The 124,543-nt window shown below is 41.5% G+C and overlaps 6 protein-coding genes and 1 long non-coding RNA gene across 12 annotated transcripts; 5 read left to right on the top strand and 2 right to left on the bottom strand.

Moving 5' to 3' along the window:
- The first annotated feature begins 19,319 nt into the window (after positions 1–19,319).
- Positions 19,320–39,304, top strand: LOC128780924 (uncharacterized). The gene is made up of 8 exons (XM_071221613.1): positions 19,320–19,463; positions 28,342–28,437; positions 29,034–29,080; positions 29,299–29,379; positions 29,796–31,597; positions 32,720–37,192; positions 37,259–38,999; positions 39,286–39,304. The coding sequence occupies exons 1-8, from the start codon at positions 19,320–19,322 to the stop codon at positions 39,302–39,304; spliced, it is 8,403 nt and encodes a 2,800-aa protein (XP_071077714.1).
- Positions 39,305–39,315: 11 nt separating this feature from the next.
- SPATA31H1 (SPATA31 subfamily H member 1) lies at positions 39,316–42,773 on the top strand. Its single transcript, XM_045189519.2, has one exon. The coding sequence runs from the start codon at positions 39,316–39,318 to the stop codon at positions 42,769–42,771; it is 3,456 nt and encodes a 1,151-aa protein (XP_045045454.2). The 3' UTR covers positions 42,772–42,773.
- A 479-nt stretch (positions 42,774–43,252) lies between these two features.
- Positions 43,253–70,455, top strand: ZNF512 (zinc finger protein 512). Of its 3 annotated transcripts, none has more exons than XM_024552595.4 (14): positions 43,253–43,398; positions 43,919–43,977; positions 56,970–57,151; positions 57,833–57,928; positions 58,223–58,306; positions 58,994–59,118; positions 59,612–59,698; positions 60,114–60,212; positions 60,802–60,969; positions 64,094–64,288; positions 65,207–65,308; positions 66,737–66,799; positions 67,956–68,054; positions 68,760–70,455. In XM_024552595.4, the coding sequence occupies exons 1-14, from the start codon at positions 43,369–43,371 to the stop codon at positions 69,069–69,071; spliced, it is 1,701 nt and encodes a 566-aa protein (XP_024408363.1). In that variant the 5' UTR covers positions 43,253–43,368; the 3' UTR covers positions 69,072–70,455. The 3 variants fall into 3 exon arrangements, with proteins under 3 accessions (XP_024408363.1, XP_024408362.1, XP_024408364.1); XM_024552594.4 differs by having other exon boundaries at positions 56,967–57,151; XM_024552596.4 differs by lacking the exon at positions 43,919–43,977 and having other exon boundaries at positions 43,282–43,398.
- Positions 70,456–70,744: 289 nt separating this feature from the next.
- On the bottom strand, positions 70,745–73,655 carry LOC123478923 (uncharacterized). Its single transcript, XR_006654337.3, has 3 exons — positions 73,503–73,655; positions 71,872–72,129; positions 70,745–71,355 (listed from the first exon to the last, which is right to left on the bottom strand). It is a non-coding gene; the product is annotated as an uncharacterized lncRNA (long non-coding RNA).
- Positions 73,656–73,673: 18 nt separating this feature from the next.
- On the top strand, positions 73,674–90,771 carry GPN1 (GPN-loop GTPase 1). The gene is made up of 14 exons (XM_024552597.4): positions 73,674–73,878; positions 75,307–75,400; positions 76,729–76,768; positions 77,566–77,632; positions 78,348–78,385; positions 81,188–81,266; positions 81,450–81,544; positions 82,434–82,479; positions 83,129–83,275; positions 85,177–85,259; positions 86,504–86,543; positions 87,179–87,269; positions 88,772–88,879; positions 90,161–90,771. The coding sequence occupies exons 1-14, from the start codon at positions 73,768–73,770 to the stop codon at positions 90,244–90,246; spliced, it is 1,125 nt and encodes a 374-aa protein (XP_024408365.2). The 5' UTR covers positions 73,674–73,767; the 3' UTR covers positions 90,247–90,771.
- Positions 90,772–91,567: 796 nt separating this feature from the next.
- Positions 91,568–102,203, bottom strand: SUPT7L (SPT7 like, STAGA complex subunit gamma). 4 transcript variants are annotated; one of them, XR_008426836.1, is made up of 7 exons: positions 101,827–102,095; positions 100,976–101,075; positions 99,503–100,113; positions 96,098–96,422; positions 95,170–95,407; positions 92,616–93,752; positions 91,568–92,523 (listed from the first exon to the last, which is right to left on the bottom strand). XR_008426836.1 is itself a non-coding variant. In XM_053924153.1 (7 exons), exons 4-7 carry the CDS (start codon positions 99,913–99,915, stop codon positions 93,490–93,492), a joined length of 1,239 nt encoding a protein of 412 aa, XP_053780128.1. In that variant the 5' UTR covers positions 99,916–100,113; positions 100,976–101,075; positions 101,827–101,966; positions 102,057–102,095; the 3' UTR covers positions 91,568–93,489. The 4 variants fall into 4 exon arrangements, 2 of the variants coding, with proteins under 2 accessions (XP_053780128.1, XP_024408789.1); XR_008426837.1 differs by having other exon boundaries at positions 91,568–92,805; positions 93,142–93,752; XM_053924153.1 differs by having other exon boundaries at positions 91,568–93,752; positions 101,827–101,966; positions 102,057–102,095.
- Positions 102,204–102,392: 189 nt separating this feature from the next.
- On the top strand, positions 102,393–123,391 carry SLC4A1AP (solute carrier family 4 member 1 adaptor protein). Its single transcript, XM_024552598.4, has 14 exons — positions 102,393–103,052; positions 103,269–103,464; positions 104,839–104,961; positions 105,760–105,820; positions 106,161–106,300; positions 110,574–110,734; positions 111,943–112,012; positions 112,371–112,557; positions 113,809–113,920; positions 115,855–116,089; positions 117,822–117,908; positions 118,797–118,864; positions 120,316–120,385; positions 123,050–123,391. The coding sequence occupies exons 1-14, from the start codon at positions 102,393–102,395 to the stop codon at positions 123,097–123,099; spliced, it is 2,220 nt and encodes a 739-aa protein (XP_024408366.3). The 3' UTR covers positions 123,100–123,391.
- The last annotated feature ends 1,152 nt before the right edge of the window (positions 123,392–124,543 follow it).

The raw sequence follows: 124,543 nt of genomic DNA, 5'->3' as shown, positions 1-124,543 counted from the left end.
AGTTTGGGTGCACTTTGCAGTTCAGAGTTTGGAAGGGGCGTCAGGGCGTCTGGGTGCGCCAGTTCAGCTCTGCTTTGTGGCCCGAGAGAGAAGCAGTTTTACATCCCTGGTCCTCAGTTTTCTCACACGACACCTCTCTACTACCTGTGGAGCAGAAGCAGGGCCCTGAAGGGTTGCCCTGGAGAGATGTGGTATTCAAACCACCCCTCCCAAGAAGCTTCCCGACTTGACCAGACAACAGCTGGCACACTGCACTTCCCTGCTTCTCCCCTGGGCAGGGGATCCACGCTCCTTCCAATGCATACCTTTGTCTTGCTTTCCAAATGGTGTTCGTAGGTCACATCCCTAACGCCTTGGCATGCTTTCCACATTTATTGTCTCCTTTGAGATTTCTCATCTTCTAAGAAGTCTTCTCCAATTAAACCCCTCTCCACACTTAGAGGTCCCATTGTACAGTCATAATACCTAATACACATATAAGCCTTTGCATTTAACAAAATATTTCATATGTATTATCTCAGTTGTCATAATCTGTCGCCCAAGGAATGTATGCTTAATGTTCCTATTTCCTAGATGAGGAAGCTGATACTAAAAGATTAAAAGATTGCCCTGAGTGGTGTGGCTCAGTGGGTTGGGCATCATCCTGCAAACTGAAAGTTCGCCGGTTTGATTCCTGGTCAGAGCACATGCCTGGGTTGCAGGCCAGGTCCCCGTTGGGGGTGGAGAGAGTCTATAGAACAATGTTCTCTCCCACATTGATGTTTCTCTCCCTCTCTTCTCCTCTCCCTAAAAAATAAATAAATAAAATATTTTTTTGTTTTTTAAAGAGAGATTGTAATCATGACCGACCACACAGCTAGGACAGGACTCAGGACTTCAACCCAGGTCTTGTGACTGCAAGTCCATGGTTTATTTTATCATACACTGTAAATTCAACCGTATCCGTGAGTTGAGCCAGATTCCTTCATTCATTTATCCAACAAAAATATTTTTTATGGACCTATCACATGTCACATATTGTTCCAGGGATAGGGGATATAGTAGGGAATGTCAGTTAGTCTGTGATCTTTTGTAAAAAATTTAAACAAACATTTTATTTATTTATTTTTAAAGAGAGGAGAAGGGAAGGAGAAAGAGAGGGAGAGAAACATCAATGTGTGGTTGCCTCTTGCATGCCCTCTACTGGGGACCTGCCCCACAACCCAGGCATGTGCCCTGCCTGGGAATGGAATCAGTGACCTTTTGCTTCGTAGGCCAGCACTCAATCCAATGAGCCACACTAGCCAGGGACTTTGTAAAAATTTTAAAGAAAATTGTACTTATGATAGTTATCATTTGTATTGTAAGTACTTTAGAAAATACAGAAATGACGGAAACAATAATTGATAATCTACCTTTTTCCAAAACAACCACTCAGACAGATTTTGGAGAATGTCCCTCTAGACTTCTTTTTTATGTATATATAAATATATTTATACAAAATAGAATCATACTTGACATGCTGTTTTTAACTTCCTTTTCATTTAGAATTATGAGCATCTTTCTGGACTAATATATCTACATCATCATTTATAATGTAAGTATGTTATTCCATCCTGTGTATGTACCATAATTTGTTTACTCTAACCCTAGTTTTCAGATACTGTGGACAGTTTCAGTCCTCTGGCTTTTATTAAAATGCTGTACTGAACATTCTTATACACACATATGGCTACTTTATTAGGAGAAATCCTAGGATAAACATCCAAGAGTGGAATCACTGGGTCAAAGGGTGTGTAAAATTTTAAGGTTCTTTGATACATATGGTCAAATTGACCTCTGAAGAGGTTTATAAATAAAATGTGAAATTGCTTGTTCCTCTATATCCTTAGAATACTGGATTGTATTGTTCTTTTTAATCTTCACTAAACAGTAAGGCAAAAAAGTAAGATAGTTCATTGTTGTTTTAATCTATGTTTCTTTAATTACTAAGGAGATTGTTTACTTAAAGATACATATTAGCCACTGATTTTTTTTCTTTATTGTACTGCTTCATATCTTATGGGCATATTCACCTATTCTTTCAGGGGGTATTTTAAAAATTTTATTCATATATTTTAATTTAATTTTTAAAATATATTTTATTGATTATGCTATTACAGTTGTCCCATTTTGCCCCCTTTATTCCCCTCCACCCTGCACAACCCCTCCCACCCGCATTCCCCCCCTTTAGTTCACATCCATGGGTCATATATATATAAATTCTTTGGCCTCTAAGTTCCTATACTATTCTCTCTCTGTCTACCTTCTACCTACCATTTATGCTACTTATTCTCTGTACCTTCCCCCCCCCCCCACTCCCCTATTGAGAACCCTCCATGTGATCTCCATTTCCGTGGTTCTGTTCGTGTTCTGGTTGTTTGCTTAGTTTGCTTTTGTTTTTGTTTTAGGTGTGGTTGTTAATAACTGTGAGTTTGCTGTCATTTTTACTGTTCATTTTTTTAATCTTCTTTTTCTTAGATAAATCCCTTTAACATTTCATATAATAAGGGCTTGGTGATGATGAACTCCTTTAACTTGACCTTATCTGAGAAGCACTTTATCTGCCCTTCCATTCTAAATGAAAGCTTTGCTGGATAGAGCAATCTTGGATGTAGGTCCTTGCCTTTCATGACTTGGAATACTTCTTTCCAGCCCCTTCTTGCCTGTAAGGTCTCTTTTGAGAAATCAGCTGACAAGTCTTATGGGAACTCCTTTGTAAGTAACTGTGTCATTTTCTCTTGCTGCTTCTAAGACTCTCTCCTTCTGTTTAATCTCGGGAATGTGATTATGATGTGCCTTGGTGTGTTCCTCCTTGGGTCTAGCTTCTTTGGGACTGTCTGAGCTTCCTGGACTTCCTGGAAGTCTATTTCCTTTGCCATATTGGGGAAGTTCTCCTTCATTATGTGTTCAGATAAGTTTTCAATTTCTTGCTCTTCCTCTTCTCCTTCTGGTACCCCTATAATTCGGATGTTGGAACATTTAAAGATGTCCTGGAGGTTCCTAAGCCTCTCATTTTTTTTTTTTTTTGAATTCTTTTTTCTTCATTCTGTTCTGGTTGAATGTATCTTTCTTCCTTCTGGTCTACACCATTGATTTGAGATCCAGTTTCTTTCCCATCACTGTTGGTTCCCTGTACATTTTCCTTTGTTTCACTTAGCAAAGCATTCATTTTTTCATCTAATTTGTGACCATATTCAACCAATTCTGTGAGCATCCTGATTACCAGTGTTTTGAACTGTGCATCTGATAGGGTGACTATCTCTTCGTCGCTTAGTTGTATTTTTTCCTGGAGCTTTGATTTGTTCTTTCATTTGGGCCATTATTTTTTTATCTCCGTGTGCCTGTTACGTAGTAAGGGGCGGATCCTTAGGTATTCACTGGGGCCGGGCAACCCACTTTATCGCGCTGTGACTGTGTATGTGGGGGAGGGTCCGAGAGGAAACAATGGTGCTTGCTCCACTCTCTGCCGGTTTTCAGACACTCCCTCCGCTACCCACAAGGTGCTGATTCCCACGTAGGTGGGTATGTGTACATTCTAGACCCCTGTGGGTCTCTCCAACGAACTCTCCTGTGAGGCTGGGAGTTTCTCCTGCCGCCTGAAACCCCCACAGGTGTTTTCAGTCAGAGGTTTGAGGCTTTATTTCCCTGAGCTGGAGCCCTGGGTTGTGTGGTTTTTCTTGCTCCCCAGTTGTTCCTCCCGGTGTATCTGCATGTGAATATGGGACCGCCTGGTCTGCAATCTACTGCCTTGCCCTGAGTCCTCTCAGCCCGGCTGCCCGTCTCCGCCCCTCCTACCGGTCTGGATGAATGTTTCTTCTTTATCTCCTTGGTTGTCAGACTTTCATAGAGTTCGATTTTCTGTCAGTTCTGGTTGTTTTTGTTTTTAAATTTGTTGTTGTTCTTCTTTTGGTTGTGCAAGGAAGCACAGTGTGTCTACCTATGCCTCCATCTTGGCCAGAAGTCTCTATTCATATATTTTTAGAGAGAGGGGCGATGGGTAAGAAGGAAAGGGAAGGAAACATTGATATGTGAGAGAAACATTGATTGGCTGCCTCACTGAGGCCGCCAACTGGAGACCGGGCCTGCAGCCCAGGCACATGCCCCAACTGGGAACCGAACCAGTGGCCTTTCTGTCCTTGGGCCAGAGCTCAATCCACTCTGCCACACAAGCCAAGGCAAGAGGGTATTTTTAAAACTGATTTGTAAGAAGGAGTGTATATAGCAAGAACAGTAGCCTTTTTATACTGTTCCCTATTTTCCCCAGTTTATTATTATTTTTTATTTTGTTTTTGTAGATGTTTTCTATGTAGAGATATTTTATTTACATTTTTATGTAGTCAAACCTATCAATCTTTTTTTCTGTGGTTTTGGTCTTTTGTTTAATTCAAGTTTTTATCTTTCTAAACCAATGTATTGAAATTGTTTAAAATAAGGAGGCTTCCATGAGGGCTTGTAAACCTTTAGTTGTAGAAATATTTTTGATGTGAACTCCCCCACACTTTCATTTTGAAAAATTTCAAACCTACAGAAAAATTGCAAGAATCAGACAATGAACACCCACACGCTTTCCCTAGACTCATCAACCATCAGCATTTTCCCACATCTGTTCATCTCTCTTATCCCATTGAGTCATTTGAGAGATAATTGGAGATATAATGACACTTGACACAAATTACTGTGTTCCCTATGAACAAGGGCATTTGCCTACACAACTATGCTATGATTATCACCCTCAGGAAAATGACAACTAAGACAATATGCTTTTCTGATATACAGACCGTATCGTATTTCCCTAATTATCTTTGTATTGTTTTCATTTTCCAGACCAGGATCCAATCAAGGATAATACATTGCACTTAGTTATCAGGTCTCTTCAGTTTCCTTTAATCTGCATGAGCTCCTCAGCTGTTCATGCCTTTCATGACATTGATATTTTAGAAGTCTAGACTAGTTGTTGTCTAGAATGTGCCTCACTTTGGATCTGCCTGATTTTTTCTTCATTATTTTCAGGTTAAATTCTTTGGCAGCAGTACTGCACAGGTGAGGCTGTGCCTTTATGAGTGTATCCCATCAGGAGGTGCCTCATGGCAGTTTACGCCTTTTGGTGAGGCTATATTTGATCATTTGGTCAAGGTGATGTCTGTTAGCTTTCCTCATGTCCTATTCCGCAGCAGTCTTTCATCCCACGGTTTTAGCCTCCGCTGATGATTCTTGGTTGAATCAGTCATCTCTCTGGTCATTTTCAAATGGTGATTTTTCTGTTTTTATTCTCTTGTCTACATTTATTAGTTGGCATTCTTCTGTAAAGATAACCTTTCTCTTCACTCCCCACCCTACGTACATTTGTTTAGTATCAGAATGGATTCATGCATTTTTTTGTTGTCTTTAAATATGGTTTAAAAAACTTTATTTATGTAATTTTCTTTTATTAAATTTATTTTTAAATTATATTTTATTGATTATGCTATTACAGTTGTCCTGATTTTTCCCCTTTTGCCCTTCTCCATGCAGCATCCCCCACTTCCTCAGGCAATTCCCCCGCCATTGTTCATGTCCATGGGTCATTCGTATAAGTTCTTTGGCTGCTCTATTTCCTATGCTGTACTTTACATCCCCATGCCTATTCTGTAACTACCTGTTTGTACTTCTTAATCCCCTCACCTCCTCATCCATTCTCCCACACCTCCCTCCCATCTGGTAACCATCAAAACGCTCTCTGTATCCGTGATTCTGTCTCTGTTCTTGTTTGCTTAGTTTGTTTTTTTAAGATTCAATTGTTGATAGGTATGTATTTGTTGGCATTTTATTGTTCATAGTTTTGATCTTCTTCTTTTTCTTAAATGAGTCCCTTTAACATTTCATTTAATAATGGTTTGATGATGATGAACTCCTTTAGTTTTTTTTTCTTGTCTGGGAAGCTCTTTATCTGCCCTTTGATTCTAAATGATAACTTTGCTGGGTAGAGTAATCTTGGCTATAGGTCCCTGCTTTTCATGACTTTGAATATTTCTAGCCAATCCCTTCTAGCCTGCAAACTTTCTTTTGAGAAATCAGCTGACAGTCTTATGGGAACTCCCTTACAGGTAACAAACTGCTTTTCTCTTGCTGCTTTTATGATTCTCTCTTTATCTTTAAACTTTGGCATTTTAATTATGATGTATCTTGGAGTGGGCCTCTTTGCATCCAACTTGTTTGGGACTCTGCTTCCTGGACTTGCATGTCTATTTCCTTCACCAAATTAGGGAAGTTTTCTTTCACTATTTTTTCAAATAGATTTCCAATATCTTGCTCTTTCTGTCCTCCTTCTGGCACCCCTATGGCGTGAGTGTTGGACTTTTTGAAGTTGTGCCAGAGGCTGCTTATACTATCCTCATGTTTTTGGATTCTTTTTTCTTTTTATTGTTCTGATTGTTTTTTGCTTCCTTATTTTCCAAGTCATTGATTTGATTCTTGGCATCATCCACTTCACTGTTGTTTCCCTATAAATTGTTCTTTATTTCAACTAGTGTATCCTCCATTTCTGACTGGACCTTTTCATGCTGCTGAGGTCCTCACTAAGTTCTTTGAGCATCCTTACAACCAGTGTTTTTGAACTCTGCATCTGATAGATTGCTTATCTCCATTTTGTTTAGCTCTTTTTCTGGAGTTTTGATGTTCTTTTATTTGGGTCATGATTCTTTGTCTCCTCGCTTTGGCAGCCTCCCTGTATTTGTTTCTATGTATTAGGTAGAGCTGCTTTGACTCCTTGTCTTGGCCTAATGTAGATAGGTCTTCTATAGGGTCCAGTGGCACAGCTTCCCCTATCACCCAAGCTGTGTACTCAAGGTGTGCCCTTTGTGTAGGCTCAGTACACCCTCCTCTTGTAGTTGAGCCTTGGTTGCTGTTTGCAGATCAATAGGAGGGACTTACTCAGGCCAGTCAGCTGCAAGGATTGGCTATGACCACTGACCACCAAACTCCGCCCTCTGTGAAGGATCAGCTGTGCAGGGCAGCGTCGTGGTGCTCTGACGTGGTCTGTAGCTGTCCACTGGGTGGGCTGGCCCTGGGGTTTCCTGAGTGGTACAGGCCAAGGTGAGCCCCCCCACCAAGTGTTTTGCCTGGGACCACCCTGCCTGATCTATAAAGCAATCTGAGATGGCTGCTACTTGTGCTGTGCTTGGAGATTCCCAGGTGAAGCCAAGCTGTGAACCTAGGCTGGCTGTTGCTAGTGCTGGACCTGGGACTTACTGAGGCCAGCTGCTGCTTGTTTGAGAGGATTTAGGAAGTTGTGCAGCATGAGCCTGACCAGTCATGCATATGGAAAAGCAGCTTTGGTGGGTCCATAAGTTGTGTGGGACAGAGTCTCTGGGGGCTTCCAAGGTGGGTCATACAGTGTTAGCCAGGTTGATGGAGTCTCAGATATGGCACCAGCTTGCTGGCTTAGTGGCTCGGTGGTGGGAGGGCTCAGAAAAGGGACAATGGCCTCTGTTCACTTTGATGCCAGATATCCTAGTTTCTCCCTTTCAAGCTGCTACCTTGGTGCTAGAGCTCTGAGGGAGTGAGTCTGAGTAGGTGAGTCTGTGTGGGGGTTCGTTAAGAGGAATTGCTTGGGGCTCTAGAAGTTTCTTCCTCCAACTCAGTCCCCATTGGTTTTTGCAGCCAGAAGTTGTGAGGACTTATCTTCCCATCACTGGTACCCTTGGCTGGGGGGCCTGGTGTGGGACTGGGACTCCTCATGCGTGAGATATTCCTCCTAAATTTTTATTCACTACACATGGGTATGGGACCAGCCCATTCCCTGTCTGTGCCCCTTCTGCCAGTCTGGATGGATGTGGTTTAATTCCATAGCTGTCAGACTTCCATTCAGCTTGATTTCTGACAGTTTTGGGTAATGGTTGTTCTACATTTTAGTTGTAATTTTGATGTGGTTATGAGAAGAGGCAAGCCATATCTACCTACATCGCCATCTTGACTGGAAGTCATTAAATGTGTTTTAATCCATTCCTGTCATTATTCATTTTAATGTTCAGTATGAGAACTCATTCAAGCTGGCTCCTGTGTCCTTGTGACATATCATGCCCACATTAGTATTTAATACTCTTTGCTGTATTTGTCTTTTGAAAAAAAATCCCATTTTCTCTCTCTCTCTTTTTTATCCTCACCCAAGGACATGCTTATTGATTTTAGAGAGAGGGGAAGGAAGAAAGAAAAGGAGAGTAACATTAATCAGTGGTCTATCATAGGTACCCTGTGTGCAACCTAGGCATGTGCCTTGACTGGGAATTGAACCCACGACCTTTTGGTTTAAGGGACAATGCTCCAATCAAGTGAGCCACACCAGCCAGGGCCCCTTTTCTCTTATGCAAAGGGTAGTATAAGAGAAAAGACTATACTATAGTCTTTCCTGCGTTTTGTCATTAAATGTGTTTTTCCTAACAAGATATCCTGAAAATCACTGCGCTTCAGTTTATAAATCTCTTCTTCATTATTATTTACGTGTATGTGTAATATTTTACCCAGTCATCTCCTATGTAGGAACACAGAAATGTTGTCCAAGGAATGTTGTCCAGGAGAAGTCACCTTCTACTTTCCTTGGTTCCAGCCCTGGAATCAGCATTTCCATGGAGCTCCAGTTATTGTTAATGGAGATTGGATTTAGAAACCTAGGTGCTAGGTATGCTCACTGCTACTGGTGTGTCCTTGACTTTAAGCCTTTTCACACACATACATATATACTCATATGTGTACATAATGAATCCCCTCAATTCCTTTACTGGACTCTTGTTGTCCTCAAAGTGTGGTAATAGGTGTTATAAGTGCAAGATAATGAGGGCCAAGGACAGGTGCTAGTTATACTCACAGCACCATGTGTCTGTACACACTTTGTTTCCAAAGTTCTTTCACATGCATTATCTCTTTCATGTAGGAGATGATTGTAGCAAAGTAGGAAATGACCTCATCACTGAATCAGAAGACCTTAACTGAGATCCTGACTCTGAGTCATATGAGCGTATTCAGGTTAATTTATTTCTGGCCTCTAGTTTCTACATATGTAGAAATGGGGATAGAAAAACCTATTCTCAAATGGGGATAGAAAATTCATAGGGTTATTATAAGGATTCAGTTGAATTCATTTTTCAACAAACATGTATTGATCAGTAAGTAGCCCCATGCACTTGGACATGAAAAGACTGGGGCCTTTGGTTTAGTGAAATGAATCCCAGGACTCCCACTTCTCCCCTGTGTGGTACCTGGGAAGCAAAAAAAAAAAAAAAAAAAAAAAAAAGTTCTGGTAAGAGCAAAACCTTACTGTGGAAAGACTCAGAGAAGGTATCTGTCTACCAGGGGGCAAAAACACAAATGTGTGAAGCCACCAGATTTGCCTGGAACAGTACTTGTTTATAACCACTGTCCTAACATTTAAACTCTTGGCTGGTCAAACAAACTATGCCTGCATTTTTTTCCTGGTGTTTGATTCCTAGATTCCTGTCTGATAATAGGGCCCTGTTCACTCTGCTGCTCTGTCATCCTCTAATTTTTGATACTCCCCAGGAGTTTGCCCTATTTAGAAGTTTTAGCAAGAACTAAGCAGCACATGGTGCCGAGTACAGTGAGTATAGGGGCCCATGTGCTTCTTGGGTAGATCCTCCAAACCACACGTTGGACCCCTGCATTTCCAACTCCTCTGGTGGACTCTAGCCACGCTGAAGGTAGAACATGATGGGATGGGGCCGAGTGGGGCCTGACCTCAATGCCTAGGCTGCCATAGGAAGGCATTTACAGAGGTAAGGAAATGTGTTGGGATACAGCTGACTTTTCTCCTTTACCTCTCCTCCTCCTCCTACCAGGCTCATCCTTCCCTCTAAGGAGTATATGTGTGCTCGTGGGTGTGTATTTGTGAAATTGTAACTATTAGGCAAGATTCTTTCAGTTACAAGTATGTGATAGAAAGCCAGTTCATACTGGCTTTTAAGTGGAACAAGGCAAATGGCAAATGGCAAATGATTGACTCATGTAACTGAACAGTCCCAGGGTAGTAGTTCCAGATACTCAAAACGATGTTCTCCAGAACTCAATGTTTTCCCAGAGGAAAACCAAGGCGCTGGTACCAGGAGGAGGAATAAATGCTGAGCAGGTAGCTCAACAGATGGTCATGAAAGTAAGGTTGCTAGATTTAGCAAATAAAAGTAGAGAACAGCAGTTAAATTTGAATTTGATAAATAAGTTCTTTAGTATATGTCCCATGTAATATTGGAGACATACTTATACTATTTTTTTCATTATTTGTCTGAAATTCCTATCTAACTGGGTGTCCTGTATTTTTATTTGCTAAACCTGGCAACTGTACATGAAAGGAATCAATCAATGAGCATTTGGTGAGCACACCCCAGGGTCCTAAAACAACCTTCTCAAATTGGTTGGAGTAGAACCAACCAACTAATGGGGGCGGGGGGGAGTTACATGCTCTTCTAGTTCCTGGGTTTGGGGTGGGTAGGGAGAGCCTGAGATGCATTTGAGCTGGTCCTTGCCCTCCAAGTGGCCCATCTAATGGAGGAGAGACAAAACCCATAGTTGAAACAGAGAACAATTAAGTATTAAACTGCATGGTCCTTAAGGAAGTCCAATGGAACTTCAGAGAATGTAGAGTCTGTGTGCACTATACCCTCTATACAAACTGCATGGAGGAGGTGATGTTTGAGCTGGGCCTTATGGTTATGACTTGGATCGGTGAAGGACAGAAGGATATACTTGTTAGAAAAAACGTTAGCCAAGGCCTAAGAAGGGGGACTAGGCATGACATATGGGGGATCCAGGTCTGACTACAGTGAAGTGTCACTTCCCAGAGTAGTGAGGGATCGAGAGGGAGCAGGGAGGAGAGACTGTGGGAGACTGAGGGCCAGACAAGAATTTGGACTTGTCAAATGTAGCTAGGCCTGCTCTGTCCACAACACGTGAAAGTTGACTAGTATGACTGACGAATTGAACTTCACATTTTGTTTTAAAACTAAAGCAATGTCATTTTTTTTATTAAATGCTATTTTATTGTTTTGGTGGAACTATATTTCACTTTTACCTTAAAGTTTAGCACTCAAATTGAGGTGTGCTATAATTGTAAGATACACACTGAATTTTACAGAGATAGTATGAAAATATTGTAAAATACCCCACTAATAATTTTATATGGAAATAATATTTTGGATATATTGGATTAAATGAAACAGTGAAAATTCATTATGCCTCTTTCTTTTTTAATGCAGTACTAGAAAATTTAAAAGTACATATGTAGCTCATATTGTATTTCTCTTAGCCAGCGCTGAGCTACACAGAGGGGAGGGCGGTGACACAATAGAAGCCATGCTGTGGATGAAGAGTGTTGGCAGCAGTGTGAAGGATGGATACAATTAGGAAAGAAACCAGAGGGAGTGAATTCAGTTTAAAATGATCAACCTATGGGGTTGGTGGGACATGATTGAAAATTTGCCATTAATTCTCCAGTTTAACCTGACTCATCAAGACTCACCACCAACTCCTTTACCCCAGTTTTTCATGTTTTAAAAGAGATTTTTTAGAGAGGGGAAGGAAGGGAGAAAGAGAGGGAAAGAAACATCAATGTGTTGTTGCCTCCCGTGCGCCTCCTCCTGGGGACCTGCTCTGTGACCCAGGCATGTTCCCTGGACTGGGAATCGAACCTGCAACCCTTTGATTTGCAGGCCAGCACTCAATCCACTGAGCCACACCAGCCAGGACCCTAGTTTTTCTTTCTACTTGGGGATTATGAGTTTGGGATTGCCTATACAGATGAATTTTCAACGGCCTCTATAGCCAGTCTTCAGGATCCCAGTCTCTCCGTCTCCTGCTTCTTTCCCTTCTCTTCACCCCATTCTTAGCTCCACTGGCCTTCTGGCCCAACACTGACCTTCTCACTTCTTCCACAGCAGTTCTCTGGGCAGCCCAAGGCTCATGGTGTTGGGAGCCGCCTCTAGGCGATCCACTTCCCTCAGCCAGTCAGATGACATTTGGCCTGCTCCCCTCTCCTTCCAGAGCCAGGTTGCCCATGAGAAGGAACAGGTATCCTGCCAGTAGCTAGTCACTCAGCAAACACTTATTGAGTACTTTCAGTGTGTCAGGAACTGTGCTTGGCACTAGGTTTACAGAGCTCAGTGACACTCTGCCAAGGAGCTCTCTGTTCTTGGTGGCGGGGGGCGGGGTCATGACTATGACAAGGAGTCACGACGGTATGAAAAGGCTACTACAGAGGTGCAGAAAGGGGTCTTCAGTTCTGCCTAAGAGGAGAGCCAGGAAAGAGAGGGAGAAGAGGTCTTTGAACTGGGTCTTGAAGGATGAATAGGAGTTTTCTGGGTTGGGCTGAAGGCTTCTCTCTGCTCTTGACCCACCAGTTTACTATTTCTGGTCCTGATAACTCCTTTCTACTCCTGCTTCTGACTTCCACACTAAATGCTCTAGCTCCTCCAGGGTTCTTCCTCAGATGACCCACATTTTCCGGCTTCATTCTCCCTGCCTTTTCCCCACAAGTGACCTGGTAGCCTTACTGAGCCTCCTAATCTGGGGCTCCAACCCTGAGGCCCAGGCACAATGGGCGGGCAGCCGCTCCCTGTCTGTGAGACTGTCTGGAGCGCCCTCACCAGGCCAGGTCCGAAGTGCAGTGAGACCCCCTGGAGACTCGAGAACATGCCCTGCAGTGAACTGGTGTTTCTGGGCCCTGAAACCCAGTGCAGCCCATGGGGGTTTGTTGGGCCAGAAGTACATGTGATGGGAGGCGAGGCCTAGACCTTAGGGGCACCAGCAGCCCAGGGTGGGGAGAAAGAGTCTCTCTACTTTGGGGGAGTTCGTGTTCTTGACGCAGTGGCCTCCACTTTCACTGGCATATTTTGATCTCAGAAGTAAAAAACTAAGTGTCTTGATCTGGAAACTTTACTTTCTAAACTTAGTAGATCAGAATCAATAGACCAGAGGTAGGACGAGATGGGTGCCGTGGGTTGTCCCAACATCAGTTTTGCTTCCTTTTTTCTCCTCTACCGCAATCCCTGTTTATTGGCCACTGACCCAAACCTGTTTCAGCATCTCTACAGGCCCATCTCCAACACATCGGTGCAACCGTGCACGCACACACTCCTCTCCAGAATAACATGGAGAGGTGGGAACTTAGGTAGTTACAGGGGAAGAGGGACGAAGTTGTGTCCCTAACACAGGACAGCCAAAAAAAACAATCCCGCTTAGGCATGACAGGATCCTTGTCACTAGAATGAATGCCGCATCCACACGTTGGACCGTGAAGTGAGAGTTGCAGCCCCCGCCCAGTAATTGTGAGGGGAACCAGAGGAGCATGTCAGGGGAACAGCCTTCGTTGCTGGACCCAACAAACACTAGAAACCCCAGTCTGAACATTTTAGACCTCAGCTGTCACCTGTTTTGACAAATCCACTTCACCCTCTCTCATCCCTGGCCCATGCCAGCTCTTCAGTGCCTATGATGTGTTACTCTGATAGTAGAGAGCTGGCTCCCCCTTGTGTCCGAGAAAAACTAATAGGCACCCAGGACGTCTGGGGATGAAATCTCTCTGAGGCTCACTTGAACCTTTAGGCAGGAAGGCGACTGCTAAGTAGTAAGATTTTGGTTTTATGAGGGTAGTCAACCTTTTAAAGACCTTCTATATATCTGTGGGCCTCCAGCCTCTATCTGAGCTCTTTTCCTTTCTCTATCTACATTCACGTTAACCAATTAACCGATGCCCTTTCCTCATATAAAAAATGGAATCCATGATATCTCCTCCAAATCAGTTATTCTTTTTATATCTAAAGTGGTTTTGAACATTAGACAGGTGGAGGCCAGGTCACATGGGACAGGAAGGTTGAAGGAGGATATTGGGACCAGGTAAGTGATGGAGGGGCACAAATAGGCTCCAGGGATGGGCCCTACAAGTACAGCAAAATGTCTAAAAGCTGATCCCAATTCAGGAATGGTTTGGCCACTTGGGTCAAATACTAGGACTAAGAGGACAGGCACTGAATCTAGTAGTATAAACGCTTCCGTTCTGGAAGAGCGAAGAATTCGGCTTTCCTGAAAACTAGTGGCTGAGGTGTCATGGTGTGTGGGAGGAAGAGACAGGAGGAGGGCATGGGGGCGTCTTTTAGTGCCAGGAAGTAAAGGAGTGCTTATGAAAACAAAGGACGGGGTCATGTCAAAGGGACATGGGAGACAGCCAAAAAGAGTTCCCAGTGGCCAAAGTTGGAACAATTTGAGCAACAAAATAAATAATGTAGTATTGGACTATAACACATAATAAGTATACTGAGTTCATATTTACATAAAATAATTGAATGAATAAGTAAGAAGAGGATACCATTCTTCCTTCTGGAAGAATTCCAAATAATATATGTAGACACACTCCACTCCCTACAGCCCCAGGCTGAGCTAGGCTTAGAGGCTTGCTTCCAAAGAATAGAGTGTGGAAGGAGAAAATCAGTAGCTTCAAAGTGGAGAAACCCGGCAAACACTGCCTTAAACAAGTAATGGCGATTAGATCACCTGCTGACATCACCTACCACCTGGTGTGGTGTATGAGGAGGGCACGTCACCTCTGTGGTGGTTGTCCTTCCCAAAACGCATCACCTCCGAGTAAGCGTAAGGAAATCACTAGAGAAACCCAATGTGAGGACATTTTATGAAAGGCCTGCCCAGTATGCCTCAACACTGTCAAGGTCATAGAAAAGAAGGAAAGGCAGAAAATGTCATAGGCCGAGACTAAGGACATGGGACAAGCAAATACAACCTGGTACCCTGTGATGGATACTGGACAAAAAAAGGATGTTAGTGGAAAAACTAGTGAAATCCAAATGAAGTTTGGGTTTTAGTTAATAGTAAGTATACCAACGTTAATCACATAAATTTGACACATGCAGCAAAGTTATGGAAGATGTTAACATTAGGTAAAGGTGGATGAAGGGCAAATGGGAGCTCACTGTGCTATCTTTGCAACTTTTCCATAAATCTAAAATCATGCCAAAATAAAGTTTATTTGAAAACAAACTTTAAATTCCTGACTATAATACCATGTATGTAGGGAGGGGTGAATAGAGCGAAATATTTTAAGGACCATGATTTATTCATAAAGAGGATAAAGGTTTTGATTAATTTGAGAATTTGATAGGTTAAATGTGCATATTGAATTTTAACAACTATCCACTAAAAATGCGGTTGGCAAATTTTTTTTTTGAAACGGATATATAGCAAATATGTTAGTTTTTGCAGGTCCCCTATGGCTTTGTTGTAACTACTCAACTACACTGTTGTAGCATGAAAGTATAGGCAATATGTAAAATGGGTGTAGCTGTGTTCCAATAAATCTTTATTACAGAAATAGGTAGCAAGATAGATGTAGTTAATAGGTACTAACAGAAGAAAGACAGAGATCGTAACTTTTAATTAGTATAAAGGGAAAGAGAAGTAGTTGATTCGTTATCTAAATAAAAGGCAATAAAAGAGAGAAAAAAGAAATATAAAGCAGGACAACATAGAAAGTACAAAGAGCTCTGGTTAGTACGGCTCAGTAGATTGAGCGCTGGCCTGTGAACCAAAGGGTCACTGGTCCGATTCCTGGTCAGGGCACATGCCTGGGTTGCAGGCCAGGTCCCAGATGGGGGCATATGAGAGGCAACAGACTGATGCTTCTCCCATGTCAATAGATGTTTTTCTCCCTTCCTTCCCTTCTGTCTAGAAATAAATAAAATCTTAAAAAAAAACCCAAACAAGATATATTCTTCAGGTGTTAAAAATAGCATCTTTCAGAGCTTCTTCTTCTGCCTGTGTGTGTTGGCTGGGGGTGGGGGTTGGAAATAGTGTCTCTCTAGGTCCATTTGGTCAACTCAGGCATGTGGTTGCCTCTTGTGTGCCTGGGGATATGGCCTGGCAATCCAGGCATGTGCCCTGACTTGGAATTGAACCAGCAACCCTTTGGTTCACAGGCCAGTGCTCAATCCGCTGAGCCACACCAGCCAGGGCAATACATCTTATTTTTAAGCACACATAGAATATTTTCAATCTACCATAAACTAGGAATAAAGTCTTGAAATATTTCAAAGGATTAAAATTAAAGTATATATTATGACCACAATACACCTTTGTTAGATAACTAGAACATCCCCATATGCCTAGAAATTAAAAAAAAAATTAAATTACTGTGAATAACCCATGAATCAAGCAAGAAATCATTATGGAAATTAGAAAATAGTTGGGACAGAAGGACAACAAAAACTCTACATATCATAACTTGTGGAATGAAGGCTAAAGTAGTACTAAGGAGGAAATTTACATCTTCAAGTGTCTCTGTTGGGAAAAAAAAGCTAAAAGTGAAAGATCTAGGCATTTATCTCAAGAAGTTAGAAAAAACCCCAGCAAGATAAATCCAAAGAAAGCAAATAAGTAGTTATAGGTCAAGTATATTTCAAAAAAGCTGGGGTGCAGGGGGAGAAAGGAGAAGTATGCAACTAAAGACAAAGGTAGAAAGTATTGAAATAGAAAACAAACATACAGAAAGTTGGCTCTTTGAAAGGATTAATTAAAATGGACAAATCTCTAGCAAAACAGACCAAGGAAAAGGGAAAAAAGAGGAGACACAAGAAAACTTCAGACTTATATGGCTTTACTGACAAGTTATACTAAATGTTGAAGTTGCAAATTGTTCTAATCTTATACAAACTCTTTCAGAGCATTAAAAAAAGGAAGAATTCTTCAACTCAAGAGTCTAGCATAATCTTGACACCAAAAAACCTGAAGGACAGAACAAGAGAGGAAAATGACAAGCTGGTCTCACTCATGAAAATAGGTAACAAAAATCCTAAACAAACTATTAGCAACTAGAATGTAGCAATATATTTATAGACAAATGCCCAATTAACTTATGCAAATGTGTTCACAAGTTAGTAATTATTAGTAATTGGAAACATTGAGGTTAAAACCACAATGAAACACCATTACCACATATACCAGATTGGCTAAAATTAAACAGCCTGACAATACCGCATGTTGGCATGAGAAGGGAGCAAGAACTGCCTGCCACTCACCACTGGTGGAAATATCAATACAACCACTTGGAAAAAATAGTTTGGCACTGTCTACTGAACTTCATGTTACATAGACTCTGGGTAGATATCCCAGAGCAGGATATCTACCCAGAGTCTATGTAACACCGGCTTGAGTGTAGTTGGTAGGGTAATAATATGGGTGTGATAATTTATAGTTTTAAATTGAACATTTCCCCTAAGTGTGGTCCCTGGACTGACAACATCAGCATCAACATCACCTGGAGATCCACTAGAAATGTCAGATTCCTGGGTCCACTCCAAAGTTACTCAGTCAGCAACTCTGGGGTCCAGCAACCTGTGTTTTAACAAGCCTTCCAGATGATTCTGACGCATGTTAAAGCTTGAGAAACAGTGCCGTGGAGAATAGGAATAGAAGTCCACCAAAGTACAAGAACAAGGATATTTTTAACAGCATTGTTTATAATAGCCAAACACAGAAAACAAGGCAAATGTTCATCAACATAATGGATAAGTAAGTTGTGGCATGGTTACATAATACAATGAAATAATGCTATACAAGACAGCATAACTGACTCTCAAACACAATGGTGAGAAAATATTTAAGACACAGAGAATACATTTTTATATACATGTAGAAAAAGGTTCTTGTCCAACTGTACCTATACATTTTAAGAACCAGAACTGTACCTCCAGCCCTAATCGTTTCTTAGAACTCTAGTGGCATATAACTAGTACCTGCCATGTGTGTGCTCAGTATGACAGGTCTCATTCTTTATAATTACGATCTTTATAGTGACGCAGAGTGTTTCATAATATGGATATGCCAAATTTATTTAACCACTTCCTTGTTGATGTGTTTTTCAAGAATATTACTTTGGCTGTCCCAATAGACTGAGAATTCTGAGAGGTGAGAGACATGTCTGTCTTCATCTAAGACCGTGCCTGCTATTCAATGGTTATGTAATTGAATTGCTTTCCGATTAGCTTTCCTATAAGAAAAAAAATGCCCTGGCCAGTTTTATTTATCTTTGTTAGAGCATGAATTCATTCCTTGCAATTTTTTTAATTCTCACCCCAGGATATGTTTTTTGATTTTAGAACGAGAAGAAGGGAGAGAGGGAGATATACAGGGTCAGGCAGAAGTAACACCGGCTTGAGTGTGGTTGGTAGGGTAATAATATGGGTGTGATAATTTATTGTTTTAAATTGAACATTTCCCCTAAAATGTCATATGGTGTGCTTGAGTGTGATATTGTTGTTACAGAATTACAAAATTATGAATTACAGAATTATGATTTTGTAATAAGAAGGGGCATTACTTCTGGACTCTGCATGTGTATACGTGTGTGTGTGTATACACACAGAGTTTAGAGTTTATATATATATATATATATATAAACTCTCTCTCTCCCTCTCTCTCTCTCTCTCTATATATATATATATATATAGAGAGAGAGAGAGAGAGAGAGTGATTGGTTGCCTCTCATACACATCCTGACTGCAACCTAGGTATTTGCCCTGACTGGGAATTGAACCCACATCTTTTTGGTGTAGGGGATACTTCAACCAACTGAGTTACTTGGCCAGGGTGATTCCATGTTTACAGTGCATTTTGTTTTTGTTTACAGTGAATTAACACTAGAGAATCTATTCATTGGGTATAATGGCAAAATATATGTTCCAGACTTGGAAATTAGACCATGGATTCTGGAGTAAGATCATTTAATCCCCTATGTGACCACCTCTTCTTTGTCTCAATGCAACAGCAGCTAGGAAACGTGTCAAGCCTTAGAGTTAGGAAACTGTATATATCACATTTTCTGAGAGTACCTACTTAAAGTGTCCTACCTTTCTTAAATGTACTTGACCCATTGTAATTTGTGACTTGGACCATATGACACCATACCTGGACCTCTAGGGAATAACTGGCTCCAGAGAAGATGCTTATAAGTCAGGATGGGCCACTTGGGAGGGAGTCCTGCTCCTTTGAAACCTTGCTTCCGTACTCTACTTTATGCCAACTTTTCCAGCCTGATCTAGAAGAGTCATAAAAGTGTTGGCTGTCAGAGCGAAGACCATGGGCAGAGACCAGCTGCTGGAAGGTGCAGCAGTTGGCCATGGCTCAGAGAAGAGGCTCAGCAGCACACGCAGTGGCTGGGCCCTGTCAGGTTTACCTTGAATGCCCATTGTGATGTCATACAGAGTCACAGCCTTGAGGGAAAAAACAGGTTGACTGAGAGGGGATGGGGTTGAGTAATGGCGCTGACATGGGGGCCAGCCCTCCCACTGCCATCACATGTCAGTCTTCTATTATTATTTGGTCTCCTTGTTTGGGGGCTTTGGGTGCTCTTTTCTGGGAAGCAGAGCAGGGAGCAGGTGGCAGCAAAGACAGACTCAGAGGTATGTGATGTAACAACTCTTGAAACTCACTACTCCCTGCCCCTGCCCCTGAAGCCATAGAAACTCCTACACCTTGGGCCATGGCGAAATTGGATGGTGGAAAGAGGGGAGTTGAGGTAGTGTTTTTGGATGCTTTCCCGTATATAAGTCATTCTCAATCCTTTTCCCTTCAGTTCATTTCAACAAACCTTGAACACCTATTATATGACAGCATAGTAGACACTGAAGAAGAACAAAACACCATCTCCACCTTCTAGGAGCTTGAGATGAAGAGGGGGAGACAGGCAGACAGATATATATTGAACAGAAAAGAGAAAGTGATAAGATTTTGTTGCAGACTCCATCCTGCAGGGTCTGCATGGTTTGGGGATGAAGACGAGAACAAATGCAGAGACTACAGCAGGCTCGTGGAGAAAAAGGGACGGTAAGGTACTCTCTTAAGATGAGAGTCCTATGGCTGCTTCTCTCAAGGGGAGAGAGCCCTGACCCTTGCCTGGACAGGCTTTTATTGTTTCTCTTGAGTATTATCATCTATTACACAGAATGTTGTTGTCTACATTTTAGGTGCAATCAAGGAAACGAAAATAACAAATGCAGAAGGGAAACGGGGCGAGCTGATTATGCTCCGTCCTTGGGAAAATTCATACAGGCTTTGGAAAGTACCTTGAAGACAGGCAATAAACATTTACTGTTTCAGACCAGGGCGAGGGAGTTTTAGCAAGAGCAAGCCAAAACAGTCTGGATACATTTTCTGGGCCTGGTTCCCACGGGAAAACCAGTCTGAGGGTCTGGCTCCTGCCCACCACTTTGCTCCTGTTGGCTTTCCATACAGGGCTGAGTCACATTCACCATTATCAAACAGACTGGTTCCCTACAACATTTCATAGAGGTATAAACATTGCTAAGGAGATGGGAGGCAAAGAGCATTTTGATCTATAAAATGCCTTCTGGGGAAGCTCGGTTTGAGTTATGCTTCAGAGAAAGGGTAGGACTTTGAAGGTGGGTGAGGTGGGCAGAGGAGAGTATAAGAAGGTTCTTCAGACAGATGGAATATATTGGGGAAAAGCGTGGGAAAGAAGCAGAGTAAGGGTGGATGTGTTTGAGGAGAGCTGAAGACACCTCCCTGAATACAGTGTAGAAGTGCAGCGAACTCAGCAAGGGAAAAGGTCAGAAAATTGGTAGAGGTCGCGTGGCAGAGGTGAATGCCAGGCTGAATATTTTGTAGTATAAATGTTATTCTGTATGCGACTAAAAGACATCAATAAATTTAAAGCCAGGTAAAAATATGCTTAGATCTGTGTCTTAGAGAAGTGCTTCTCAAACTTTAATATACATATGAATCACCTGGGGGTCTTTTCTTGAAGAGCAGATTCTGACTTAGGTGTGGGGTAGGCACCGAAATTCTGCATTCTTAACATGCTCCTACGGTTGAGTGAACCTTGACAATAACTCCAATGTATATGGTAGTTCTCTGGCATAGATAAGCCATGGGAGGCTGCGTTAATGACTTAGTGGGAGGGAGGGCAAAGAAAAATGAAAGAATCAGAGCAGTAAGGAGGATGAGACGGATTTATTCTTGAATGTTTTCACCCGTCACCACCACTACAAGGCACTTCTCTAAGCTATATGGATACAATAGTAAAGCAGGGACAAAACACTCTGCCCCTCAGAGATGTGGAAGAGGAGAGGCCTACTGTGGTGAAAGTTTGAATGTGCTAAGTGAGGCAGAAAAAGAGGGAAGGAGCTGTCTTTTCCTGATTGAACCTCAAATACAAAGAGTTAACTATATATATTATCATCAGTTTCCTATGAGGACTATATTCATCCTTGCTTCCCCTGTGCACAGTGCCTGGAGTAATAAGTAAGTGCTCCATAAATGTCTGTGAAATGAATGATGACTTCTCAATGTTAACCCTGAATGACTGACGAGATGATGGCCTTTCAAAGAACAGAAAACATTAGATAGAAGTCATGAGTCCGGCCGCACTGTGTGGCCTGGGTACATCTACCAGCTCCACCATTGTAATGACAGAATGGCACACACTGCTTCTGTAAAGTGACATCCTTCAGATATTTGGTGGCTTTTTGGATATGCATACATTGATGGCCTGGGAAGTTTCATGAGTATTCTTAAAGTAAACACAAAGATTTGAACCTCTTAATTTGTATGATTTTGTGGTGTTTTCTGGGTCAAGTGAATAGTGAACCATTTTTAGAAGTCACCAGGAGACACTGGACCTCCAGCACCAGCCACAGGCTGTCTGCACCCCTGATGCCCCCATTCCTGCCCATTGTGTCCCTTTTGGGGCTACAAAGTCTGCATGGTCCTATGGTGCCAAGTCAGGTGCTCTGATCTGTCATCCAATTGTTTTAAATATATAAATCATATGTATTTTAAAGTACAGGTCTTTTAACAATATTTGTACTGACTGTGTTTGTTTATATCACCCATTAATCTTATCTTCTAGTATACATGGTAATTTTTTTCTTGAATACCAAGAAAAGTTATATGTAAAGTTACTTCCCTCCAGATATTAGAGTTATTTTTGCTTCCAGAAGTCATTTAGAGAAACTCTTCTTAATCCAATCAGGTATTGAACTCATCAAAGGCTAAGCTTCAGTTTTTTTTAATTTTAAATCTTTTTTCTATTATAATTGACTTTCAATATTTTAAAATATATTTTATTGACTATGCTATTACAGTTGTCCCAGTTTTCCCCCCTTTCCCCCCCTCCACCTGGTACTCCCATTCCCTCCAGCAACCGCCTCCCACCCCACTTAGTTCATGTCCATGAGTCATGCATATAAGTTCTTTGGCTTCTCCATTTCCTATACTATCCTTAACATCCTCCTGTCTATTTTAATCTATTCTTCGAATCCCTGTACCTTTTGCCCCATTCTCTGTCTTCCCACTCCCTGCTGATAATCCTCCAAGAGATCTCCATATCTATACTTCTGTTCCTGTTCTGCTTGTTTACTTAGTTCATTTTTTTAGATTCAGTTATTGATAGTTGCAAATTTGTTGCCATTTTAATGTTCATAGTTTTGATATTCTTTTTCTTAAATAAGTCCCTTCAACATTTCATATAATAATGGCTTGGTGATAATGAACTCCTTTAGCTTTACCTTGTCTGGGAAACACTTTATCTGTCCTTCCATTCTAAATGATGGCTTTGCTGGATAGAGTAATCTAGATTGTAGGTCCTTGCTTTTCATCACTTTCAACACTTCTTGCCAGTCTCTTCTTGTCTGCAAAGTTTCTTTTGAGAAATCAGCTGACAGTCTTATGGGAACTGCCCTGTAGGTAACCCTCTGCTTTTCTCTTGCTGCTTTTAAGATTCTCTCTTCATCTTTAACCTTTGGCATCTTAATTATGATGTGTCTTGGTGTGGTCCTCTTTGGGTCCAACTTGTTTGGGATTCTCTGTGCTTCCTGAAGTTGTATGTCTATTTCCTTCACCAAATTAGAGAAGTTTTCCTTCATTATTTTTTTTTTCAAGTAAGTTTTCAATTTCTTGCTCTTCCTATTCTGGCATCCCTATCATTTGGATGTTGGTATGTTTGGAGCTGTTCCAGAGGCTCCTTAGTCTATTCTCATTTTTCTATATTCTTTTTTTCTTCTTGCTGGTCTGATTGAGTGCTTTTTTCCTCCTTTTGTTCCAAATCATTGATTTGATTCTCGGCTTCATCCCCTCCACTGTTGGTTCCTTTAGATTTTTTAAATTTTACTTAATGTAACCTTCATTTCTGCCTGGGTCTTTTTTATAAAAGACCCAGGCAGAAATGTCATACTCAGTGAATTCTTTGAGCATCCTCATAACCAGTATTTTGAACTCTGCATCTGATAGTTCGGTTATCTCAGTTTTGTTTATTTCTTTTCATGGAATTTTGTTCTGTTCTCTTGTCTGGGCCATATTTCTTTGTCTCCTCAATTTGGCAGCCTCCCCGTGTTTCTTTCTGTGTATTAGGTAGAGCTGCTTTGAATCCCTCTCTTAGTAACATGGCCTATCATAGAAGTGCATTATCTGTCTGGATGAATGTGGCTTCTTTAAATCCTTACTTATTGGACTTCCATACAGCTCGATTTTCTCATGGTTCTGGGTAATATTTATTTTGTAGTTTAGTTGTAATTTTTTTCTGTAATTGTGTGAGGAGGTGAAGCATGTTTACTTATGCCTCCATTTTGACTGGAAGTGACATTCAATATTATATTAGTTTCAGGTATACAGCACAGCGGTTAGACATTTATATAACTTACGAAGTGATCCCCTGGATAAGTTTAATACCTACCTGATACCATATGAGCTTCAATTTTTGAGACTACTTTATTTCAGGTTTATTCCTACTTCTAGCTATAACCCTTTAGTGGGTCTCAACTGAAAGGCTGGGATATTTACTAGGCGTCCTCCCCCTTGGTTCCTAAAGTCATTTTTTCACCTGTCTATCCCCACAAAACTACTAGTTTGTTTAGCTTTTCAGCCATAGCTTGAGAATTGGCAAATGCTTTGAGGGGGAAATCTGGGCTCACTTCTGTACACTTCTTTTTCCCTCTTGGATCTTGGCTCCTCTGATCCTTGATGCCTTGATAGCTCCTCAGTATCTTCAAATGGATGTTAATTTTTTTTTGGTCCATTTTTTGTTGTTGTTTTCATTTGGAGGATTCAAACAATTATTAGAAACAGAAATCCTGGATTGAATTTTTCTGTTTCCATTTTTCCCCCTCTACTATTAACCATTGTGTACTTTATTCCTATACTTCCAGTGGTTACTCCAGGAATTTCAATATGCATACTATCTAATTTTCTGTTCAGAAGTACTTTATTAATGCTGCTAAACTTGTCCACTGAGATTTTTATTTCAGTACTACATTCTTTTTTTAAAAGATTTTATTTATTTTTAGAGAGAGGGGAAGGGAAGGAGAAAGAGCGTGAGAGAAACATCAATGTGTAGTTGCCTCTTGCACACCCCTTGCTGGGGACGTGGCCTGCAACCCAGGCATGTCCTGATTGGGAATTGAACTGGCAGCCTTTCAGTTTGCAGGCCAGTGCTCAATGCACTGAGCCACATCTGCCAGGGCCGAAGTTTTCTTTATTTTTTTAAAAGTATTTTTTATTGATTATGCTATTACAGTTTTCCCAATTTTTACCCCTTTATCCCCCCTCTGTCCTGCCCCCCAACCCTCCAGCATTCCCCCTCTTAGTTCATGTCCATGGGTTGTACATATAAGTTCTTTGAGTCCTCTGTTTCCTATACCATTTTTTATCTCTCCCTGTCTATTTTATGCCTACTAATTATGCTTCTTCTTCCCTGTACCTTTTCCTCCCTATTCATCCCTTCCCCCTCCCCACTGAAATCCCTCCATGTGATGCCCATTTCTCTGATTCTGTTCCTGTTCTGGTTGTTTGCTTAGCTTTTGTTTTCAGTGTTTTTCTTTTCTTTAAGGTTCATTTGTTGATAGTTGTGAGTTTGTTGTCATTTTACTGTTCATATTTTTGATCTTCCTGTCCTTAGATCAGTCCCTTTAATGTTTCATATAATAAGGGCTTGGTGATGATGAACTCCTTTAACCTGACCTTACCTGGGAAGCACTTTGTCTGTCCTTTCATTTTAAATGAAAGCTTTGATGGATAGAGTGATCTTAGATGTAGGTCCTTGCCTTTCATGACTTCAAATACTTCTTTCCAGCCCCTTCTTGCCTGCAAGGTTTCTTTTGAGAAATCAGCTGATAGCCTAATGGGCACCCTTTTGTAGGTAACTGTCTCCTTTCCCTTTGCTTCTTTCAGGATTCTCTCTTTGTCTTTAATCTTGGGTAGCTTAATGATGATGTGCCTTGGTGTGCTCCTCTTTGGGCCCAACTTCTTTGGGATTCTCTGGGCTTCTTGGACTTCCTGGAAGTCTATTTCCTTTGCCAGATTGGGGAAGTTTTCCTTCATTATTTGTTCAAATAAGTTTTCAATTTCTTACTGTTGTTCTTCTCCTTCTGGCACTCCTATAATTCAGATATTGGAACGTTTCAGGTTGTCCCAGAGGTTCGTAAGACTCTCTTCATTTTTTGAATTCTTGTTTCTTCCTTTTGTTCTGGATGGATGTTTATTTTTCCTTTTGTTCCAGATTGTTGCTTTGAGTCCTGGTTTCCTTCCTGTCACTGTTGTTTCCCTGAATATTTTGCTTTATTTCACTTTGTATATCCCTCATTTGTTTTTTTCATTTTTCAATGAAGCTCAATCAGATCTGTGAGCATTTTGATTACCAGGGCTTTAAATTCTCCATCAGATAGGTTGGCAATCTCCTCCTCACTTACTTCTCTTTCTGAGGCTTTGCTCTGTTCTTTCATTCGGGCCATATTTCTTTGTCTTGGTGCAGCTGCTGAAGTTTTCTTTAAAAAGTTCTCCTGTGCTCTAGGTCACAAGGATTTTCTCCTATGTTTTTTAGATGCTCCAGTATCACCTTTCACATTTAAATTTTTAATACTCTTGGAAATCATCTCTCTATATAGTATTAAGAAATGATCCAATTTTATTTCTCTCTTTATAGTGAGCCAGTGTTCCCATCACTATTTACTAAAGAATTTTCCCCCCATCGATTTGTGGAACTCCCTTTATCATATACATGAGCCCATCTTTGAGTTCTCTACTCTGTTCCATTGGTTGGTTTGTTCCTATATTTATTGTCATATATTTGTAGTGTGTTTTAGAGTTTGGTACAGCAGGCCTCTTCTTTGCCCTTCTTTTTAAGGTTGACTTAGCTACTAGTGGACCTTTCTTTTGCCATATAATTTTAGAGAATTTAACAAATTTTTGAAACATTCCAACTGAAATTTAGCTTGGGAATGCATTAAAGTATAATTTAATTTGGGGAATAGTGATATCTTTGCAATTTCAAATTATTCCAACCAAAAGCCTAGAATGCTTCTCCATTTATTGAGATCATTTTTTTCTGTCCTTTATTAGAGTTCCATAGTTTTCTACATGAAGGTCTTCTGTATTCTTGGTTAACTTAATACTTTGATATTCTATCATTTTTATTGGTATTATGAAGACTATATCTTTTATTATTTAAAATTATATTTTTCTACAGTACAGAAATGCTATTGATATTTATAAGTTCTGGTAATTAGAAACCTTGAATTCTTTTGTTAGGTCTGATGGAGAATGTCTTTGGTTATCATTTTGATTGCTCTCATACTTATTGGTCTATTCAAATAATATATTTGTTTTTGCCAGCTTTTGATATTTTACATTTTTTTCTAAGAATTTAACCATTTCATCAAGTGTTTCTCTTTACTTAAGTATAGTTATTCAAGCTGTTTTCCTTCTCCTTCCTCTTCTACTTCAATTTCCAAAGAGATTTTTATATTTCCTTTCCTCTTTTGCCCTAGGGGCATCACCAGCCCATAATCACTTTTATTTTACTTTTGAGGGATCCTGACTACATACTGAGTGTAAATTAGTATTCCTAACCAGCATGAGGATAGATTCTTGGTTAAAATTCTCACAGAAGCATGTTTTTTGTCCCCTCTACCAAAGCTCAAGCTTTATTGTCTGGTGGGCATATTTCTTTCTAGCCTCCTTTTTACCAATGTGTAGCAATTTGAAAATCCTGGCTCTTTTTCCCTGGGGTCTCAACTACAAATACCCACTTCACATTAGCCTTGTCTTTTGTCCCTTTCTTGTTGTTATCCAAAGTCCTTCAGTCACTGACACTGCAAATCACCTAGGACATTGAAGTGTCAGCTGACTTTCCACTCTTGTTTTTTAGTTTTCTATTTTTTTTGGCCTGGACATTTCCCTTATTCTCTTGTAAAGAGCTAAGTTCTGCATTTAAAAAATATTTATTATATTTAATTCAGCATTTCCAAGTGTTTTGTAGTGGGGAATTATTTAGGTCTGTGATATGTAGGGTCATTTTGAGATAAATATATAGAAAGATCATTTGTAAATACAGTAACCTGTATTTCAATATCAGTTTTCCTTTTTGTTTGATGTTTTTAGTCAATGGTCTATTATGGACATAAATAATACATGACTAAGCATAAAATCAATTTAAAACTGTTTAAAAGTTAAAACTACCAATGTGCTAGGGGTATTCAACTGAGTGATAAACTCAGTGACTGAATCATGTAGACTTTGGTGAATTCCTCAGTAATTGTTGTAGAGGCTCTTTTAATATACTCTCAGAGACTGATGTTCTAGTATAAAGGGAAGAAATAAAAAATTGTAACAAATGTCATTTTTGCCTTTCGAGTGACCTGGAACACTCTTGCAAAAACCCAGGAGTTTACTCACTACCGGTTGGGAATTTTTTTCCTACAATAACAAAATAAAAGTGCTGCAGTTGTCATAATCTGGCTTCTACCTACATTTTCAGCCTTACCTCTCACTATTTAGCAGAAGTGCACTTGACAATCACAACTTTCTAATCTCAGTGAAGTTCCCATTTGCTTGAAATGCTCTTTCTTTACCTAAAAACCTTCTGCTGATTCTTCAAACTCCAATGTAAATGGCAACTTCTTGAGTAATTCTTCTCTTCTCTCTCAAGCAGCTATTGACTATCTTCTGTATTCCCTGGCACTTATATTTCTGTTACAGCATTTACCATACAGTATTGCCATTTATCTGTTTAGAGATACATTTTCCCTACTAGTATAAGTTCCTAGAATACAAGGATCATATTTATCTTTGTAGTCCTGACACTCCACAAAATACCAAGAACTTAGTACTCGATAAATGATTCATGTATAAATGAATGGGGTGGTAATAGTTCCTATGGATATGAATGCCAAGTGAATCAATATTTGTGTCTATAAGATGAAATGCACTGTCAGTAAATTCTCTAACCTAGAACATTACCTGACTTTTTTTCTTTTTGTGCCTCTCTAGACTTCAAAGCAACATAAATTGAAAAAGATCCAGAAATTCACAGGTCAGAAAGATCCTGTGCTTTATTTTCAGCTGAAGGCTAATGACGGACCAACTGTGGGTTGCTTTAAAGCTCTATTCTTTAGCCCTGGTTGGTGTGGCTCAGTGGGTTGAGCACCAGCCTGTGGACCAAAAGGTTGTTGGTTTAATTCCAATTCAAAGCCTGTGCCTGAGTTGTGGGCTCTCCCACATAGATGTTTCCATGCTTCCTTTCCTCATCTCATTTTGTGTAAAGCTCAAAGTATCAGGAAATAAACTTAGTGAAATTGGAGAATGGAGAAGGGGTAACTACCAAGAGTTTGATGTGGAAAGTTTCAGCACATTTTTTCTCTACCATAGACACTGGATAGACTCCTTTGGAGGAAAAAAATATGTGTTATGACCTGTTTCCTCCACTTCAACTCCATACTACCACAAACATTCCTGCTCTTTCCAATCACTTACATCTCTACTACATGGTGAAGGCAGCACAGTAAAGTTTAAAAAACAAACTTGAGATCTGGTTTAAACCTGAGCTCTACCACTAATTAGCTTTAAGATCTTGGACATGACTTCAGCTTTGTTTCCTTTTTTGCAAAATAAGGGTTTTGGACTAGGTGATGTCAGTAGTCATGATACTAACAGATTCTTCACCTCTGCTCCCAGCTCAACAGTGGGAAGAAAATCTCAGGATGGGTGGCATTAAAACTAACCTGACATGGTAAGTAAAATCGATCCTCACTGTTGTCTATTTTTCCTCTTTTCAGCCTATTCTACTAATAAACTATAAAAATTTAGGAGTAAGATACCTGGGACTCTGTTTTACTTCCCACATTATCATAGCCTTCCCTGTTTAAGTTAAGTCTCTCTTCTTATTGGTTCCCTTACCAGTACTTTTAGTATCACTTCAGTTACACTGACATACTCTTTTTCATCCAGCTTTTCAGGACTCCCTGAAGTATGGACCCAGGAATGTATACTCTGTCTTGAACAGATCTTCCAACATCTGGAAAATGCAAGGTCAGGGAATGTAGTTTCTAATTGGGATTGAAGGTGGTAGAGCTTTTAAGAGGGAGGAAGGAAAGGAGTGAAGGAGAGAGGAAGGGATATGAGGAAGTAGGGAGGAAGACGGAAGAGAGCATTAGTTAGTTAGTTAATCTGTTAGTTTGGGCAACAGGGGAAGGTTGTAGCTTCAAAGGAAGTTTAAGAACTACTGGTTTATTGATTACTTCTGATTGGAATGGGACAAATGCCTTCCTTTGTCCTGATGGAGGAATTCTTTCCATAATTAATTGATGTTGGCTAAAGCAACTTCTTATCCTCCCTCAGTCCAAAGTATTTTGCATTTGAAATTGGCCATTATTTTTCCCTTTGTCTACTTTTCCTACCCTTTTTCTGTTTCAAAGCAAAATGAAACTTTTCTCTTTATTCCTTAGATCAGCTCTTATGGAATCATGTTTGCCTGAATCACAGTATATGATTTCTTCCTCCACCTCCTCTGGTTTTGTGGCTCAGGAGCCTATTCTACCCTTTTGTGACTGTAAGACAGCAAAATATTCTACTACCCCCAGCACCTCCTCTGGATCATCATGCAACAACTCCAGTTTGTCTCACTTTTCTGTCTTTTCTGAAGGAACAACCGGGAAATTCCGGAGCCATAGTTTACCTATTTTTTCTAAAAAGCAACCATCTGTGTTCAAGAACCAAGGCACATCCCTTCCTCCTCCTCATCTCTCAGAGCTTGGGAAATCAAAACTCTTTCAGAATTTGGCAACTCCTTCAGCCTTAAGACCTCAGACCTCTTTCACCAACTCTACTATCTGCAAACAATTGAAAACAAAGGATGGGAGAAGGAGCAAGAATCATTTGACATCAGATGATTGGCCAAATTCTATTTTTAAGGAGAGACTGCAATTCAAAGGTCAGGATCCAATCCAGATCTCTCCTTTGACTAGGTGGAAGTTAGAGAAACATATGGCTTGGAAGGTTTGTACTTTGCAGAAACAAACAGTACCTCTGCCTGTGAGGGAATCATGGGCAATGTTGAATTATTTAACTGAGGTACAAAGAAGCATCCCTGAACCAGAGAAACCCCAAATCCTGTTATCTATGCCCATTTATCAAAGCACTGAGCAAAATATCAACAATGAATCCCCAGGCCTTCCATCATTTCAGCGCCATGTGAACAATGGAGTGGAATCTGGATTAAATAGAACAGAAACAAAAATTTCACAATCACTTACCCCAGGTAAGCAATCACATCCTGAGGGTGGCCCCCAAATCCTTGGATCCAAGTTGTTAGTTACATCAATGGGCACTCCACCTCCCAAAAGTTTAGGAGTTGACATAATTGAAAAAGAAACCACTTTACTGCAGAAGGACCCAAAATATACGCTAGAGCTTAGTATAAAGCAGAGGGTAATAGGTCTTCCAGAAAAAACCATACAGAAGCATGAGACCCAAGTGACTAGTGTGGAGTTGACTCCAAGGCTACCATATCAAGTCACAGATAGCATAAAGGTAACCCCATTGGCATTACTTCAAGCCATGGATTCAATGGCGATGATCCCAGAATCACATTCAGAAGTGATAGAATCTGTGGGTTTGTTTCCACGGCCAAATGAAGTTGTTAAACCATTGGAAACAGCGAGTGCAAGCTCAAAATCAGCATATCAAGTCATTGAATCAGTGGAGGTAACCCCAAGGCCTCAGCACCAAGTTATAGAATCAAAGAAGATGACCTCAAGACCACTGAATCAAGTCACAGATAATGTAAAGATAACTCCTGTAGCATTGCTTCAAGTCATGGATTCTATGGGAATGATTAAAAAATCACACCCACACATCACAAAGTCAGTGGGAATGACCCCAACATCACAATATCAAGATAAGGAGTCAATGAAAATGAACACATTGTTGGACCATCAAGTCATACAATCAGGAAAGATGACACCAAGGCCACAGCATACAGTCATGGAAACTGTGGAAATGACTCCGGGGCCACAACATAAAGTTATTAAATCAGTGGGCATAACTTCAATGCCACAAAATCAAGTCACAGAACCAGTGAAAATTATTCCAGGACCAACATGTCAAAACACAAAATCATTGAACATGATGCCCAGTCCATTGCATCAAGTCATGGATATCATGAAAGTAACACCAGAGGCACTATTAGAAGCTATGGATTTCATGGGAATAATTCCCCCTGCAGAGCCAGATGGTATAGAATCTGGGAGTTTAACCCCAGATTCACAGACTCATATTTCAAATTTGACCCCAAGGGCAACTCAAACAGATGATTTGACATCTTCTAGTTTTCCTACTACTATTGATCCACCTGGAATTAGAGAGATTATGGGTGTACCTCTGAAGCCACTACCTAAAGTCATGGAATCAGTAGGGATGCCATCACATCAATCCATATATTCTCTAAAGATAACCCCAATAGCACTGGGGTCGTCCAATGGAATGATCACAGAACCACAGCCACAAGTTGTAGAAACTCAGGATTTGACCCCAAGGCCAATATCTCAAGTCCAGAAATCCTTGGAGTTGACTCCTAGGCCATGGATTCAAGTGCTAGACCCTGTGGGGATGACTGCACAACCGTATCATCAAGGTACAGAATCTACGGCAATAACTCTGGTGCCACCTCAAGACATGGAATCTTTGAGGTTGACCCCATGGCATCAAATCCCAGAGTATTCAGAGATGAGCCCAAGGCAAAGCCATCAAGTTATAGAAACTGTGGGATTGACCTCTGACACATGCTTACAAATGAAGAAATCTGTAGAATCGACACAGTCACGTCATCAAATAATGGAATCTTTAGGGACAATCCCAAAGTCACCGGGTCAAGGTACAGAATCTACGGGAATGAGCCAAAGACCACTGCATCAAGTTACAGAATCCTCAGTATTGACTACTACATCACTGCTTCAAGGTGTGAAAAATATGGGGGCAAAGCCAATGCCACAACTTAAAGTTATGAATTCTATGAAGTCATCACCAGGGTTGCCAAATGTAAAATCTGAGAAACAGATCATGGGAACAGAGTTGGAAAGTATAAAATCTGTAGATATAACCACAGGTTCAATCCCACAAATAGTAAAATATGGACAGCTGATCCCAACTGTGAACTCTATAGAATCAGCCATAGAGCTTCAACAGCAGAGTGTAAAATCTGATGAGTTGACCCCCATTCCACAGCTGCAAAGTGGGGAATCTGTGCAGTCATACCTAGGACCTCACCCTCAAGGTGAGAAATCTATCCAATGGACCCTAGGACCACAACAGCAAAGTGAAAAATCTGCTGAGTTAGCCCCAGTACCACAGCTGCAAAGTAGGAAATCTATAGATTTGACCTCCAGTTCACAGTTGCAAGGTATGGAATGTGTTCATTTGAGCCTACCACCAGAGTTGCCAGGTACAAAAACTGTGGAGTTGACCCCAAGACCACAACAGGAAGACATGAAATCTATGGAGTGCACCCCAAAGCCATGGTTACAAGATATAAGATCAGAGGAGATAGCCCAAGTACTATTGCTTAAAGATGTGAAAACTCCTCAAGTGGTAGAATGTAGGAGGTTGATTCCTGGGACACAGGTAGGAGGTATGAAATATGAGGAGCTGATCCCAAGGATACACATTCCAGCAGCAAAATCTGTAGAACTGGTACCCAAGCCAAATCATCAAGGCACAGAATCTGAAGAATTGACCTCATGGCATCAAGCTTCAGAACCTTTAGGGATTTCAGAGCCAGGATATCAAGAAACAGAACCAAAGTTGACCTCTGACACTTGTCATCATGAGAAAGAATCTGTGGGGTTGACACAATCATCTTTAGGAAATACCCCAGGGCCATTGAGACATGCTTCAAAATCTAGGCAGATGAACTCAACGTCATTCCAAGGTATTCTTGAGACAAAGCTCCACAGTGTAAAAGCCGTGGGGGAGACTCCAGTGTCACAAGATATAATACAAGAATCTCTGAAGGTGGTACCAGGATCAGAGGTGCAAGGTATGAAATCAGAGGTGTTAATCCCAGACTTCCAATGTACTAAGTTTGTTCTGAATCCAGGAGCATATTCAGAAGTTATGAACTATAAGGAGTTGACCTCAGAACCGCAATTTCAAAGTGTAAAATATGTGCCATTGACCTCAGAACCACAGCATCAAAGTATAAAACTTGAGTCAGTCCCATTTGTGGTAGGATCTAAAGAGTTTATTACAGGACAAAAACCACATGTAATGGAGTTGACTCCAGAACCACAGCCCAAGGAAGTAAAGTCCAGGCAGTTGGATCCAGAGCCACAATTACAGGATGTGAAAAATGTTAATTTAATCCAAGAGCCAACTACTACCAGAGCGGTAGAATCTGAGAAGCTGATAAAAGAGCCAGTGCTACAAAGTATGATATTAGGGGACTTGACTGTAGGGCCACAGTCACAAAGTGTCAGATTTTCAAAGTTATCTCCAGGGCCACTTCTCCAAGGAAAAAAATCTGTAGATTTAATCTCAGGGTCCCCACACCATGTTATGAAATCTGATGAATTGATCCCAGCTTCCCCTGTGCAAGAAATCAAACTGTCAGGTTTTACATTACAGCCAAAGCATCTAAGTGTTATACCTGTACAGTCAACTCCTGAACCACAACCTCAAGGTATCAAATTTGTGGAACTAAACTCAGGACTATGCTCAAAAGATGTTAAATTTTCTGATTTGGACCCAGAATCAAAGCATAAATGTTTCAAACATGTGCAGTTTATAGCAGAAACACAGATTCAGGATATAAAGTCAGTAGGGGTTGTAGCAGAGTCATCTTTGCAGTTAAGCCAAGGGCTCCCAGTTGAAAATATGAAATCTGTTTTGTCTATTGAAGGATCACAATTTCACAGCATGAAATCTGTGAAATTGACCTCAGAAATACAATTTCAAGGTGTGAAATCTGAGGAACTGAAACTAAGGCCAAGGCAACAAGATGTCAAATTTTCTGAATTGACTTCAGGGCTAAAGCTTCAAGGTGTCACATTTGGGGAGCAAACCCCAGGACCATTGTTTCATGGTGTGAATTTTGTGGAGATGACTCCAGAGTTAGGGCTTCAAGATCCTAAATTAGCGAAGATGTCTCCAGGGCTTCAAGTTAGGAAGCAGGTTGGGCTTAACCCAGGGCCATGGCTACAAGATGTCAAATTTTGTGATCTGACATCAGGAACTCAATCTCAAGGTGTGAAATCTTCAGAGTTAAAATCAGGGCCACAAAAACAATATATGAAATTTTTTGAGTTGACTCCAGAGTCGAAGATGCAAGGAGGAAGATCTATGGAGTTGACCCCAGGACCTGAACAGCAAGGGGTTAAGCCTGAGATGTCAGTACCAGAGCCACTGTTTCAAGGTGTAAAATGTGTAGAGGTGGGTCAAATGTTAAGCGTTAACAATGACATTTTGCATAAATTAGTGTTAGAGCCACAGGTAGCAGATGCAAAGTCTATGGAGTTGACTCCTGAGCAACAGTTGTCAAGTGTAGACTTTTCCGAGTTGACCAGAAGACCACAGTTACAAGATATGAAATCTTCTGAATTGATCCAAGAACCACAGTTAAAACATGTAAAACCTGTGGAGTGGACCCCAATCTCAAAATTTCGAGGTTTAAAATCTGAGACACTAATCCCAGAACCACAGCTAGAAGATAAGAAATCTGTGGATTTAACCTCACAGTCACATTGGGGAGGGGTGAAATCTATTCAGTTAACACCAAAGCCACAGTTTGGAGATGTGAAAGCTGTGGTATTAACCCCTGGGCCACAGATGGCATGTACGCAAGAAGTTGAGCTGACTCCAGGCTCAAAACTTCAAGGTTTAAAGTCGGAGTTGTTGATTTCAGAATCAGAGGTGGAAGATGTGAAGTCTGTGACCTTAAGTCCAGGACAATGCCTAAGATGCCCAAGTCCTCAGTTGGAAGATGAGAAATCTGTGGAGATAAACTTAGGGCCACAGACAGATGTCAAGTCTGTGAAAACCGTCCCAGATTCCAAGCTTCAAGCTGTGAAATCTGTTCAGTTGACTCTGCATTCAAGAATTCAAGAACTGAAAACTGTGGAGTTGGTCCCAAGAACACAAATGCAAGATGTGAAAGCCATGGAATTAAAACTGGGGCCAAAGATGGAAGGTGAGAATTCTGTGCCTTTTGCACCAGAGCCATTGCTCCAAGGGCCTCAATTGCAAGGTATGAAACCTGAAGAACTGACTTTAGAACCACAAATGCAAGACATGAAATTTGTGGAGATTACCCCACGTTTCAAACTTAAAAGTTTAAACTCGTTGGAGGAGACTCCAGATCCACTGCAATATGTAAAATCTGTGAAGTTGACCCCAAGGCCAAAGAAGCAGGTAGTAAAACCCACGAATGTAACCAGAATGCAAAAGTTTCAAGGAGTAAAATCTGTGGATTCAGCTCCAAGGCAACAGTTTCAAGGGATGGCACTTTTGAATTTAACTCCTAAGGAGTTAAAACTTGAACCACAGTTGCAAAGCATAAAATCTCCCAAGTTGACCCCAGGGCCACAGTTACACCAAGTGAAACCCTTGGTGTCAACTGCAGAACCACAGCTTCAAGGGGTGAAAACTGTTGATCTAAAACAAGAGCCACTGCTTGGAAGTATGAGACGTATTCAGTGGTCATCGAAACCTGAGTTCCAAGGTGTAAAATCTATAGGGTTAAATCTTGGGTCACAATCTCAAGGTGTCAAATCAGCAGAGTTGAAATCTTTGTTACAGTCAAGAGATGTGAAGTCATCTAAATTGACTCTAAAACCAAAAACTCAAGGTGCAACATATATGGAGTTCAACTGTGGGCCACAGTTGCAGAGTGTGAAAACCCCTGAGTCGTCCCCAGGACAACTGCAAAAAGGGACATTTTTGGCCTCAACATCAGAGCCACAGCTACAAGGCATAAAAAGTGTGGAATTAAACCAACAGCCACAGCTTGGAAGTAAGAAATCTGTTCAGTGGATACCTGCATTAGAGTTTCAATGTATGAAATCTCTGCTAAATCTTGGGTTACAATCTCAATGTGTCAAACCAGCAGAGTTGAAACCTTTGATAAAGTTAAGAAATACAACATCATCTAATTTGACTCCAAAGCCAGAGCTCCAAGGTATACATTCTTTGGCGTCATCCCAGGAACATCAGCCTGAAAGTTTTGATTTGAAACCTTGTCTACAGTTTAGAAGTATGAAATCATGTGACCCAACTTTGAGGTCAAAGCCCTGTGATATAAAATCCATGATGTTCAAATCTAGGCTTCACTTGCGTGATCTGAAATCTCCTAAGTTGACCTCAGGACTACAGCTTCAAGAAGTGAAACCGTTACAGTCATCCCCAGTAACACAGCTTCAAGGGGTAAAGTCTCCAGTGCTTACACAAGAACCACAGCTTCCAGGTGTAAAATCTGGGGTATTAAGTCAATTTCAGAGTGATAAAACTATACAGTCGAGCTCCTCACTACACTTGAAAAGTATGAACTCATCTAAGTTGGCTCTTCAGAAAAAGCTTCATGGTGTGAAATCTGAGGATTTCAACTTTGGGTCACAATGGCAAGGTCTAAAATCTTCTAAGTTGCCACCTGGTATAAAGTCCCAAGATATGAAGTTTACTGAGTTAAATCCCAGCTCACAGTTGCAAGGTACAACATTTTCTAAATCAAATATGGAAACAAAGATTCGAAGTCTCAAATTTACATATTTCAATACTGAATCATTGTTACAAGGTATGAAATCTTCTCAAGGGACTTCAAAGACAAAGCTTCAAGACATAGAAGACAAAAAATTCAGCATCACCCCCCAGCTGCAATCTTCTGAGCCAATACTGGGGACAAAGCTTGAAAAAGTGGAATCAGAAGAATTAAAGTCAGGTCCACAGTTGCAAGATATAAAATCATCTAGGATAGTCATGGGTATAGAGCTTCAAGGTGTAAAATCTATGAATTTCAGGTCTGGACCACACTTGCTGGGTATGAAATCTTTTGAAGTGATCCCAAAGGAAAAGCTTCAAGGTGTGAAATCTGTAGAATTAAAACCTAGTCCAAAGTTACAAGATGAGATATCAGATTTGACCCTGGGGAGGAAGTTTCCAGGTGCAAAATCTGTAGAGTTAGACTCAGGTCCAAAATTACAAGACATAAAATGTTCTGACTTAATCATGGGTATAAAGCTTCAAGATTTAAAATCTATGGGGTTCAACTCTAGACCACAGTTTAAAGGTATGAAATCTTCTGAAGTGATCCCAGGGACAAAACTTCAAGAAGTGAAAACATTTTTCAACTCTGAGCCACAGATACAAAGTAAAAAATCTCAGTCAATTCAAGCAACAAAGCTTCAAGTTGTGAACTCCTTAAGGCCCAACCATGGTCCAAAGTTACAAGGTGGAAAATCTGATTTAACCCAGATGAGGAAGCTTCAAGGTGTGAAATCTGTTGAGTTAAAACCTGTTCCACATTTACAAGTTGTGACATCTGAATTAACATCAGAGACAAAACTTCAAAGTGAAGAATCTGTGGAGTTCATCACCAGGCCAACGTGTCAAGATATGAAATCTTTTGAATCAACTCTAGGTACAAAGGAACAAGATGTTAAAGCTTTGGGGTTTAACTCAACCCCACAAGATAGGAAATTGTCTATGTTGACACAAGGCACACACCTACCAGGTGTGAAATCTGTGGAATTCAACTCTGGGACAAATTTGCAAAGTGCAGAATCTTCTGAGTTGATAAAGCTTCAAATAATGACCTCTACAGCAATCAACAATGGTCCCAAATTTCAGGTTGCAAAACCCTCTGATTTGGCCTTGGAATCAAAGGTTCACAGTGTAATAGCTTCTGAGTTCAATTCTGGAAAGCAGTGTCAAGGGATAAAATCTGATTTGACCACCAAGATGAAGCTTCCAGATGAGCCATTTCTGGAATTCAAGCATGAACCTAAATTGCAAGGTGGGAAATCCTCTGAACTGAATCCAGGGCCACAGCTTCAATGTATAAATTTTATGGCACTCAACACTGGGCCAGAGTTGCAATGTCTAGAATCTTCTGAGTTGAATGCTGGGCCAGAGCTTCAAGGTACAAAAGCTAAGGTGTTCTGCCTTGAGCCACAGTTGCAAGGTATGAATTATTACTCATTAATTTCAGAACCAAAACTTCAGTGTATAAATTCTACTGGCTGCAACCCTGGACCACATTTGCAAGGTGTAAACTCTTCTGAATTTTTACTTTCAAAACTTCAAGGTAGGAAATCTTCTGAGTTGAACCCAGGGACAGAGACTCAAAGTGAGAAATCTATGGTATTCAACCCTGGACCACATTGGCAAGGTCTGAAATCTAAACTGATTCCAGACTCAGAGTTTCTAGGTGCAGCACCAATGGAATGCAACCCCGGGCCACAGGTGCAGTGTGAAAGTTCTTGTGAGTTGAATCCTGGGCCAAAATTACAATGTGTAAATTCTACTGGATGCAACCCTGAGCCACTCTTGGAAGGTGTAAAACCTTTTGAGTTGACTCCAGGGACAAAATTTCAGGGTATAATGACAACAGAGTTTAACTCTGACCCAAAGCTGCAAGGTGTGAATTCTTCTGAATTGAATTCAGGGTCAGAACTTCAATGCATAAACTCTATAAAGTTTAATCCAGGGCCACAAACATATGGCATGAAACCTTGTGAATTGAACCCTGGGCCAGAATCTCAAGGAACAAGGTCTATTTTGTTTAATCCTGGACCACATTTGCAATGTGTAAAATCTTCTAAGTTAACTCCAGGTACAAAGTTTCCAGAACTCCAAGTTTTGGAGAACCCCCTTGGGTCACAGCAACAAGTTGGACACTCTGTTTTGGGTCCTCAGTTAAATGGTGCAAAATCTTTGTTATTTTTACCACAGCCATTGTTTGAAGATGTAAAGTCTATGACAATGAACAAAGAACCGTTGCTTTGTGGTGCAAATTCTGTAAAGGTGATTTCAGACTCTGAGCTGCAGGACTTAAAATATGAAGTGTCTGCACTGGAGTCATGCTTTAAAAGAGTGAAATCTGTGGAGTTAAATCCAGGATCAAATACTGAATTGAAATCTGCAGAATTAACCTCACAGCTAACATCTTCATTTGAAGATCCTACAATGTTGACTCATAAACAAGAGCTTCAGGCTGTGAAATCTATAGGGAAAAAAATAAGGCCTCCTCAAGTTATGGATTCTGAGGATTTGAATCTAAGACAGGTATATCAGAATAGGGAATCTGAGGAGTTAACATCAGGAGAAGAGTTACAGATAGGGAATTATTTCCCTAGGTTTCTACGTAACTCTTCAAACTCAGTCATCTCAAGCTCTGTCAAAACAACATCTGAATTAGGAGGCCTTTGGAATTCTGAGATGACCGAAGTATCAAGAGCCTTGGATATAAAAAGCCTTTGGACAGGTATTTTGCATCCTGAAGAGACCTTTGCTTCAATCTTTCCCTTGTCCTTTCATAATCAACCCTCTGATAAGACAGCTCACACTGTAGAAAACCCCCATTCGGAGATCCCAGAAGTGAATGTCATATCTACAGAGAAGATTCAGAAGGGGCAGGTGGCAGAGTTAGAATATTCACTCCAGGGCCTCTTCCAACATCCACCAAAAAATTGGAGATCACCAGCTAGGACCTTCAGGACAGGATCAGGGGCTCAAAGAGACCTTACCTGGTCTGTCCTGGGAAGACAACAGAATGTCTGGGAGAGTCACTCTTGGAAGCAGAAACTACCTAGAAAATATCTCTCCAATATGCTAATGCTGGGGAATGTCTTGGGGACCACTATACAAAGGAAGTTTTGTTCTCAAATACCTTTAACAGAAAGAGCCACTACAGATACCCAACCTATTCAGAATTTATTTGGGGTTCCAGCTGAATTGATGGAATTTTCCCAGAGTCTGCTAGAGATGGGTCAAGGTACTATTTCTCAGGCTTCAGTGGTCAAAAACTACATTCAGAGACATACTTCATGTCATGGTCATGAGAAAAGAATGGCCTTAAGGATGTGGACACGCGGTTCTATGTCCTCCATAATACAGCAATACTCTGGAACTAGAGTGAGAATAAAGAAAACAAAGCTCAGTGATATATCCCAGGAAGTCATTCAGCACATGCCTGTTTCACATACAGGGGACCAGCTCCTTGACCCAGTAAAGTCAGAGTCTTCCTTCAATATATTTTTTCCTATGAAAGATCCTGTTCCAGTGAAAGAGAGTGAGAACTCACAGACTGATTCACAGACAAGGATTTTTGAGTCCCAATATCCCCTTAAGCCAAGTTATCTTTCCCAGGACAACTCTGTCTTCTCAGAACAACTCCAGTTGCTACAAGATCTGCAGCTAAAAATAGCAGCGAAACTGTTAAGAAGTCAAATACCCCACAATGTACCTCCACCGTCAGCGTCAGGACTGGTCCTGAAATACCCTATCTGCTTACAGTGTGGCCGATGTTCAGGTTTCAATTGCTGTCATAAATTACAGGACCCTTTGGGGCCTTATCTTATTATCTATCCACAGCTCCACCTTGTAAGCAGTCCTGAAGGTCATGGAGAGATTAGATTGCATCTTGGCTTTAGGTTGCGGTCTGGGAGAAGATCCCAAGTCCCAAAGTATCATAGAAGAGACAGACCCATTACACCAAGGAGCCTAATATCATCATCATTAAGGAAAGCTAAAATCTGTACTCAAGCTTCCAAGAATCCTACTTCCACAATAGATTTCCCACCTCCGTCTTCCCAGTCCCCTGCTCCTATACAAGTCCACGTTAGGCAAGAGCAATGTGGCAGCCCTGACCTTATAAGAAAGACAGATAGTAGAGAGCCTGGACACTATGAATTCACTGAAGTTCGCTCTCTACCAGAGAGTGACTCTAAAAGCAATCAGGATGAAAAATGGGCTGAAATGAGAAGCCAAAGCACCTGTGATTCAAAATATCCAACGAAAAGAATCACAAAGGGAGTTAGAACACGAAACAAAAAGTTCTACACAAATGGTAGAACCTTAAAACACAGTCTCTCTAGGGAACTACCAGCCCAGTTAAAATTGAAAAGGAGTAGAGCACCTCAGACAACTACTGACTCTTTTAAAAGACAGCCTAAGACATCCTCCCAACCCAAATTCATCCAACTGGTTTTTCAGGGACTAAGGAAGGCATTCCAAACAGCACACAGAATTATGTCATTTGTTGGGCAGAAGTCTGAGGACAGAACAAGGGCAGGCCATTTGTGGTCAAGCAAAAATTACCAAACCAAACAAAAAGCCAGAGACTACTGCTTACTAAGAGATATCGAAAAAGAGAGGATGCCAGTTATGAAGCTAAAGCCAACAGACCCAACCACTGAAGAGGAGAGCATGTTGTGGGAAGGAACAGACCAATTCAGATCAGCCCAACAATCAAAACCAGATAGCTCTTTCCAACTCAGACTTTTCCCACTGCCCAGGCGCAGAGTTTCCCAAGGAGGTACCACTTCCCAAACCACCACAATCAGACATCCTATGGGTACCATTCAAAATGACAGTGGCAGCAGACCTAAGACAAATTTCTACCAAAAACAAATCTCTAGCCCGGAGTCCAAGGACTCCAAAACCGGAATCAGAGGTCAGGCCCGAGGGAGAGCCCTACATGGTACTGCTACGAAGAGAACCTCACACTGTCACCTTAAAGAGAAACTCTCACATAAGAAACGAAACCACCACAGCTTCCTTAGGGAAAGAAGCCCATGTTCTTTCTCTGACAGGAGACGTCACAGTTCCTCTCAGAGAAGCCTTGGCAGTCCATCTCAGAGGAGCCGTGGAAGTCCATCTGAAAGGAGCCATTGCAGTCCCTCTCCGAGAAGCCGTCGCAGTCCCTCTCAGGGAAGCCGTCGCAGGCCCTCTCAGAGGAGACATCGCAGTCCCTCTCAGGGAAGCCGTCGCAGTCCCTCTCAGAGAAGCAGTCGCAGGCCCTCTCAGAGGAGACATCGCAGTCCCTCTCCGAGAAGCCGTCGCAGTCCCTCTCAGAGAAGCAGTCGCAGGCCCTCTCAGAGGAGACGTCGCAGGCCATCTCAGAGGAGACTTCGCAGTCCCTCTGAGAGGAGGTGTCGCAGTCCCTCTGAGAGAGGCCACCGTCCCTCTGAGAGAGGCCACCGTCCCTCTAAGAGGAGAGGATACAGTCTTTCTGAGAGCAGGCAACCCAGGCTCTGTGAGAAGAGTCATGGCAGTCCCTCTAAGAGGAGAGGGCACAGTCATTCTGAGAGGCGCAGACACAGTCCATCTGAGAAAACCCATGGAAGTTCCTTTGAGAGACCTCATCAAAGCTCCCCCGGGAGGCCCGGACATAGTTTGTATAAAGATTTCAAGACTCACTCAAATTATGCCTCCTAGGGACCACACCAAAAAACCCCAAAGCAGGGCAAGTTTGGAGTCTCGAAGAGAGTAGATAAGATTTCCGCCCCCATTATTCATTTTTTCGCTCAAGTCTTCACCAAGCTTGCCTTTCCTGGCTTCTTTCCTGCTCAGCCACTGGCTCCAGTTCTTGCAGCCTCAGCAATGAAAGAGTTTATGCCTCTCCATCAGGGGGCTGGGACAGCGGGAGTGGGTCTGCGATTTCTCAAAGATAAATAAAGGGGCAATAACTGATTTCCTTGTGCATGTAGAAAGACCACTCGTCGTGCTGGGTGAAGAATGGAGGGTGGAGGAACTAGAAAGGCGAGGGTCCAGAGGCCAGATTAAGGCTCCACCCCCAACTCACAGTCCCCTGGGTCCCACTACGTAGTCCGGGGGGCGGGTTCTCAGAGGAGCCGGGATTCGTCACGTGACCCACTCCGTCTGCAGCCCCCTGGAAAGCCGCTAGGCGGAAGTCGACGTGCAGAACGGGGTTGGGCGGCACAGACTCCACATCCGGGAGAGGCGAGGAGAGCGGAAGTGGCGTTGGTCTGGCCGGAGCCCTTGGGTGAATTTGTTAGGCGTGGAGAGGGAGTGATGTCTTCCAGACTCGGTGCAGTACCCGCCGTGAGTTTCTCGGTTTGACCGTTATGCTTCAGAGGTAGCGCTGTCGAGCCTGCAACACGCGGTCCTCGCTTTTGTCCTAAGCTCACAATTGGTTTTATCAGAGCCCGTCGTAGGCCCCACCCTTGTAGGTCAGATCTACCTGTCCCTCTCTTTTCCCTCACTTTTCTCTGCCTGTTCCCCACCTCCTTGGACTCAGTTCGTCGTCAGATTGCCATTAGCTTCTATTCTTTTTATATACCCAGTGCTCCCGTATCCATTGTCCTCTCTTTTCTCCTCGCTTTAGAACCTCTATCCAGACAGGGCTTTTAAGAACGGGGGAGATAAAGGCTCTGGTGTTGTCACCTACCCGTCACTCTGTGGGAAGATAGGACCAAATACTTTTCCTTAAAAAGTCCTGCCTCCTTCTGTTTGAGGTAGTTGCCCGGGGAGAGCTTCATTTCTTCTGGGCACAGGGGGATTGTCGTTTTGTGGTCAAGGTTCAGAGGTCTCTAGCATTCACTCATGTGCTTGCGTTTGCTAGACCCCGGGACCCACGTCCTTTAAGCAGCAGAGGAGCACGAGGATCGTGGGAGCTAAGAAGTAAGTGAGGTTTTCTGAGGTCCATTTGTAACTGTTGCCAGGGCTGTCCATTCGAAGTATCTGTGATGATGAAAATTTTCTGTATCCGCACTGTCCAGTACTGTCGCTACTAGCCACGTATAGCTTTTGAATGCCTGAAATGTGGCTGTTATCAGAAGCTGAATTTTAAATTGTACTTAATTTTAATTCACTTAAATTTCAATAGCCACCTGTAGCTAACGTCTACCTTATTGGACAGTGTGGGTCTAAACCTAGAGAAAAACTTAGCTTGCAAAAAAAGAGAGAGAGAGAGAGAAAGAAAGGAAAGTATGAATTATAAAAAAAATGGAACCTATGACTCGGTGTAGCCTTGCATTTATGTACCCATGGATACATTGAGGAACGTGGGAAGGACTAATAAAAACAACAAGAAATCCTTGTATTTTCAAACTACTTGGTTTCCAGACTTGTGTATTATTTTGTATATTGAATGTGCTAAGCTTTTCCATGTTTGTTAAGACAAAAAGAGTGTTGTTAACTAGATACTTATTGGAAGGGATTAATTCATTCAGGTAACATTTACTAAATATCTGCTATGATCCAGCTGTGTAGTAGGTTAGATATACAGACATGAAAAAACAGAACTAACAGTCTCAATGGGGAGATAGACAAGTAGATCAGCACAGTACAGTATAATTCAGTATTTTTAAACAGGAATTTAATATAGCCTTTGGGAAAGGGGAGTGATAGTTTAGAAGGGAAGGGTTGCCAGAGCTCGTCAGACTTGAAAATTAAGGAATAATGCACTTAGCCAGAAGGGAAAGATATTTTTTTTCAGAAGAGAGAACACATAAAAATAATTTAATGGGATAGTAAGCGAGTAATTGTTAAAAAATATAAAGGTTAACGGGCCTTCTTTGGTAATCTAAATCAGAATCATTGGGGTTAGGACAATGACATTCTTATTTGTAACTGGCTCCCTAGGAGATTGTGAAATCTGAGAACCATTGGTGAGAACTGAGACTAGAAGTGAGTGGAGGATGAAGCCATGGAGAACATCAGCATTTAAGGATTGGGTAGAATAAAAGTGTGCAAATGATAGTGAGATGAAATACAATATTTTGTTAATGAAATCTAAATATTTATACTTAGGAGTTCTAAATATTTATGAACTAGGAGTTCTTTAAAATTCTTGCTATATCAGAACGCAGTTGAAAATAAGGTTAAACTTTTCATCTTTGTGATCAGAAGCAGAGATTGAAAAGTAGTGGTGCAGACAACAAATTATAAAGTCACTAATTATTATAGTCATTGTTCGAACCAAAGTCTTTTTTTCTGTCATATTTCTGGAAAGGGAAGTTTGAGATTAATCAGGTTTTTAACAAATAATGAAATGCCCTGACTTAATAGGTAGTATAAGTATAAAATACTTCAGAACTGTTTTTTTGAGTCCTTTAAAAATAAAGGACCCCTGGAGGGAATTCCTAACCATGTTGACTTAATACCCAAAATGTTAATCATGCTGATCATATAAACGATTTTTTTTTTTTTTTTTACTATGCTTCATGCTTATTCATGAAAGGGGATATGGCTATATCTGAGTCCTACACTGATAGTAAAGAAATTTCCATGAGGACAATTTCCTAAGAGGAGTCACATGAGACTTGACTCTTAATCGCCTGTGGACACTATCAAGTGTTTCCAGTAAAGATTGTTCCTGCTGTTTGGGATGGTAGGTTTTGGCTCTAGAGGATGGCCAATTCCTATCTAAAAAATTTAATACTTTTATTGAAGTATAAGCAAAGCACAATAGACTGTATTTATTTAAAGTATACAGCATTATTAGCTTTGACGTATGTAAGTACCTGTGAAACTGTCAACACAATCAAGATAGTATTTTAATGTCTCCCAAAGGTTTTTTCATGTCCCTTTGCAATGTATTTCTCCTTCTGCTGTCCCCGGAGACCACTAACCTGATTTCTGTTACTGTACAGTGGTTTGCACGTTCTAGGATTTTATATAAATGAAATTATACACTATGTTGTCTTTTTGCATGATTTCTTTCACTTAGAATAATAATTTGGAATGAAAATAGTTTTTTTACTGAATAAAATTTCATTGTGTATATGTTATAATTGGTTTAGCCATATACCTTGATGAATATTTGGGTTATTTTCAAAATGGGAAGCCCTGGCTGGTGTAGTTCAGTGGATTGAGCATGGGCTGTGAAACAAAGGGTCACCAGTTTGATTCCCAGGCAGGGCATGTGCCTGGGTTGTGGGCCAGGTCCTCAGTGGAGGCCACGTGAGAGGCAACCACACATTGATGTTTCACTCCCCCTCTTCCTCCCTTCCCCTCTCTCTAAACAAATAAATAAAATCTTAAAAAAAATTGGAGGTATTATAATAAAGTCACTACGAACATTCATGTACAAGTCTCTGTATGGAAAAATATTTTTGTTTCGCTTGAAAAATATCCAAGATGGTCTTTAGCGTTTAAGATGGTTGGGTCGTATGTCAGGAGTGTGTTTACCTTTATAAGACATTGCTTGTTTTCTAAAATGGTGGTATTTTCTGTTCCTGTCAGCAGTGTATAAGAGTAAGTCTTTAATTTAAAGGGTGTGTAGTGGTGTTTCATTATGTTTTCCTAAAATAATTTTTTATTTTTCTGTTTATTTTTAGTTTCAGGTATACAACATAGTGCTCAGACATAATTTATGAAATCATCACCCTGATAAATGTAGTGCTCGTCTGACACCGTATCTAGTATTACAGTATCATTAACTATATTCCCTATGCTGTTCTTTACATTCCCATGACTCCATGACTCTTTTTTAACTTCAAATTTGTGGTTCTTTTTTTAAAAAATACATTGATTATGCTATTACAGTTGTCCCATTTCCCCCCCTTCACTCCACTCCATCCTGCCCACCCCCTCCCTCCCACATTCCCCCCCTATAGTTCATGTCCATGGGTCATACATATAAGTTCTTTGGCTTCTACATTTCCTATACTACTCTTACCCTCCCCCTGTCTATTTTCTACCCACCATTTATGCTACTTATTCTCTGTACCTTTCCCCCTTCTCTCCCCCTCCTACTCCCCTGTTGACAAATTTGTAGTTCTTATTCTTTTCTCCTTTTTCATCCATCTCCCTATGCCCCTCCCATCTGTCAACCATCAAAATATTCTCTGTGAGTTTGTTTATTTTGTTTTTCAGATTCCACATATAAGTGAAATCATATGGTATTTGTCTTTATCTGACTTATGGCACTTAGCATACCTTCTAGGTCCGTTCATGTTGTTGCGGATGGCAAGATTTCTTTCTTTCTTTTTTAAAATTGGTTGTAGAGTGAGGGAGAGGAAGGGAGAGAGGCGGGAGAAAGAGATAGAGGGGGTGGGGGTGGGGGTTTCACTTATTTATGCATTCCTTGGTTCATTCTTGCGTGTGCCCTGACTGGGGATTGGGCATCGATCACTCAGCCTTGGTGTATCAAGACGATGCTCTAAACAATTGAGCTACCTGGCCAGGGCTGAATTGTAGCATTAAAAAAAAAAAAAAAACCTGTGTGTGTGTGTGTGTGTGTGTGTGTGTGTATTCTGAATACAATTCCTTTGACTGATACATGTTTCTTTTTTTATTCTTTTAATCCTCACCTGAGGATGTTTATTGATTTTTAGAGAGGAGGGAGGAGAGAGAGAGAAAAAAAACAGCATCCATACAGAGAGAAACATTGATTGGTTGCCTCCCCCCCCCCCCCCCCCCCCCCGTAGGCCCCCAACTGGGGATCAAATCCAAAACCTTTTGGCATACAGGATGACGCTCCAAGCAACTGAACCACCTTGCCAGGGCTGATATATGTTTCTTGAATACTTCTTTCTAGTTCATAGTTTGCATTTCATTTGCTTGATTGTGTCTTTTGAAAAGCAAAGGTTTTAAATTTATCGTTAACAATGATAAAAATGTTATCTTTTTCTTTTTTATTTCATGCTTTTTGTATTTGTTTTTTTTAAAGATTTTATTTATTTTGAGAGAGAGGGGAAAGGAGGGAGAAAGACAGGGAAACTTTGATGTGTGAGAGATACATTGATCAGTTGCCTTTCACACGCCCCCATCCGGGGACCTGGCCCACAACTCAGGCATGTACCCTGACTGGAAATCGAACTGGTGACCTTTTGGTTCACACGCCAACACTTAATCCACTGAGGCATACCAGCCAGGGCTTTTTTTTTTTCCTTTGTTTTCTTTTTGTATTCTATTTAAGAAACCTTTGCCATCCCTAAATGATTTTCTACTATGTTTTCCTCTCGACGTGTTACAGCTTTTACATTTGGGTCTGTGACTTGTTTAGAATTAATTTTTTTTTAATCCTCACCCGAGGATAAAGTTAATTTTTATGTGTGGTGTGTCTTAAAGGTCAATGTTAATTTCTTTCTATTTGTATATCCAGTTGTTCAGAAGCCTTTCTTTTCCCTATTTAGTTAATTTTGACCTTTGTCAGAAATCAGTTGAACATATATGTGGGTGTGTGTGTTTCTGAACTCTCCTTATCTGTCTTTTTGCCAGTACTAACATGTCTTGATACTGTAACATTAGCGTTAATCTTAAAATTAGATAGGGTAAGTCATCTAAATTTGTTCTTTGCGAAATTATTTTGGCTATTTGATATTCTTTGCATTTTTATATGAATTGTAGAATCAGTCAACATCTAAAAAAACATGCTGTAGTATTTATTGATTGGTGTTATTTGGAACATATAGGTCAATTTGGGGAGAACTGCCATTTTTAACAATACTGAGTTTTATCATTTATGAGCATGCTATATTTTTTCACTTATTTAGATCTTTAATTTCTCTCACCAGTGTGCTGTAGTTTTCATTGTAAAAGTCTCGGATGTCTTTTGTTAGGATGATTCTTAGGTATTTTATGTGTTTTTTTAGCTTATTGTAATTATTTTTATAAATTCATTTTTTAGTTGCTTGTTGCCATAATCTAAGAATACAATTAATGTTTGTGTGTTAACCTTGTATTCTACCACTTGCTAAATTTATTTTTAGTTCTAGTGATTGTGTAGTCCCTAGAATTTTCTTTGTAAACATCTAATCTGCAGGTGAGGGGCAGTTTTACTTTTATTCTTTTGATCCTTATGCCCCCGCCCCGCCTTTTCTAAAATCCTTATTGCAATGGGATTCAGCCATGGCACCTTCTGGGCTTGGAGTTTTCTTTTTGAGAGGTTTTGATTAACAAATTCAATTTCTTTAAAAAATATAGAGCTTTTTAGTTTCTTTTTCTTTTTTTCTTTTAAAATATATTTTATTGATTATGCTATTGCAGTTGTCCCATTTTCCCCCTTCATTCCCCTCCGCCCTGCACATCCCCTCCCCACCCACATTAAGCCCCTATAGTTCATGTCCATGGGTCATACATATAAGTTCTTTGGCTTCTACATTTCCTATACTATTCTTACCCTCCCCCTGTCTATTTTCTACCTACCATTTATGCTACTTATTCTCTGTACCTTTTCCCCCTTGCTCCCCCTCCCACTACCCTGTTGATAACCCTCCATGTGATCTCCATTTCTGTGGTTCTGTTCGTGTTCTGGTTGTTGGCTTAGTTTGCTTTTGATTTTGTTTTAGGTGTGGTTGTTAATAACTGTGAGTTTGCTGATATTTTACTGTTCATATTTTTTATCTTCTTTTTCTTAGATAAATCCCTTTAACATGTCATATAATAAGGGCTCGGTGATGATGAACTCCTTTAACTTGACCTTATCTGAGAAGCACTTTATCTGCCCTTCCATTCTAAATGAAAGCTTTGCTGGATAGAGCAATCTTGGATGTAGGTCCTTGCCTTTCATGACTTGGAATACTTCTTTCCAGCCCCTTCTTGCCTGTAAGGTCTCTTTTGAGAAATCAGCTGACAAGTCTTATGGGAACTCCTTTGTAAGTAACTGTGTCATTTTCTCTTGCTGCTTCTAAGACTCTCTCCTTCTGTTTAATCTCGGGAATGTGATTATGATGTGCCTTGGTGTGTTCCTCCTTGGGTCTAGCTTCTTTGGGACTCTCAGAGCTTCCTGGACTTCCTGGAAGTCTACTTCCTTTGCCATATTGGGGAAGTTTTCCTTCATTATTTGTTCAAATAAGTTTTCAATTTCTTGCTCTTCCTCTCCTTCTGGTACCCCTATGATTTGGATGTTGGAACATTTAAAGATGTCCTGGAGGTTCCTAAGCCTCTCATTTTTTTTTTTTTTTTGAATTCTTTTTTCTTCATTCTGTTCTGGTTGAATGTATCTTTCTTCCTTCTGGTCCACACCATTGATTTGAGACCCAGTTTCCTTCCCATCACTATTGGTTCCCTGTACACTTTCCTTTGTTTCTCTTAGCATAGCCTTCATTTTTTCATCTAGTTTGTGACCAAATTCAACCAATTTTGTGAGCATCCTAATTACCACTGTTTTGAACTGTGCATCTGATAGGTTGGTTATCTTTTTGTTGCTTAGTTGTATTTTTCCTGGAGCTTTGATCTGTTCTTTCATTTGGGCCATTTTTTTTGTATTGGCATGCCTGTTATGTAAAGGGGCGGAGCCTTAGGTATTTACCAGGGCGGGGCAACCCACATGGCTGCGCTGTGATGCTGTATGTGGGGGAGGGTCTGAGAGGGAACAATGGCACTTTGCCCTCTGCCAGATTTCAGTCACTTCCCCTCCTACCCACAATCAAATTGGGCCCTTCTGGTGCTGATTCTAGTGGGTGGGCTTGTGTATGTTCTAGGACCCAGTGGGTCTCTCCAACAAGCTCTCCTGTGAGGCTGGGAGTTTCTCCTGGTGCAGACTCAACCCCCACAGGTGTTTTCAATCAGTGGTTTGAGGCTTTATTTCCCTGTGCTGGAGCCCTGGGTTTCGTGGTCTGGCACCAGGTCCGCCAGTTGCTGTGTTGCCCGCCCAGCACCACAATCTGCTGCCTTGCTGGGTCTGCCAGCTGCCGCCTTGTCGCGCGTCTTCTCTGCCCTGCTGCCTGTCTCTACCCCTCCTACCGGTCAGGGTGAATGTGTCGTCTTTAACTCCTTGCTTGTCAGACTTCCATACAGTCTGATTTTCTGTCAGTTCTGGTTGTTTTTTGTTTTTAAATTGTTGTTTCCTTTTGGTTCTGGAAGGAGGCACATTGTGTTTACCTACGCCTCCGTCTTGGCCGGAGGTCTCTAGTTTCTTTTTTCTGTTTTGTTAAGTTGTATTTTTCAAGAAATGTATTTTTCTTAACTTGTCAATTATTGGCATAAAATTGTTCAAGTTATCTTATTATTTTAATGTCTGTATGATTGGTGGTGATAACCCCTCTTTCACTCCTGACATTTGTTATTTATGGTATCTCTTTTTTAATCAGTTTAGCTACAGGGTTGTTAATTTTGTTGTCTTTTCAGAGAACTAGATTTTCTCTATTGTCTACTTTATGATTGATGAATTTCTCCTCTTTGTTACGTTTTTCCTTGTATTTACTTTGCTCTTCTTTTGAAGGTTTCTTAAGAGGAAATCTTACGTCACTGGTTTTCTAATATAAACATTTAGATCTTTTTCTAATATGTAAGTTTCCTTCTAAGTACTGCTTTAGTTGCACCCCACAAATTTTGATATGTGCATTTTTGTGTTAATCACTTGAAAATATTTACAGATTTCTCTTGTGATTTCATTTGTGACCCATGAATTATTTAGAAGTAGAGTGTTTAATTTCCAGATTCTTTTTCTTCTTCTTTTTTTAACTTTAGATATCTTACTATTCTTGATTTCTAACTGAATTCTGGTGTAGTCAGAGAATACATGTGTAATATTCATTTTTTAAGTTTGAAGTTTATGGCCCAGCTTATGACCGGTCTTGGTGAATGCATTTGTCATGATTGTATATCCTGTGATTGTTGGAAATAGTGTCCATAAATGTCAATGTGAACAAGGTGACTAATAGTGCCGTTCAGATCTCCTATGTCTTCCCTGAATTTTTGTGTAGTTCTGCCTATTGCTGGGAGGAGGAGGTCTTAACATTTTCTCCTAAGAGTGAAGAATTGTCTGTTTTTCCTTTCAGTTCTGTCAATTTTGCTTTGTGTGCTTTGAGCCTCTATTATAGACACATACAATGGGTAATTATGTCTTCCTGATGATTTGTTACTTTTATCATTTTGAAGTGTCCCTTTTTGTCTTGGGCAATATTCTTCGTCTTGAAGGCTGTTTTATCTGATACTAAAATAGTCACTTCAGCCTTCTTGTGTTTGCTGATTGCATGGAATAATTTTTCATCCATTTACTTCCAATCTATATATGTCTTTATAGTTAAAGTGTGTACCTTGGAAGCATCGTGTTCTAGGGTATTGCTTTTTGAATAATCCTGTCAGTCTGATTTTTAACTGGAGTGTTTAGACCATAAGCATTTAAATTATGGTTGGATATGGGTCTCCCACTTTCTTGTCTGTTCTTTGTACCCCGCTTTTTGTTCCCCTATACCTTCTTTTTTGAATATTTAGTGTCCCATTTTATTTTATCTGTTTGATATTTGTCTTTCTCTCTTTTGGTAATGGTTGCTCTAGGAATTACAGTGTACATACCTATCCTTCCACTGTCTACTTAGAGTTAACGTCCTACTACTTTGCTTAAATGTAGAAACCTCACAACCATATAGATTCCTTTAACCATTAAGTTATAGCTGTAATATGTATTATATTTATATACAAGGTCTGTCCAGAAGGTATCCAGCCATGTAATATGAAAAATAGAGACATTTATTGAAGAAGATACAAGATACAAAAACATTGTACGTAAGACTGTGACGCCTCAGTCTCCTTGAAAGTAGGCACCTTGGGACCTCACACAGTTCTCCCAATCGCCATCTGCTGCCCTGTCGTATTTTCCTGATATCTCATCGACGGTCTGAAATCCCTTCCCTTTCAAAGGTGATTTTAGTTTTGGGAAAAGACAGAAGTTGCAGGGCACCAAATCTGGGCTGTAGGGGGGCTGAGTCACCTGGGTGATTTGATGTTTCACCAAAAAACTCTGCACGAGATGAGATGCATGAGAAGGTGCATTGTCGTGATGAAGCTGCCAATCACCAGTTGCCTATGGCTGCGACTTTCTGAATCATCAGAATAATTTCCAAAGATGTATGTTTAAGCTTAACGCAAAATTTGATGCAGATTTGTTGCTCTGCTCGGTCATTTTGAATGCAACGGCCACACAGTACACATGCTCACTCAATGGTGTCTACTGCCCCCACTGACTAGTACAGTGAAGTCGTCATTGTTCACGCATTTGCATTCCAGTCTACTCTCCTTGGCTGCCAGGTTACATCGGCATGCAAACCGCTCCTGGTATATTAACAATGGCTGGACTGTTTCTGGACAGACCTCATTGTATATTGAGAATCCAAACAGATGATGTTAAAATTCTGCTTTAAAGAGAGAGAGAGTGTAAATAAATTTATCCAATACCATTTCTGTCCTCTTTATTCTGAAACTCTCTCTCTGATATCATTTTCCTTTAGCTGGAGTAATTTTCTTTAGCATTTCTCATAAAGCAGCCCTGTTGACAAATTTCCTTGGTTTTTCTGTATTTGGTGAAATATTTCTAAAGGATATTTTCACATCATCTTTTCTGTCAGGATTTAAAAGGTGGTGTTGCATTGTCTTCTGTCCTCCATGGTTTCTGTTGAGAAATTCATGATAATTTGAATTGTTGTCTTTATATAGTATGTCATTTTTTCTAGCTGCGTTCTAGATTTTCTTTTAATCTTCAGCTTGAACAGTTTCATTAAGATGTGTCTAAGTGTGTTTTTATTTATTTTTCTTTTCCATGTACTAGATTACCAGTTTATTATAAAAGACTATAACTCAGGCATAGCCAGGTGGAAGAGACACATAAGGCAAGGTATCTGGGAAAGGGGTGCAGAGCTGCCACGCTCTCTTAGTGCTCTGCCCTCCCCAAATCTCCAGGTGTTCACCAAGCTGAAAGCTCTAGGTGTGTTTTCTTTGAGTTTATCCTTTTAAGTGTTTATTGAGCTCCTTGAATCTAAACTCATTACATTTGTGAGATTTCCCATCATTATTTTTTTCAAATGTGTTTTTCTGTCTCAGTCTCTCTGTCTTCTTTTTCTAGGATTACAACTACACTTAAGTTAGGCCTTTAGATACTGACCCACAGATTCTGGGGTTCATTTGACTGTTTTTCAATCTTTTTTTCATTCATATTAGATACTTTATATTGATCTGTCATCAAGTTCATGGACTCTTCCCTCTGTCATCTCTGTTCTGTTACTGAGCCCATCCAGTGAGTTTTCATTTGGTTCTTTTTTAGAGTTTCAAATTTTTGCTGAAAATTCCTACCTTTCCCTTCATTTCAAATGTGTTGTCCATTATTTCATGGACCTTAGTTATAATAACTGCTTTAAAGTCTGTGATAGTTCCAATATCTAGATTTTCCTGGGGTTGACATTTCTTAATGATCTGTTTCTTTGAGAATTGCTCAGATTTTCCTGGCTCTTTGTGTTTTGCATAATTTTTTAATTTATTGTCAATATTGTGATCATTATATATGTAGATCCTGGGTCTTTAAGACTCTTCTGGGAAGTGTTCACATTTTTATTTAACCAGGTAACCTGTTTAGGTTCAGACCGTAAATTCTGTTTTGCCTTCGGAGGGCATTGGTTCAATGTCAGTTTGAGTCTTTGCTGGGATGGTTTAGGCCTGTTTTGTACACAGATAGCTCGCAGGTTAGTCCGAGACTTTTTTGGGGTGTTTCAAGTCTTGTTTTATTCTCAAAGCTTTTGCTGCATTGGCTTGGGTTTTCACACAGTAGGAGCTCAGGTGTTAGCCTGAAACTTGTGCATTCGTTCAAACCTTACTTCAGTTTTCAAAGCCTTTGCTCTAGCTGGTTTGGATATGCTCCACCCATACATAGCTCAAGCTAAGCTGTGACTTTTGTGGATTCAGACAAAATTATAGGATCTCTTCTTTGCCTAGCCCTTCTTCACTGTTCCCCTCTAGTCTCTAGGGATCTCTTCCTGGTTTCTCTGGCCAGAAAGGTATAGATTCTATTGGAATTTAGACTGCCTATGCTGCTTTGCAAGTGGGGTCCACTGTTGTTGCAAAGCCACATGTGAGGGGGGAAAAACTGGGAAACACACCCTTATGTGGGTCACTTCTCCCAGGTTTTGGGTTTTTTTTTTAAGATCTATCTTTCTTTCTTTATTTTAAAGAAGGGAAGAGAGGGAGAGAAACATCGATGTGCAAGAGATACATCAATTAGTTGCCCCTCACACATCCCCTACCAGGGACCTGGCCTGCAATCCAGGCATGTGTCCTGACCAGGAACTGACCAGTGACCTCTCAGTTCGTAGGCCGGCATTCAATCCACTGAGCCACACCAACTAGGACACTTCTCCCAGTTTGACTCTTCTTCAAAATCTACCGACTCTGTTTACTTTTCAGAGGCCAGAGTTATTGGTTGTAATCAGCAGGAGTGGTGGGCTTATGCCACCATGCCAGGGCCAGGACTTCTCTGTATGAAATTTGTCATGTTGGCCCTCAGGTGCAGAGAGCTGAAAATCATTCATACTGACACCTACAGTCCCTGTTATTTGTTCTTATCCCCATTTCTATCCCCTTCTCCCACTGAGAGCCATGTCAATAAGTTTGATATTTACCCTTAAATACAGGGGTGGGTAAATGCAGGTTTACAGTTGTGAGTACACAAAACACGGAGTTTATTCTCGTATTGTTATGTATTAATTATTGTGTTATTTTCCATATGAACAAATGTAAACCTACTTTTGCTTATCTCTGTACTCATGAATTCTTATAAAATAACTAATGCTGTTTACATGTGTATTTGTTTTTAATTTACTGAATTAACATTGTACTATAGATCTTACTGTTTCTTTTTTCATTCAATAGTATACTTTTTAGTTGTGTTCATGTCTCTGTGTAGAAACGGTTTATTGCTTCTAAAAAAAATACCTACTATTCCATAGTAGGCATCCATCACATTTTACTTACATAGTTTCCTAATAATAGTCACCTGAATTTCTCCCAACTCTCTGCTCCTAAAACTTCTTTGTGTAACTCTTATCAGCTTTACCTCTAAATGTTATCTCAAATCTGTCTGCCTATCTTTACTACAAAATCTTGGTTCAAACCCTCATCATCTCTTATCCATACAGTTGCAACAAGCTGCTGACACTTCTTCCTTCATCTACTTTTTCTCCATGTATCATCTTCCACACAGCCTGCAGAGTGACCTTTCTAAGCTATAAATCTACAGTGGCCTCACACTTTGACAACTGTTGCTTTACCACATCCTGAGCCACCTAGAAGGTGCTTTGTAGTTACTCAGTAATGTTTGTTAATGACATATTGACTGGTCTTGGATTTGAGAATTTGGATACAAGTGTATACCCAGATTTCTTGGGCCAGCTTAATTTAGGCAAGATAGCACCCTTCGTGTAGCTGTAGGAGCTAAGTATCATGTTGCCTAAGTAAGATAGGGAGGCTCTGACATCAGGGTTTAGGGAAGAGGCTAAGGGAGAAGGAACATGGATCAGACTAGGGCCTACAAACCGCTCTTTTCCTCCTTCGTTCTCAGGGATATTGCTTAGTTACTGTCTGTCTGTCAGAGAAATAGGGAGATCTGGACGTACCTAGGTATATAGATCCAGGGGATCATCTGGCCGCAGAACACCCTATTACTTAGACTACTTTCTTTTCTTGGACGAATCCAGGAAGGAATGCTGACTTGGGCTTCGGAGTATTCATCACATGAACAGCTTACTCTTTCTGATTATAATGAAGTCCAATATAAGTTGTATGAGTTGTATTCAATCAACCCTTGTAACTGAAGATTAAAATATAAATTCTGTTATCAGACTTCTTGTTTTTGCAAGGGTAACCAGGTCGGTTATTGTATTCTGATGTAAAATAATTAATAGGAACTTGATTTCACGCGCTCCTTTGTGGCATATATCTTTGTGTGATGTTCATAGCAGGACCAAGTGCTCCATAAAGGATAACAGTTTCCAGTACACCATTCCTCATGATGACTCCTTAAGCGGCTCCTCTTCTGCCTCTTCGTGTGAACCAGTAAGTGATTTTCCAGCATCCTTTCGAAAATCTACCTCCTGGATGAAGATGAGAAGGATCAAGCGAGCTGCTACTCCCCCTGTTGAAGGTATCATTCTCAATACTTTGTTCCAAAGACAGAGCACTCTCTAAAGTTATATTTTCAGGTAGTCGTTGTAAGTGGCTCTTAAAGTCTTAAATACCACAGACGTGTTTCTCGTTAATGATCAATTTCTTAAGGTGTTAGGCTATCACATACCATTAGCTTCGTGAACGATCCCTCTGTGTTAGAGTGAAATTTTGCTGATCTTATTCCTTTAGGTTTTAGCAGCCTTTCCTCTTTGCGATTTGAACTTCTTTCCCCTTCGTGATTTGAACTTCTTTCCCCTTCGCGATTTGAACTTCTTTCCCCTTCTTCTTATTTGACCCTCTGTTGAGGGTTTAGGGGCTAATGTAAATGTCACTCTGGGTAAAATTTTCCTGGTGGTCATAGTCTCAAGGGTCCTTAGAAGCCCTTTACTTTGAACAATTCGGCTGCAGTGTTAGCCTCAAACCAAGATGAGACAAAGCACACTGTGGCAGAGAGAACACTGAAAAAGGAGAAGGGAAGGTTGAGCGAGTGAATAAAAAGTTACACCAACTTCCCTGACAACGTCACAAACACTCCTGTGAGGCCTGTGCTTGCTGCCGATCTTTCCCTTTGATGAGTGGCGTTTGGAAGGCAGTCCCGGGTGTGTACTTATTTACCATACTCAGGTTTTTTTTTCTGTTTTTTTGTATGGTATTTCAGGGTCAGGTGGAGTATCAACCAAAGGAAAAAGGAAACCCAGGCAGGAAGAAGATGAAGATTACCGAGAATTTCCTCAGAAGAAGCATAAGCTTTATGGTAAGGGAGTAACTTTGCTAACTCTTTTCTCCCCGGGTGCCTGGGCTATGTTGTTTGAGGGAGGGAGACCTTAGGGCTTGGCCCTTAAAGCACTTTTGAACCCTTGGGATTTTTTGGCAAGGCATGGCCTCCCTCTTGCCTTATTTTACTCTTACCTTCGGTCGTGATTTAAGGGAGTCAGTTGGCTAAGGGACCGGGGCATAGGGAGATGAGAAGAGGAGGGAAGAGATTTTGGTACTAGAGAGGGCTTAGCAGAGGCGACGTGTCGGGCTTCAAGTTTCTGTCTTGTGTCAGGGAGGAAGCAACGGCCTAAAGCTCAGCCTAATCCGAAACCCCAGGCTCGTCGCATTCGGAAGGAGCCACCAGTGTATGCGGCAGGTATGCCTCCGGTTGGCAGCTTTGTGGGACCCAGTTCTCTTACTCCGATTCTTGTTGTTACTGTTGGTAGAGAAATGCTGCACCATCGACAGCGTTTCTTTACGGAGACAGGTACCAACTAATGGCATTGGTTTAGAGGTCGGACAGGCCCTTGGTCCATTAATTTTCTCATCGGCCTCAATTTATTTAATTTCTGCAAGCTTCAGTTTCCCTGTCTCTGAATAGGGATAATAAAGGCAGTCAGGATTGTGAGGATTAAATGGGATAAAAAACAAAACCAAAAACATTTAACAGTCTCAGCCACACAGGAAACACTCAGCAAACTGGCTGTTACATATCTCAGCATCCCGTTGTTATATGCTGCTGTGAAAATGTTGCCCGTTGTCAGTTATACCTACATAAAGCCGGGGCAAGAATGTGGCCTAGTTCTTTAAGGTATTGGGGTTTGCATGTTACTCAGATGGTTTTTTTCACGGGGAATTGAGTAGAAGTTTTAGAAACTCCTCACTGTCTGAAAAAAAAAATTATTTCTAGAAGTTACTATTTCTAGAAGTTACACACAGTAGGAGTCTCTTACCCACAGAGGCGAAAATCCATTTTGTGAGACTTTTCCTAAGTTCTGGCATTGTGCTTTTTGTTTCTGGAGAATACTACAGGTCCTGTCATGTTCTTTTCTCTTCTTTGTAGGCAGTTTAGAGGAGCAGTGGTACTTAGAAATTGTGGACAAAGGCAGCGTCTCCTGCCCTACCTGTCAGGCAGTGGGGAGGAAGACCATAGAGGGCTTAAAGAGACACATGGAAAACTGCAAACAGGTCAGAGGTTTTCCGGCGCCGTGTTGGGGATGCTGACTACTGTGGCGAACAGGCCGCGTTGTGTTGTAGGGAAAACAGGCTTTGGAGGGCGACGGACTTGGCTTTGAATCTCCACTCAGCCACTCACTAGTTGTATCATTTAGCTATTTATAGATGAGCCTCAGTTTCCTCAGTTATATAATAGAGATAAAATAATTACTACTTTGGGTAGTCCATGACAGGACAAGAAATAAGTAATACATGCTGAGTTCCTATCCCCATTACTTGACAAATACTGGCACTCAGTAAATGGTAGTTTCTAGTTTTTAAAAAATGAGTTGCCTTTATTTCTTTGCCCTTGAGATTGTGACACTGAGCTTGTGGGAGTTTGAGATTCATTGACTGCTGAGTTTGGGAAATAAATGAGATACAGACAAGAGCATTTGATAGGACTTTGTGAGCTGCTGTTTCTGTCTTCACTAGTCTGGCACTGAGCGGTGTTTTTTCACTGTAGGAAATGTTTACTTGCCACCATTGTGGGAAACAACTGCGTTCACTGGCAGGGATGAAGTACCACGTCATGGCAAATCATAATAGTCTGGTAAGAGGGTCTTCTGTCCCATACAAGCCCACCCAGGGGGTTCGGCTGCCTTAGATGAGTATCGATAACTCAGTGGAGATGGCTAAGGTTCTGGGACTTTACAGGGTATAAGTAAGAAAACCCTTTTAATAGAAGACTTATGTACGGTGCAACCCTTGCAGTGGATATGTGGGTATTTGTGTGTTTAGGTTAGTCCCAGAGGTTTGTGTCCTGGGAGGCAGAGGCTTCGAACTCTGATTCCCGTTATCTTTACTTCCCTGTCTGTCTAGGAGATGGGGAAAGCTGGGAGTCACATAAAGTAGACTTCATGGGCATGAGCTTAGGTGCTTGCTAATCCTTGATTCTTCTATATATTTTTTTTCTGTATCTGTCTTTTCCATGAATTATCTGCTTGTTTGCTTCTCTTGCTTTCTAGCCCATTTTGAAGACGGGAGATGAAATAGATGAGCCAAGTGAGAGGGAGCGGCTGCGAACGGTTCTAAAGAGACTGGGAAAGCTCCGGTGCATGCGTGAGGTAAGGGCCCAAGGACAGCGACTCCATCTGCCTGGAGCCTTAGATCCAGGCCTTGCTGTGGCTCTCGTCCACTTGTCGCCCTTCTCCCCTGAAGACCTGGTTCGGTATCAGCTTCCAACATAAGAGTGGCTCCTGCTTGTTCCAGGTCCCCCGAACTCATTAATAGGTCTTTATTTTCTTTCTTGTCTCCAAAAATTTTTCTCCCCTGTCCTCGAAGGGGTTTCTGTACCAGCCTTTCTTTGGCGTGACGAAAAGGATCCTAGTAACCTTACTCCGAGGAACTTTGATATTGCTGGGTATTTGGTATTGGGGCGGAATTGGATCATAGACTAAGGAGGAAGCTCTGACACAGAAGAGGTGCAGAGTCCTAGTTAGTTGACTGTTGACTGAACATTGAATGTGATGCTTGGTGGTAGACAGAACAGCCGTTGGGCCAGGGACAGCGAGGGTTGTGCCCGTGGGAAATGTTGGAGAGGGTCCAGTGACATCAGAGGGCCTATTGGTGTGGAATGCCTTGTGGCTGTTCAGTAATGTAGAGATCACGTCAAAAGATGTAAGATTATAGCTTAGGCCTCTCTCCTGTGTTCAGAGTTGCTCCAGTAGCTTCACCAGCATCATGGGATATCTGTATCATGTCAGAAAATGTGGCAAGGGGGCTGCGGAGCTGGAGAAGATGACCCTGAAGTGTCACCACTGTGAAAAGCCATACAGATCGAAGGCTGGACTTGCGTATCACCTGAGGTCAGAGCATGGGCCTGTGAGTACTGATTACTTTCCGGACCCTGTTGGGGTATTTCTGTGGTAGCTGCTTACCCCCACATCTTGCTGTACATTCTTTTAATGATTTTATTTATTTTTTAGAGAGAGGGGAAAGGAAGGAGAAAGGGACAGAAACATCAGTGTGTGGTTGCCTCTCATGTGTCTCCTACTAGGGACCTGGCCTGTAACCCAGGCATGTGCCCTGACTGAGAATCGAACTGGTGACCCTTTGCTTCACAGGCCCATGTTCAATCCACTGAGCCACACCAGCCAGGGCTTGCCCTACATTCTTGGTTCCTCCTTTTGATCCCCATTTAACCTTTGGATGCTTTTGTTCTCTTTTCCTCGTTCTTCCTTTGTTCTCTTATTTCTGCCTTTTGAACATTCTTAGCTTGGAGGAATCAAAGTTCACTTTATAGTCTAGGCAGAAGTAAACTCATTATTAATTATATTTTAAAGCTTAAGGCATTCCCCTGCAGCCGGAAGGCCTCCAGGAACCTGCCCAGACATGGTCTGTGTTCCGGTTTTGTTGTCATGACTTTCTTCCCTGATTGCATTTCTGTGCTCTCCCTGCCTCCTTTTCTTTTTAAGTTTCAAGATGTAATTTATAGATGGTGAGTAGTGATAGTCACCCTTTCTGGTGTACAGTTATAAAAGTTTTGACAATTACATATAGTCGTGCAGCTCTACCATACCATAAACAGTGTATTGAACAACTTGACAATTCCCCCCAAATTCCCTTGTGTCCCTTTGTAGTCAGCTCTTCTCGCCATTCCCGATCCCTGGCGACCACTGACTTATTTCCTGTCTTTATAGTTTTGCCATTTATCTATCTATCTAGTTTTGCCATTGATTGATTCACCGCTCAAGGATATGCTTATTGATTTTAGAGAGAGAGGAGAGGAGGGAGAGAGAGAGAAGGGTGGGCGGTGGGGCAGAGAGACATCGATTAGTTGCCTCCTGTACACACCCTGACTAGGGGTTGAACCTGCAACCTAAGTATGTGCCCTGACTGGGGATTGAACCTATAACCTTTTGGTGTACAGGATGCCACTCCAATTAACTTAGCCACCCGGCCAGGGCTTGTTTTGCCTTTTTTAGAATGTCATTTAAATGGGATCATGCAGTATGTAAACTTTTGAGCCTGGCTTCTTTCACTTAGCATAATGCATTCATATGTTGGCATGTATCATTAATTTATTCCTTTTAATTCCTGTCTAGGATTCCATTATATGAATGTCTCACAATTTGTTTATCCATTTACCAATTCAAGAATGTTTGATTATTCCCATTTTGGGGCAATTATAAATAAAGATGCTATAAACATTCACTTAAAAGTTTTTGTATGGAAATAAGTTTTAACTTCTCTTGGGTAAATACTTAGGAATGGAATTACTAGGTCATATGATAAATGTACTTCTAACTTTATAAGAAATTGTTTTCCAAGTGGCTATGCCAGTTTGTCTTCTCACCAGCAAAGGATGAGAATTCCACTTGTTAGCTTTCTACTCAGCACTTGCTGCTGTTTGAGTTAATTCTGATAGGTATGTAGTGGTATTTCACTGTGGTTTAAATTTAAAATTTTTAAAAAAATTTATTGATTTTAAAGAGAGAAAGAGGGAAAGATATATCGATCTGGTGTTCCACTTATTTTTGCATTCATTGGTTGCTTGTTGTATGTGCCCTGACCAGGGATCAAACCCACAGCCCTGGTGCATCAGGACAATGCTCTAACCCACTGAGCTACCCGGTCAGGGCTGCTACTGTGGTTTACATTTGCATTTCCCTGATGATTAGTGACGTTGACCATCTTTTCATGTGCTTATTAGCAATGCCAATCTTTAGTGAAGTATCTTCATTTGTGAAGTGTCTATTAAAATTATTTGTTCACTTTATTATGGAGTTTTTGTTGTCTTACTGTTAAGTTTTGAATACATTGATTTTTTTTTTTTTTTTTTTACATATTCTGGACACAAGTCTTTTATCAGATGTGTTTTGTAAATATTTTTCTCCCAGTCTTTAACCTGTCTTTTCATTTTTATAGTGTTTTTCGAAGAGCAGATTTCTTAACTTTGATAAAGTTCACTTTATATGTTTTTTCTTTTATGGCTAATACTTTTGTTGTTGTATCTAAGACATTTTTTTGCAACCCAATGTATAATTTTCTACTGCGACTATAAAAATAAAATCACAAATATATTGGCTTAAACAACACCATTATATTATCTCACAGTTCATCAGGCCAGGAGTCCCGGTACAGAACGGTTCAGCTGGCTCCCTGCGTAGAGCCTCACCAGGCTGGAACCAAAGTTTCATTGGGGCCATTCCTTTCTGTGGGTTCCAGGGGAGAATCTGCTTCTAGGCTCCTTAAGATTGTTCAAGAGTTCAGTTCCATGCAAATGTGGGACCTCATTCCCTTGCTTGCTGTAGGCTAGGAGTTGTTCTCAACTTCTAAAGGCCACCTCCATTCCCTGGCTCATGGTCCCCTTCGTCTTCACGTCAGCAACAGTGTCAAGTCTGTCTCATTCTTTGAATCTCTCCTGTCCCTCCTTCTGTCGTATCTCTCTTACTTAAAGTCAGCTGATTATGCATTTAATTAGATCTACAAAATACCTTCCCATCAGCACCTAGATTAGTGTTTGAATAACTGATGGCTGTAGCCTCGCCAAGTCAACACATCAAAAAACCATCACACCCCTAATACGATATTGTACAATATGTTAATTGTAACTGAAAAATAAATTAAAAATTATTCGTATACCCAGGATCACAAAAACTTTCTCCCTTGGTTTCTTCTGGAAGTTTTATTGTTTACATTTAGGGCTATTATCCATTTGGAGTTCACTTTTGTTTGTAGCATGAGGTGTGGTTTAAGATTCGTTTCTTTGCATATGGATGCGTATTGACTTTAAACCACTTACACTTACTACAACAGAATAGATTTTATCCTGCTAAGAATCTTTTTTTACCAGTAAAATGCACATGAAGGTGGAGCTTTATGATAGTGGTTATTAGCGAGCTAATAGCTCTTTGATATTTAGAGCAGAAAGGACAGCCTTAATCACTGGCTCTGATGGAGGCCACTTCTCAGGCTTGTGTTCTGCTGGCTTTCATTTTTGCAGATCTCCTTCTTTCCAGAGTCAGGGCAGCCAGAGTGCTTGAAAGAGATGAACCTGGAGTCAAAGAGTGGGGGCCGAGTTCAGAGACGCTCTGCCAAGATAGCTGTGTACCACCTGCAGGAGCTGGCCTCTGCTGAACTGGCCAAGGAGTGGCCCAAGAGGAAGGTTCTGCAGGATCTGGTCCCTGATGATCGGAAGGTAAGGTAGAAACTTGTGTTAATTTTGAAGGATTATGTCTGATACTGTGCTTATTACATACAGAAAAATAAATGCACTTGAGTGAGGACCTGATAAACAGTATTTTGCTTCTTTATTCTTGGAGACGGAGTACATCTGATCCAGCTCCAGTGTTTAAATTCATGTAGGTCTAAGAGGAAGTCTGTTTCAGAAGCTCCTTTAAGGAGCCTCTTAATTTTGGACCACTGCCAGAGGGCACCTAAAGTCCCAAGTTAGTTTTTTGCTTAGTGTGTTTCCACTTTGTTAGTTTTTATGCAGTAGTTTATATTTAGCTTAGGTCAATGCCAAACACTTGATTAAGGTGTGTTGTCCAGATTTTTTCCATGACAAAATTACAATTTTCCCCTTTGCAATCAGTGAATATTTTGAGGGGAGGTTGAGTCTGTGTAATTAATCTGTGTTTTATCCTACTTCTACCCACTTACTTTAGCATCTGCCAGTGATTCATGCCTGCAGCAGTTATTACTGCAGTATTTGCTTAATGGTGATTTTTATTTCCATCATTTGTTCTATAATTACTCATTGGAATCCTATTGTGAGAAAGGTCTGTCCTGTTCTTTAGTAGAGACTCATGGATATTTATTTTATTCTATGGCCTAAGATCCAGTACTATTTGCTGCTCAGATTGTCTCAGACTTGGGCATTAAGAGCTCTTTCTTTCTTTCTTTTGAAGATTTTATTTATTTATTTTTAGAGAGGTGGGAAGGGAGGGAAACATCAATATGTGAGAGACACATCAAGCAGTTGCCTCTCACATGCCCCCATCTGGGAACCTGGCCTTGAGGAACTTCAGAATTACATAACCTGAAGAGTTGGTGCAAAACTTTTGGGGTCTTTTGGAAGCTGCATTCCTCCAATAAAATCTTTCTTGTCTTGTAGTTAAAATATACTCGCCCTGGGCTGCCTACCTTCAGCCAGGAAGTACTACATAAATGGAAGTCAGATATCAAGAAGTACCATCGCATCCAGTGTCCTAACCAGGTGGTTCTTTCTTACTCACTTACTCAGTAAATGTTTGTCACGTGTCTGCTGCTGTTTCAGGTATTTATTCCTTTGTGACAAAGCACCTGGAACTCTGGCCTTTAAAACAGCAATTTTTTAATTCACAATTCTGTAAATTTTGTCGGGGCTCAGGGTGGTTCTCCTGCTGTACATTGCATTGGCTGCGAGCAAAGGTTTCATTCAGCTGGAATGTTCAAGATGCAGCTAATTCAGCTGGAAGCTTAGCTCTCTACACGGCCTCTCCCTCTAGCAGGGTAGTTGGATTACCAGCAGGGTACGTGGTGACTGACGTTTCAGAGAGTATTCCAACAATACTTAAGTGGAAGCTGAAGAACTCTTACGGCCTAGTTTCAGAATTTACTCAGCACCTTTCCATGGCATTCTGTTCAAAGGAATCACAGGACTAACCCAGATTCAATCAGAGGTTCAACAGAGTCTACTTCTTGATGGGAAGAGTGGCAGAGAATTTCCAGCCATCTTTAAGAAAATAAAATAAAAAAAAAATATATATATGTATGTATGTATTTTAGAGAGAGAAAGGGAGAGAAACATCGATTTGTTTTTCCACCAATTTATGCATTCACTGGATGCTTTTTGTTTTACTAATTTTAGGGAGAAAGGGAGGGGAAGAGAGATAGACATCTATTTGTTGTTCCAATTATTTATGCATTCATTTGTTGTTTCTTGTCTGTGCCCTGACTGGAGATCGAACCCCCAACCTTGACATATCTGGACGCCGCACTAACCTCCTGAGCTACCTGGCCAGGGCTCCAGCCATCTTTAATATAATTAGCTGTAGACGCAGTACTTTGGGGAGGAATAGATACATAAGAAATAGAAGACATATTTGTACTAAAGAAAGCAAATTTTTTTCAAAACCTAATCGTGTAATTTGCTGTGTTTCTCTAAGGATTAGAAAAAATGCTAGGGAAGGGAATATGTTAAGCTTTTGTAAACAACTTGTTTACCTCTTTTTCTTTTACCTTTCTGTTGTTTTTTCTTCTTTTGTGGCTTGCCTGTGAATTCTTTTCCTGTTCGGTTTGTGTTATAATTTATTTTTTTACTTTAAGATTTTATTGATTTACTTTTATTTTAGAGAGAGGGGAAGGGAGAGAGGAAGAGAAACATCAATGTGTGAGAGATACATCGATCAGTTGCCTCTCACACGCCCCCAGCTGGGGACCTGGCCCGCAACCCAGGCCTGTGCAATGACTGGGAATCAAACTGGCAATTTTGGGTTCACAGGCCGGCACTCAGTCCACTGAGCCACACCAGCCAGGGCTGTTTGTGTTGTAATTTATTGGATTTTCTCCAAACGTAGGGTTGGCCAGTGTCAATGACCTGATTGCTAGGAGAAGGCTGCTCTTTTGTACAGTCTTCATGTTATTTTTTCTTCTTTTTTTTCAGGGTTGTGAGGCTGTCTACAGTAGTGTGTCTGGCCTTAAAGCTCACCTGGGCTCTTGTACTTTGGTTTGTACCTTTGTGAACTATTATCTTAACATGACCATTTATCTTATCATGCCCTTTAAAATAGTCTGACATAGAAAAGACTTCAGTTTGGGTGAATAGCTAGTTGTCCTGTTTTCTGTTATCTTCAGAGGCTGGTTTAGTTTTGATGTCCCAGAGAATCTTGTCCTGTAATTGGGGGGGGGGGGTGCCAGGGTATGTCCCAAGACACAGAAAAGGCCAACATAGCCTTAAGTCATATCAGTAAAAGAATTTGGAGAAAAATGTGTTAGTTCTGAATCCCTACCAGTGATTTAACTTCTTCTCCCTGAGCCTCTCCCACACTGTCTTATTGGGCCTTAAACTTTCTAGAATCAACTAACATGTATCTCTCTGGATTGGTGAAGATCCTCTAAACAAGCCCATCTGAACTATGCTGGTCTCTGAGGATGGGAAGTGGGATCCCTGGGTGTCACAGCTAACAGCCATTCACCTCACTAAGTCTTTTCCATGTCAACCCAGGGGCCCTACAACCCACCAGCCATGGGGATTGCTGCCACTGACCAATCCCTGTCAGAAGTATCTCCCCACCCAAATTGAGCACCATGGAAACCCGAAGCTTCAGGAGGGGAGGGAAGTCTCAGTTCAAGGCAACGAGAGGGTCGTAGGCATCCAAACCAGATCTGTCCAGGAATGCTTAGGAGTTTGTCATCTTGATCTTAGTACCTGAGTCCTTAAGCTCTGTATTATGGACGGTACTCTCCTAATTCTGGATTTCCAAGGTGCCCTTTGCAGCAGTGGGTATAGTGGGAAGAACTGTACATTGGTGCCTCTCATGAACTTCAGGAGTTAGATAATTTGGGGGGAGGAACCAGAGAACCTGAAGTGAAGTGACAGAAACAAGGGAAGATAGGGAAATGTGACATATCACATAATAAAAGTAGGATTTTGGGTCGTGTGGAACGGGGAGGAAGGGTTTGGTACAGAATTGCACTAGGATAGATTTATAGTGGTGATAGTCTGCCCCAGCTGTTTTTTCTAAATATACTGCTGTTTTGGATTTTCTTCTTTCTTACCTTTGCTGAAGTAGAATCCCTTCTTTTCATCAATAACAACCCCTGCACATGGCCCAGGAGTGCGTTCCTAAGTTTACCAATAATTCTCTCTCCTTTTAAAATAGGGAAACTTTGTGGCTGGAAAATACAAGTGTCTTCTATGTCAAAAAGAATTTGTCTCAGAGAGTGGTGTCAAGTATCACATCAACTCTGTCCACGCTGAGGTGAGGATCCTGCTTGCCCAGAGATTTGTAATTCCATGGGCCCTGTACGCACACCACCAGAGAGGCGGGCTTTGTGTCTCTTTCTGTGGGCTAGGACTGTCAAGGAAAGTGAAGTGGTTACCGGAGACCTTGGCGTGAAAGCCAATTAAATCAGGCATGTGTGCACCAGGCAGAATTTACACTTCTGGAATTCTTATTTCACAGCAACCTCTATACTTCCATTTTTTAGTATTGTAGTATCTTTGAGCAGCCTGGTTTTAATGCTGTTTAAAATACTACATAGACACAAGTATAAGGGACATTGGGATATCTGGAGAAATTTGAATAGTGATTACGTTAAATAACAGGAATGTGTCCATGTTAATATTTAGAAATGTGATAATTGTAGTTAAGCAGGAGGAAACGCTTGTTCTTAGGCAGGTACATGCTGAAGTATTTAGGGATGAAGTAGCGTGATGTCTGTGATTGCAAATGGTCAGCAAAGAGAAGGAAGGAAGGAAAAGGGAAGGAGAGAGATGAACAATGGTAAATCTCGGTGTTCATTAAACTATGGCGACCTTTCCGAAGGTTTGTAAATTTTCAAAATGAAAAGTTAAAAATTCTCTGTTCTGCCCTAACCCACGCCCTTTTCAGGTCTCCCCACACCCCTTCTTTACACTCGCTGCTGCGTTTTGACTAGATAGTGTTTCTGTTTTGCCTCTGTAGGACTGGTTTGTTGTAAACCCAACAACAACCAAAAGCTTTGAAAAGCTAATGAAGATAAAGCAGCGGCAGCAGGAAGAAGAAAAGCGGAGGCAGCAGCACAGGAGCAGAAGGTCTCTGAGACGGCGGCAGCAGGCTGGCATCGAGCTTCCGGAGGAGGCAGAGCCCAGTCCTAGAGGAGGGAGAGACCAGAGGAGGAATACTGAGGAACTGCTAGTGTCGACCTCCAGTAAAGAACCAGAGCAGGAGCCATTGCCAGCACAGTTCCAGAAAGCAAAGCCCCCAAAGACTAATCATAAACGCGGGAGGAAATAGGCAGGCAGTGTGCACGCGCCTCTAGGAGAGCGGAAGTGATGCTGTTGTCACAGGCACCTGGGCTGGGAGGACCGAGTCTGGGCTGAGTGAAGAGAAGTCTACGCTTTCAGCTATTTGTGTAAAGCTCTGACTTTCACTCTTTCCTCCTGTGTAAATTTCACTGTTTTCCCTACTTAACTCACTTTGACAATCCCTCTCCCCCAACCCTTTTGGGTAGGTTTTCCTGCTGTTCCTCTTTGGAGTCCGTTGTTTTTCTCTTAGCTTGCCCACAGAGCTCCCTTTTAAGGCCAATTGTAGGCCCTGGTTGCCCTGTACAAGACTAAGAACATTGGTTGTCCTTTCCTTCCTGGGGTGTAGAATGTTCTTGGAAGCTCCATTGAGTTAGTAGTCTCCATCATCAAGTTTATAAAACAATTCCAGATTAATTTTTTTAAAACAATACTGATTCATTTTGTATTTGTGCTATTACAAGCCTAGAAGCTAGAAATGTTGTCCCTCGTGTAATAAGGTTACCCCGTCTCTTTGGGAAACAAAACTTTGTGGAGGGTGTTGGTTCTCTCAGTGTGGTTTTAGGGCTGAAAGAAAGAAAATGGGCTTAGGATGAAAAAGCTAGAACTTCCCTACACTAATTTCACTGGGAAGTGCTTCGTTTGTCCAAAGTAGCAGTGACTGACTGGACCCACAGGCATGACAAGCTGCCTTGGGAGGAGTGTGTCTCAAACATGAAAATGGCTGGAAAGGAGAAATTAGAAGAAGCAATAATTACTGCCTCAACTTTCCTGGGGCTTGAGGCCTCATCTGCCATTATAATCTGCCCTCCTGAAGCTTGTTTTCCTCGCCCAGTTTTATGAATTGGGAAATACCAGGTTGACTGCCCCTGATTTTTTTGTTACGGAATTCTAGTGTTCCTGGTAATGCCGCTAAGACTGGCAGCCAAGGCACACATTCCATCTCTCCTGGACTCGACCTCACTTGTTAGTCTGTCCCCTGCCAAGTCCTCATCCCTCCCTTTAGTCAACCTGTCTGAATTTTCTGAGAATATTGCCCTCTCTCCTCTTTTATACGTGTTCTGTCGTCTTTAATCCTGAGACTTTGACACCAGATGTAGATATTTATCTGGAGTTGGAAAGAAAAGTTCTTTTTCTGTACCTCATGCCCACCTGATGTCAAATGGGCTGTTAGATAATTGTTTTGAAACAGGTGAGGGACACGGTATATCCATTCTGCATTTCCACTGGCAGTTGTGCATTTAGAGCCCTTTCAGTAGAGGAGGATTTTCAGGGAGGAGAAATGAAGAAGCTATGTTAATTTCTGGTAAGACTTGGGAAATGTTTAGTAATGACAAAAGAAATAAATGACTCTCAGACTGATGTTTTCAGTTCATTGACTTCCGACCTGCTACTTGACTCCTTGCTGATATAGTATATGGGCGTAAGAAAATGGCTAGAGTTGGTAATGAGTTTGAAATAAGTACCAAGCACAGTTGTCTTGGTTGTTCCTTAGCCCCACAATCTGCTGGCTAACATGAGTAATTGGAGATTAAAGGGAGTAAGCATAGCAAACTTGCCCAATCTCACAGAGGGCCCTTACAGGCACTCCTTTTTTTCTTTTCTTCTTGGGTCTGACCCCAGCAGGACTCAGTACAGACTATCCTGATCATACTATTTGAGGTTTTAAGTTTTATTAAAAGTTCAGTAGCATAACATAAACTTAAGTTTGACAATATCAGATACAGTTAGGTTTTGGAGCCATGGACTCTGATGTGTGATTTGGAATGTGAATTCATACAATCACTGTGAAAATGATTTGGCAGCATCTACAGTACAGTTGAAGACAGGCCCTCAGACTCAGCAGCCTCACTCCCAGGTATGTAGAGAGAAACAGGTGGACCAGGGGACACAAACAAGAATGATTATTGCAGTACAGTTCATAATAGATACTAGAAACAACACGTAATGGAGAACTTCTGCTGTCCACCAAAATCTGCTCTCAGCTTGCAAAATTATAGGTTCATAGAACAAATGGCGAGACTACAGTTCCCAGCCCTTTACTCCCCTTCTCCAGTCGGGGAGGGGTAGCCAACTTCTCTCCAGTGGAATGCGAGTGGGAGTGATGGTGTCACTTCCAGCCTAGATCTTTGAAGTCAGTGAGTGCACGTCCATGCTTCCTCCTTCCTCAGTTAGGTGGAGACGATGATGGGGCTGCTGTAGGATGTTAGAGCACACAGCGGACGATAGCCGACTCTGAATCACCCGCTGAAGGGCCATGTGTCAACCCAGAACATCTATCAGATGAATAGGTGAGCAAGAAAGAAATGTCTGTTATTTGATACATACGTTTCTGGGTCTCTCCGTTAGCTTACTCTAATTTATCTAACCTAATTGTCCATTGTCAGGAGAAAGGATAAATTGTGCCATAGTCATACAGTGGAAACCACAGCTATGAAACTAGGGCTTTTTCTTCATGAACACATCTCAGAAATAACATCTGGGGAAAGCAAGTTACTACAGAATACATCAAGTATACCATTTGTATAAGGTTTCAAAACATGCAAAAATGCTCTATACTATTTATGGATATATAAATATACAGTATACACAAATATGTTTATATTTTAATAAACAGTATGAAAACATGCACCGGAATGATAAACACCAAATTTAGTATAGTGCTTCTGGGACCCTGGACTACAAGTGAATTTAGAAGTTCTTATTTCTTAAGGTGGATAGTGAATTTGTTAGTTTTATATTTTTTGTATGTTTAAGTATTTTAAAAATCAGTTAAAACATATTCTGCTTACCTCTTTCTTTAGAGGGAGTACTTTGGAAAGTTTTCTTCTGCTTCATCTTAACCTTTGACCTTCCCCTCGCCATATAGTTTGTTGTCCCCTACGTCTTCATTTCTACTTCTACCATCCCAGGTGGAACCGTCACCACCTCTTGCCTAGACTGCAGTAGCTTCCTGATTGGTTTCCTTCTGCTTTTTATTGGCTTGGATACACTCCACATGACAGTTTGTAGGAAGCTTTTAAATTTATAAATCAGACCTCATTTACCTGCTAAAAGCAGACAAAAAGTAGATTGAGATCTTAGTTGGCCAACCTGCTGCTCACTTGGCCTGGTACAAAGTACCTTTATCAGATGATTCATCTGTTAGTCTTGAAGCTCTCAGAGGCCTCACTCTGAGAGGGACAGCCAGAAGCAGTACACCAGATCCATTATCTGGGGTGGCAGGAATTAAATCTGAGATAAAAGATGGGGTTCTCCACCCCCTGAATCAGATAATTGGATCAGCTATGGCAGTAGAGGAATTAAGAGTGGAAGAGTAAGATCCCAAGATCTTATCAGCCTTAGGTACACATTTTCCTAGGGTGTTTGCATCCAGAGAGAATAGGGCTTCCGATTTGTCTTGGGCACAGTGTTTTTCAAGCGCTGTGTTTCTGTATTTTCAGCTCCTGAACTGAAGTATTCAGGTTAAGGTAACAGCATGTTATCTGAAGTTATATTTTCTGCATTAAAACTGCAGTTTTATTATTTGCCTACTACTAGTAAGAAATAATAAAAAGTGATGAAATAGAAAATACATTAACAAAAATAAAATCAATGGATAAATTATAATCCAAGTAGCCTTTTATTTTTTAACAAAAACTTGTTTAATAAAGAAACTACATATTTAAGACAAAAAATTGTTAAAGCTAGAAGTTAAAGGTACATTGAGGGAGAGTCTTATTAATCCAGTACATTGAGGAATTAATTTTACATATGAATAAAACTAAATTCAAGAATATTATTTTTAAGTTTTTCATTAGTGGCAATTTCTGGAAAACATAACGTTGGTTATATTTTCCCACACAGAAGCAATGTCAAAATATGGGGTTATATGCCTTTATTAGGATTCAGCATTCAAATAAATCACTGATCTAAACAATGCAAACCCCCCTCCCCGCAACACCCTACCCTAAAAGTCTATACTAACTTAAAATACTATTCCCAGTTCTATTAAGTATAAATGACATGTATTAATTACAAAAGGCATTTCGTTACTATTAAGTGCACAAATACAGTAAGAAAATGTAATAGGGGGCCTAAAACTAAAGTACTTACTGTATTTAACATGAAGTAATCTTATCTTAGATCTGGGTGTGTGGCTATTGAAACAGATGGCATACTACTATAAATTAAAGTCATCAAATATTTAAAAACTTTTTTTGATGTATTTCCCTAAAACAAGCAGAGGCATTCCGCCACCTCATTAATTCTTGAGGTGTTTCTTCACAGAAAACATTTTCAAAAGTAAAAGTTGACGTAAGATACGTTCCCTCTATCCTCCCTTCTCAATTTACTCAAAGCTTAAATTGTAAGGGCCGCACTGTTTTTCGCAGCGTGGGAGCCCAGCCCTAGAAATCTCGTCTAGTTCTCTGCCGAAACACACCTTTACCCCTCCCAGGACCAATCCTGCGACCGTGCGCTCCTTTCTCAGGGCCTCCGCCAGCCCTCCCAGCACCGCCACTTCCCCGGCAGAGTATCCAATTGGCTCCCGAGCTGGGCGGGACAGGGAGGCGCTCTGATGTCCGTTGCTTTTCCCTTCCTGAGCAGGTTGGAGCCAGTTCCGGTCTCTTTCGCGGCCCCCAAAGTCGCGGAAGCCTCCCTAGCCACGTGACGTCTCTACGGTAGAGTGGGCGGGACCGGGGAGGAAGATGGCGGCGCCCGCAGTTGCAGCTGCGTCCCAGGCTCCCGGGGGTCTTCGGCCCCCAGTGTGTCTCTTGGTGTTGGGAATGGCGGGATCTGGGAAAACCACGTTTGTACAGGTGACGTACGTGGCGCGGGCGTAGCAGATGTGCGCGAGAGATTGTGGAGGGCCAGGGAGAAGGGGAGGGAGGTCTTTCTGAGAAGTTGGAGGGGGCTGGCGCGTGGCTTTCCGGAACCTGCTGGCAACTCCGGTTCTTTACTCCCCGAAACTTTCTTGGACCCTCGCCTGGGTTGATTCAGTCTCCCTTTTGCGCACCCTCAGTGCATACTTGGTACTGCTTACCACCTCGTACTGGAATTGTCCCACCGATAAGATTGCCGACTTTTTGAAGGCAGAAGCATGCAGGTACGGTGCTGTAACACAGGCTTTGAGGTAGATTACTAAGGGATTACGTATTTCTTGTGCGCCTATAATATTTCAGGTGTGGACAGAAAAGAGGTGCTGTAATAAGTCCAACTGAAAACAATCTCACAGGGTGATTGGCTTATACATTTTTAAAATTGAATTCATTGGGGTGACATTGGTTAATAAAATTATATAGGTTTCAGGTGTACAGTTCTATAATACGTCATTTATATATTGCATAGCGTGTTCACCACCCCAAGTCAATTCTCCTTCCATCACCATTTATCCCCCCCTTTACCCTTTTCTACCTCCCCCCACCCCCTTTCCATCTGGTGATCGTGGTGGCACTGTTGTCTGTGTCTGAGAGTTTTTCTTTTTTTCTTTCTTTCTTTTTTTGCTTAATCCCTTCACCTTTTTCACCCAGCGCCATAACCCTCCTCCCCTCTGACATCTGTCAGTCTCTTCTCTGAGTATGTTTCTATTTTGTTTCATATGTTCATTAGATCCTACATATGAATGAAATCATATGGATCTTAAATTCTTAACTGGGCAGGTCTTGGTGGATAGTCACACCCCAGGCATATAACTTCTTTAGTAGGAGGTTTATATTTTATCTAAGCAAGCTCTGTTCATTGTTTTTGTGCACTAGGTTAATACACATTTGAAATGCCTCTTTTTTAAGAGAGCACATAATCTTATAAACTATCCTGTGATCCAGTCCCCTGCCTTTCTTTTTCCCACTTTACATAATCTTCCTTACTTTACCTTCTGAATTCCAAATGCACGAAAGAAACTGCAAAACTGTCATTCTCTGGAGCATGTGAGAACTTGCTGCCTGGTAGTTGTCATCTCTTTGACTCAAATACAGTTACTGGAAATACAGTGGAAATTGGTTTGGTTGGCAAGGTTCCTGCTTTCTGAACTACTGTTTTATTTGAGGTGATAGGAAAAAAACACCACCAATCAAGTAGATAAGTGATGGAGAGTAGGGGAGGCTCTGTTAAATGGGTAATAAAGAAAGGTTGCATTTCAACTGAGAGCTGAATGTTGGAGGCGAATATATCAGATAGAGAAAAAAAGTCCGTTGTCCCCTTACCATGTCCTCTCTTCTCATTCCATCCTGTACCCCATGTCTCTGCAGAGGCTCACAGGACACCTGCACAGCCAAGGCGCTCCACCTTATGTGATCAACCTGGACCCCGCTGTGCATGAAGTTCCCTTTCCTGCCAACATTGGTGAGTCAACTGTATCGATCTGTGAAAAGTGCCTCAGAATGGAAAGCCTCCAGCCTGCCAGTTTTCAATACTGTCATTCTTTCTAAACTACTTACTTGCATTTCTATTGGATTTGACAGAATTCCTGAATAGGCTTTTACCTTATTTGTATTTTCTCTTTGTTTATTCCTTTCCCAACCACTCAGTGTTACTTCTCCTTTCTGACCCTAGGGTGTCAAGCTATTGTTATTTAGGAGAATGAAGTGACAGAAAGCTAGTCCTCTCACTTCTAGGCCATAAACCTTCCACCAGGCTCTTATATATACACCTTTTTATTTAGTTTCTTTTCTCAAAGTTTAGTTGGAGTGTAAAGGTTCTGGTGTGGTAGTTCACTTCATGATTTGTAGGACTTGCTTCCACTCCCAAAGTTACATGGAAAAATGTGCATATGTGTGCATACGTGCATTGTTTTGGGGAGAGGTTCCCAGTTACAAGAGGAATTTGTGACTATAAACAGTTAAGAATGGATGTGATCCAGTGTCCTGATTCTTGATGGGATCTAGGCATCCTAATCCTCTCCTAACCTCTTCTTAATCTTGTTAAGCTGCTTGCAACCCAAATAAACTAATAAAGGGAGGCCTGTGTTAAGCAGAGATCGTTTTGGGAAAAGTCTGGGGGGAAAATCACTCATCTTCTCACTTAAAGGATGGAATTCTAGGAGTTGATGGGGTAGGTTTACAGACTGGTGGATAGGGGTAGTTAGATATTACTGGACAGATTAATTTCTTTTTAAAAGTCATGTCTGCATTACCTTCAGTTATTAAGAAGTAACCCCTTTTTTCTTGATTTAGTTCCTTTTCTGTGCATGTGGTTACTGACAAGGTATTTAAGTTGCATAAAACTTTTCTCCTTATCTCAGACCTTCTCTACCATAACTCAAGAGCTCCTAGCCTAACATTCTTCATGGGTTACTTGACAATTACCCTTCGTAAACCAGTGTAAACCAGTGTAAAGCTGGAGAAGTTAGTAGAAGAGAATCCTAAAAGGCTAGTTTCAGTTTCTTGTTGGTAGAGAAAGTACAGAGCCAATATATGTCAATATATGCCCTTCTGTTCTTTTCCTCACAATCTTGCTTCTTTTCCTACCACAATTCAATGATATTAGCTTAAAAATTTAGAAAACAAATTTGAAAAGGAACTCATGACAAGATAGAAACTTATTTTTCCCCTTCTGAGGAAGCAGAGATAATGTGAAAGACCTGTTGGCTTAGGATATTGTTGGTGGAGGGCCTCAAGTTACATTGTTTCTTATGTGTTAAATTCTAATTAAGTCTTCCCCCTTTCCCGCAGATATCCGTGACACTGTGAAGTATAAAGAAGTCATGAAACAGTATCCTTTTTTACATCCTCTTTGGTGTTCACTCATCTCTGGCTAGTTACTGTGTATTTTGCGGCTTGAGTATTTTTGCATTTCCTTGAGAAATATACTAGCAAAAGCATTTGATTGCTTCAAAGTCATTTTATTAGGGTGAGAGCTGAGTGTGGATAGAGGTATTATGGGTGATTAGAAATATTCTTTGAACTCATGATTTCAGTTTCTTACCATCTTCCCAGACTACAGACTGTCATAATTAGAGAGCATAGACACCAAGAGTCCAGCTGGTAGTGTGCCTGGGTCCCAGAAAGTAGTAGTATTGGAGGCTCCATCCGTCAGTCACCACCTCTTCAGATTGGGAAACCCAGAAATGAATAAGTTGAGCAGGATCTACTCTTAATACATGGCTGTGTGAAATGTGTGCTTTCCCTGTAGGTGAGTGGAGGTAGGAAGGCCAGTTATGATCAGCAGCTTGCTTGATTAGGGAGGACCAGAGCAGGACTGTGGTCTCAGCAGCTAATGCCAGCAGAATGGCACTGCCTGATGCATCCATTATATGTTGGTCCCTTCAGTTTCTTCGTCTTGTCTGGTCGTCCCTAAAACAATAAATAAATGAAGAAGACCTTGATGATGAATGTTTCCTATGAAGTCAAGGCTGTGTGATTGATACATACTAGTCAGGGATTAGCTTGCCAATATCCATTAACAGACCATTAATGCTACAGTGTTGTTTGTGTGAATGATACCCTAGGTATGAACTTTATCATCTGAACTCATCTATAAGCAATTTAAATCCTCAACTTAGTGTCCAGATATGGACTTGGGCCCAATGGTGGCATAGTGACCTCACTCAATCTCTTTGCTACCAGATTCGATCAGGTATGTCTGTCTGTTTTTGCTTATATAGACATGGCTATGTAAAAACCTGTGATTCTTAAATGTATTAGCTTGATAACATTGGTAAAGAAGAGCAATAAACCTGGGTATAAATATAGAAAATAAGTAGGCATTTTGGTAGATAGAAGTAGGCAATGAGCGGATGATCAGTTTTATGAACACTTCACATTTAATATTTGTGACAGCCAATAAAGCAGAAATCCAGGAGACATGGGTTCATTTTTGGGTTTCAGTGTTACCTGAGGATGGAGTAGGGGATGAGGGGTGAGACGGGCTAGCAGGCATGGAAGGGAAAAATAATGGGGCTTTTACCTTGTGACAAATTTGCCATCATTTAGGTTTTCTCTGCCACCTTTCATAGAGTGTTTTAAGAGTGCTTTGTAATTTGTTTTCTTTTACCCTGATGTCACTCTATGAGACAGGCTATTAACATTTTGCTGAAGCATCAGGAGAAGTGACTTGACAGTGACAGATCCAGTCGTCAGCTTCTCAGACCCTGGCACGGTGCTCCAGGGTGCTGCCGAGCTGCTGATGGGGCTGTGTTTCTCTGGTTCAGTGAGTTATTAGTTGGTGTCCTGAGACTGAGAACACAGAGAATCAATAGGTGATGGTCCCTCTCAGGCAGGCCACCAGGAAAGGGCCCAGTGATTTTATGCTGAAATTGCAACCTGCTGTAATTGCCATCTTTTCCTTTTAGGTGATGAAATTTATTGAGAAAGCCCAGAACATGTCAAAGTAAGTGATTTCAGTTTAGCACCTGTTTATTACTCTGACACATTTCTAGGCTTTCTTGGAAGATTTTGGGATACCATCAAGTGTTAAAAGGGTATAGATTGGGATGAAACTGTTAGAAGTGAAAAACGGCAAGTAAGAAAATCCTTAAGATGCTATACAGTCTAGAACTAAACTTAATAGTATCCCACCCCAGTTACTTTGGTATATACCCAGGGCCCCTTAAGAGGTATTTTGAAACTTTGTCCAAGTTCAGTTGTCTCTCTGCCTTCTCTTGGAAAACCATGCTTGCCAGCATTAAAGTCTCTGAAATACCTTTCTAACCCTTGTTTAAGTGAATATAATTTACATAAATCAGAATAATCAATTATTTTTTAGTTTTAAAAGTATCAAAATATAAAATAAAATTATTATTATCCACGGTTAACTGTTAAGAGGTTTTTAAAAGGTTTGCTTTAAAAAAAATTATTTATTCTTAGAAGGGAAGGGAGGGAGAAAGGAAGGGAAAGAAACATGGGTTTGGGAGAGAAACATCCGTCAGTTGCCTCTCCTGTGCACCCGCCCCCAGTCAGTGGGAACCTGCAGCCCGCTGGTGCCCTGACTAGGAATTGAACTGGTGACTTTTCACCTTGCAGGGTGACGCCCAATCCACTGAGCCATACCAATCAGGGCAATAGGTTTGCTTTTTAAAAAAGAAAGAGACTCATTATTGAGTTATATATGAGAATATATGCTCATTCTAAGGAATTCAAACTATGTAATGTATAAAAGGAGAAATTACCACCCACTAGATTCTCACCGGAAATAGCTGTCATTGTTATTACTGTCAGTGATTATCATTCCACGTGTTTCTGTGCATATATACGTAGAAGGATGGACGGACAAGGTATGTTACAAAAATGGGGTCACACTTAGAGGTGAGTTTTAAAAAATATATCTAGAGATACAAGCTCACATATTACAAAGTACACTCCTTTCATTCATACAATTTATTGGGTTTTAGTATATTTATAAAATTATGTATTGATCCCTACTATTTAATTTCAGAACAATTTTACTATCCCCAAAGAAACCCCGTACACATTGGCAATCATTACTCGTTCTGCCTTTTCCCCAGCTCCTGGTGGCCGCACCTGTTTACATGCTCACCAGCTGCGCATAAGGGCTCCAGTTTCTCTCCGTCCACGCCAGCACTCATTATGTCTGTTTTTGACTTTAGGCAACTTTGCGGGGGTGAGGTGGCATTGCATTGTTGTTTTGACTTGTATTCCCTCAATGATTAATGATGTTAAGCGTCATTGCATGTACTTACCGGCCATTGGAATATATTTGGAGAAGTGTCCATTCACATTTTTGCTCATTTGTAAAAACAGCTTTATTGATAAAAAAAAAAATAGGCAAAGGATCTGAACAGACACTTCTCCAAGGGGAACATACAGAGGGCCCAGAGAAATATGAAAGGATGCTCAGCGTCACTCAGCATCAGAGAGATGCAAATTAAAGCCACAATGAGGTACCACTTCACATGGCTGGTCAGAATGGCCATCATAAACAAAACAATAAACAATAAGTGCTGGCGAGGTTATAGAGAAAAGGGAACTCTAGTGCATTGTTGGTGGGAATGTGGACTGGTGCAGCCACTGTGGAAGACAGTATGGAACTTCCTCAGAAAACTAAAAATGGAACTGCCTTTTGACCTGGCAATTCCACTGCTGGGATTATATCCTAAGAATCCTGAAACACCGATTCAAAAGAACCTATGTATCCCAGTGTTCATAGTAGCGTTATTTATAATAGCCAAGTGCTGGAATCAACCTGAGTGCCCATCAGTAAATGAGTGGATCAAAAAACTGGTATATTTACACAGTAGAATACTACACAGCAGAATTGTGCAAATACACCACAGTCAATTTTAGGTCATTTTCATCATCTCAAGAAGAAACCCTGTGTGTTTTAGCTGTCACTCCCCTGTCCCTCCATTCCTCCCTGTCTTCCACCTTTCCCTTCCCTACCCCCACCCCTAAGCAACCAGGTGGTTTCCTACGAGATTTACATTCTGGTTTTGCTTGGCTCATTTTTTAAGAATGTATTTTTTTTAGATTTTTAATTTTAATTTTTATTATTTTTTTAATTTTAGAGAAGAGAAGGGGGAGGGAGATTGATTTGTTATCCTACTTATTTTTGCATTCATTGGTTGATTTTTTTTTAAAGATTTTATTTATTTTTAGAGAGAGGGGAAGGAAGGGAGGAGAGGGAGAGAAACATGATGTGCGAGGGAAACATAGACTGGTTGCCTCTTGCATACTCCCAACTGGGGACCTGGCCCACAACCCAGGTAGGTGCCCTGACCGGGAATTCAACTGGTGACCTTTTGGTTCATAGGCCGGTGTTCAATCCATTGAGCCACACCAGCCAGGGCCATTGGTTGATCTTGTATGTGCTCTGACCAGGGATTGAACTCACAACCTTGGCATATCGAGATGATGCTGTAACCAACTGAGCTAACTGGCCAGGGCTATTTTTTATCATTTTTATTGTGAGGTTTCTATAACTATTGCAGTGTCCCCTGTGGTCATTTGTAGCAGTTTATGGACTGCTCTTCTTATCCAATAGCATGAATATTGGACATGAACAAAGCCTGAGGGAATGTGGTATGCATTTTAAAGGCAATGGGAGGACAGGAGGCTTGGCAGTGTGGAGAGATTATTCAGATCTTGGATAACCAGATGATTGGTGTTTTGTGTGATGGAATATTTTCAGCATTGGCCAAGTATAATACTTCTTTAATGGCCTTTCTTGTCACAGGTATGTGTTGATTGACACGCCTGGGCAGATCGAAGTGTTCACCTGGTCGGCTTCTGGGACAATCATCACTGAGGCCCTGGTGAGTACTGAGAGCTAGGCTGGATGAGCATCTCTTCCTTGCCTGGGACCTCACGTGGGAGGGGGTTAGAGAAGTTCTGTAAACCCTGCCTCAAGTGATTGTCCCTTGCTGAAGAAGGTAGGAAAAGTTCGGGGACAGGTCATGAGCCCTCTGGCTAAGGCTTTGATTATTTTGTGGCTTTAGGCATCCTCATTTCCAACTATTGTCATTTATGTAATGGACACATCAAGAAGTACCAACCCAGTGACCTTCATGTCCAATATGCTGTATGCCTGCAGGTAAGCGATTATTGGTGGGCATGATACCACATCAAGGTATGAGGCCACCTCCTCTTTCAGTCCTGAGTGCTTACCCCTAGTTAGTGCTCAGTCAGATCTGCCACCCAGTTTAGTGCTTGTGAGTAGGAGCGGGGTCGGAAGAGAAAGCGGCGCACGTGCTGTTGGCATTCTCTGCCAGCAGCTTCTCACCTTCCCCCCTTGCTACAGAAAGAGGTAGGGTATGAATACGAATCTTGTGGTAGTTGTTCCCAGTTCAGTGAAACCCAAGTCTAAATAGAATACACCTCGTTTTCTGTTATGATAGGTAGAGTGAGATTATAACAGGAGAAACCGTGAATAAAAAGAGTTACCCGTAATTCTAGAACACACAGGTTTGCCCCAAGTATGGTGCCATTAGGAGCAGAAGAACAAGCCTCACTAGGATATGTCAGTGTATTAGACCAAGGAGCGAGGCATCCCATTGTTAAAGCTGAGAGAATTGGATTTTGGGGGTACACAAAAGCCCTCCCCAACACTTGTCCCTTCTAATATGACTAGGAATGTCTCGTCTTATTAGATGAGAGAAATCCTAGTTCATTTTTGTATTAATTATGAAAAGACAATTATTTGGTAAAAATAAACAACCAAACAAAAAACCACACACAAACCCACAGGAAACAGGATCAGTAGCAAAGCATTATTACTCAGAGAGAGAGAGAGAGCGCGTGTGTTGTGTGTGTGATGGCGGTTGTGGCCTTCCGCTTGGGAGAGGAGAGTCTGTGCCTTGTGAGAGCGGATACCTTATAGTGAGAGTCTGAACTCATCCCCCTCCTTTTTACTCAGTTCCAACAGACGGGGTAAGCAAAAGCTGAAGTTTTTTACTAACAATGTCTTGATGTTTGATTTTCAGCATCTTGTACAAAACCAAGCTTCCTTTCATTGTGGTTATGAATAAAGTAAGTAGATCCTTACTGTTGTGATTTGATACTCTTTCTTGTTCATCAGAACTTTGTGTTGGTGGGAAGGATTATTTCAGATGCTGGAGAGCAGATTAAGCTCAACTGAAACTATCAGGGGCACTTCTAGGAAGAAGATGCAACCAGATTAAATATTTATCACTGACTCTCATGCAAAGTTATTTTAGCCTAGCTAGAGCAGCCCCTCAACCATAGGGTGTAAATTATCCCTCAGAATGAAGATTGTGGGGGGTGGGGGAGGGATTAGACTTCTAGTCTATTAGAAGTGGGAAACTATAACAAACCCCTCCCCCCAAAAAAAAATTCCCCTCCTTGTTGATAGCTAGGATACAACAGACCACTTGACTTCAGAATGTTCTGGCATCCACTGTGGTCATGGTCACTTGGCAGTGGGTGAAAGGTCTGCTTCACCCAAGAGAACACATATCTTCATTTCATTATTTACACTACCCAAGAGTCTTGGTTCTTTGGCATGTTGCAGTGGAAAAGGAACTGGGGGAAGCAGAGAAAGAAAATACGAATAATTGCTTTTTGCTGTCACCACTTAATTAAAAATTTTGGGGGGGGGTCGTTATTTGCTGTGTGTATTCATCTGTGGTTGCTCATAGTTGGCTTCTCTCTGGAACAGACTGACATCATTGATCACAGCTTTGCAGTGGAATGGATGCAAGATTTTGAGGCTTTCCAAGATGCCTTGAATCAAGAGACTACATACGTCAGTAACCTGACTCGTTCAATGAGCTTGGTGTTAGATGAATTTTACAGCTCACTCAGGGTAAACGTTCTCCTCTACTTATACTGACAGTCCTTCCAGGTAACCTCTTAATGCCTATGGCTGGCTTTGAACCCAGCTCAGGAAGGAAGTTCATTACCTTCTGAAAAGTAAATTTTAAAGCATTAACTTATTAAAAGCTGGTGGTTTAAAAGATAAATTAGAGACCCTACCTTCAGAGAGTTTATGGCCTAGTTAGAAGAGAAGGCTGCACACAGAATGGAAATAGACACTGTGTCGTGGTGCGTGCCTGGTGAAAGGCGGGAAGTTGGGATGGTGGTGGTGAAGGGCAGGTCACTTTTGAAATGAGAACCTTCGGGGGATATAGCATGGAGGCGTGCTTTGAAGGAAGGGTAAGATTTGTGTAAGCAAAAGTGGGTATGTGTGTCAGGGGTTATGTTAATTGCCCGAATAAAGGCACTGAGATACTAATTTTCGTAGAGAGTAGACAGTGGTGTGATGTGACAGAACAGATGAACAGTCCTGCTACTTATTCGGCCCTAATCATCTTTGTTGTTTGGTTCTCTGTTCTCCATGATGTTTAGTAGGCATGCTGCTTTGGGTTGGCCAAAAAGTCTGGTTCTTTCTGTAAAATAAAAGATACATTTTTCATTTTCACCAATAATTTTATTGATTTGGACATTGTATGCCGGTTATCTCATGTGGTAGAACATTGATTGTTGTCAGTTAACATCTTGATTTGATTGCTGTCAGCTTCAACTGGTCTACCCAACCATGGAGCATCATCGTCCAGTGAGAAATCTCCAGCACGAACTTTGCAAACCGCTTTTGATAAAATCAGTCACAGCCCCTTCTCCATACACTGCACAAATCTTTTTTTGTGTTTCAGTTGTGTTTTTACCTTTCCTGCCATAATAAAACATAATACGCCAAAAATGTTGCATGTCATCTTCCATCTTCAATATTAAAATGGCTACGCAAAAATACACCAATTTTGATTTTTTTTTTAATTCATGCCGATATGACAGGTGTCACCATACAGTCTAACAAAATTGTTTTGAATGAAGTTAAAGACAATTAAGTGCTAGTAGAGCCATCGTATGGAAAAAACAAACTTTTTGGCCAACCCAATATTACCTTTACAAGGTCTGTCCAGAAAAAGTCCAGCCATTGTTAATATAACAAGAACAGTTGCGTAATATTGATGTAACCTGGCAGCCAAGGAGAGTGGATGGATCACGAATGCGTGAACAGTAACAACTTCGCTGTACTAGTCAGTGGGGGCGGTAGATGCCATTGAATGAGCACGCGTACTGTTTGGCCATCACACTGAAAATGACTTGAGTTGAGCAACAAATCTGCATCAAACTTTGCATTAAGCTTGAACACTCCTCTGCAGAAACTATTCAAGTGATTCAGAAGGTCGCAGCTATGAGCAACTGGTGATTGACAGCTTCATCATGACAACGTGCCCACTCATGCATCACGTCTTGTGCAGTTTTTTGGTGAAATATCAAATCACCCAGGTGACTCAGCCCCACTATAGCCCAGATTTGGCTCCGTGTGACTTCGGGCTTTTCCCAAAACAAAAGTCACCTTAGAAAGGGAAGAGATTTCAGACTATCGGTGAGATTCAGGAAAATACAATGGGGCAGCTGATGGTGATTGGAACTGTGTGAGGTCCCAGGGTGCCTACCTCGGAGGGTCCTGAGGTATCATTTTCCTGTGTACAGTGTTCTTGTGTTTTGTATCTTCAATAAATGTTTTTATTTTTCTTATAACATGGCTGGATACCTTCTGGACAGACCTTGTACTTGTTGCCAGAGCCTTCTTTATGTAGCTAAACTTCTTTTATGAAGATTTTATGAGGTTTGGACAAAATAATGTACACAGTTGCAAAAACACATTTGTTTCCTCAATGGCATCCATGTTGCCTTTGTCAGGTGGTAGGCGTGTCTGCTGTTCTGGGCACGGGCCTAGATGAACTCTTTGCGCAAGTCACCAGTGCTGCGGAGGAATATGAAAGGTGAGAGAAAGGGAGATCCTATAGATGACAGTCTTAGTAACCCACAACTCCGGTGTGATAGCAGCTTTTTGGTTTTCATAGTGTGCGTATTACATGTGTACGAATATGTGTACTGGCTGTGGCCACACTTAGGCGTAACATGTCTCCATTAACTTTCAAAAAAAGTTAGTGTAAAATCTTCACTGTATTGAATGATTAAGAGCAGGAGTTAGGAGACTTTTTGCAAAAAGCCAGATAATAATTACTCCAGGCATTGTGGGCCGTATGACCTCTGTCGCAGCTGCTCAGTGCCGCCATTGTGGCTCAGAAGCACCCGTACACAGTCTGTGAATGAATGAGCGTGCTGTGTTCCAGTCAGACTTCATTCACAAAAGTAGGCAGTGGGCTTCATGGGCCTGTTTGCCACATTGCTCACCCCCCGATTAAGAACATAGACTTCGGAGTCAGACAGGTATGAACTGTATTTCTGTTTCCTCCACCTAATAAATGAGTGACCCTAGCAAGTTTCCCTCGTTTCTAGAGCAGAGACGACAACATTTATTGCCAAGGTCATTGTGAGGATTATTGGAGACAACACCTGGAGCAGCCAGCACAGTTGCTGACATGTAAACACATTTGATATTAAATGGCTGTCACAACAGTTGTCACAATCAGTACTGGAACTCTATGCACCTTAGGTCACAGCACGCAGATGCTTCCTTAGGCCTGTAGCCTGTTGGCTGCTTCCCGGTGTGCTCCTTGGCTTCATACTTAGCAAGATGCTAACAACCACATTGTGATTTTCAGGCACATTATTTTAATTTTGACTCATCAGATACGGGTTTTGTGTATGCGTGTGTATGATCAGAGCCGCAGTTGAGACTCTATTTTGTATCCTCATTGTTGCCCTGATAAAGCACATACTTTTATATTGGGCTTCCTGAACCCAGCAGACCGAGCTTCCTATACTCAAGTATCTCAGATGTTTGTCCAAATGAGTTACACGCTCATCGGTCTTGGCCTCCGTAGTTAATCTTTCCAGCTCGGCAGTCAGATGGTTTTCTTTTCCCTAGTTTCAGGATGAGGACGGGCACCTTGGCTTTCAATTCCACAGGGATAGAATTTCAGCAACACTTGTTATACCTGATGTTCAGGGAAGTAAGGTCTTTTTATTGTCAGAGTCCTAGGAAAATCAGAGGTGATGTGGGGCAGGCAGGAAAGGTTATTTATTTAGCACGGGAATTTAGAAAGTGTTTCTCTTCCAGGGAATATCGTCCTGAATATGAACGTCTGAAGAAGTCACTGGTAAGAGAGGAGGCCGTTGGTGTATTTTAGGTCCACTGAAAAAAACAACTTCAAACCTCCTGCCATCACTACTTTTGTTTTGGCTATTAGGGTGTCTAATTTTAGACACTTGTTAATTTAAATTTGTAAATTTTTGTGTGTGCTGTCTGGATGCAGAAAGGCCCCCTTAATTGTTTTTTTTCTCTTTGTCTGAAATTTTAAAAATCAGATTTTTCCTGTTATATGTGCTAAGCCCTTATTGTGCCCTACCCTGCCCCTATTCCAAGGTCCATTGAAAGGCTAGTGTAGAATTTTGTTGAGAACAGAGAGGTGGTTCACAACTCTTAACTCCAGCTGATCGGGTGTCCTGTTCCCATCGCCTCACCGAGCTCTGTATCACTGAGCCTTCTGCTGTGTCTGCCTGAGAGGTCTTTTGATGTGTTTTGTGTCCAGTTTCTAAACCTTCGGGTTCCGTCTCAAGAGCCCTGCAGCCTGAACTGCGAATCTGGGCCCGTACTGCTCAGTGTTCCTGCCCCCGTGCCAGCCCTTATCTGCCCAGCGTCTCAGTATTTGTATAATCGATCATCTCCAGTTAGAAGTCTGGTGTGTAACTAGGGGCTCCTTTTTGAATCTGATGTTTTTCTCTGTACATACAGGCCAGTGCACAGAGCCAGCAGCAGAAAGAACAACTGGAACGCCTTCGGAAAGATATGGGCTCCATAGCCTTGGACACAGGAACTGCTACCGGTATTGGAGAGTCTCTTAGCATTAGGAACCCAAAGGGTTACAGTACTTCTACTCAGCAGGAAGATACTTATATTTAAGAAAGGAAAGAGAAAGGGGGGATGTTTTCCTTATTAGGGTTTGCATATTTCTTGTTAAATTTATTCCAAGGATTTTTCTTCATTGTTACTGTTGAAAATGGGCTATCCCGAACCATTGTATCTTCTAACTTATGTTTATGTACATGACGGCTTTTGATTTTTGCACGTTAGTCTTTATTTTGCTACTTTACTTTTTATATTGTTGGAGTTTTGTCATTGATTCTCTGGGGATTTCTAGGTTGGTTCTCGTAGTTAAATGTGTATATTCCCAGCCATCTGCACTTATTGGTGCGCTGGCCTTTAAAGGATTAAAGTTCTGTTCATGGAAGCTTTGCTATACACCTAGTAGAGAACGGCAGAGCCGCTTGGAGGAGGAGATGCTGGAAGTGGGCTGGGTTGACCCGTTACATGAACTTGTGTATGCCGTTCCTATTGTATAGCTCAGTCACATGAAGTTCTGTGTGCTCAGGTCTTTGGAATCATTCATGGATACATGAAGTGGCAACTGTTAAATCTGCTTTTGCAAAGGGTCTGCTGTACTTAGATGACCTGTTAAAGCTTGGGGGAGTTTCAGTAAATTACTTGAGGAAAATCACAAGAATAGTTGTGTAATTCTTAGTTTTGCACAGAATGAAGCATTGACTGTCAGGTCACCCTGCCATCATCCTTTCTCAGGGCCACAGGCCCCTTGATGTCGCTGCTGTTAGCCACCCTATTCCCCACCTGCCCTCTCAGGCCCCTGCAGAGAGAGTGGTCATGTCTTCCAGTGGCTTTGGGTTACTTGCATGGTTTTAGGTTCTCATAGAACCCAACCCCTGCAGGCTGATCCCCTGCCTAGGAATGACCTGATTAGACCTTTTCCTGGTTATTGAGCTCAGCTCTATTCAGTTTCCCTGAATAGAGAATTTGCCTCTATTATATTCAGTGTCCACCTTTCCCTCCCTTTTAGTTTTGAATAATGCCCTGGCTCATCTGCTCTAGATCATTTCACTCTATGTTCTCTTCAGACCCTCTCGGAATTTAATTTCCGCCAGGAAGCTTCCTCGGTGCTCCACACTCACCCTTGACTCACCACACTGTGGATCTGCTCAGATGTCTTTAGCCTTCATAAGAAAATCAGAGTCTGTTCCAAGCTGTGAGCTGTAAAAACAAATGACCTTCCTACTAAGACAAGCTACTTGAGAATTACTTTCCTCCGTCTAAAAACGAGAGCTCTCGAGTTTCTGGGATAGCGAAAGCGCTCTTGTGAACTAAGCCCCTACAGAAACGTGAAGTGGCATTAACCCTAATGTTTAGAAGTAGGACCCTGCCTTTGTCGTGACCACTTTCCTCCCCAGAATTTAAAATCGCGGTTACTTCCTGACCCAGAACCACCTTATTGAGGAGGCGTGTGTTCATGATATGCCGCGGGCCTTTTCTCTGCAGACAGCTCATCTCCTGTGCGGGACCCTTCCGACTTGATCCTGACGCGGGGAACCTTGGAGGAAGAGGATGAGGAAGCAGACAGTGACACTGACGATATTGACCACAGAGGTGAGCGGTAGCGGGGGTGGCTGGTGAACAGACAAGCTGCTTATCCTCACGTGGCTTGGTTGGGAGCTTCTTGCTGAGAGAAGACATTAAGTGTGCAGCAAGTGGTAGGCGAAGGAGGAGCTGACAAAGGATACAGCCCCAGGAAGGAGTTCCATGTCCCACGAGTTTCTGGCTTTCCTACTGAGTGGTTAATATTGAGCTGATCACAGGCCTTTCATTAGTCTGTCTTCTCATCTTTCCTAACTTAGTCTGAGAAATCTAGGGTCTGGTTTATTGTACTTATTTCGGGAACACATAAGGAGGCCTCAGCTAAACTAGTCGGAAGGGACTGTAACACTGTGAGGATAGAGTGGCTCTGGAAACCCAAAAGGGTCAGCTTGGCATCGCTTTATGGACTGCGGACAGAATCTGTTCCTTTTAACCGCCCTTTTAGGTTCTAGCTGTGGCCAAGCGCAAACTTCTCTTTACTCCAATGTACTGGATGCTAACATTGATGTGTCTCATTTAATTGGATTTATTGAAATACAAGTTACAGAGTAAAATCCACCTTTTAAAAGTTTATGGTTTGATGAATTTTAACCCATGTGTATAGTCTTGTAACCACAAGTTTTGTATATAGTTTTGTATCATAATCAAGATACAGAATACTTCGATTTCCCCAAAAGTTCCCTCATGCCTGTTTTTTTCCAGTTTCTTCCCGTGTACCTAGTTCCTGCCAATCACTGATCTGATTACTGTTCCTATAGTTTTGCCTTTCCAGAATGTCATGTAATTGGAATCACAGTATTTAACTTGCATTCAACGTTTTTCACTCAGTATAATGCATTTGTGACCCACCCACTGTTGATGTATCAGAAGTGATTTTTATTGTTAATATTCCATCATGTGGACGTGCCACCATTCGTTTATGCATTCACCACCTGATTGACATTGGGGTCGTCTCCAGATTTTAGCTATTACAAATAAAGCTGCCACTAACATTCATTAATAGGTCTTTGGACATATGCTCTCATTTCCCTTGGATAAAAATACATGGGAGTGCGACCTCATTTTAGTTACGTTATGAGGAAGGTTTTCTCCTCACTCACAGTTAAAAGAAATTGTACCTTTTGGGTAACATGGTAGACAGAGCAAGTTCCAAGAGATTTTCCTCCCTGGGAGAAGTGAACACCGGTTCCTTAGGGGTAGAGTGCTGTGTCTGGTGGGTGGGTGACTGCAGCTCTAATCTACGTGGCTAATGGGAGAGTTGAAAGACTGTTGACCTTCTCATTTTCCTTGCAGTTACCGAGGAAAGCCATGAAGAGCCAGCATTCCAGAATTTTATGCAAGAATCAATGGCACAGTACTGGAAGAAAAACAACAAATAGTTTCTAGAAGTCCAAAATTTGGAACACTGTGAAGGAACTAGCCTTACCTCTGGTTGGGGTTACTACAAAGAACAATTGTGTTCAGAATAGCAGTTTCTCTTATTAGGGAAATCTCCGGACTTCGATGAAGCCAGGAGCAGAAGATGTTTGTACCTGGCGGGTAGATGGCAATTTCCCTCGGCCTTTTCCTTGGTTGTTTGCAAGGAAGGGTATTTTGTTCTTGGATGCAGGTGTTCCTTCCAGGATAAAACTTCACGTTTTCTCATTTGAGCTCAAGTACTTTTGCTGCTGACGGATGGAATAGGGAACACACTTGTTGTTCACTTCAGATCTCTATTATTAGGCTGGATCCTTAGCCTCTGTTGCCCTAGCATCTGGCCCTTGAACCATGAGCTCCCCTCCCTCCTTTTAGCAGAAGGGGAGAGGGGAAACATGAGCCTGAACAGAGTGGCAGCCAATCAGTGTTGGTGTGAAATGTACCTCATGCTTGGTAGCTCATTGTAGGACACCTGGTTTGTTGAAGAAGGTGAGCAAAACATATGATTAATAAATAAGAATCCTGCTTTTGTTGGTGACTTGGACAGTTTTTAATTTTAACTTTGTTCTAAGCCTGCCTGTCATAATTTCAAGTAAGAAATATATACAATCACAGATAGATTCACTTCTCTTCATCAGAGGTTTAAAGCCACATGTCCAAACCTATCTCAGTAAGGCGATGTTTACTAAAGTTTCCCCTCTACACATACTAGCAACCAGGTATAGGGCCAGGTCCTGTTTATATTGTACTTTGAACTTAATGCAAAGTATCCTTGGTGATTTACTCAAAGGCCATGGGTTTGGGTCAGATGTACATTCCATGTTTAGTCATCACAGTAAGGGTTTACCCTGCCTTCCTTCTTCCCAGAATCTTAAAATGCAGTACCTTTCTCTTAAGGAGTTTTATCCCGGTGTAATCTATTCCAGTGGTTCTGAAAGTGTGGCTGCTAGACCAGAAGCATAAGCATCTCCTGGGAAATTGGTAGAAACAGGACACTGAAGACCTGAATCAGAAGCAGGTGGGCCCAGCCAGTCCGAAGCACTGCTCTAACTCGACCAGTCTGTGACGGTTCCGGGCCAGCTGAACCTCTGCACTCGGTCGTCATGTGACTTGCTTCATCTAGAGTGCCCTAACTTCGACGTGCCTGTTGTCCAATTTAAACATTCTAAAAATAAAATTATTTTATTTTACCATGAAGTATTAATTTCAATATTCTATGCCTAGTGGGAACCACTGGTCTAAAAATTTGAACCTATTCAAGAGGCAACCATATGCATTGCTAAAGGCTGAATATACTTGGGTTGTTTTTTTTTTTTTTTTTACCCTTAGTGCCTTTGAATACTTTTCCCTTAAAGAATAACTTATGTGGATTGTGGGGGGAAGGAGGATGGGCGGGAGGGGTAGAGAGTATAGGGGGGGATAAATGGTAGTGGGAAAAAACCAAAAAAAAATTTTTTTTAATGGCTTGTATGGCCTACACTCTCAGCTCCATAAGGGCAGGTACAAAGTCCTACTCATCTTTGTATCCCTTGCAAAGGACATAGCACATAATAGGTACTCAATAAATACTTCCTAACTGAATTAAATATCAGATGGCTACTGTATAGAAACCAATGTCCACTTTCATAAACAAAAGGCAAACAAAGCTAAGCCTGGGACAGGAAGGGTTTAAATAAGTGTGCCAGTGACGTACAATTAGCAAATTCACAAATGGCCTGGTAACAGTTTAGATTATAACCTTGCTATTGCATTCATCTTTACTCTCAACGCCGGGGGCATTTAAGGCACTCAGGAACATACTAGTGTAAGCTGTGCCTTGATGTTGGTCTTTAATAAAGGAGTGCTCAATTTCACAAGCCTTGCATTCCGCACCTAAACAAACTTCAGCAGTATTTGACGTGCTGGTACCTGTGACAAGGCACAAAGCACACGTCTGCTAATTATCCGGGCTATCCCACTGCCGCACCATTTACTTAGTGAGTACTGACCGAGACTATGCGGAGCCAAGCAGGGCAGTGCTGTGGTGGGTGAGTGGCGACAGTACAGTTCAGGACATGAAGAGTAGAAGGTGCCTATTACCATTTTAGAGGCTGTGCATCCAGTAGGAGCATAATGTGCAGATGCAGAATTCTGGCAAAGGAATGGACTGCTGTCTTCTAAGGCCAAGCAGAGGCAACACATGAAATACGCACAAGCCTGTCCTTGGACAGGCCCTGTTTGTTCCATTCACAAAGGAGAGACTGAAAAACAATGGAAGAAATGTACAGTGAAAACACAGTGGTACCTCGGTCCTTAATTCGTTCCAGAACTCGAGATGAGTGCCGAAACATACCAAACGATGAAAAATTTCCTTTTGCAGGGCGGTGTTGTGCCTCACACAAGTTCTAGCAAGTGTGATGAGTCCCGAGCAAGCGTCAAGCGCTGGAACATTTTTTTCTTGTCAAAATGCAGAGTACGGGTTTGACAAGTTCTGAAGCCAACAAGTACCAAGGAATGACTGTATTTTTAAAATCTGAGTGGACCTAAGTAAATAAAGACACAGGATGAGAATAGATGGAATAAATCCAAAGCAGCAAGAAGGAAGTATGTGGATGAGATAGGAGAGGGCTGTCCGAATGACAAAAAAGTCTGTTACCACAGACAATTTTAAGAGACTTCATGGGCAACAAGAGTTTAAAAGGCTCCTGATGGAAAGGTTGTAGAGTTTAGCTATTTCCTGTTAGGTAATAGTACTGGGTTCCCAATGACTGAACCAAAAATGAAGCAAATTAAACGAAAAAGCTGACATCTGACACCAGCACAGGTTTACTTGTCTGTTCAAGCACAGCTTTGAAGTTTAATAACATCTCGATACTCACAAGAGCCCTGCAACACAGGTCGGAGGTACGATTCTTCTTAGCTGTGCAAGAGCAGTGGCCCCAGTGAAGCTAAGCCACTCATCTAGTCACACAGTAAGGTCAGGGTCAGAGCGAGAGTGGTGGTCTGAAGACCACCCCCGCGTCATGACGTCTGTGAGAGGTGGCTTGGCTGCTGTGGGAAACTATAAAAACCGGGTGCAGAAGTAAAATGCAAACTTGTTTCATTGAGTCCGATTCCACTGATATCAGGAAAATCCACTGTGTTTAAGAGTCAAATCACTGTGGAAACAAATTCGAGTATATCGGGTTTTCTGTTGGGTTTATTGGTTCGGACAGAAAATCTCCCTTTTATATTTTCCTCATCCTCTTCTTGCAGCGCTGGTTGAAAACAGGAGAGGACCCCATGAGGCTGTCGGTGGAGTGAGAACCATAGCTGCTGTCCGAGTCCTCGGGGCTCTGCGGGATCCCCGCCTCACTCATGCCTGACATGGGCTCCTCGAAGACATCGCTGCCCAACACGCCGTGCCCAGCGACATTGCCTTCTTCGCTCTCTTGAGGCTCCATTTTCACGTGGGCCAGGTTCCAAAGAGGGGAAGCATTCACCTCTGTACCTAAAAATGGAAGAACATATAACTACTGACGGGTAAGCCCACGCTGGAACGAAGTAGAGTGAATATACTATCCAGGACAGACTGATGGATTTTGAGCTCAGATTACATTCTGACCCACTGCTTGGCTGGAGAATATGGTTGTATTTCTCTGCTTCAAAAAGTCAGACCAACTCTGAATGTCTTCCTTTCCACTTCCTCCACCCTCCTTTACCCAAACTCACACACCCCCATTTTGCTAAACCAGGGAAGTAAAACTGCATGTATGTGGAAAGATTCCCTGTCTCATGGCCTAAAGGTAGGTACAACCACAGGCTCTTTTTAAGTTTGCCTGTCCTTCCTTCTTTTAACGGGGCAGTTTTTGCTTTTCTGCCTTTTCTCTGGGTTGCTAGTCCTGTCTCACATTATGAAAAGTTAGCGATCACTCCAAAATGCTGGCAGTTCCTAGACTGCCGAAGAGAGACATGGCCCCGAAGCCTGCAACACGGCCCTCCTGTCTCTGTGTGTTCTAGCAATATTGTTCTGCGGTTATTCTTCCATGGTGAAAGGCTCCGCCCGAGTTTAAAAACTATGATCTGTTTAGGCCACCCTGGAGGCTTTTCTATTTGCATCATTTGTGCATTGCTGAAATGGCAATTTAATATTTGTAAAGAACCAGCGTCTAGACTAATTTGCAATCTGACTTAAGGATCAAGTCATACTGGTTCGTAAAGTAATAGCAGAGTATCTGGCAGAGGCCAGCTACCTCTGTGTAGCTCCTTTTCAATTGCTTTTAGCTCCAATTTGTTGTGTTACTCTAGCAAGGAAGCCCAACTGTTGAAATATCTTTGAGCAATTAACACTCCCCTGTCTGTCTGGAAGTTGTCTTAATCAATTGAGTACAAGCACCAGGAAGGAACAATACAGATACTAAGGCGGGGTGTCAAACTCGTTTTCACCAGGGGCCACATCAGCCTCACGGTTGCCTTCAAAGGGCTGAAATAGTCTTAGGACTGTATAAATGTAATTACTCCTTAACTGTTAAGGAGCTGAAATTACATTCGGCCCTTTGAAGGCAACCGGGAGGCTGATGTGGCCCCTGGTGAAAATGAGTTTGATACCCCTGTAGGGAAGGAGGGGACAGCTGTATACCTAGCTGGGTCAGTTGAATTAACTTCTAATCAACAGATCAACACACATTGCACGTACATCCTAACTAGGTGTTACTTTAAAGAATGCTTGCGAAGCTGCACTAGTCCTTTAACTACAAAGAGAAGGCTGTTGGTATCTCTAGATCAGTAAAGCTGTCTTTGTTTTGAGACTCTTCATTCTTCCTCCCGCTCCCACCTTTGTTACTCTGTCTTCAGAGTATGATTCTGTAACACAGAAAGTACTGAGATGGGAGGCTCTCCCAGAATCAAAGTAAGTGGATTTCTCTTACTCGAAGCCTGTGGTGAGGCCTCGACCTCCAGGTTAGATGGGAAGCGCTCACTCTGGGCCCCGAGGACTCCCATGGGCAGTGACTGGTCTCCTGAAGCAAGGTCGGCCTCCAGCTCCTCACTGACAGGGAAGGGGATGTCGCTCACAGGTTCCTCCTTGATCTTCACAGGCTTAGTGTCCTCTGTGGCCTTCTCAGGATTGACAATCCTCTCATACTCTTCAGAAAGTTGCTTACTAATCTATTGGCAAGCAGGGGACAATTTCCCAAAGAAATGTTAGGAAAAAGTTGGGTAGTCATGGAAAAGCCAATAGAATATGTGTGTCAATATGAATAAAGCATCCACTGCGAATGGAAGGAATTTGCTTAAGGTGTTGAGTTGGCATGTAACGAAAATTTATTTGCAGACTGTGTGTGTGTATCATTAATGAAAAGTTACATAAAGGTGAAAAATAGACAAAGCTAAATCAGAACTGGGACAAAAGCTCACATTTTTGGCTATTAAAACTAACAGTTAACATATGTACCCTACGTGGATAATGAATGGTGTAGGAAATCAGAATCACTTAGCAAAGACTTCTTTGTTTGGTGTTAAAAATCCCTCATGATTATTTTTGATTTGGGGAAACCAAAACAGTGAACCAACTTCGGACTTGCCTAAGGCTACCAGTGCTGAAGGGATGAGATGTTTCTGGTTCTAACTCAAAGTGCTGTCTCTCCCCACCTTGCCACCCCTGGGCAGCATCACCTCACTGATTTGTTTGGCCAGCTCTGTGATGAGGCCTGTGAATCTCAGCTCAGGCCTGAGGAAAGTAGGTTATGTCCACTCTGTCCCAAGATCCTGTGCTCTGCATTCTACAGCGATTGCGGGATCCTGCTGAACACCCCTGGACTACACGTTTTTACGTTCTTCTCCACAGGGCCGCCTCACCTGTAGCATGTAACTGTGGTAGTCCTTGATGCGGTGCTGCCAGAACTTCTGGAGGGAGAGCACGCTGCCAATGCCCACCTCGTGGAATACCTGCTCCATCACATCAGGGAAGGGAGTCTGCCCCAGCAGGGCCTCCCGATCCACAGCAAAGCGCAGCAACTTGGTGAACTTCAGGCAGTACTCGTGTGCCACGTCAGTCAGGGTCTCCAGGACACTCTCATTTGCACACTCAAAGCCTGCATGGGCCAGGATGGTGGCCACTGCCTGGTAGAGGAGCTGCCGGCAGGAGTGCCAGCTGAGTTCGGTCACAGGCTCCCCTTTCCCACTGAAAACGGAGACGTGGTAGCAGTGTTATTAGTGCTCTTGCAAAAGGCTGACCTGTCCTACAAGCTTTACAGTCCCAATCAAACCGCTGGCCCAGCTTTCCAGGAAAATTCTACACAGGTTACACAGCCCAGTTCCACCTTTGCTGCTGTCAGAGCATGCCTGAGCAACCCATGGTCGCGTCTCTGAGCTCCTCCATCACACAGTTGGAATAGGCAACACATGCCTGGAAGAAAGAGTATGGAAGGGCACCCAGTGGAAAGGAAGGATCCTTCTTGCACCAACTGCTCAATTTTGATATTTTGTAGGATCTGATTGATTTTAAGAGTGTAGCCCAGACACTGCTCGATGGTGCCCTGGTTACCTCACTGGAACATGGTTCCCTCACAAGCTGGGCGGCATATGGCCTTTCAGAAATTTAGTCCCAACTGGGAGATTCCCACATAGCTGCAACAGACCATTTGTAAAACTGGGAAAGCAACTCAATTTTACAGAGCAGTGTAGAACATACACAGCTTACAAGGCCTTTTAATCCTTTCCTACTCTGTGAAATATGTAGGGTCCCTATTATTGTATCTATTTGGTGTAGGTGAGGAAATCGAGGTTCAGAGGGGCTGACTTGCCAGAAGTTGTCTAGGTGTTATTAATCAGCGCCACATGGGGCTTCTGACTTGAGATCCCACGTTCTTCATAAGACACTGTTTTGTACCTAATCACTATTGCAGAAATCGTAGCTTTTCCAAGAGAATAACTTCGAAAAGCTGTCTGATCTCCTAAAAATAACTTTTTACGGCCTCTAATTATGTACCTGTTTCCTGAAATTTCCTATCTTCTGCTTCGCCTTGACAAAGGATATATAAAAATAAAATAGGCTACAGAAAATTACTCTTCCTGCTCCACACCTGGCAAGGGTCAGCCCTTGATGTACAAAGTGCTTGAGGAACTAGCCACCCACTTTACTCTTATTACCTGCTCAGTAGCGACTACTGAAATTCATATAATAGTTGGCAAATAAGAAAACCAATTGCCAAATAAATCTCCACTCTCTATTTTCATCATCATTTCCTAGGCGTTCTTTCTGGGCCAAACACTTTAGGCCTCAGAAGTGCCTACCTAATAAACAGGAGGCTAAACAGTTTTGCTTTTCTTGAATAATACATGGACATGTATATTTTCAATTCATAAGCTGGTGCTCAATCCACTGAGCCACACCAGCCAGGGCGTGGGCCTATATGTTTTCAAAGGAAAAGAATTCTTTTGGCACCCTCGTAACTGATGCAAATTATTTGTTACACAGTTTCTTAAATATGTATAAAACAAACTTGGTATAACCCTCTGATGTTTATAGCTCTTTGTAACAATAAAGTTAGAAATTTGACACAAAACTACAAAATTCTAAGTAGCAACATCAATTTAATATGATGGACAATGCTATTTTGTTACAACTAAATTGCTCTCAAAGTGGTACCGATTGCTACAGAGCGAGTATTTTTAAGTTGGACATAACTATAAAAATGTGCCCCACGTGTAATTACATAATTATTTCTCCCCTATTCACGGTTCCAACAACTTCCGCATGACATCATCTGGCCTTTATTGGCCCAAAAGTAACTTTTACATACTAAGTCTATTTCTGTTCTTTTCTCATTAGTTTGGGACAATTAAAATAGTACTATTATCATCATTAGGCAGGTGCAATAAGTGATATACAATATTACTTATGCAGATATTTTGTCAAATTTACCTTGAATCTAATCTTAAGGAAATATCAGCAAATCTAGTAAGTGGGATATACTAGAAGACAAATGACCTGAACTCTTAAGATTAATATCATGTTTTTTAAAAAGAAGGAGGCTTGACTAGTGCCATCTCAATAAACTCAAATAAATAAGTAAATAAACAAAATAATATTATAAAGGAGGAAGCTATTCTGTCTTAAAAGACACTAAAATGGCATAAACCAAATGCAGTGCATGAATCTTTGTTAGGTCCTGGATTGGGGAAAATTTACCTACAAAAGATATTTTGGGGACAACTGGAGAAATCTGAATATGGACTTGTTATATGATATCATTTAATTAGTATTCATTTACTTTGGTGTAATAATAACATTGGGATTATGTAGGAAAATTTCCTTATTCATAGGATAAGGTGAAAAATTTAGATAAGAAATACTGTGATGTCTGCAACTTTAAAATATTTGGCAAAAAAATGTGTATATGCATTTGTGTGTACAAACATATGGGAGAAAGTAAATATGTCAGAATGTTAACCTGCCATATAACCAGAGTAATAGTTCACTGTACTATTATTTAAACTCTTCTGAAGGTCTGACAAATTTCAAAACGAAAAGAAACAGTTATTTGGCACCAAATGCAAACTTACTGAACTCTTGCAGTAGCACTAGGTTATAAGTTAGCCATTCCAAGCGTCCAGAGCAGGGCTTCTCAAACTTAAAGACACACATGAATCTCCCAGAGATTTGTTACAGGGAAGATTCCAATTCAGCAGGTCTGGGTGGGCCTGAGACTGCATCTAACAGGCTCCCAGGGGATGTTGATGCTGCTGGTGTTCAACCAGATTTTGAGTAGCAAGGATCAACAATGTTGTTATATTGTTATTTCTTAAACTATGCTATGAAAATGGAAGTACACCATTAAAAAATTCTTGTATAGAACTTATGGGTTCCTAATAATACCAGAATAAGTCTACAAATCTCAGTTTGAGGACACTGGGCTAAATCCATGATAAACATTTTAAATGAGGGACAGACTAGGTTCTGAGGACTCAGGCCATGGCCTGTTTTACATACCAGTGTAGTATTGCCTGCTCCTAGTAAAGTCCTGGTACATAGTTGGCACTCAATAAATATTTATGCAACAGATAATAAAAAAATACAGACTTCGGATTTTGAAGATCAGGGTTCAAGTCTTAGACTTCCCATTAATTGCCTGAGCAACTTTGGCCGAGTGCATGACTCTTATTCTCAGTTTCCTCAGGGAAATGTTATTACATGCTCATTAACAGGTTGTCGGGAAGATTTTGTTGAGAAAAGAAAGATCTAGCAAAGCCTTGACTTACCGATAAAAGTCACTCTCTGGGTCACTGTGCCGAATCTGGAATGGAGCATTGGGATTCTTACAATCTAAAGGCAGGAGGTCATCAGGAAGAGGAGGTGACCCAGGACAAGAGGGAAGGGGTTCAGCCTCTTCAGTCTTTACACCTTCCGTCTGTTGCTGATTCTGGGCCTGGGCTGTGGCAATGAGGTTGCGCAGTCGCCGGTTGTGTTGGATGAGCTGAATGGTGTGGATGGTGAGGCTGCATGGCTCTGACGGGACGTCCAGCATAGTGGGGGGCTTGGGCTTGCTGGCAGAGGGCTGGTGCAGGGGCGGGTCATGGACTTCCACCAGACGGAACTCCCGTGGCAGCAAGTCAAAGGAACTTCGATTGGTCTGGCTTGATGAGATTGGTATCTCGCCCCAGTATCTCAACATTTTGGAATAATAAGAGTTTTCAAGTCGAATGTAGATGATACCCTAAAAGTAGTGTTTCAGATCTCTGCCAACTGTAGATTATAGGCTTCTGAAGTGAAAAACATGAAGTCTAGTTGTTATTTATGTAAAAAGTAGGCTGTTCAAGACTGCTTAGAAAATGCCAGTGTCTGCCACACCATAGGACTAGTGATGTTCTCCCTGAAGAAATCAAGAGAAATACAACTGTGAGATGACAGTCATCAAATCCTGCACAACGACAATTCCTACTGGACTGAACCACACAGTGCAGTTTGGGTTACTGGGAGACTAATAGCTGCAGTGGTATCTGGGATTCTGTTTTCCATCATCATTCCCAATCCTGAACAATTTGCAAAGCCAGTTACTTAAATAAGACCTGGGATATTTCTTTTCTTTTATAAATTTTGTTTATTCATTTACTCAACAATTATTTTTATTTTTTTATATATTTTTAAAGATTTTATTTATTTATTTTTTTAGAGGGGAAGGGAAGGAGAAAGAGAGAGAGAGAAATGTCAATGTATGGTTGCCTCTCATGCGCCCCATACCAGGGACCTGGCCTGCAACCCAGGCATGTGCCCTGACTGGGACTCAAACCGGTGACCCTTTGGTTTGCAGGCCCATGCTCAATCCACTGAGCTACACCAGCCAGGTGGAATACTTTTTTAATCTTGACACATATGTTGTGGATCAGTGGGAGAAAAGGGAGTAGAGCTAAAATAAGGTGGTTTTTATTCTGTTGTTGTATATGGGAACCTTTTAACTAGTCTTGGTGGAAAAAAATGTGTTAACCACTAATCTAAATGGTCTTAATGACTTCAATTTCTGAAATACATACAGGAAGAATCTGAGAGACTTCTGCTGACTCCTAACTGGTATTCCCTTCCTCCAATCTCTCCTTGTGTCTAATTTACTCTCCAGTACTGCTACACTTACTCTTTTAAAAACTCAGATTAATGGCTTCCCATTGCCTACCTGAAAAAGCCAGTCAGAATTCTTTGGTCTACCATTCAACAAAATTCACAATCTGGCTTCAACCTACCTTTCCAGATTCATTGCTCATATGTCTCTTCAAATTCAACAGCATTTATCAAATACCAGGCTTTATGGGATGAGACGAAGACCAATGCAAGACCCCTGACCTGAGGTGAGGGAAAGAACCATAAAAAGAACACTTCAATATGAAACCGCGTGGTAAGCGCTGTTCTGGAGGTACAGACACTGTGTGGAGGAAGTCCAGAGGAGCTTCCTGGAGGAAATGACCATCTCGGTTCCAACAACATCACACAACCAGTTTCTTGAGCATGCCATGAATTTCCAAGTTGATTCTTTAAGGAGTTTTTCTGCCAGAAATTCCCTGCCACCCATCACATCCCTGGCAGACTTGTACTTATTCTTAAGTCCCGACCCTCCATGACCTCCCCGGTACATCTCTCTCCATTATATTCTCCTGGCACTGCACTGAACAGTATTGCACGTTCCAGCACAGCACTTACCCCTGGATTTAAACGAGTTCTTATCTCAACCGATTTGACTCTCCCATCTCTGTCAAAACCATGATCTTAGTACAGGGTCTGGCTCACAGTAATATCTGGGGCTTACCGAGTGCTTACTATGTGCCAGACCTTGCCTTAATTGTTTAATTCCATTTTCTCAACTACCCAATGAAGTAGATACTGTTATTATCCTATTTTGCATATGTGGAAGCTGAGACCCACTGTCTTGCCCACTTGTCATAAATGGCCAAGCGAGAAAATCAAGACAGGCTCCAGAGTCTGCACTCTTCACCACCACAGATGCTGTCTCAATAATTGGTTCTGGAAAGGATAAAAGAATGAACGAATTAATGAATGAACGAAGGGACCAAAAAATCGCCCTCTTCCCTAACTTCACCGAAAGGAGTGCGAAGAACAGGCTCCAAGCCCAAGGAACGGCCAGGGGCCGCGGGGGCTCTTCAGCAGGCTCAGGCACAGGTCACAGGGTCCTGGAGTCGCCTGATGCCCGGGGCAGCGGGGAGACGAGGAGGTCTGGACCTGGACAGAAGGTGCCACTCTTCACTGCCGCGTCGCGGGAGCGGGGCTGGGGGGACGGATCAGCTCCGAGGGGCCTGAGCCCAGGATTACCTCGGGGCCGGAAGGCTGATGGTGGGTTAGTGGTCCAAGGCTGCCGGAAGCGCTTCTTGCAGCCGGGCTATGCCACAGGAAGTCCTTACATCCCGATGTGCAACCTCCAAACATGTCCCGGTCTGACAGTCGTCCCGACCGCCTTTTTTTGGTGTTCCTCTTCTTTTGCCCGGTACAGCCCTACCCGCCTCTTCGCGGCGCTCTCTTCACGCAACTCCAGCCCCGCAGCCCGAAGAGGCCGCAGGGAGCTGGGGAGAGGGAGGCGCCGAGAGGAACGTGGAGACCGAAGGGAGAGGTTTCCCAGGACCAAGTTTCGAGACTTGCACCCGACTGAGGATGGCCGGCAGTCCCCCTCTGTCCGAGCCAACGCCCTCGGAGGAACTCAATGATGACTTCAAAAAGCCAGCGCTGCCGGGGCCCCCGGCGGTGCGGGGCCAGGTCCCGGCCACCAAGCCTTCAAACCCGGAGGAGGTGAAGGAGAGGCCCACGGCACTGCAGGACCCAGGTCCCGGGGAGCCCGACGCCCCTCCGCCTGGTTCTGAAGGTGCGGAGACTAGGAGTCCATGGGAAGGGCAGCCGCGGCCCCCGGCAACGGCTCCTGCTCCCGGTGGCCCGGCCCGGGCCCCGCCTTACCGAGAGCCGCCGTGGGCCGGCCCCGCCACGGCCCCCTACAGCCTAGAGACCCTGAAGGGAGGCACGATCCTTGGAACCCGTAGCTTGAAAGGGACCAGTTGCTGCCTTTTCGGGAGGCTGTCTAGCTGCGACGTGTGCCTGGAGCACCCCTCGGTGTCTCGGTACCACGCCGTGCTGCAGCACGGGGCATCCGGCCCCGACGGAGAAAGCGACGACCTTGGGCCGGGCTTCTACCTTTATGACCTGGGAAGCACCCACGGTACCTTTCTCAACAAAACCCGCATCCCGCCCCGCACCTATTGTCGGGTCCACGTCGGGCACGTTCTCCGCTTTGGCGGCAGCACCAGGCTCTTTCTTCTTCAGGTAAGTAGAAAATCCTAGAATTGGAATCTCTGGAGCGCACCGGGCTGTTTGCCTGAGCGCCCTAAGCTTTCTCTGCGGAGGGAGATTCTCCTAGTCGGCGATTGCAAAGGTGGAGGAATCTGGCCCGTCTCCAAACCTCAGGACACATTGCAGTATTTCTGAAAGCGGCTTCAACTCTCCTGAACTCTAAAAGAATGTTTTCGCTTGGTTCATCAGGGACCAGAGGAAGACCAAGAGGCAGAATCCGAGTTGACAGTAACGCAATTGAAGGAATTGCGCAAGAAGCAACAAATGATGTTGGAGAAGAAGATGCTGGGAGAAGACTCGGATGAAGACGAGGAAATGGATACCCCTGAAAGGAAGAGAAATACTGGTAGTCAGGAGGATGAAATGGGCTGCACCTGGGGAATGGGTAAGAAGTTAAAATCGCTGCCAGAGGTTAATATTTTAAAATTATTAGTAGTGGTGCCCTCAAATGTTTTTTATCAAACAAGTTTTAATGACTCTAAATACCATTTTCACGTGAGGTTACCAAAACCCAGAAAGATTCATTTACTTTTCTGAAGTCAAAACATTGAATTATGGACACTATAGGTTTCTTTTAATGTGTTTTATTTACAGTTCACTCCCTTGTTGGAAACTCGTCCTCAGCATACAATTACTTCGGTATTTTAACCATTTAAAAATATTTTTTAAAATTAAGTACTGACCTTGATTATCATGGAAGAAGCTGGAACTACATTTAAGCAAGTAAATTGGGATATTATTCAATGTAGGATATTCCCTTGAATTTTTTGTATGTTGTGTAAATACCCTGAAATGTGAAATAGCTAGCCAAAGAACACTGGTCCATTGGCCAGAGGAGCTAGGAATGGGTATTCAGGAGCTAGGAATATAAAAAGATGGAAAAGGCCTTAACATATTGTTGGGAGGACGGGATAAATAGGAAATTACAGTGGTAAGTGCCAAACAAATTTAGAAACCGCGCTAGAGTAAGGGTTCAGAAAAGGGAGTAATTTCTGAGGATTTAGACCTGCAATGTCCAGTATGGGAGCCACTAACCACGCGTGGTTATTGGACACTCCCAGTCCAATAACCACATGCTATTGGCTAGTCCAGATCAACACGTGCTGTACATGTAAAAAACACACTGATAGGAAGACTTAGTGTGTAAAAAGAATGTAAATATCTCATTGATAATGTTTAATATTGATAATGTGATAATAATTTCACCTGTTCTCTTTTTTAGCATGGCTGCTAGAAAATGTTAGATTACATTTATGCTTTTACTTTATTTCTGTTGGGCAGCACTGACTTAGATCTTTGGGAAAAGTTTATAAGCAGGAGAGTTTTGAGCTGGGACTTGAAGGAAAGAAAAAGTAGCCCTTAGGAAGCTGAAAGGAGTGGTATTCAGGGCAGGGTTTGATGATTTTAAGTGAGTAATGAATAGACCAGTCTATTTGGCAGATATGAGAAGTATTAGGAAATTATATTGGAGGCAAAATATGAGACCTGGAGCTTAGATATTTCTTCCATAGAAAATGTAGTAGGTAATTTTGCTTTTAAAATACAGTGATAGAGAAAAAAAAAATGCCACAGAAACAAGTTTTAACTTCTCATACAATTAGGAAAACCTGAAGATGTGTACACTGGTGGTTTTTTGGTTGTCCTCCCCGCCACCTCTCCTTTTCTTCACTAACAACTGTATCTTCATGAAGCCTGAAACGATAGTGAGTATCACTCATGTGGTCTCCTCTTCCTTTCCTTTCTTTTCCATATCCTGTAGGAGAAGATGCTGTAGAGGATGAGGCTGAGGAGAACCCCATTGTTTTAGAGTTTCAGCAGGAAAGGGAGGCCTTTTATATAAAGGATCCGAAAAAGGCTCTCCAAGGTTTTTTCGAACGAGAAGGTACGAAAACATATTCTGACCCTCATGGAGAATGTGTCCTCAGCAGCGTTGTTTTCTAGGTCTTTAGGTGCTTAGAAATGCCGTATTTTACCTGCTGTCATCCTTGTGGTCAGTTATGTCAGGTTTATTTTGAAAAGAGTAGAAATGTTGTTACTCTTTGTCATCTTGGGAAAAAGGAAGTTCTTTTTTTCTGACTCTCCTCTTTTTTTTTTTTTTTCCAAAAGATCCTAGACTTTGGTGGTAGGAGATTGAGCCAACTTCTTGTAATTTTTTCTTTATAATTCACCTGATATTTTGTAATTCTTAGCATGGATTTTGACTTTATAGGATTTAAAAAATAATTCCACGGAGGATCGTTTCATTAGTGTTGAAGGAATGTCTATGGGTATGTGTGTTTGGGTAGGGGTGTGTGTGTGTGTGTGTGTGTGTGTGAGTCCATGAATATACAATGAATTGGTTGCATTCGTTGCTTAATATTTATGCAAATATTTAAAAACCAGGCAATTTAATAACTTAAGTCTACAATTTATTAAAAGTATGAAAGCTACTATACAGTGGACAAAGCTATGTATGGAGAGTTGATTGTTTGGATTTGAGTTTGCTTTTTTCCTGCCTCACACTCATCCTAATTTTATTACCAGATGATAATCCCTAGGAATAAGAACTGAAATGCATTGAAATTTAGTTTTCAGTGTGGTAGGGGAACTTGATATTCTTATTTAACTTCAGTTCTCTTTTCTCTTTGTATCAACTTTTTTAGATCCTATTAAAATTGTCTTGTCTTTCTTCCTTCCAAAGGAGAAGAATTGGAATATGAATTTGATGAACAGGGACATAGCACTTGGCTCTGCAGGGTGAGGTGTGTTCTCTTCTCATTAATGTCTATTTCTGGAAAGTGGCAAATTTCAGGTTTAATTTATGGTTGTAGCTAACAGTCCAAAGAGTAACTTCAGTTTTAATTTTAGGCTGTTCCTGATTTGGGATCTCGATAGTTTAGTAACACTTATATTATTGGGGGGTTGGGTGAAATGGGTAAGAGGTGAAAGGAAAAATTTGAAATCTAACCTTGGCAAGATGGAACAAAATGAACTGAGAGATTGAAAAGCCATCTCAAAAAAATGACTATTACCATAACATTATTTTTTCTTGCTAGAACTGGAGTTTAGTGCTGTGCTCTAATTCCCTCTAAACCAATGCAGATTACCTGTGGATGATTCAACTGGGAAACAGCTGGTGGCTGAGGCCATTCACTCAGGAAAGAAAAAAGAAGCAATGATCCAGTGCTCACTGGAAGCTTGTCGAATCCTCGACACTCTGGGATTGCTGCGGCAGGAGGCAGGTGAGTGTGGGAACGCTTTTGTCTAAAAAAAAAGGAAGGAAGGAAGGAGCAACTTTTAACATGAAAGGTAATAGAGCCTCTTTTTAGGAGGAAAATGTAAATTGTACAGAATTCTATGAAGTGAAAAGAAAAAGCTCCCTATCTCAATACCCTAGGGTAGCCGTGGTTGAAGTTCTCCCAGACATTTTCTGTGCATATGGATGTGTGTTCAGAACCAGATCCTTAAGCAAAAAACAAACATTTGTACTCCAGTGCAGTTATATTATGCTCTTTAGTGACTTACTTTGTTAATAAGAATGTATCGTCGAAATTACCTACATCATTATGTTGTTTACCTCATTTTAAAAAACTGGCTATACTGTCATCTATTAATATGGCTTATATTTTATTTATTCTAAAATTAATTTTTTATTATTATAAAGTGACTTGTGTATAGTTTTAAACTACCACAAGTTCTAACAAAATACACCTGCTGCTTGCCCGTCCCCCCTCAGTCCTCGTCTCTAGTCGTCTAGTTGTCTGCGGGCTCCGCTGCGTTAGGGTTTAGCATGTATGTGATTAAGCTTGTGCACATATTAGTCACAGCTGAGCAACTTTTAATTCTTTTTATTTTTCCTAAAATTAATCATTGTGTTTGTTTTAAATGAACAAACAAAACAAAACAGAAGCAGACTCATAGACATAGAGAACAAACTGATGGTTGCCAGAGGGGAAGGGCAAAAATGATGAAGGGGAGTAAGAGGTACAGATTTACAGTCAAAAAGTTCATCAGCTGCAGGGATGAAAGGTACACCACAGGGCATACAGTCAACGTCGTAATAACCTGGTGTGGGTCAGACGGTTACTAGACGTAACTTGGTTATCACTTCATTAGGTATATAAGTGGTGAGTAACTATGTTGTATACCTGAAACTAATACAACATTTTATATTAACTATATTTCAATAAAAAAAATTGTGTTTGTTTTTCATGTGTTTGATTTTTTTTTTTTTCGTACCGCTTGCTCATTCTTTCCACATCTTTCAAGAGCTTTTCAGTGTGTTTTTCCACATGGTCCATCACATTAAGTCATTTATCAATTCTAATATTTGGGGGAGACATTTCTCCTAAAGAGCACTATTCCCCTCCCACTGGAAGTTTGCAGGGGTTACCATTTGTTCTTATGGTACACCTTTCTGTGGGTCTGTTTACCCACTTTTCTGGGTGCTTATTGGGTCCTTTTGATCTGGAAATCTTGACAATTAAGGAACATTTCCAGAATTGTACCGTTGGTTAGTTCATCTCTCTGCTCTGGGTCCCTGGAGTTCTGTTATTCAGATACCGAACCTCGTGTACTGACCGTCTAAGTTTCCTGTCTCTCTTTCCTTGTCTTTTCTCTCTCTCTGTGTTTTTGTTCTTTGTGGGAGATTTCTGCAACTTTATATTTCAGTCTCTATTTTGCTATCAAGATTTTAATTTCCAAAGCTCATTTTCTTTGAATTTTCATTTTTAAAACATAACATCCTGTTGTTGTTTCATGGACTGTAATGATCTCATTTCTCTGCTAATCTGTTTTCTCCAGGTTGCTTTTTCTTTTTGTTTGATCTCTATTCTGCATTATAGAGGATTTTCTCAGGTGTCATGTAGTCCTTGGTTGTAGATTCTTATTTTGGGATGAAAAAGGTGAGTGACAGCTTGGAATATTTAGGTGGGAATTGCTCATGTAACCATCCCTAGGTTTTTCCTGTTCTGCTGGCAAGATTCCGCAGAGGGGGCTCTTCCAGTCTCCTGCGTGACAGGAAGGGACTTACTGGCTGCCAGCGTTCCTGGAGCTTGGTGGTGGAGAGAGGCTGCTCAGCATTCAGCTATTTTCAGGACAGTGCTGTTTGCAGAATATAGTACCCATGCCCTCAGCTGTACTAGTCGACTCAGAGTCCAGAGACTTTCTGTCCTACCCTTTCTAGACATTAACTTCTGAATTTTTTCTGGGGGTGGGAAGGAGATGAGTAGGCGGGGGAGGATCTTGGATCCACTCAGCTTTTACTCCGCCCTGTTTGACTACTCTAGGTGCCTCCTCTGAGTGGAATTGTGCAATATGTATCTTTTGTGTCTGGTTTGTTTCACTTAGCACAGTGTCTCCCAGGGGTGGTCCTTTGTTTTCACATGTAGTCTGGCGCCTTGTCGAATCTTGCCTTTTAGTAATTGATGGTGGCATTTTAAAAAAATACCTCTCTTTCTATTGAGTAATAACTGACATAGCATTATATTAGTTTCATATATACAATGTAATGATTCAATGTGTATCTGTTGCAAAATGGTGACCACAGTAAATCCAGTTAACTTCTGTCATCATACATAGTTACAAAATTATTTTTTAAGTATATTACAGTTGTCCCATTTTTTTTTTCTTCCCTTTATTCCACTCCACCCTGCACCACCCCTACCAGAATTCCCCCCCTAGTTCATGTCCACAGGTCACACATGTAAGTTCTTTGGCTTCTCCATTTCCTGTACTATTCTTAACCTCTCCCTGTCTATTTTGTACCTACCGATTATGCTTCTAATTCCTTGTACCATTTCCCCCATTCTCCCCGTTTGCCCTCCCCGCTGATAACCCTCCATGTGATCTCCATTTCTGTGATTCTGTTCCTGTTCTAGTTGTGTGTTTAGTTTGGTTTTTAGGTTCATCTGATAGTTGTGAGTTTATTGTCATTTTACTGTTCATAGTTTTGATCTTTTCCTTTTTTGTAGTTATATCCCTTTAACATTTCATATAATAAAGGCTTGGTGATACTAAACTCCTTTAACTTCACCTTATCTGGGAAGCACTTTATCTGTCCTTCCATTGTAAATAATAGCTTTGCTGATCAGGGTAATCTTGGATGTAGGTCCTTGCCTTTGAATACTTCTTTCCAGCTCCTTCTTGCCTGTAAGGTTTCTTTTGAGAAATCAGCTAATAGTCTTATGGGACCTCCTTTGTAGGTAACTTTCTCCTTTCCTCTTGATGCTTTTAAGAATCTCTCCTTTAATCTTGGTTAATTTAATTATGCTGTGTCTTGGCATGTGCTTCCTTGGATCCAACTTCTTTAGGACTCTCTGAGTTTCTTGGACTTGCATGTCTGTTTTCTTTCCCAGATTGGGGAAGTTCTTCATTATTTTTTCAAATAAGTTTTCAATTTCTTGCTGTTCCTCTTCTTCTTCTGGCAACCCTATGATTCAGATATTGGAATATTTGAAGTTGTCCCAGAGGTTTCTAAGCCTCTCCTCATTTATTTGAATTCTTATTTCTTCATTCTGTTCCAGTTGAATGTTTACTTCTTCCTTCTGTTCCAAATTGTTGATTCGAGTCCTGGTTTCCTTCCCTTCATTGTTGGTTCCTTGTATATTTTTCTTTATTTCACTTTGCATAGCCTTCATTTCTTCCTTTATTTTGTGTCCGCATGCAGTCATTTTTGTGAGCATCCTGATTAGCAGTGTTCTGAACTCTGCATCTGACAGGTTGGCTATCTTCTTGTTGCTTAGTTCTTTTCCTGGAGTTTTGATCTGTTCTTTCATCTGGACCATATTTCTTTGTCTTGGCACATCTGTTATGTTGTAAGGGGCAGAGCCTTAGGTATTTGCCAGGGCAGGGCAACCCACTTGGCTGTGTTCTGGTGCTGTATGTGGGGGAGGGGTCAGAGAGGGAACAATGCCTCTTGCTTGGCTCTTGCCTAGCTTTCAGTCACTTCCCCTGCCACCCACAAGTGATTTGGGCCCTTCAGGTGCTGATTCCTGGCTGGGTGGGTTTGTGTATGTTCTAGAACCCCGTGGGTCCCTCCAATGGACTCTCCTGTGAGACTGGGAGTTTCTGCTGCTGCTGTAACCCCCACAGGTTTTTATAGCCAGAGGTTTTGAGGTTTTATTTACTTGCACTGGAACCTTGGGTTGTATGGTCTGTCTCGCTCTCCAGTTGTTCCTTCCAGTTTATCTGCATATGAATGTGGGACCATCAGGTTGCCAGCCTCCGCCTTGCCACGCGTCTTCTCTGCCCCTCTTACCAGTCTGGATGAATGTTTCTTCTTTCACTTCTTGGTTGTCGGACTTCCATACAGTTTGACTTTTTTGGCAGTTCTGGTTGTTTTTTGTTTTTAAATTTGTTGTTGTCCTTGCTTTGGTTGTGCTAGGAAGCAAAGTGAATCTACCTACGCCTCCATCTTGGCCTTGACCGTGACATTTTAAGCTGCTTGCTCACTTGCCTTCTTTCTTTTTCTTTCTTTAAACTTATTTCATTACCATTTATTTTGGCTATCTCTAGTATCTCGGAAAAGGAAAGCCAAGAACTGGGAAGATGAAGACTTTTATGATAGTGATGATGACACATTTCTTGATCGGACGGGCCTGGTGGAGAAGAAGCGTTTGAATCGAATGAAGAAGGCTGGGAAGATCGATGAGAAGCCAGAGACGTTTGAATCATTGGCAAGTTTTATTTATAGAAGTAGCTGCAGTAGTTTAATTTTTTAAAAAGATTCATTTACTGATGTTTAGAGAGAGGAGAAGGGAGGGAAAAAGAGAGGGAGAGAATCATCAATGTGTGGTTGCCTCTCGTGCACCCACCACTGGGGACCTGGCCCACAACCCAGGCATGTGTCCTGACTGGGAATTGAACCGGTGACCCCCTGGTTCACAGGCTGGCACTCATCAGCCAGGGCAAATTCTTTTTAAATAAATTAATGTATTATTTAAATTTTTAATATTTTATTGTTTTTTTATCCTCACCCGAGGACATTTTCTCATTGCTTTTAGAGAGAGAGAGAGAGAGAGAGAAACATCGGTGAGAAAGAGAAACATTTCATTGGTTGCCTTCTCGTACACACCCTGACCAGGTATTGAACCCACAGCCTGGGTATGTGCCTGGCCAGGAATTGGTCCTGTGACTTTTTGGTCTACAGGCTGATGCTCCAACCAACTGAGCCACACTGGCCAGGACTATTTAAATTTTTTTATAATTGTAATTTTTAAAGTAGTAGTATTGAAATCTGGTGTTGAAGTGTAACTTTGTCATCTGCAAATTTGATAGTAACAAGTCTTCAGCAAGTTGGAAAAAAGTTTGGCTTGCTGCCAGAGTCTCCATCCACCGCTAGGTGGAAATGGTCCGTTAGTGAGCGTTCTTGGGATGTTACCCCTTGAAAAAAGAAAGGAAGAAATTCCCAATTTGGATGTTATGAGGTGAATTTGACTGTAGGCTTCTGACAGTCAAAAAACATGAAAGGAATTTTGAGTAGTATAGGTTGATAATAGTCTTAAACCGTGTATCCTTCATGAAATTATCATAAGGTAGCAGGTGTTTTCGCTATATTAAGTGGTATTCAGAGCTTAAAACACTACCCAGCATCTATCCTTTTGATTTCTCATTGAAAACAAATACCTTAATTTTTTTCTTTTGAACAAAATAAAAACTGTGTTCTATACACACATTCTGTTTAATTTTGCGTTCTTTAATTCAGAAATTAATTCAATTGGAATTAAGTAACAAATGAAAAATGTTAACTCCATAAGGAACAGGTTTAACTGGACTTGGAATTAATCATCTTAAACTTACAACAATAGTGGAAGTAAGAGGAGAAAGCTACCATATTTTGAAAGAAGAAAAACATTTGCTAACCCTGTTGATTTGGGCCTCATAGGTTGCAAAGTTAAACGATGCTGAAAGGGAACTCTCCGAAATCTCCGAGAGACTGAAAGCCTCGAGCAAAGGTAAGGCAAGGAATGACGCGTACGTTGTGCGCTGTGCTAGGCACCGGGCTGCATGGGTTAATGAGCTACATCACACAGAATATGGAGCCTTGCTACGGAGCAGCATAGCATTTTGGAATGAGAAAAAACATTATAAATTATTTAGTGTAACCTCTTTATTCAGTAAATGACGGGAATGAAGCCCATTGAGGCAAGGTGATGTCCCACCGTCTCTCAGCTGTAACCTGCTTCCTTATTCCTAATATCAGCAATGGCCTTTGTCCAGCTCTACGTTAGTGGCTTTTCTATGGAGACTTTGGCTGGATGGTAAAACATTTGTAGTCGTCTTTCTGAACGTGTGTTATCCCTCTCCTGACAGCTCTGTCGGAGTCACCACCTCAGGACTCTTTAGATGCGTTCATGTCGGAAATGAAATCGGGGAGTGCGTTAGATGGTGTGTCCCGGAAGAAACTTCACCTGAGAACGTTCGAACTGAGGAAAGAACAACAGAGACTTAAAGGGTTGATAAAAATTGTAAAGCCAGCAGAGATTCCAGAACTAAAAAAGTAAGTCTTACACTTGGAATCTTATTTATTTATTTGTATTTATTTTGGGGAATTTTATTAAAAAAGCTTTTTTCTGTGTAATCACTATGTGTGTTTTTAAGTTTTTTTTATTATTTTTCCCTTACAGTTAACATGCAATATTGTATTGGTTTCAGGTGTACAACACAGTGATTAGACATTTATATAATTTATAGAGTGATCACTGCAGTATGTACTTGGAATTTTAAATAAGCATTTTGCATGGATGACATTTTGAATTATATTTTTATCTTTTTAGATAATATTTTTGAATAGAAAAATTGAAGTACAGAAGGCAGTGCTTCATAGAGTAACTAAAAACCTATTTCATTTGTGAGATACAGATTGCTACAGGGTTTTTAGAGAGAAGGGAAGGAAAGGGGAGAAACATCGATGTGAAAGAGAAACATTGATTGGTTGCCTCTCGCATATGCCCTGAACCTGCAACCTAGACATGTGCCCTGACTGGGCATCGAACCCGTGACCTTCCGCTTTGTGGGATGACACTTAACCAACTGAGCCACACCGGTCAGGGCTGCTCTGTTATTTTTTTTCCCCTAGTTTCTACAATCTTTTCACTTTGCCCTTCCTCAGCTTTACCTGGCTTTAGTGGGCTTAGCTTTTATAACTGTGTCTAGCCAGTGAGAACATTGACAAACTCATCATTGTAGGGTCTCTCATTATGCCTTTGTCATTCCTCACTACACAGGGTATCCTTCCTCCTGCCCGCCCCCCCATACACACACAGACACACACACATACTTTTTTTTTAAAACTTCTGTGCTTAGAGCTGTTGTGTATGGTTGTAAGTGTGGACTCTAGGAAAGTAGGCACTTGGAGTCCTCCCGAGGTGTCAGTGAAAACAGGGCCTTCCACCGTGGGTCCATCTCCTGCCCTGTAGTGCGGGTGGGGTCAAGCTTACTGATTGCCAGTGGCCTTTGTACTGTAAGCATCATCTTGTGAACGTGAAATCCTGTGGCATGGGGAGAGTTACTAGACCAAGGTCGGAGCCTCATCTTGCCCTTCATAACTCTATGTCCGTGACAATCTATAGTGTCATTGTCCTTTCAAATTCTGTTGGCCTGAACACCTCTTTCATGTTGGCAGACACTTAGATACTCATTTTGTGGGGGTTTTGGTTGTGCTGAAAGCTTCCTTGTCACTGTCATGACGTTTTTAGATAAATTCCTGTCCTCACTGCAATAGATGTGTATAATTACTCTTTCTTTCTAGGGCTGAAAGTCACGCTGTAGATGCTGAAAACAAAGCTAAAAAGCGTACATTGCCTCTCTTTGGTGCCATGAAAGGAGGAAGCAAGTTCAAATTAAAAACTGGAACAGTAGGGGTAAGTTGTGGGTCAAAGTGTTAGACTTCTGGCGTTTGCGCTATCTGAGCTAATTTTTTCTCTTCTCTTCAAAGCTCAGATGACTCATTTCCTAGTACGAGTCATTTTTTCATAGTAACGTGAGAAAAGGCTGAGGACTTGGTGTGACCCCATCTTTCTCAGGTCTTGGGTCTTGGAGTTTTCTCTTCAGTTTAGGGTTATAAGGTTGGTGGGGAGCGGAGAAAAAAAATACAACAAAACTAAAAGGAGAAGAAAGATTAAAAAAGGATTAAAGAAATAAAAAGAATGAATTGATTTATGCCCATCAATTTGCATGTAGTAGATTTGTGAATTAGAATACCAGTTGGTTAATTTGTGGGGAATGTTACATTTAAGAAAGGGTCTTCTGCATTAACTACGCCTGTCCTGGTGGATAGATGCTGTAGTACTCAGACTCAGCAGCATTTGTTGGAACAGTCTGTGCACCTGGCTCTGTCATGTAGTTCTTCCTTACTTCGCTTAATCCTTCTAACACCTGGTGATGTGTGGCAATTACTACCTCTCGCAGGTGAGAAAACGGGTCGGGGAGGTTAAATATAAGATCACACCGTCAGTATGTAATTAGACTGGCAATCAAATCCAGGTGTTCTGTCTCTTGAGTTTTGTGGTCTTTCTACTGTTCTCCACTGATGTGTGCTTTGCTTTGGGTACATCCCTATTTGTAGGTTCAGCTTTTAAAAGATTTTCATCACCCCAAAGAGCTGAACCTTGTGTGTTAGTGTGCTAGGGCTGCTGTAACAAAATACCACAGACTGGGTGGCTTAAGCAGTGGAAACTTATTTTCTCACAGTTCTGGAGCAGGGAGTCCAAGATCGGCGTGCCAGCATGGTTGGCTTCCTCGGAGGCCTTTTTCCTCGGCTTGTAGGTGGCTGTACTCCTGCTGCCTCGTCACAGGTCGTCCTTCTGTGCACGTGCACCTCTAAGGATACCCGTCAGATTGGATTCGGGCCCCATCCTAACAGCCTTGTTTTTACTTAGTCACCTCTTTAAAGACGTTATCTTCAAATACAGTTACATTTTGAGGTCCTCTGGTTTGGGACTTCAACGTATGAATCTTGGGGGTACCTAATTCAGCCGACACCTTGAATTAGGGTAAACTGCCCCCTGGTGGCAGAGTTCTGAAGTTCCAGCCATATGCTCTGAGTGTAGGTGGTTCGCCTGAGACAGGGAAGCTTTTCTGTGTCCTGTGTGTTGGGGGGGGGGGGGGGGGAGCGGGGCTTACTTATGCTTTAGTTAGAAGAAAAGCTCTTTACTAAAAAGCTCTCCTTAGATGATTACTGAAATAAATCCTCTGTTTAAAACATGATAGACCCAACATATACTTTGGTGCCTTTTCTCTATTCCTTAAGCTGTGATCGACTTTTTCTAGTAATTTCATTAAAAGGTCTTGATTAGAATAGTTGGTCTTATTCTTCAAGAAAAATGTCTTCCTTTTCCTCAGGAGCTGTTTTACTTATTTACATTCTTATTTCCTTGAAGCTGTGTTAAATCTAAAATGAAAAGGCTGTACAAGTGATTTATTTCTTAGAATTGTGTGCCTGACTTATTCCCTAGAAGATTTGGTAACGAATTAAGATCCTTTAACATCATGAGGGGGTAACAGGAAGAATTCCTGCAGCTGATACTCACCTGGAATAATTTTTAAGTTCCTTACAGGAAGTTGCCAGTGTTTTATGCTTAATATTCCTTTGACCCTGTACACTAATGGAGGTACTTGTTAAGGGCCCGTAGACGGATCTAATTTCATGTGAAAGTCCTACTTCCAGCAAACTCCTGCAGACTTTATCCGCATAAAGAGGCTAGACATTCTACACACTTAGCGTAACCCCCTGGAAGAGATTTGTTTCTTTATCATCACGTAGCACCTCTCGTTCCCGGCTTTGTTTCTCTTCCAGAAGTTACCCCCCAAGCGTCCTGAACTCCCTCCAGCTCTAATGAGAATGAAGGATGAACCTGAAGTAGAAGAGGAGGAAGAGGAAGAGGAAGAGGAGAAAGAAAAGGAAGGTGAGGAAGAGAAAAAACCGGAGGCTGGAAGCAGTGGGCCACAGCAGGAGAGAGGGCCCGGAGAAGCAGTGCAGGAAGTGAGTCCGCCCACAGAGCTGACATGTTCCAAAGAAACGAAACAGCATGGTAATGTGTTTCTTTATTTATGTAGTACGTTTGCGTTAATTGTGGATAGCTTTGAAAAAAGCAAAGCCAGTTCTTACCTGTGCATTTTTTGACTTTGAAATATTTTGTGCTATGGGTACTGCTGACCCTATGTGAACATAGTTCAACTTTCAGTCATTTTTTATCCTCAGTGCAAAATAAGGGCAGGTATTTGCAGTCTGTTCCGGAATTATGGAAAATTGAAAGCTGTGGAATCTGAACCCCAGCTGCTATGGTCAGTCCTGCACTGTTGCCGCTGTATGATTAGAGGGCAGGGGGATATGGTGGGTGATGAGGCCTGAAGAGGTGGTCTCAGGATAAGCCTCCCCTGACCCATCCCCCGCCCTGCCATCCTAAATCAGACACTGAGCAAGTTGTGCACACGGGCCATACTTCTCAGGAAGGAGCATCCAGCGTCCATTTTTTTGTCCATGGTGCCCAGCGGCAGAGAACCTGGCACGTATTTACCTACCACGGCAAAGGCTTGCTGAGAAAGGGAGTTGATTGGTTTTTAAATGTATTCAGATTATAAAAGGAATATATGCTCATTCAGAAATTGAATCATACAATAAAAGTCTGAAGAAGAAAAGAGAAATCTCCCACGCACTCATCCCAAAACGTAAATTGTTTATCTTTTCAGTATCCTCTTATCCCTGCAGGGGTTATTTTCCTGCAGGCTAGCCAGACTGCTCAGCAAGACTCAGTCTGCGGAGAAAATAGGGAGCGAGGGGGTGGGGAACAACAGGCATTAAATGTGCGTGGGAGTCTGTGTGTGTCTTCTTCCAAACACACCGGGCACGTCTGCGTAAAACACCAGGCCTGGGATGTAGACAGTCTCTTGAATCACCTTCAGTTGTTAGAAAATTTCCATTTCCTCTTCTGAGAGAGGTAAATCTTTTGTTTATTTTGCATTCTTCTTTGTTTAGTTATTGGCAAAACGGTTGGCCTTTTTAAAGAAGGTGCTTATTCGTACTTTTTCTGAGTCTGGTCTCTGATCCATACGTTAGGTCACGTAGCAGGGAGGGGAGCAGGAAGCATTGTACTTCTGTGTTTTTTGTTTAAGGGACCAAAGCAAATATATTTGTGTAAAAATAGCAGACTTCAAAACTTGGTGTATACGATACATTAATTAGCAAATCTGCGGCTGATTAGGATTCCTTCAGGCTGCTTTGTTTGTTTTACAACATTGGGGTCATATTGGACATGCTGTTTTATAACCTTTTTTAAAAATATGTTTAAAATATCCTTTTAAAATGTGGTTTTAATAAGGGACATAGTGGTCCATCACATGCCTGTGCCATAACTTATGTAATGAACTCCCTGTTGTTAGACATGTAAGTTATGTGTTCATGTTGGCTATTTTAAACATACTTGTATATAATAAATCTTAGTACTCATCTCTGATTATTTTCTTTGAATGTGTTCCTGGAAGTAGAATTTTTAGGAATATGCACATTTCAAGGAATATGCACATTTTTAAGGTTTTGCTAAAAGTTTTACCTCAGTGGTGGCCAGTTTTTCAAGAGGAAAATTAGTGATTCTCTGTTAGACTTCTGGAGGCACATGTATTGAAAACTTAATTTTAGTTGAAGCTAATGATGGTAAACTTGGATGATGGTGTATGTACTTGGCTTTTCTTGCTTCTGTTTTTGTTTTCTTGGTTCCCCACCATGAGTTAAATCATAACAATACGCTTTGGTTCTGCGTTTTATAGAAAACATGTCTCAACTCAGCCAAGTGGAACAGCATAAAGATTATGAAGAGATTAGTGAAACAGCTTCATCACGCAAGGAACCCTCAGGCAAGTGGCACAGGCGAATCCACCGCAGCTCTGCACACAGGCAGCCTTGAGGTGACCCAGAGGGGGGGCGGCAGCAAATGGCTTTAAAGACACTGGGCTGCCAGCGCCCTGGAGAGAACTGGCATATGTGAGAGGTTTGTTTGGTGCCGTGCCGTTTGCCTTTCTTTTTTCCTCTCCTGCATCCCGGGGTTTCCTCTCCCTGACCCACAAAGTACCTAGTGCTGTTCGGCTTCCCTCTGGCCATGCAAAGCCCTCCACAACTTTACAGTTCCCAGAGTCGAATGTGTGCCTTTGTGGGAATCATTCCAAAACTGTTCAAAGAAATTGGTCGAAAGTTTGGCCTGTTCAGCCCTGACCTATGTGGCTCAGTGGGTTGAGCCGCATCCCACAAACCAAAAGGTTGCCAGTTGGCCTGGTCAGGGCACATGCCTGTGCTGCAGGCCAGGTCCCTGGTTGGGGGTGTGCGAGAGGCAACCACACACTGATGTTTCTTACTCTCTCTTTTTCCCTCCCTTCTCTCTCTAAAAAATAAAATCTTAAAAAAAAAAAGAAACAAAGTTTGGCTTTTTCAAAGGGCTTTTTATCTGATTTTCTTCTGCTTTTATCTGTCATGGTTAAACTGTAGTGTAGTAAAGTCAGCCCCATTTCCCTTCACTTATTCAAGTGGTATGATTATATTCAAGCTTGTAGAATAGCCTTAGGATTTGAAAACCAGGGTTATTAATGAAGGGGAAATTCTCTCAATATACAGTCTTTACAATAGTAGGAGGAATTTTTGAGAATTAATTGCTATGTTTTCTTTAATTATAATGCTCTCAGGACTTTGTTTCTATTTTACTTATTCTGAAATAGCCATTGCCTCTTGCTTTTTGCTTTTTCTTAAATTAGCATCAAAGAATGAATATGAGAAAAGCAGAGATGAGTTGAAGAAAAAGAAAGCTCCTGGTCCAGGCAAAGTAAGTCCATTCCTTATAACCTTCACTTCTCTGGAAGTAAAAATGAACCCTCACACTGGATGAATGAGGCATTAGGGACGGTCTTAACAGAGTTCCCAAATGCCTCACGCCCCTCTCCTAGGAGCCTGGGGTCTATTTTATTTTTATTTTTGAATTTTTTTCTTTTGACTTCTCTGTTCTCATCTCCATCTAGCCGGTAACTGCTCACATACCTCTTTTATTAATTAGTGAATCTTCGCATTCTAGTATGCCATAAAAAGACTTTTGAATAATATAGTCTTATTTTTCTCCTTTCATTACTCAGAAGATAGGATGTAATTTACTGCATCCTACATCTTGGGTTGTTTTTTTTTAACCTCTTGTGGAAATCATTGTATATCAGTACACCAAGAGCTTCCTACTGTACTCTATTTAGCCAGTTCCCTCTAGGTAGTCACTTGGGTTGTTCCTACTCTTCTCTTACAACAGTGCTGTCAATAACCTTGCATACACATGATTTTGTGTGGATTCAGGAAGTTCCCAGAAATGGGATTGCTAGGTCGTCTCCCCGGGGGGCCTTTAGGGCCATCCTCAGGCTATGCAATTCACAAGAGACCTCACAGGACTCGGCCTGTGGTTGTATTCAATACTGTGATTTGCTATGGCAAAGTATGTACCAAGCACAGTCATTGAAGGGAAAAGGCCCAGGGGCCGACGTCTGGGAAACCAGGCACAGGCTTCCAAAGGTCCTTTTCCAGTGGATTCACACAGGACATGCTGAATTCCCCAAACAACGACTTGTGACCATTTGTGAGTTGTGGCTAACCAGGGAAGCTCATTGGAGACGCAGTGCCAATGAGCTTTTTAGCGAGGACTGGGATCACGAGGTGCAGCTCCCCTGCCTGGAATGTACCCAGTTGCATTCTCCAAGAAGGAAAGCGGGTGTTCAGCATAAATCACATGGTTTTTACTAACAGGTTTGGCACAGCGAGCCCCTCTTATCAGTTAGGATAGTGGGAACCCTCCCGAAACCCAAGTTCCCAGATTCCAGCTAAGGGCTATCTTGCAAACAGGCCTTTCAAAGGACAGCAGTCAGGCTTGCTGTGCTAACTTGTTTCTGCTCCTGGAGCAAAAGGCAAGTGCCTGATTTCCCTCCACGAGAAAGAAGTCAGAGCTGTGTGAACTGCCCGTTTTAAAAACCATCACTTCACTCTCACTGAATGAGAGTTACTCTGAATGTTTAGTCATATAAATGTTTTTCTTATTCCAGATAAGTCAAACAATGTCATTGACTGAAATCAACTCCTTGAGGCTTTAAAAAAAAGTCAAGGTTGAGAGAGAATGTGCTTCTGTTTTTGATTACTTATGTCAACATCACTGATGGAAAACTGTTCTTTCTTAGTTCTGCATAGGAACAATAATTCTTAGAGTTAAAATTATTCTAAATAAAATAGCCTATCTTCTCCTTGCAGCCTCCACCAACACTTTCCTCCAAATACCCAGAAGATGACCCAGACTACTGCGTGTGGGTGCCGCCTGAAGGTAGGTTACTTTTACTTTCTTTTTCTCTAAGATTTAGTTGTGTATATTTATGGATGTATAATATACAGGGATGGGTAAAAGTAGGTTTACAGTTGTAATACAAATAACACAATAATTAATAAATACTACAAGAATAAACTGTATTTTGTGTACTCACAACTGTGAAATACTTTTGCCAACGCCTGTATATTTAAGGTGCAGAATAAGAAAGTTACAAGAGTATGGAGTGGAATAATCTCCCTTCTGGAGGAATAGGTAAATTAAAAGATCTACAGCAGGGGGGTCACATCAGCCCCGTGGTTGCCTTCAAAGGGCTGAAATAATGTTAGGACTGTATACATGTAACTACTCCTTAACTGTTAAGGAGTTGACATTACATTCGGCCCTTTGAAGGCAACCACGAGGCTGATGTGGCCCCCAGTGAAAATGAGTTTGACACCTCTGGTCTAATGAGATAACATCAATCAAATATAATTTGTGGACCCTGGATCCTTATTCAGACAAAATTCTATAAAAGAAAGCTATAAGCCAGAAAATTTTAAACACTAGTTAGATAATTGATGATATTAGGAAATTATTATTAATTTTTTAAAAAGTGTGAATGGTGTTGAGTTGCATTTTTTTAGAAAAAGTCCTTATCTTCTAGGAATATATACAGAAGTGTTCACAGACGGAATGATATGGAGGATTTGCCTTTAAATAACCCAGTGGTGGAGGATGAGGGGAGGTAGGGAAGGGGTAGTAGATAAAGCAGGGTTTGCCATATATTGATAACTGTTAAAGCTGGGTGGCAGGCTCAAGGAGGGTCATTTTATCTTTCTCTTCACTTTCGTATTCTCAATTTTCTTAAAAGTGAAAAAAAATCATCTGGCTCTGCCTCAGCTACTCAGTTTATTTCCTCTAAAGACAACTAAATATTAGTTTCTTATGACTTCTTTTTTTTTTTTTTTTTTTTAAACAAAAATAAGAGGTCTTTAATCCAAAATTCATTAAATATTTATTTTCAGAAATCTTAACTTACCTATCTCCCAGACAAATTCTTTAAAGGAGCATTTAAAATGTAGCTTTTATAAGTCATTGGTTCTATTTATTTATTTATTTATTTATTTATTATTATTATTATTTTTAAATATATTTATTGATTATGCTATTACAGTTGTCCCATTTCCCCCCCCACTCCACTCCATCCTGCCCACCCCCCTCCCTCCCACATTCCCCCCCTATAGTTCATGTCCATAGGTCATACTTATAAGTTCTTTGGCTTCTACATTTCCTACACTATTTTTACCCTCCCCCTGTCTATTTTCCACCTATCATCTATGCTACTTATTCTCTGTACCTTTCCCCCTCTCTCCCCCTCCCACTCCCTTAATGACAACCCTCATGTTCTAGTTGTTTGCCTAGTTTGCTCATGACTTCTTATATATATCATATAAAATGTATAAAATGCCTATGTAAGCAATAACATACATAACATTTCACCACTTTTTTACACTAATGGAAGCCTGTTCTCTTCCCCCCATAGATTTATTTAAGACCGTTCTCTCTCATGCAGAGTAACTAAGTTCCTAACAGTAGTAGGCGCTGTGACAGACAGCACCTAATGAGGCCCACAGCATGCGCTTTATGAGTTTATTTATTGCTTCCCAAGTACAAGTATCTGCCCAGTACAAGTATTTACCCTGATGAATAGTTAGTTGTATTGTTAACTGAATTAAGAGTTTAATTAGTTCTGTTATTTAAGAGAAGTATATACTAGTGAAAATGAGAACGGTTACCTTTTTTCTCAATAAGGATATCAGAGAAATAAGTTTATCTTTTTAATCAACCCTTCTTTTTCACACTACACAAAATTTATAATAGGAAATATTGAGATGTTTTCCAAATAAGGCAGACCAGGGTGTTACTGGGGTTTTCCATAATAAAATATTTTCTAATCGTGTTACTTTGAATGTTTAGTCATATAAATGTTTTTCTTATTCCAGATAAGTCAAACAATGTCATTTGCAAAATTGGAAGCATAGTCTGTGCCTTGCTGTTTTGTCAGTTAACACCATGTGGAGACTCTTTTATAGTTATTTATAGATTTCTGTGTGTGTGTGAGCGTACTTCTCTCTAATGGTATGGATATGCCTTTACTTATTTAGCCAGCTTCCTCAATGACTGTTCGCTGTGTTTCTCCTCTTGCCATCACAAACAGCTCTGTAATCAGTAACCTCTAACTTTTATAATTTTGCAAGGGTAGAGGTACATGGGCAGGAAAAAGTTCGTGAAAGTTAACGTGCCCGATCAGAAGCTGTGAACATTTTAAAGACACTTAAAATCACTTCTACAGACATCGTACCAGCGCACAGCCACACTGCATGGAAGACGTGTGTTGCCCATGTGCTCATCACGGGCTGCTTTTCCTGTGGATCGGGTCTCTACTACATTAGTAATTAAAAGAAATGTAATTATTAGAAATGTTTGCTTTTTGCTAATAAGTGTTAGGGTAGATGGGAAGAGAGGGCTATATTTTGAAATTGTATGTAAAAAGTCAAGTTTTTATTACAGAAGGAACCTTTATCTGTTTTACTTTTTGGCCCACTGAAGTCTTTTCTTTTCCCTCCTGACTTTGGAAAACTGAATGTATTTCATTCTTTCTTTCTTTGTACTCTGATGTAGGTCAAAGTGGAGATGGCAGGACCCACCTGAATGACAAGTATGGCTATTGATGGCCGCAGGATCATCCTAAAGGAAGGCCGTGGAGACCACGTGATACAGGGAATTTAGGATAACATATCAAGCTGAATGTCCAGAGAAGGAGTTCGGATGATCCTTTGTAAAACCTGGTGACTGGCCTTTTCTTCTCTACTATTGGCTTCCTAAATTTATCTACCCATCTGATTCTCTTGAGTTTGAGATTTATGTTTCAAAGTGTTTGTGTATGTGTGTAAAAAGGAATCGTATATTTTGAGAATTAGTAAAGTAAGAGACATGACTGTTAAAATGAGAAGGTGAAGGTGTCTCATGTTTGTTTAAGGCCACAGCATCTTTCACTAAGTTTTGGGGACTCTGCTTTTCCTGAGCAACAGGGTGCTTCTGGCGGGCAGGCTCTAGGAGTCATCGATAATGCCTCCTCAGAGAGTGTTGAGATCCGAGGTCATACCTCGGATGTGACCCTGGTGGCCCTGGCGCTCTTAGAACTAGAAAGTAGATGCACAGTGGGTGGGGGTCTCCTCCTCCCTCCCACTGTCATGCTCCTGGCAGGTTTGAGAACAGGCCCTGACTTAACAGGACCCAGTTCAGGACCGTAGCATGCCTCGTGTGCAGTCCTGATAAAGTCTCAGCCCTCGAATGTCTTGGCCTCTGACCAGTCAGATTAGTTACTCCTTCTCCAGTGGAAAGGTGCAGATAGGTCACAGAAGGAAAAGCTGGATGTGTCTCGCCCAGTGTGGGGCTTCTCTCTCACCTCTGGAGACGGGAATAAAAGTTCCTTTTCTACCTGGAAGCTTGAAGAAGTGCAAGAAGATGTCCTGTCTCCTCCCATTGCACCCCCATCATTAATGCCTCACTTCTACAGGAAAGGAAAGCCTAAGCGCGGAAGCAGGTAGAGAGCCCATGGACTGGGCTGGAGGCAGACAATGAGCAGGCAGGAGAAGCGCTGTGGGCCCGCAGGAGAGTGGACCTGGATGGTGCTTTCCGACTGCGGATTGTACGGCACGAGTGAGGTAGGCAAGAAGCAGTGATACGCGACTGCAGTGACCCTGACAGCTGCGGGAAGTCGGGTCCACCGAAAGTGATGTCTTCCGTTTCTCAGAAAACAATACCAAGATTGGTATTGTGAGAAACTATTGTTTTGAACTTCATATAGAGCAACAGGGAAGAACTTGTTAATGGTATAAGAAGTGGCAGGAATTTGGGGACAGACTCACCATGCCATCTTGCGTGAAAGCAATGGGCAAACGCCTGAACCAGAGCAGTGGTCTTCAAAGGTGAGACTCCTTATTCCAACAAAACTGTGTGTGGGATCCTCGTACTTGAACAGGTAAAACATGCCTGCCATGGGGGAAGCGAGGGCTCGGAGGCTGGGTCTGCACGCGCCGCATGCGCACACTCCTCCTCCCAACGACCCTGAGGCCTCTAGGGGCTCCACAGAGCGTCGTCTGCTTTCGGAAG

This window comes from Desmodus rotundus, chromosome 5, assembly GCF_022682495.2.
Source record: "Desmodus rotundus isolate HL8 chromosome 5, HLdesRot8A.1, whole genome shotgun sequence".
Taxonomy (NCBI): domain Eukaryota; kingdom Metazoa; phylum Chordata; class Mammalia; order Chiroptera; family Phyllostomidae; genus Desmodus; species Desmodus rotundus.
Note: the sequence above shows the minus strand (reverse complement) of the source record. Positions and strands in the feature narration are given on the sequence as shown.

Excerpts from the sequence above, each read along its gene's own strand:
- SLC4A1AP (XM_024552598.4), top strand. The coding sequence starts at position 102,393 with ATGGCCGGCAGTCCCCCTCTGTCCGAGCCAACGCCCTCGGAGGAACTC. Across the intron at positions 113,921-115,854 it reads TAAAAACTGGAACAGTAGGG|AAGTTACCCCCCAAGCGTCC; the intron begins GTAAGTTGTGGG and ends TTTCTCTTCCAG. Across the intron at positions 116,090-117,821 it reads CAAAGAAACGAAACAGCATG|AAAACATGTCTCAACTCAGC; the intron begins GTAATGTGTTTC and ends TGCGTTTTATAG.
- SUPT7L (XM_024553021.4), bottom strand. The coding sequence starts at position 99,915 with ATGTTGAGATACTGGGGCGAGATACCAATCTCATCAAGCCAGACCAAT. Across the intron at positions 96,423-99,502 it reads CCAGAGAGTGACTTTTATCG|TGGGAAAGGGGAGCCTGTGA; the intron begins GTAAGTCAAGGC and ends CTCCGTTTTCAG. Across the intron at positions 95,408-96,097 it reads ACCACAGTTACATGCTACAG|ATTAGTAAGCAACTTTCTGA; the intron begins GTGAGGCGGCCC and ends GCTTGCCAATAG.
- ZNF512 (XM_024552594.4), top strand. The coding sequence starts at position 43,369 with ATGTCTTCCAGACTCGGTGCAGTACCCGCC. Across the intron at positions 58,307-58,993 it reads GCCACCAGTGTATGCGGCAG|GCAGTTTAGAGGAGCAGTGG; the intron begins GTATGCCTCCGG and ends TCTTCTTTGTAG. Across the intron at positions 64,289-65,206 it reads TGGTCCCTGATGATCGGAAG|TTAAAATATACTCGCCCTGG; the intron begins GTAAGGTAGAAA and ends CTTGTCTTGTAG.
- SPATA31H1 (XM_045189519.2), top strand. The coding sequence starts at position 39,316 with ATGAACAAAGAACCGTTGCTTTGTGGTGCAAATTCTGTAAAGGTGATT.
- GPN1 (XM_024552597.4), top strand. The coding sequence starts at position 73,768 with ATGGCGGCGCCCGCAGTTGCAGCTGCGTCCCAGGCTCCCGGGGGTCTT. Across the intron at positions 75,401-76,728 it reads TCCCTTTCCTGCCAACATTG|ATATCCGTGACACTGTGAAG; the intron begins GTGAGTCAACTG and ends CCTTTCCCGCAG. Across the intron at positions 82,480-83,128 it reads TCATTGTGGTTATGAATAAA|ACTGACATCATTGATCACAG; the intron begins GTAAGTAGATCC and ends TCTCTGGAACAG.
- LOC128780924 (XM_071221613.1), top strand. The coding sequence starts at position 19,320 with ATGGCGCTGACATGGGGGCCAGCCCTCCCACTGCCATCACATGTCAGT. Across the intron at positions 28,438-29,033 it reads AGGCTAATGACGGACCAACT|TGGGAAGAAAATCTCAGGAT; the intron begins GTGGGTTGCTTT and ends CCAGCTCAACAG. Across the intron at positions 29,081-29,298 it reads ATTAAAACTAACCTGACATG|CTTTTCAGGACTCCCTGAAG; the intron begins GTAAGTAAAATC and ends TTTTTCATCCAG.